Source organism: Alosa alosa, chromosome 1, assembly GCF_017589495.1.
Source record: "Alosa alosa isolate M-15738 ecotype Scorff River chromosome 1, AALO_Geno_1.1, whole genome shotgun sequence".
Lineage (NCBI taxonomy): Eukaryota > Metazoa > Chordata > Actinopteri > Clupeiformes > Clupeidae > Alosa > Alosa alosa.
This window is the reverse complement of record NC_063189.1, coordinates 37,587,036-37,731,214: the sequence shown is the minus strand read 5'-3', so window position 1 is coordinate 37,731,214 and position 144,179 is coordinate 37,587,036. Positions and strand designations below refer to the sequence as shown.

Below are 144,179 nucleotides of genomic sequence, written 5' to 3'. Positions count from 1 at the left end.
AGTCCGGAAGCATCCGAACGGAAGTCCGCGGCATATAGGCTATTAAGCAGTAGAATAAATAAACTAGATGTACCGCATAGCGGTACAAAATATGACCGCTGCTCAGTCCTGTACATCCGTTCCGCGAAAATAAATCACACTTCAATTTGTCTCCATATTTTACTCCATCCCCCACTCTTGAAACTTTTGTGTCTGCTTGTTTGGCATGTCTGAGTGTGTGTGTGCGGCTGCACAGAAAGTAGCCTACTGGTGCTGAAAAGGTGAATAGATTGTAGAATAGCCAAAGAAGATGTAGCATTGTTATAAAACCTTTAACATCTTTAAACAATCACAAGTAGGGCAGTTCATCACAGTTCATCCATTGCAACTGGATTGATGAAAGGTCACTTACACCTGTAGGCTACATTGTATTTGGGAAAAGCAAAAGGTATCAGCATAATGTTATTTATTTATTTATTTATTAATAAACAAAAACCATCTCTGTCAGTTCCATGCCGTTTTCAACAGCTATCAAAAGTCATTTTTGGATGGATGGATTTTTTGTAAATGTTTCTTCTTCTACATAAGATTTTAGTCATCTTTAGTTCATGTGATACTTTATTGTCAATGCACAAATTAAGTAACAGTAGTCTGAAACTTTATTGTTAATGCACAAATTAAGTAACAGTAGTCTGAAACGAAATGCTGTTTTACATCTATCCAGTGGTGCAAATAACTGACATGTCCAAATAGGCCTTGATGAAATGCGTCGCTAGACTGTTCATACACATTTTAACGGGCCAAAGTTGAAGAGAGGCTGTTGTCCGTTATTGTTCGTAATACCGACCGATTGCAAATATAGGCTGATTCATGTTCCCTTGCATTGTGTAACTGAGGTCCATGGCTAGTCTGGCTTTCACCAGACCAAGCTCAATCTTTTAAGAAATCAGGCCCGGTGCTTCAAAAAATAAATGGCTGGGCAGATCAGGCTGGGTTCACCCAGCCTAGTCCATAGGCACCCGATATTGTTTAATTTTTCCGATTGAGATATACTGTATAGCATTGAGTATTGCGCTCTGGCTATTCTAAATGCAAAATGCATCAGGGAGTTATGACAAAACTGTACCTAACAAACTAGATCCTAATAGAAAGCTGTTAGCTTACCCTAAGCTACAAAATATAGGTAGGCTTATGAATGGCTAGTCTGGGCAGGCCTATTTACAACATAAATTGTCAATAGGCTATGCTGAAAAACTGACAACAAATAAAATCTCCTTTGGAAACCAATGGCTCAAATAAAATCTCCTTTACAGTATCAAGCGGACTTAAACTGCCATATCGTGGCGAAAAGTTGTAATAAAATTCCGCAGCTCCATGAGTCAAGGAAAGCGCGAATGAAGTAGCCACTTCTAAATGGGACCCAGTACACAGTAGCTTAGGTGTGTTGCTAAAGCAGCCATAATGAAATGAAGGTGTCATTGTTTGGATACTTCACACACACATGCTTTTTAATTTCACAGACTACAACTACCAAGCTGTAATCAAAGCACATCGATTCCCCTCTCACACCCTGCACGCACTTAAAACAAAATAAACAGGCGTCTCAGTCTCACGCATGTATAGGCAAAACTGTATCAGACTGGTGTAACGTTGGTAAATCTTCCATTGCACAGAATGATTTTTGTAGCATGTGCAATGACAGTCGAAAGATACAATTACAGTGCTGCTATCAATTTGCTTGGTATAACCACATTTATAGTTTTCTACAAATGCAATCAATCAAATTGGCCTCCATCACTCAACCAACGCTAACGGTAACATTACCTAGGTCCTTATTGATATTATAAGATTAACGTACCTGGAGTAAAAACCATGTCCGATAAACATCCTCAGATTTATTTCGGCTTCAAGAAGAAATGGGAATTACACATGTGAACATCGTCCTATCCTTATTAGAAGTTCTCTGCGGTAAACTACAGTCCTTGTAGGAAGCGTCCATTGTTTTTCCAACCTACTTTTAACTTCCAACAAAATTACGTCTCACTGCAATGATGCGCCATCTAGTGGACAAACGACTACTTATCGCCAATACTGGAAATGCAACCATGATGATGATGATGAATATTTATTTTGGCTTTCTTTTAATCCTACTGAATTTGTAATTATGTATCGGCTGTTCTAATACCGATAGTATGTGGGTGCCTGTGTGTGTGTGCATGTGTATATGTGTGCACCGCCATCTACAGGCCAATGAGTGTACAGTCACTAAATGTACACATAACCTAATTTTTTTTAGACCCCCCCATGGATGAAATTCTACGAAACTTGGCATACCCCCAAAGAATGCCAGGTCAATCATACACATACAATTTGATGCAGTTCTGAACATCTTAACTGAAGATAGGGGCGATTAAAGCAGAATAATATTGCATTTTCATTTTTTACCGGGGGGGTGCAAATCACAAATGAGTGATTATGGGCCAGGTTGATGTGGGCCCTTGAGACCAACATACCATAAAATAATCTTCATCCTCAGTGCCACGGTTCAGGTAGTTATTTAAGAAAAAGTGCTTTTATATATATATATATATCATTATTGTGACTTCAGGAGCTTCTGTTACTGATTGGAAATCCCATGGGAGCTATACAGATGTAAACTATAACTGTCACTGTCTTCACCCCTTGCAGACTGCCAGCCTCCTTATTCCTTGGATTCCAACAACTGACCCGATACAGATCAGTTTCGAAACATAGACCAAGTGTTAAGCTCCCATAAAGGGAGTTCTGGCATTTTTCAACCTGAGCCTTATATTTTGTCTTTGGTTACTGTGATTTAGGGACAAAAATAACGAAAATCCATTTAGTGTTGAGCAAGTTAAGCGAGGAGGAATATGGGCTCATAGTAGATAGTTTCTTTACCTGTACTTGGTCAAGTCAAGTCAATTCAAGTCAAGTTTATTTATATAGCGCATTTCATACACAGAGGTCATTCAATGTGCTTTACATAAACAAAACCAAACAATAATAACAAATAAAAGCATAGAAGGGCAATATAGTCAAAGAATAGTTAAAAGGTAAAGATCATAATAAAAAGAAAACATAAAACACAAAGGTAAAATCATTTTAAAAATAAAGAATAATTAGTAAGCAAAAACAAAGGCAAAAGTAGTAAAAAAAGTGATAAAAGACAAGGTAGAATAATTATCAAGGCAGATTCAGAATTTGTAACTCGGCACAGTTAGCAGAAAGCATCTGAGAACAGTGTGGTCTTAAGTCTAGATTTAAAACTGGCAACAGTTGGGGCCTTTTTGATGTCATCCGAAAGTTGGTTCCACAGCTGAGCCGCTTCACCATGTTTAGTTCTAACTGTAGGTTTTACTAGCAGGTTTTTCACCTGAGACCTGAGAGGACGAGAAGGTGTGTACTGCTGAAGCATGTCTGACAAGTATTTAGGTCCTGCTCCATTTACTGATTTATAAACAGCGTTGGGCAAGTTACTGAAAATTAGTAATTAGTTACAGTTACTAGTTACTTCTTTCAAAAGTAATTGAATTACCTTACCAATTACTGTATATCAAAAGTAACTAGTTACTAGAGAAAGTAACTTTTGAGTTACTTTTAAGTCTGCTTTTAAAATGTCAATATGAATAGTACTGAGTAAACCTAATTTTTAGACCTATTTATTGTAGTTTCAACGGGCCTTCAAATCAATAGCGTTGTGCATGAGTTCTCAAACTTTTTCCGACCACAAAACATTCTACAATGCATGAAGGCCTCCCTGACCTTGTTTTGCGCCACCCTCACCATCTAGGTGGTTTGATAGATATGTACAGTACACTGCCTACTGCTTGCCTTCTACTACTAGTAGCAGTAGTAGTATGCATGGTGGTGCACTGACACTGAATTTTGCAATATAGTAATAAGTTATTATTATTGCAGTCCTTCTGTAGGCCACATGGAATGAGTTCAATGGGATGTAATGTGAAACAATGTTAAATGGGCTATTTTCAAAGCCGTTATTGTCTGCTCACACACACATACAACCTTAGGTTATCCTCATCCTGCTTTGGACACAGCTGTATTATATAGCATTTTAAGCACCACCAGTTTGGGAAAAGCCTGCGCTGCACAAGTGCTGACCTACCAAAATAAGTTCAAATGCGCATCCGAGGGTTTGGGTTGTCGCGCACTATGCAGAAGGTTACTCTTCAGCTGATAAGGTGTTCCAGAGAGAAGTTGCATGTTCCGTCGCAGACAAATGAATCCATAACACCATGGACGTCAATTCCGATGTAAACATACTGTGCAAATAACTCAAGTCGCTGTAGTACGTACGGTAGGCTATTTGGAGGTTTCTTTATCTGGTAAGTAAAATCCGCATTTTCCTCTCGAGTTAAACGTGTGCTTGCTTGTGCCAAGGCTATATATAGGCTACTGTATGTAGGCCTATTGGTGTTGTGGCGTGGCTATGTTGATATAACGAGGCTTTTGCGCAATAGGCGAAAAAGAGCAGAGATAAAATAAACAACAATGCGCTTTTACTGTAGTGGAGCTTACGAGATGGAAACGAAAGGGAAAAGGCTTTTAAGATGCCCATATAAATTGTAGCCTAATGCACTCTTGTGTGTTTTATCATATATACGAAATAAGGAGGAATGTGAGGAGGTACCTATTAACTGTAAAGAATGCATCTGCAATCTAAACATGAAACACAATCGCTGGAAACACAGCTAAGGTGGGAGACCTTAGATTAGAAGCAGCAAATGTGTATCTGTCATCTTGTCTGCAGTCTTTCATTCAAGATCAACAGAGTAACGCAAGTAACGAACCCTTTGAAATTTCAGTAATTGTAATTGCGTTACTTGATTTACAAAAATACTTCGTTACATGCTCGTTACCACTAAAAGTAGTGGAATTACAGTAACGCGTTACTTTGTAACGCATTACTCCCAACACTGTTTATAAACGAGCAATAGTGCTTTAAAGTCAATTCTGTGACTTACTGGAAGCCAGTGCAAGGACTTAAGAATTGGAGTAATGTGGTCAGTTCTTTTAGTTTTTGTTAGAATCCTAGCTGCTGCATTTTGTATCACCTGTAGCTGTTTAATAGTCTTTTTAGGAAGGCCTGTGAACAGTCCATTGCAGTAATCAACCCTGCTGGAGATAAATGCATGAATGAGTTTTTCTAAGTCATGCTTTGAAATCACGCTTTTAGATTTTACCAAGAGGTTAAAACCAGCCTCTTAAAACAGGTCAGCAGAAAAGGTTGTGCTGTATTTTAAAAACCTGCAGGTTGAAAACTGCACGTCTTAAGAGTTTGCTGTAATTAGAGGAAAGTCTTTCCAGTTCATATGCATGTGGAAAGTACACAGAGAGGGGAAAATGAGGAAATTAATTTGAAACCCAAAAGATGGGGATTAATGCAGCTTCAAAAGTTAATTAATTACTCAACAAATAAACCAATGAGAGGAGTATTTCTTCATGCATCATAATACATTGTGGAGATAATATGCACAAAGCAACTGAAGCAGAAAACAAGTTCTTCGGGGGAAGAAAGGCAGATGGATTGAAATTCAAAACAAGTCTTGTTACAATGAATGTGCCAGCTCCACGAAGCAGAGGGTTAACTCCACCATCCTCCTCTGACCCCTGGCCTCCCCGTCTGCATGAGTCAGTCCACACCGCGGTGCTTTCCCTATATAGCAGCTGCCACTTTTCCCTTCATTTATATGAGGACCATCACGTCAACTCAAAACCTCACTGGTGAAAAGAGTCTTAATACTATAGCTTCCCCTCTCTCTCTCTCTTGGCCCTGGTAGAAAGAGTTCAACACAGATCTCTGGCAGTTGCTATATAGCACAGCCAGAGAAAAAAAGGTCAAGAGTAAGCATCCACCATTTCACAGTAAACATGAAAAATCCAAGATATAGATCACAAATAAAATAAAATACACCGACAAAAAAAACCTTTCTCTTTGTCAGGCTGTGAACAAAATGTTACCTGAGAGGCATCCCATCCCTGTGAGTAGCTGTAGAGGTTACTCCGCCCGTGTCTCATTCATTTGAAAATTCTTTGGCTGCAGGGCATTTAAACTACATATGCCTCATTCTTTAAAACCTGTTCTCTAAAAAGCCAGTACAAACAAATCCCAGAAGGACACAAATAAGGAAAATACATTTTAATCAGTCCACTGCATGAGCACAAGATTCAGGTTCACAAAAAAAAGTTTTTTTGAAGACAGACACATCTTATGAAAGAAGAGACGTGTAAGTAAGCAGTTAACTATATTACTAAGGGGTCCATCATTATTTTAACCGCTTTTAAATTTACATCAGAAACGATATAGCAGCCGCTGATACCCAGAGAAGTAAAAGCTTTAGGGTGAGTAAAAGGGCACCACTGAAACATCTGTCGGATTTGAAAGTATGAAAAGACTTTAATCTCTGAAGAAATGTAAGTAAAATAGTCAAACTTAAAAAACAAAGACTATAAAATTCTTGTCTTTTGCAATAGAGAACCCATACTGACATAGGCTATTCAACATCTTTATAGTGCAGTCCTCAAAAGGAGGATGGACTTACTGTGGAAAGGAATATGTCCTTTGACAGCAACACTTGATTGTTTCCCCCCATCTCTTTCAAAGAGTTTTTTTTTTCTTAAGGGGGGCAATCAGGATTCCTCTCAAATTCATGCCTGCCACGATGTGGAGATTCCTGAGCCGAGTGTGACTGATGGCCTCGTAATGTGGATGGATTACTGATGATGAGTAAACATTTTATAATGAAAAAGTGGGGAGGTGGCGAGACGGTCCTCTCCCATCCCCTCCCCTCCACACGGAGAAAGCACTCACGAGCCGTCACTGTGGCGATGATGAATGGAGTTGCCTTAATCAACAACTGTGCTCCAAACTCTGGATTATATTAGCGCATCAGACAAGGGGGTGGGAGCGTGGAACCGTGGAATAAAGATGAATAGTATCCTTGAGGCGAGTTGAGGGTTGCTGCTGTTCTCTCCTGAGCGGTAACGCTTATGAAATATCTGCATGATTTCCCTGTACGCCGTATTAAGTTGCTACCCGGGCAGTTTGCTGTTGGATGAAATCAAGCGAATCTGCAGTGGGGGTGAACTGCATTCGGATGTAATTGTATGGGACAGAGTGGCTTTTTAAAAAGTCCATACACAAACCCTATAAGCACTCTGGAGATTTTGGTGGGAAACCACAATTCCTCACCACCACATCCTTTGCCATCAAATCACAGGGTTGAAACACCCACAGAGGAAAGAGAAAATGTCTTTACCTCACTATTCATTGAAACCTATTGTGGTGATATAGCACTGGTGGGGAGCAAGCTGGTAGGTTTAGAAACACTAGGCTACTCTAGCTGCCCTTGTCTGGAGTGGCAGCCGACTTTGAATGAGCGGTCACAATACTGGTTGGCCAGAGGGAGCAAAACCATATGTCTTCTGTTCTCTCTCTCTCTCTCTCTCTCTCTCTCTCTCTCTTTCTTCTCACTCTCTCTCTTTTACTCCCTCTCTCCAGCTGAGTAAAGTTGAACACTGCTCAGAGAGAGGCACAGCGCGAGCCGGCTGGATCAATCTGGGGCAGAAGGGCTCGGGGGCCCTTATCGGCTTGCGTGGCTTTGGCCTCTCTTTGCTGAAGTAGCGATCTGAAAGCTCCCCACAGCCAGGTCAGTTGGGAGGAACAGGGGTCTGCAACTGTGGGAGTAATTGCAAGGTATCAAGTGAGGCAAAAACAGTGTGGTTCTCCTTCCATTGAAATGCCTGACAGCTCCTGACAACCCACGAAAAAACAGGAGCATACAAGAGAAAAACTCGATGTTTAACGGCTCAGGAGGTTAGAGGCTAGAGACAGTATATGCCATCACAGCCAACACTCCAATCAGGGGATAGACAGTTCACTCAGGGTCTTGAGACATAGCTGGTACACAGAACAGTGCATGTATTATGCTAATTTGACAGATGCTAATTAAAACATTTTAGCATAGCCTACCATGTTATTATTTTCGCACATAGACATTTGATATAGGGAATGCTTTATGTGCATTCCACATACACATAATTCAAACAACACATACCGGTAGTCCTTAAAATCAGCATGCGGACACAAAGGACGTTCTGCTGTGATTGCATGTTTAGCACATGCACCCTGGGAAAGGGTCCTCAACGACCTTAGCATTAGGTGGTAAAACGGATCTGTCACAACAACTGTGTCGTTCTATAATCTTTACACAAACAAGCAGTGAATCATTGCCTCCACACTGCTTAGGAGGACCAGACGCTGTGAATGCTGACTTCCTTCAGTACACAGGGACAAGAAAGCCATTGTTCTTTCCTGTCTGTCTGTAAACAAATACATATGTTTTAAATAGCTTTGGGGACAATGGTGTGATAAAATGGTTCTCTATAGATAAAAGTGATACGGTGATGACAAGTTCACTACAGTTCAGGTAATAAATTATGTGTTTAGGCTGACCTCCATGTGCTGTCAGTGATTGTGTTTACATGAACACCAGGGGCCTCTACTACGAAGCGGGGTTACTGGCTTATCTGGGTAACTTCGAGAGTAACTTGATCACGTGTGGCGTAAATTCCCGATTAACCCGTACTACGAAAGGTGGATAGGTTTTAACCGAGGTATGCTGCCATGGCAATTTACGCTGCATCTCAAACCTGCTCCGAGCAGGTTATGTTCTTGGTTAACCCGAGGTTTCCGTTAACCACACCCTTAAGTAGGCTACCACCCCTCCACTAACAATTCGAGACTATGTCGGCGTACCTGGATGATCCATACGACATCGGAGCGCAAATCGTGAGGTGCTCTCTTCGAGGGGTTTTAGAGACCGCCATATATATATATATTCTCTATGAAGATATAGATTGTCAGTCAGTCGAGGGAATTCGTTATCTTTGTCAGATGATCTAGGCAGAAGTCTCTAATGCCACCCGTCATAGCAATGCCCTTACGTGGACATTCATGTTTTCCATCTAATCGGTGATGCTGAACATCTGAGCAAGAATAGGCTAAAATAAATCGGACATAGCCTAGGCCTAATAAATTAAAATCACCATTTTAACAAACTTGTTGAATTGAATGTCATATTACTGTAGCCTACCCTGCACATAAAGGCTACACATTTCCACAGCACCAGAATCCGACCGAATGCCTACCTCAACCCCTTCGACAATCGGCCTTCCACTATTATTTGCGATGGCCAACTCCTCTGCTACTGTAAAACACTCAGTAGTGTTCAAAGACACCTTTTTCTTGTTAGCTGTAAAACAGAGGCCAAGTGAAGGCTATAAGCATACTAGGCCTACATGTTTTCATAATTAAGAAATATTAATGCAGGCTATAACTATATAAACCTACTATTCTGAATAATGTGTTTGTGTTTCATTTTCACTTGCTGCCATGTGCGTTTGGCAATGGTGTTGCATCTGAAATGTTCACAGGATTAGGCATACACTAAATCAGTCAATGGGGGCTACTTAAACATTCAATTATCCTATTACTGTCTATATGCCCACTTCTAAATTGTGTTGCATCTGTAGGCATTTCTATGAACTCAAAATAGGCAATTTTATTATTTCAACTCATTTCAGACATTCCGCAAGCTATTAATCCTACGTAACACACATTTGAAGAACATGTGGAAATAAAACTTTACTTTTAGGCATTTAGGCTATCCGATCTGCAATACGTTGCCAACAGCCTTGCCTTGCTTTGTTCACTGCCGACGTATTTGATTTTTGTCGTAGAGTGGGTTTTAATTCCTCATAACTTGGCATAATAATTGTGCATTCCTCATCCGTAAAATAAGGTGATCGCGTCATCATTGAAAGTGGTGACTTGTGCTGCAACCCGCTTCATAATCAGCGTCGTAGTACCGATTAACACCACTTAAGATAACCAGGTTTTGTCAACCCCGGTTTAACAAAGTAACCCTGGGTTACATCTGGGTAGGTTAAGCTCCCTTCGTAGTACAGGCCCCAGTACTTAGATGTATCATGGTTTTGATTGTATGGTGTTTACATGAAGACAGAAACGGATAATTATCCCTTGTGTCTCTTTATGACGATATGCCAGTTGTTCATATGGGTTTTCCCAATGTTCTACCGGTCAAATGTATTCATGTAATTACCGCTAAAAACATATAATGACCACTGTCAATGGCAACAGGTTTTGTGCTTCTGATTCACGCCTGTCATATCACTCTGTAAGTAGTCCAGTCACTTCTTGCAATGGAACTAGAGTGGCCAGACGTCCTGCTTTAGGAAGGACAGTCCTGATTTTCAATGCCCTGTCCTGCGTCCTGCTCAACATCAAGCAGGACGCGTATTTGCGCCGGTTTTTGAGACAGGCTTGAAGAGCGGAGTTCTAGAGTCTTTGCTGGGACGCAGCACAACGTCCAATGCAGTAGGCTAACATATCTAGTCTAACAAATGATTGACTAAGAGCGGTGTCAGATAAATATCTGAGCAGATATCATTGGTTAAAAACGTAAACAAGGCTCTATGTGCTGCTACGTCATATGTATTCCGGCTCGGCTTCATTGACAGAAAGTTAGCCGGTTTGGAGTTGTCGGTTTGAACCCCGACCAGTAGGAATGGTTGAAGTGCCCTTGAGCAAGGCACCTAACCCCTCACTGCTCCCCGAGCGCCGCTGTAGCAGGCAGTTCACTGTGTCGGGATTAGTGTGTGCTTCACCTCTCTGTGTGTTCACTGTGTGCTGAGTGTGTTTCACTAATTCACGGATTGGGATAAATGCAGAGACAGAATTTGCCTCATGGGATCAAAAGAGTAAATATACTTTATACTTTATACACACACACACACCACAAGGTATTGAATAAATACAAATACTGTGAACAAACACTTTTTGACTTTTCATATTTTTTCCTATTCAGCTACACAAACATCATCTTTAAACTTTAACGGACCCCCCCCATCCCCACCTCCCCCCAACATTCAAAATCAATGAACCATATTGCTGTAGCATAGTAATATTATACACCATGTGAAAGCTTAGACTCTTGGAAATCCAAAAATGACATTTTTTTATGTACAGCCTGTATAGTACTTTACATTGTCAGATTGATCATAATATGTCTTAATTAAATTTAATCCCTGTTGCCCTCCTCTGCTTTTGGTGCTACCCTGACCTCTGGCTGCAGTGTAGCTGCAGCACAATAAGTAGATGCAACATATTGGGTACTGAAATATTCACAAGAATCCATAGAAATTGAATCTTCATGTTGTTTTATCCAATATTAGTTGTGCAGATGTATAGTTTATCTTATACACAACCATTTCATGTAGTCATACTATATCAGAACACCTGACATACAATCCAAATAGTCTACAATAAACCTCAGAGTGTTACCTTTTATTTGAGACCAGTTCCTATAGGGCATTTTACAAAACGCATGAGCATACCTTGGTAAATAATGGTCTAAAGTACTCATTTTTCATTCTATATTGATCTACTTTTGCACAAAGCTTCACAAGACCTGGTGCTAGGGCTCAGTTGTGTTTCTAAGTCCATTCAAGGGACCTAGAGGGCTGAATTGTGGTCAGTTCAGAGATGCTTGCAATCCGGCAGAAAGAAAAAACTATATTCTAGCCTCTGTAGCTCAGTTATTCACAGTTGTAACACAGTTATTCTCTACTGTCTCTACTGAAACTACTGTGTCTCAGCTTTCCAAAGAGGTCAAGCATTTGATGGTGGGCCAAACTGGGTGAGAACAGTGGCTTCTAGAGTGAACAGTGCGATTTCGGGGTAAAAGCCTAGAGATGGCCCGTCCGTAATAGTTAAACCACACAAAATTGTATTGTAAATGAGAGTATAGAGTCCTATGTACACCATAGTAATTAATTGATATGCCGCATAATGTCCTGCTTTTTGGTGTTATGGAAATTGTCACCCTAAATGGAACTTCATTCAAAAGTGAAAGCAGACAGTTAATCAGCTGTGTTCTAAAGAATTCATTGATTCAAGTTCAGCGTGTGTTGCGAACTATTTGTTTCTCAGCAAAAGCTTACCGATAATGACCAGCCTTCTATACATTATCCCTTATTGTAGTGCTCCAGGGTTGTGAAATTGGGATATAATGTTTACATGTACTAACAAAAAGAATATTCTTAAACCTTCCTTCCTTCCATCATAACCGGGGTACTCAAGTCCATTTAAGAACATAGACTGAATTTATGAACATTTCAAATCTACTCAAGTACTTTCAAAGAACTACAACACATTCAAAACTGCTTGAGTTGAGTTGCAACACTTTACAGTCAGAACACTGCTGAAGACACTGTCAGAATTTTGCCTGCTTGAGGGATTTTAGGTTCAACTAAATACTCTGCCACGTTTCCTTCAAAGTGCACCCAGCAGATACTGAGGGCCATAATGATGGGCTGTGGGTGAGCTGTCATCACACAGCTGCACATGAGTGTATTCATAATGCTGGCCTGGCCCCGACCAGAGTTGTAGAATGTATCCGAAACCCACACTTGAGTAGACATACAGATATTTGATCAGAAAGTGACTTAAGTAAAAGTAAAAGTAATCTATATCACTTAACTAAAGGTCATACAGTATCTATTGTTTACAGTACTTAAGTATGACAAGTAGCCCATTAAAAAAAACATACAAGTACTGAAAGTAGAAGTAAAAAGTACTAGTAAGCTTTCGAGGCCAGGTGGGGTGACAACCCCTTCCCATCATTATGCTTTTAATGAAAACGAAAGCAGTCAGCAATGTGGATAGGCTATGATCATGCAGCACCTTAAAACTTGGTGCTTCATACACATTAGAAGCCTGAACAAAGGTGTGGCTGCCATTCATTTTTCACTTCTGCTTACTTTTGCATAGGCCTATAATGACGTTTATCCAACATGTTTAGAGAGGCAGCTACATCACACTCCATACACACTTTGAAAGCCTAAACAAAAGGGCTATTCATGAAAAGCATAATTTACTTCAGCTCATTACAACAGCCTGCGTATGTCTTGGTGTGCTATGTCTTACTGTAGCTTTATTATTTGCTAGGCCTTAACTCTGTCACTATGTCTTTATTCATTGCTGTGTCCTGTGGTGACATCAGGTCAGAATATGAAATCTTGGGGTTGCAAATATCTAACATGCTGAATGGAAACTGTGGGGCAGATGTACTATCGCTTTTGCGCCCAATTGAGGCGTATTTTCTTCACAACGTGCACATAAAAACATGGTGTGGTATGTAGCCTACCTTGTCTGTGGACATCGTTATTTGCAAATTCCGGAGGGTCTGGATAAACAAATACCTTAAAATAATGTTTCCAAATGGTTTCAGTGGTTCGTCAACTCGTAACAGGGTGAACGGAAAGTTCTTTGGTGTTGCTTTAGCCAAAAGATGATATGTAGTTCGATGAAATGGACATAAGAAACTACAAAAAATGATGCCTAATTAGGTATTCCCTGTGGACATGTATTTGCAAAGCCGGACTGGATAAACAAAAACTGCCCACAGAGGGAAAGTTCTTTGGTGTCAATTTAAAAGATGAGAGGAAATGCCTAATTAGGTATTTCTGCCTTTGTCACATGCACGCCAGGCCTTGTACAGGGCAGGAATGAATCAACTTTATTTCCGGTTCAACACTATAGGTCAAGTATGCATGGCCACGGTATACTTTAGATCAACACGTGACATCTCCCTTTTTAAAAGACATGCCCACAAATTATAAAGTTTTCAACATATTTAACAACAAGTATTATTTATCATCATTACTAAGTTGCATATACTTAGTCGCAGTTACACTCTCACTGTACTTAGTAACTTATAGTGCATACTATTTATCAAACCCATTCAATAAACATAATGAACCAAAATATGTCTTGGCAAATTCCTAACCTCAGAACTTGCGTGAAATCATAACATCTTTTAAGTCAACAGTTAAGTATGTAGATTAACTGGTCTAAAATCACTGACTTGAATATTAATCACAGTGCTAAGACTTGAACATACATCTACTAACACATGTACAATATTTCAGCTTCACTTGTGCATAAGATAGTCATCAAATCTCTTTGGTAAACATCTTGTCCTGGCTGGGCGCTCACAGACTGACACTGGCAGCTGTGATGATGCCCTGGTGGTCTCAGTATTTGTAGGGGGCACTGGTGTCTCCATCTGCTCTGTAGGTGTGCAGTCTGGGTCACCAATGTGCGGTGTCACTTGAAGTGCTGATTTGTCAGGATCAACAGACAGGTGAATTCTGTTGCGTCAGTAGGTGGTTCCATTTTCTGTCATGACTGTGTATGGTCGAGGGGTGGTATGAGGTTGTACCACAATTGCTCGGTTCCACACACGGCCTTGTCTGATACCGCAGCTTTCACCAGGTTGCAGGGAAGGCAGTTCTCTCTTTCCCCGGTTGTAGTAGTGTGCCATCTGTTGTTGTCGAGCCACCAACTCATCTCTACCTTGGACTGTGGCTTGAGGCATCAGCTTACGTGAGGTTACAGGCAAGATAGTCTTGAGACGGCGTCCCATAAGCAATTGTGCTGGAGTGACTTGGAGTCCGCTAATAGGACTGTCTCGGAGATCAAGCAGGCACTTGTAGAAGTCCTTGCCATCCTCTGCTGGTTCTGCCTTGGTTCTCAGACTCACCACTTCGGGGTACTTAGAGAAGTAATCAACGACGAGTAGGTGATCTGTTCCATTAAAGGTGAATATGTCAGCTTAGCCCATGGACGGTCTGGTACTTCATGTGGCAACATTGGCTCCTGGGTGTTGCTTCTGTGAAATTTTGCACACACACTGCAACGAGCAATTGCATCTTGAATGTCTCTAGACATCCCATAGGCCAATACATAATAGCTCTGGCTCTGGTTTTGCACTTCTCAATGCCTATATGAGTGTCATGTAGGGCGGAAATAATTTCCTGTCGCAGAGACTCTGGGATTACTACTCTGTCTCCTACAAACACAAGTCCATGTTCAATGTAAACTTCGTCTCTCACCTGCCAAAACTGTTGCGCTAGGGGAGGTACACTTGCCTTGTGAGTCGGTCATCCTCTCTGACTTACTGCTCTTACCGCCTGGAGAGTCAGGTCACTGGCCGATGCTTGCTGGATCTTTTCAATTCTTTGGCTACTCATAGGTAGTACTTCAGTAACGCTGTGTACCCGTAGCTGTTGTGTATCCTCTGTGTTGGAAGATGTAGCATCACTGGTCAGATACGCTCGGCTTAAGGTATCCGCAATGTACATATGTTTTCCAGGATGGTACTTCACATCGATGTTGTATTTTAGCAGGCGTAACAACATTTGCTGGAGCCTTGGCGAAGCCTTGTGCAGTGGCTTTCTGGTGATCATCTCGAGCGGGCGGTGGTCTGACTGTACTGTCACTGATCTGCCATACACATACTGGTTGAACTTTTCATTTGAGAAAGAGATTGCCAGGTTGATGACGCGTCACACTGTATCACAGTGTCTTTGGTTATGTCAAAGAACTTGAGCACTGGCTTGCTGCTGATAAGTGTCTTCATCTTGAGAGCTGCTGCATGCTGCGGTTCCCATGTCCATGCTGTATCTTTCTTGAGTAGACTACGCAGTGGCGTTGTAATTGTTGACAGATTAGGAATGAACTGTGACAAGTAATTGATCATGCCCATGATCCTTGTCAATCCATGTCAATTATGGCTGTCACTTTTGACTCGTCAGGCTTCAGACCTTCCTTGCTGATCACATGGCCCATGTACACAAGTTCAGACCTCTTGAATTTGATCTTTTCTTTGTTGAACTTGCAGCCCATGGATTTAGCTCGCTGCATCACATCATATAATGTCTTGTCATGTTGTTTCTCATCTAGTGAGGCGACAATCAAAACATCTGCTATAATGTGCACATCTGGAATGTCCCCAAAAACCATCTGGTTTCTTCGTTGTAGGACTTCACTGGCACTTGATATTCCGAATGGCATTCGCTGGAAGGAATATCGTCCAAAGAGAGTGTTGAATGTGCACAGGTCTGCGCTGGCTTCAGTAAGTGGAACTTGCCAGTATGAGCTTGTCTGATCAAGCACAGTGAACATTATTTTCCCGGACATCTGGCTGATCACATCAAAGCTGGTTGGGATCATGAAATGTTCCCTTCTAATGGCGCGATTCAGGTCTTTAGGGTCAAGGCATAGACAAAGTGAGCCATCTTTCTCTTCTACTACCACAAGACTGTTGACCCAGTCTGTGGGTTTTGATGTTTTACGGATGACGCCGGTTGCTTCCATATCATCAAGCTTGTCTTTGAGACGCTTTATGAAGACTCGAGGCACTCTCTTGCGGTGGGTGAATTACAGGTGACGCATTGGGCTTCAACTTAATGTCATATGGTTCTGTGAATTTTCCAAGACCACTAAACACATCAGGGTACTGTGCAATCAGATCTTCTTGAGTTAGTGATTTTTCAATGTTGTCCACTCTTTGAATGAGTTGAAGACCAGAGCATGCTTGACATTTTCAGTAGTGAGGAAAAAGTCATAGCTTGCTTGAGCACCCTTGCGTGTTGTGCATTTCAGATGAACTTTTCCTATGTGCTCTATGCTGTGCTTTCCATATCCTGACAGTCTAGCTGTAGACTTGTAAACAGGGATGCTGGTGTATCCTGTTAGCTGTTTGAACTGTGGGAGTGGCATACAGTTTGTATCTGCTCCTGTATCTAGCTTAATTTTAATCTTGTCCTCATTAACAATTACCTCTTTATAATAGCACGGGTCACTGTGATCATGTGTCATTGAATCAATGAAGAAATGTTCGAAATCAGTCTCCACTGAGGAGTCTGTGGCGGACCCGCCCTCAAGCCGCCAGATCCGCCGGACAGTCAACCTCCGATTTGGCTATGGGCACAGAACACAATCCGACTCCACCAGCGCGCCCTCAAACCGCGGGTCCGCGGCGGACCCCGTGCGAATGCGCATATCGAACGCGCCCTCTCAAGTCTGCTAACGGCTCTTTCCTCAGTTTTCTGGCTGATGGAGTGGCGGCGTCTAAAGGCTCACTGTAAGTATGCTCCTATATGTTTTATTTTTGAAGTTACCTAGTCTATCCAGTGAAAATGTACTGCCATAACACAAGTTACTTACTTATCTAACTTTGCTTGCTGATATAATCCGATTAGACAACAAAAGTTGGCTTGTGTGAGCTAGCGTTAGCTTGTTGGCTAACGATAATGTTAGCAGCTAACAGGAAAACCCGTTTTTTTTCTTATTTATCATGGACTCGGGCGCTGTCTTAAAACCTAGGCTACTTTGGATGTGTTTAAACATCATTTCGTTCTGGTAGGGGGCTGATTTCACATTGGTTAACGTTACCTGTCTTGGATAACTTGAACGTTAGCAGCTGATAAGCTAATTAACGTTATAATGATATTCCCTGTCATAGCCCGATGTGAGTCGTGCATGCTCAGATGTGTTTGTTGGTTCCAAAAATGGACTTTTTTAACTTTGATGACAATATTTATACTTAAAACAAACTGCTTCGGGATTAGTGCCCTTATATTTTGTAAAAGTTAGCGAGAAGTCGGCTAACTGGCCTACTATGGGCTCTGCTATGTGGCTGCACAAAATAAGCAGGGTAGGATTTTCGATCAGCCGATATAAAAAGTCCGTTTTTGCAGACGTGTTTCCTGGTTCCAAAACCGGGCTTTTGCTAACTTTTATCTAATATAAGGCCACAAATCCCGAAGCTATTTGTTTTATGTAGACATACCGCCGTCAACGAGTTCATTGAATGATGATGAATGTTTCTTGGAGTAAGATTTAATGAGAAGGGGCAGTATTTGACTTGATGTAAATGCACACTCCTTAATGTGTTTTTGCCTCTTATAACTACTTTTTCACATCTTTACATGGTTCATTGTGGAGTGGAGGCCTTTCTACCGGTCAAGTATCATTGTCTTGTCACAGACCAGATGATTTACAACGGAACTATGAGCTAAAATGATCAGCATCACACTCTCTGGATCCCGATATAAAGCAAATTTTTTAATGTAGTGTAAGATTGGTAATGTTAAATATTTGGCAGTTTCTTTCTGATGATAAAAGTAATGTATATTTATGTTCTACATCTGTGTTACAGGTCATTCACCAGTGGCTCCAGTCTGGTTTGGGGGTCTACCCTTTCTCATCCTGGCCTGCCAGCCAAGTAAAGTAAGCTATACAGTTTTACATTTGATTTATTTGACTTTTGGTCCACACTTAAAAAAAAAAAAAAATAATAATAATAATAATAAAATAACCACATGCTTTTGTAACTGCCTTTATCAGTTCAGGATGAATTGAATGTAAATCTCAACATACAAAAATATGCTTGTCTTCTGTAATAAAATCCACCTACTTCAAAAGCTCTTTAATGAAATGCACATATTTTTATTTTAGAAGAGAAATAACTACAGACCTCTGCAACTGCTGATACCGGGTTCAGGATGAATTGCAGGTAAATCTCAACATATAAAATGCTTTTGTCAGCTTTAATAAATACCTCATTTCTAATACCCCCAAATGCTGGACTGTGTAACTAACAAGTAGTTGTGTCTGTGAACTGCTTTTCTGATGCCTTTTTTGTATTTTAAGGGAACAGGTCTTTGCTAAAATGTGGTCAATTCCATAACTCCTCATCACACTTACAGGAAGGCTACACTGCACACGTAACTGAAGCATTCAGTTTGCAGAGCATCTGTTGCAACAATTGGCTTCCACTGTAGTCAATGGAACTGGTTACACCAGACGTGATGGCGTACAGTATGTTTAAAAACATTGGATTAGTCTTCTAAAATTATTTTTACGCTCTGCGAACCGAGTGCTTCACTTGCGGACTCATTGTAGCCCAGGCCTTACAGGTGGTAGATTTTGTCACAGTTAGACAGAGCCGATAGCAGCCTGCTGGCGGCGGTAGCTTTATATTCATGTAGCAGACATTCCGTTTAAAAGTAGGTAGTTATGTATAACAACTCATTTTGTTATGCTTCTATGATTACAGATGCTGTGAGAGTCAGTGGTTCAACCAGCCAACAAACATGAAAAGGCGGAGTCTTAACTGTCAGCAACTCTACCCAAAAACAGGCTACTGTTATTTCCTAAACAGTGGTCTGGTATGAAGGTTATCTGTGTTTTGGAACATGTTCTTAATATTCATTAAATAATAAAAAAAGTTTGACACTTTATGGTTGCATTTCATTTTACCTCTAATAACTGTTCAATGTATTTAGTGTCTACGATGACCTCTTTCATTGAGCATTGAGGTGCGGTGAGGAGCATTGAGACAAGTTTCCACAATTGGACAGTTAGCAATTGCATAAAGGATTTACAGTTTGTAACTGATGGATAACTTGTAGGCTATTGTAGTGTAGCAGAGCTGAATTGATGTAGCCTACTGCTAGTAAAACCCCTATTTTCATACTTGCTGTTTCCAAAACGGACCCGGAGCGGATCTGTGGCTCATTCGCGGATCCAAAGCGAAACCAGGTCGGATGTATCCATTTATGTACGGATACGTAAAGGGACCGCCGCGGTGTCTGATCGGATCCGCGAGCCGGCATCGCAGCGGATCCGCGAGCCGGCATCGCAGCGGATACGCCGCGGTGTGCAAATGGACACAGTTTCGCCCCTGATCCACTAGCACGCGATGCAAATTCCCCAAATCGCGACGCTACCCTCCATGAAGACGCTTTGATGGGCGTTCCCTTTTGTAGATGTGTGGAAACGGCAGGGCAAGAGCAGGTAGCCTAGTAAACAACCAAACAAAATGTTTCCCTCCACTATTTTGAAATTACCGAGGGAAAGTCACATCTATAAATTAGTTTGCAAGTTGGACGGTCATTTCAATCATGAAGTTGTCTCTGTAGGATTCTAGCCAAACATCATAGGCTACAAACACGGAAATGTAGACACTGCTATGATTATTTTTTCTCATCTGACATGTTTCTGTACGTTGGCGGTAACCACACTACCGGAAAATTAGGTTTTGTTTAGGCTACGTGATGATGGACCTCCCCTGCGTTTTGCTCTACTATTGGATACTTGCCTCGCTATGGACGGATTCATTTGCATAAAGTTGGGGATTGCTGAACTTTTTGACGCGCCGCAGCCACAGCACTCGTCGCACCGCATACCCAGAATCCTATGCGGGTGCGGAATTCGCTTCTCATAGAAATGAATAGGGATACTGCATCGCGGTGTTCGCATCGCGTGCTAGTGGACAAGTGCTGCGTTGCTTGTGCGGTAGCTCCACTCTGCAGGTGGTTACTGGCTTGCGCTGGCTGCATGCGCTGTTTTCCTCGTCCTCGATAACGTCCACGTCCTCTGCCTCGCGTGTAGGTGCTTAAAGTGTGAACTGACTTGTCAGGGGGTTGCGACGACTTGCCTTGTATCATATTAAGTTCTCGCTTAGCACTCTCAAACGTGCACATTCGCTGTGTCACTACTTCAAGAGATGCATTGCCGTCATCACCCATTACTTTCATTTTCATTGCCGGATCTTTTATGGAAAAGAATAATTTGTCTCTTAGTGTGGTTTCTAAATCAGTAAACTGACAGTTACTTGCCATCGTCCTGAGATCATTCACGAATGCTTCCAAACCCTGGCCTTCGGGTCTCTGGTATGCCCAAAACTGTGCACGCAGAGCCATTACTGGATTCCTTGTGTTGGAAAACGGCTCGAATTTTCTGAGCACAATGTCAAAGTCATTACGATTTTCTGCGTCTCTATCGCCTTCAGCCGGTACCCACCTAAAGTTACTGTATATATCATATCCTCTCTCTCCCAATATCGTGAGCAAAATGACCTTTTTCGCTGAAGATGCGTCACTGTTCCCCGATGCTGTGAGGAACAGGGCGAAGCGTTGCTGCCACTTCTTCCATGCGGCGCTCACATTAGGACAGTCGAAGTCAAACGGCTCAGGTGGCTTATAGTGTAGAACATCCATAGCAAAAATCTTGACGCTGTTCAATGTTCTAACACTTGTGAATTCAATTAACAATACTAGTTTTACTTCTGTTCTGACACCATGTCACATGCACGCCAGGCCTTGTACAGGGCAGGAATCAACTTTATTTCCGGTTCAACACTATAGGTCAAGTATGCATGGCAATGGTATACTTTAGATCAACACGTGACAGCCTTGTAAAAGGAGATGTTAATCCAAATTGCGGTTAAATGCTACCCTGGAGAGCACAATGAAATTGTCTCTGCGAGACAGTTTAGCAATGAGCAATGATGCACGTTACCCCTTGCATCCCAGGGAACCAGCTAAACTGATGAAAACAGCGCTGCAACTTTGGAGGACAGTACACATTGGTGTAGTGTTATCTGCTTGAGTCGAACTCCGAAATCATTCAGAGTAAACATGGTCTAGTGTTATCCAATTGCGCGCAGTGAGATTTTTAAATGCATGCTTGTTGCCGCCCCTAGAGTTGGGCCATTACATAGTTCGTGGCCAGACCCTTAATCTTTCTAGATTACCAGGGTCTGGATTTTCCAGGCTAGTTAAATGCATCAATAAGAGGATCTTTCAACAGAAGACAACAGAATCGCTATATAGAGCACCAGTTTTGCATCTTTGTAGGCCTACTATATTAAAAGCAACCTTAACTTTTGCTGGCCTTTCGAATGTCTTACTTTCACGTCATCCACTTAAACTTTCCTACTTGCTACATTGGACCAATCTTCTATAGCCTACAGTATGTGCACAAGTAGTTTGAATAGAACTACTGCTCTTCATTATCTCCCTGCTTGATGACATCTTGTCATGTATTGTATTATTTCATGATGGCTAAACGTTTTATTCCTTTTAATGTTGTCATCAGTTAACTTCATTCAACTGCGCTTGTGATTGAAGTATGTGTTCAATTGCAAATTGTGGGAGGGAGTGGAGAAAGGCCCTGATTGCCCAATGAACGGCAGGTTTGATTAATACTACGCAAACTGAAGAAGCGCAGCGTGCACTTTCTGTGTGTTGCCCATGGCGCTGACGCAAATCTACGCACATGGCCCTGCGGCTTTTGTTTTCATTTGCACATTAGTTTAGCCTACTTTCTACTTAATGCTGCTAATGAAAATGTAGTGGAATGAAATAACATTTCAATTTTTAAAATGTAGTGAAGTAAAAGCAAAAGTAGGAAGAAAAATAAAAACTCAAGTAAAGTACAGACACTCCCCATTCATACTTAGGCCTATAGTCTACTCATTTCTACTTAGTTATTTTACATCTCTGGCCCGACAGATTGATGAGGCTTATTTACTGGCAAGGATTCAAACCCTTGTTGCCAAGGAGATACAGTCACTTGCACCTTTACCTGAAAGGAGCACATGAATATGCCAAACAGCATGAACATAGCTCGCTACAGTTTTTTTTCTGTTTTTTGAAGAAGAAGAATAACCTATTCACCTATGTGAGGATAGTGTGTAGGATCCACAACTAGTGGTTTGATGTCCCCCTTTTCATTTGTTTTGTTTATTTTGTGAAATGTCGTAGGTGTTCTAGCTGTAATTACCATTACCTGTTGCTTTGAAATATAATATTGTTCTGCCTCTGCATGAGCATGGTTTGTTAAAGAGAATCATACCAGACTGATTGACAATATGGCACATGAGAGAGGGCACACTGTTTATAAAAGCATTATGCAAGTTTTTACCATTAATTGGGACCAGCCAGTGAAGCTGCATAGAGACCCGTTGTGTTTCTTACTTTTCTTGCCAGGGGAAGTTATGACAGCCCCTTTGTACTATACAGTGAAACGTTTTGAAATTTGGAAAAAACTCACTGGAGACTGTCCTACTTTTCATCAAATTGTATGTCTGTACATCTAGCACCACAGGTTCAAATGTGGAGGTGCATTTATGTATAACCTTCAAAGTCCATATACTTGATCTTCAGATATAAGGCTTGATTCTTTGGATAAAGACTAATATAACAAATCCAAATGATGTCAGTTTCCGCCATAGGCTATTGGATTTTTTGCCATGATGGATTTTACACCGATTTTACAATATTTTCACAGATTACCATTTTTTGTGGTTGTTTTTTGCTACAAATGATCATTAAATAAAGTCTCACAAAAGTTATAGGGATTTTTGATTTCTGAAAATGTTAGTAATAAATAACTCGTCATATATCAGCAAGTTTTTAATGTATCAAACCGAACTTGGCAGATTCAGGACCTCATTTAAAAAGTCATGGCAATGAGCCCAAAAAAATCTGTTGATGTGTTTCACTTGACAATATAATTATGTCTTGTCATACTGGTTCCAAGATTGACAAATGGCAGCATGTTGTGTATCAACCTATTTGATACGGTCATCATACTGGATGACAGTCTTTATTCATTACATTTCATCCTGGCTTGGTGAGCATTTACAAGCTATTCTTTTAAGTCAGTGACATCAAGTTTCTTTTAAGCCCTTCTGGGCGAGTTGACCCCATCATTGCTGTTATAGCCTAACTAACGCATGTTTTATTTGGTTATTTCTATCGTCAAACACTTTCAAACTAATTATGATATTACAGTACATGGTCTCATGAAGAGGACATTGACACAGACATTCCCACTGTCCACCCAGGCTATTCGGTAGCTATTCTGTTCTGTGGGTAAACTCAGTGAAAATGATCTGCCTTTAAAGCACAACATAGCACAGTATGCCACCAAAATTCATCCATAAGCAAGCTAGCTTTTATAAGTTTTAACTGCTGTGTTTGTGTTGGGGTCTCCTCCGACAGGGGGGGGCTATGGACCTGTGCCAAGCAGTGCCATATTGCCCCTGACTTGACTTAGCGACACAGCGGACACACTATTATTCACAACAGTTTTGGAGGTAACTGCTCTTTTACACTAAGTTCCCTCAACGGATGTTGGGAATAAACGGTATGGGAATAAACCACAATGAGATGAAAACATTGTTTGTGGAACATCTAATTATGTAGCAATAATGCATCAATTATTATTGTTCCATAATCAGTGCTATATTTCTCAGTTCCATTATGCAATGTGTTTTTGTATTAATCTGGGTATTCTGATTGAAAATGTAAACATTATTTCAAAATAAATTGGTATCATTCTAGGTTAAATTCTTTAGCTGCATAGCCCAAAGGCACAGGGTTAACAACATATATCTTATTGAGTCTGTCCCTGGTAATTTCTGAATGGTTTCTTTCTGTTAAGGAAGCAAATGAAAGTTTGAACAAATTCTTCGCCTACATCTAATCTAATCAAATTTAGGCCTACATCTAGGACCCATCATAACTACCTTATTTTGACAGCCACTGTGTAAGCTAGGCCTAGGCCTACTTCAAGCCTGGCTAAGACCAGGTTTGACTGACTTTGACTTGATTATTATGCAGTCAGTGAACTAGGATACTAGGCTAATAATATGGGGGTATTCTTGTGGAAGTGTGTTTAGGCTATCTGTAGTTACTCGAGCAGCAAAATTCTCTCACCTTCTAACTGCTGGATCGAAACTGTCAGTTGCAGATGAACGAGCAGCCAGCACGCGCCACAACAGCATCCCATTAGCCAGAGTACAGAGATAAGAGGAGGCTCTCTCGCCTGGGCCTGCCTGGCCACTGTAACGTGACGTGAGCGCAGGGACCCAGAACCCCCAAACAAATAAAGCCTCAAATTCCACTGGCAATCTTTATTATGGTAATGCCCTAATGCAGATTAGAAAGTAATTGCTCACAGTGTACACAGAACAATCTGTCTTGGCCGACTGCCGTTAAGTGATAAGGGTACAGAGATGTCCAGCGGAGGAGAGCATTTTTAAGCTTCATTACCCATTTTAATCCTTAGGTTTATAACATGGGCCTATAGCATATGTTCAAAGACTGTATCCATAGGCCTATGGAAAAGCAAGTTTTCATGAAATAATAATAAATTGAATAAATCTTCCATTCATACTATCCACTATCAATTATTTTTCACAGAAGTTGTCTAAAATCCTTATGATTGCTGAGTGGTTGAGCCACATAGACTAAGAGAGGTCATTTATTGTGGGCATTCATAACTGTGTTGTCGGAAAGATGGATTTTGTGCAACTCTATGCCTGTACCTTTAACAAGCCAACTCAAAAGCATAGACACAATACCTATTTAAACTTTGCAGGGCATTCAATAGGAAGGCGTATCATATCATTAGAACATGGAATCAGGGAGTGCACATTAGCTCTATATAAAGACATATTAGCATTTATATTCATTGTTGGAACACTACAGGAGGGATGGCCGAGGGGTTGGTACTCCGCAATTACACTGGGAAGGAAAAGAAATTCTCACATCTCATTTCTAAATAAGTGCAGTTATTAATAAAACCTGTACAGCTGAATATGCAAATCACTCTAAAAGCCCACAGTGGGTGATATGCAAACTCCGCACAATAGGACAGACACAGTAAATCACCTTTGACCAGAAGACACCATTAGCTTCGATCACAGCTTCTTTTCTGCACCTGAGTTTACGTTTGTTAGGAGTGCTGCCTTTTTCAGGGACCTTGCCTTTTTTATGCTTCTCACTCCTCTAGGGTTTCATTTTCCCTTCACAACTCCAGCATTTAAGATTTTCCCTCCCATTTTGCTGCAGTTTATTTGCATCAACTGTTTCACTTGATTCCCCGTAGTGGTAAATTCTCTCATAGTTTGATTTCTCACAGAACTGAGGTGCATATCCTTAAGGCTTCTTGCCCCAGTCGTAATTTACAGCACTAACAATTAACTGGATACTGCACCTTCAGACAACAACAGCTGCAGAGAGAGCAGAGAGAGAGCCCTGGCTCACTCTACCAGCTTCAACTGCAGTCACGTGAAGCAACAGTAGCTGACATTCTACTGTTGCTGAGGAACAGAGCTGGTGCCACACTAATACACCCCTGGGGAGGAATGCAACGAGGATGTATTCTTTGCAATGACTCCTACGTAACTGTTTCAAACACACTTTTCGCATATCCCCACATCCTGGATCATAAAGGTCATCTTGAGATCTCAAAAAAAAAGGAAAAAAGGCAGCCTCCCAGGACCATTAATATATAGCTAGAGCAAGATATACTTCAGACCTACAAAAAGACTACTGGTAATACAGCCACCTTAACACTGCCAGAATGTAAAATGTAGCCACTACATGTAAAGGACATATCCAATCTAATCATTCCTACTAGCCACCCAGGACAGGGTCCCTAGTTCTGTGTTCTGGGATGGAACACTGCAGTCTGTAAGAAATCCTTCATTGCTCAATGTGAAATCGTCATCTTAAAATAGCTTGGCGGGTTTTAAACCCCCAGCCCCTTTATGCAGCTTTAAAGTACTTCCACTAGCAATCTTGACCATTTTGATGGGGGGGGAAATCATAGCAATCTTAGTCTTCTATGTCGTTTGATCAATTTCTCTGGACTCTAACCGAGTGAGCGCTGGCTCGTTTCAGACGGAGCTAGAGTGTGTGGGCTGCCTCAGGGCTGTTCGTGAGCAGATCTATGCCAAGGTGGATAGGGTGAGTGTGTGTACAAGATGAAAAATGCTACAACAAGCGCTTGGAACAAAAGAATCTGTATTTCAGGACAATTGCAGTTCATAATGGAGGACCTGTGACACTGGATGGAAACAATGCAATGCAGTGCAGCTGGTCAGCAGTGTGACTCTACATTTTATAAAGCACTGTATAATTCACATTAATGTTGTGGATAAAAATGCTCTACATATATTTACTGTTTACTATATAGGTGCTGGTCATAGTTTAATGAACACAATCAATGTATTTTGACTTTATATTTATTTCCTCTGAGGTTAGATACAAGACTGAAAAATGATCTCAGAAACATAGTTGAGACACTGTGAAATGTGGATTGTATTGGAGGCTGGGAATATTACATATTTCGTAAGCGCACATCTCTGGGATGACAGATGGCAGTTAATGTCGTTATCTTCAGAGGCCTCTTTCTCAGACGTCACTGGACTTCTTAAAGCATCTTTCTCTTCTCAAACTCCTGTACAAAGATGGTGCAGAGAAAATAATCAGGAACATTCAGAGGTAGAACAGCTACCACAGACAGGTAACAAAAAAATGGCCATGTGAACATGCTACTGATGCATTTAGGTTCTGTATTTAGAGCGCCAACATCAACTATCTTTCCCCTGTCATTCAAATGATCTAACCATTAATTAAACGAAATCGTTCGGAGCTGTTTGGACAACTGAACGCCATCAGACAACATAATGTGAGCTAATTTACAAGCCCCATCATATAACATTTGGTCAAAAAGTGAAAATGTTACTCAAGTACCATCTCATTACAGTAGCAACGGCCACAGCTATTCACAGGGTGAGTGATTAATGGGCTTTCCACTGCAGTATAAGTTTATGTGATTATTTATCTACATCAACCATTCAAATAGCTCTGGTCAAACAAAATCTCTCCCTCTCGACCTGCACTACCACAAATAAAAAAAATAAATAAATAAATAAATAAAAAAAAAAAATGTTGATTTCATAACATCTCTGCAGGTCCACATCAAATTGCTTGGTACTGACATGACATTTAAAAATCTAGCCAACAGTTCATCAGAATAGCATCAGAACAAAAGGGAACAGAAACGGCAGCCAGTCATTTGCACAATTAATTTACGCAAGAGCCGCAATCAGATGTATTGTTGAGAAGAAAATGAAATAAATCTGAATAGAGCGTAATTGTGTATTTTCAGGGAAAGAATTAATCACGGCTAATGCTATGCATTAAGGTCTAGGGAACGGGCGCAAGCTCAAGAGCAGCCAGTTCTGCAGCTCTATTGCTAATTCTGGGGTGCCATCTAGTGGGCATGATAAGAACTACTACCCTCTGATGCAGGTAGGACTCAACTGCAATTCCTCAGATGTCTGATGTCTGGATCAATGTTCCAAAGTGCTTGAGATGCCCTTCAGTTCCACACATTGAAGTCACACTGCTCAAGCTCACACTGTGTCCACTTTTTGTTCAGATTCCCTCTGTGTCTCTAGTCTTTGTTTAAGCATTAGGGTGAGGCATTGAGATGTATGCCTGCATTTATCTGAAGCTCTAGATTCTCAAACCTCAGGATCAGTGGAGGGCTGTATGCAGCATTCCCACTGTAAGTCAAAATATCTAATTCCCTTACTTTCCCCTGCCTTTCACTAACTGAAAACCTATTTTCCATGACCTACAAAAAAAACAGGCTGCCATCTTCTGTTCAGAGCAGACAAAAAAACAGCCACAGCATCATGAAACCATCCATTTGTGAGCTTTAGACACTATTTTACAGTCACATTTACAGTCCTTAACTTGCACAACACACACACATATATATATGCATGCAAGAGGATGATATATGGGTGCTAATAAAAGTCAGGTATGATCATGAAATAATGCATTACTAAAAAAAATCCACATGGGAAATATTGCTTTTCACAAATACCTTGATAAATTTAAAGACACTATGTATCACATTTCATGACCAACAAATTATACAAAATCCTCTGACTTTCCATGTGTTTGAAAAGTCCATGACTTTTTTAAAATACCATGATATTCCAGAAATTCCATGACCTTTGGGAACCCTGACACATGGGCATCTGTGTCAGAAACACTTTTGGTCACCACTGGTGACCCAAATGTGGGAATAAAATGCCAGTGAGAAATGGCAGAAGCTACTTAGACCTGATCCACACAGACTGGCCTCCCATTGCCCTTTCTAGACAGCTGTACTCTTCAATGCTTTTTTTTACACACACACACACACTAGTGATGGGCAAATGAAGCTTTGGTGAACCACAGCAGTGTGAACCTAGCGACACTAGCTGAAAAGCCACACATACATTTTTCAACATAAAAGTCCTTAGCAAACCAATATTTTTGGTTACATATACTGGTTTGGGTAAGGGCTTTTATGTTGAAAAATCTACATGTGGCAGCCATATTGGATTTTTTCATTAGTGTTGCTAGCTTCACACTGCTGTTGGTTCACCAAAGCGTCATTTGCCCATCACTAACACACACACACACAGGCTGATTAAATCGGCCACTGAGATTAACAGAGATATATGAACACAATGGGCTGCAAAATGAACCAGCAGGAAGAGCGTTTTTCATCATTACTGGCAATGATTGCGGGGAGGAGGAAAAAGCTGTGTGGATGGGAAGGGAAGAGGAGCGCTCGCTCTCCTGCCTATAATGAATGCACTGATGAATGGGCCTAATGCGCTTCCACTTTTTATACATCTTGTTAAAAAACCCTCGGGCCATGACAACGCATAATAGAACACTGCTACAAGGCACCTTTGTCTAGGTGCCGTCTTCATTCATACCTGCTGCCATTACCACTGTGGCAGTGGCAGCGTGGCAGTACCTTAAGGCAATACTACCATGACCAGTGCTTTCTCTCTCACAGGTAAAGGGCTACAGTTGTGTGCTGTTGTTGAAGCGTAATTTCCCAACTATTAGCCACGGTTCATACATTGATTTGCAAATTTCTTAGGTTAATACACAGTTAATATGGCATTAATGGTTTTGTTTCTTTTAACTTGCATAAAACACTGTCCTGCAGCTTATACACAATGCGGCTAATACACAGAAAATTACTGTAAGAAGCCTAATCATTGTCATTTCATATGTACATGTCTCATTTTATGTTATACATGGATTCCAGTTTCTTTCAGTAGCAGCAACTGGAATCCATGCATTTCCACAGAATTATTTTTGGAATCTGATCCCTTATCATACCTGTTCATTCATACTAGTCACTCGACTTCAATCTTGCTTCTCGAATTCAAGATGGCTGCAAACGCTAAACTCTGTGAAGATACTGTCTGTAAAAATCGTCTTGTCAGTAAACTACCAGTGCTTTTTCTAAGTTCTCAATGTCTCGTTTTAAATGTCAATGCCCTCGGAAGTCTACCAATGAAGTATGGAGCTACTTTGAGCCTCGTAAATGGTGTAAAACAGTGATTTATTTGCATGGCTAGGCCGATGCCCGAGGCATCCCCATCGAAAAACTGTTTGTAGCATCGGCTAACTAGCTCCAGATTTCTGAGTGCAGGGGACAAGCCGAAATGAGCTATGAGACATACGTTCACACTCGGTAACATGTTTCAACACACTTTAGGTTAATATCACACCGGAATTCTCCTTTAAAGAAGCGTTCATAAGAAAGGACTGAGGATTCTGGGATGGCTCCTGAGGCAAGAGCCAGATAGCTATGATAGCCAGTTTAACGGAGATGAGATATGTTTTACATGTCTCGCGGCGGTTTGGTCCCTTTGGTAATCCGCACCTGTGACTTAACCATGGTGGAAGAGTAAGTGGGAATGAAAAGTTGTTATCCGTGCCATGTTTTGTTTTTCTTCTTTTATCTGATACATTATCAAGTTTCTTATTCAAAAGGAGCGAGCGAGCGAGAGAGAGAGAGAGAAACGAAATGACTACAACTCCAAGATGATGCAGTAGTCATACCTTGAACATAGTGCTTCCCAGCTGAGCAGGTGACATGCTGACAACCACTCCAGCGGACTGCAGCGCTGAGATCTTCTCTTTGGCCCCACCCTTGCCCCCAGCAATAATGGCTCCGGCGTGACCCATTCTCCTGCCTGGCGGTGCAGTAAGCCCAGCAATGAAGGACACCACGGGCTTGGCCTTAGCACCCTGTTGAAAGAGACGTGCAAGAATGAGAGAGGAGTAGTAACAGACACAAAAAAGCTGAGCCAAAGGAGTTCATCCAAGGCCAGCCTTAATTGTACAGTGCACAGCACAGCACACACAATGCAGCTCTTAACATCTCCATGGAAAAAGGCAGGAAGTGAACTTAGAAGAGAATATATATATATATATATATATATATATATATTATACATACAACCACATACACTAATGTGAATGGGAAAGCCACGGCAGGAGCGTTTAATAGAGTATGTGGGTGGGAGCTGATAACAGCCCAGGATAGTGTTTTAATACAATCTCACTGGAGTGGAGGTAATTAGTCATGTCTAGGGTGATTAGCTGCCTGGCCGTTTCTGCCGCACATTGATGGATGGAAGTGCTATGGCGTGCGGATCCGGTTTCGTGTGAAAGCTAATACTTCATCTCTAGGAAGATCATCATCAGCATGAGACACAGGGATGACGTGCAGTTTGGCCCAGGCTTTTAGACAAGAGCCAGAGATGGGAGGGACCCGCAGGACTTAATTTCAGTCCGTTAAAACCACTCAATCAACCATCTCAAAAGAGCAAATATTATTGGTTCTTGAAGACAGGAGAGAGAAAGTGAGCGATGATAACAAAACTTTGTGTATTCCTCTTTTCAGGCAACAATAAACAAAACTTAAAAAAAAAAAAAAAAAAAAAAATGTAAACATGCATAAAAGAATCTGTGATTTAAACTTCAGACACAGCTGTTTTCCATCATCTCCAAGCTAAAGCCAAGCCAAAACACAGCAACTACTCAATAGGAACAGAAGAAAAACGGCGTGCTTGGAAGAGACCCCTGCACCTGGATCATTCTTCCACTTAAAGCCTTTTCTCTGAGGGGAGACAACGCCGTGGTAACCAGCACAGCTTCTGTGCCGGATTCCAGCACACTTGCGCTTTGATAAATGAACCGCCCCACTGCGAAGCCAATGCTTAAAGCTACCTAAACAGGTCGGAGCGTAATTAGGCAATTAATTTTCATTCCCCACTGAGGCTTACCCCCCCTACATAAAAGGAGTTAAATTAGCTTTATAATTCCTTTCTTTGTTCTTATTGTCAGTGGCGGGGCTGTGTGACTTTAATTACCAACGCAAGGCAGGCGGCTGTGCCCACACCTTTACCCAGCGGAGTACAGGACCAGAGGGGGGTGGGTGGAAGAGTGGGGAGACGGCTGCAGGCGGAGTGTTAATCTTGTACGATTAAGAGACCAACCAGTGAGACAATTACAGGCCCCTGGCTGCAGACCTGTGTAACACCACAGCTTCACTGCTTTTCTTCTAAGTTTGTTCAGACTCGTCATTTTTTTTATTATTTTTTTTTTGCTGCCACCTCTGCCTGAATTACACAGCCTCCTCCTCATGAAAAAGAAAAGAAAATCACTGCGCTTGACAGCACAGCACTGGATTTAAGCTAAATGAATTAAAAGGGTTTAATGCAACGACCCAGGAGCACCTGAAAGGGAGTGAAGAAAGGAGAAGAGAGGAGAAGAGCAGAGGGGGGGCAGGCACTTTAAACCCAGAGGATTAAACGGGGACCCAGAGCGTTTTCATGCTGGTTTAGGCCTCAAGCCCTTCACCTTGCTAATTAGTCTGCCAACAAGCAGTGAAGGCTCTTAGGTCTGAGTGCGTATCAAAACGTTAAGTGTGGAGTGCGATGAACTGGGTCTGAGGGAGGGAGAGAACAGGTGAACCTGTGCACGCGGAGATCTGAGGGGATTAGAGTAGGGTGGTAAGCAGGTCACAGCAAATGGTTCACATGATGGCTTGACTAGCTCACACAGAGAGAGAGGTGAGGTGGTGGGGTGGGAAGGCCAGGGAAGAAAGCGGACTGCTGTGAAACATCCCAGATTCTCTGAACTTGCTGAACATCGCCTGAGATATTCGCAAGAGGCCCTTGACAACCTGGGTGTTTGTTGACCTTGTCAGCAATTAGGAAGTTTACATTGCTTATTAACATGGTTAGCTCTGAAGTGCCTGATGCCCTGCCCCTAGCAAACAGCATTTAACCCTGCCGTCACTAGAGATTCCCACAGACCGACCCCTATGCCTCTGTACATCAATACTGTTGTGAACACGAGCTGGCAAGAGATAAATCTTTCTAAGCAAAATTCAATACATGTAAAATGTAGCATGACCATTCATTGATCCAGTATTGCCTCATATTGCTAAGAGAAAACGGTCTAAAAATCCTCCTTGGGGAACAGTTCCATTATCTTCCATTAGCAATTGGAATAACACGCCAGGATTTAAAAATGTCACCAGTCAGACCCCAAGAAGTCAATCTCATCTAGCCAGACTGTGGCTAATGGTGCACCCTCAAACAGGTTCTCTGATGACTTTCGCATATCGCGCCGAAAAGTCAGACATCGTTATCAGTTTCTCCTCACCACATCTTTGTTAATGAGTGTGTGCGTGTGTGTGTGAAATCAGCCGCATCCTTGTTAATGAGTGACTGAGTGTGTGTGGGTGTGTGTGTGTATCTAACGGCAAGAGGTGAAATCAACCATTCAGCAAATGGCCTAGAGATTAGACAGTCTCAGCACCCATGAGCCCAACCCTCCAAAAAATGAGGGGAATGGCGACAGAGCTCTGTAAATCTGCTCACCGCTGCTCAAATTGGCCTGAAAAATCAATGGCAAAGAAAAAAAAAAAACAGTGGTATATGTACAGCTGGAAATTCAAAGTAGTAACATACTGAAAAAGGTTGCCGATACTTTGGTACTCTCCCTGAGGAGACCAGGCATTAAAGGAGAATTCTGGTGATTTTTCACATAGATCTCCATTACTTGAGATCACGAGTACTGACAAAAAAAACCAAAAAAAAAACCCAAAAAAATCAGTTTTACTTAGCTCAAGCTGCTACAGCACTACACTCTGGGGGCATGATCATAGGGGTTCATGAACATGACCCCAGAGTGTAGCTCTGTACTGTAGCTGCCTGGAAGCTCTAACCGTTGGCTACAGCAACTTGAGCTAGGTAAAACAGATTGTTTTCGGGTTGTTTTGTATCGACAGTACTCCGTGACCTCGAGAAACAGAGACCTATGTTTAAAAAAGAAAAACGTGGAAACACAGAAAAAGCAGGTCTGCTCTCTACTGTCTAAATATTTCAATAATTCCTGTGGTTCCCATTGGCTCCGCTCATCTGGATTTCTGCAGCAGTCTGTAACCCAAAGGCACAGGAGGAGTCTGCACTTTGAACCCTGCAGCAGTCCAGAACTCCCTCCAGTCAAATATGGCTCTCCCTCCGTGCAGACTGCTAACCCCGTGAAGCGAAACTTGACCTCACTGCTCCCGAGGCCCACCTGGCCCTGTGCTAGTCAGCGCCGATGAGCTGTGACTGTCCGCCTGCCTCTGTTGAGAGGTCAGGGAAAGAGGGAGAGCTCAGGGAATCGTACTGAGTAGGGAGAACTAAAATAAAGAGCAGCCAGTCTGAAGTCCAATCTCCATATTAGTTTTGATTATGGATGAGGCAGGGGCAGCCTAAAGAGATGGAATAGGTTGAGATTGTAAATCATGGAGGTCATCACAGAGCTGGAGGGGAGTAAATGAGCACTCAGCATTCTGCTCAACTAAAGCAGTTCACATAGGTGATTTGCAATTTTGCATTTCAGCCATGCTAGATTGTTCCTACTAGTAAGAGTTATTCATATGAAGTGAGCATGCATAAATAAATAAATAAATAAATAAATAAATAAATAAATAAATAAAAGAACAATAATAATAAAAATAAATACATACAAATATATACCACAAGAATATTGCATAAATATGCTATAAGACTAGGCTGGGTGTGACCCTTACGGAGTTATGTTGTTTAAGGTACTCAGCAGCATTCTCCTCTGCGTTCCCTCCGATCTCTCCAATCAAGATGATCCCTTCTGTCTTTGGGTCGCTCAGGAACACCTCCAAGCAGTCAATGAAGTTAGTGCCATTGAAAGGGTCACCTCCGATACCTGACACCAGAGACAGAGACAGAGACAGAGACAGAGACAGAGACAGAGAGAGAGAGAGAGAGAGAGAGAGAGAGAGAGAGAGAGAGAGAGAGAGAGAGAGAGAGAGAGAGAGAGAGAGAGACAGAGAGACAGAGAGACAGAGACAGAGACACAGAGAGACAGAGAGACAGAGAGACAGAGAGACAGAGAGAGAGAGAGTGAGAGAGTGAGAGGAGAGTTAGTCTTTGTTGACTGTTATTCCCATTCCTTGTGTAAGGCATAAACAAATGAAGCTACACCAGAACGACTTAAAAAGCATGCTCCCATACCAATACAGAGCGACTGTCCCAGGCCGACCTGCGTGGTCTGATGCACTGCTTCATATGTGAGGGTGCCAGACCTGGAGACGATACCTGCAGAAGACAGACAAAAAAATTAACACATTAACTCACTGACAAATATCACTCAATGGTGAATAAATTAGACATTAATATATTTCCCTGATACAAAAATCTTATGAGTACATTTCTGTAATGTACCTGCTGTTCTTCCATCAGCGGTTTTTGCTCATCACAAATAAATGCAGTGCTGCTATAAACGCACGCTTACGTAAACGTTGTCTTGCTCCTCAAAGACATCAAAGTGTTGATTAAAATAAAGTCCTCTGCAATGTCTGCAGCAAGGAATTTGCATATCACTGGAGTTCAATGCAAAGAAATAGTGTTGACATTGAGGGGAGTGTTAATTTATTTTCGTTGTGTCCCCTAGGTTATATCTGCGGCCTGAAATGCCTTGTAGTGAAAAAAAAACTTCTTCCCGAAACACTTTTGAATTTATTTTCTCAGCATATTAGGTCATATCACAGATTATTATGGCCATTATTTGAACAGTGAAAATAATAATAAAAGAGTTTTTGAACTTTAATAGAACTAATGCTGATTATTCAATGATTCGATTTGAATTTAAATATTTCAAATACTGTCACAGGAAAAATTATATATGCGGTTAATTTAGATTAATTTGTAATTAACAAATGTAATTAATTTGATTAAAATTTTTAATCGATTGACAGCCCTAATTAATTAATATTCAGGACTATCGTGGTCATTCTGACTAGTGTAATTTGTTGCAAACTGGAAAGGTAGCAGAAAGGTTGTTGGTTCTTAGGCAGGTTTGAATGGATAAAGCCACAGGAACCACATGCTCTCTCAACCCTATTATCTACATTCATCTTCAGAGGTCACTGTTATGGTTTTAAGTGCACCCCTACTGGAGTTAAATGAGCCAAACTCTCCTCTCTCTCAAAGAAGAAGACTGGTGCATGATGGAACCCTGAACCTTAAAAACAAAACAAAAAAGCAAAACATCATCAACAACGCTTACCAATCCTCCCTTTCTTGTGAATGTGGCCTGGCATGATTCCAATCTTGCATTCTCCAGGCTGTCAAGGTAAATTGACAAACAGAAAGGACTTGTGAAGCTCTGGACATGGGAATTACTTAAAGAAACCAGAGTATTTCATTCAAATGTTTTATTAGCACTAGTACTTCACCTTCACTGTACACTTGGATGTCTGTCTATGCAGCCGCATACTAATGACTCGACACCCAACAAGTTACGGAGTTAGAATTTCATTCTAACTGAAAACCGCCATCTTTCCCATCACAAAAACATGGCCTTTTTTTTTACCTCAGTAACCAGATTAGAACTCTTGTGAGCCTGACCTGTTCACAACTGCTTGAAACAAACACCTGACTTTAAGGCCCTAGAGTAAATCAACTGACCAAGTGGAAGTGCTGAGGTCACCGCTGTGAGTGAAGACATTTGGGATGTGGGGGTCTTACGTTGATGACCCCTGGGCAGTTGGGGCCGATGAGTCGGGTGATGCCCTGGCGGAGCAGCTTGTGCTTCACCTTCACCATGTCCTGCTGGGGGATCCCCTCTGTGATGCATACCACCAGAGGCACCTCGGCATCAATAGCCTCCATGATGGCGGCCGCCGCAAAGGGCGGAGGGACGTAGATCACTGATGCATGGGCTCCAGTGGCAGCTTTTGCCTGACAGACGAGAGAGACAAGGCAAGGGCATCAAGCAGCTTGTATATGAGCAAACACTCCATTTATCATACCTAATATAATGTATTTGGTGAAATATAAGGTATCCACTTCCAAACTGTATATGAACACTTCATGTAATGACATTGCAAATTTCCATTGTCATTTAAAATAAATTTCCATGAAAAGGACCTGCATGCTTTTTGTTTCTTTGCATTAATGATTTGGTTAGAAATCAATAAGTTGAATGAGGCCCATGGGTGCAAATTCCAAACCCTTGAGCTTATTCATAACCAAATAACAAACCAGAGGTTTTGTGACCACACTAGCTCAGGCAAATTATAGGCCAATGCTAATGTAAACTGTTGTAAGGACTGGGCCTCAGCTGTTCAGCAAACCACTTGCCCGGAATAGCTGTCTTTGAGAGACTTTTCTTATGTGACCTTTACGGTGAGACAGACAGGACAGCTGCCACATAACGCACTCTCAAAAGTAGCCGACACGAAGGGAGAGAAGCAAGATGGCAGATCAAGCCCTTACCTCCTTCACAGAGTTAAAGACAGGCACGCCAAGGTGGGTCTTGCCCCCTTTGCCTGGAGAAACACCTCCCACTAACTGTGAGCCATAGTCCAGGGATTGTTGGCTGTGGAAGGTCCCCTAGAAAAACAGAGGCAAGCATAAGGCAGTGAGAAACAGAAGGGAAAGAACAGAGCACATGGCATTTGTGTGACAACAACAGAAGAAGGGTGAAAGAGTGATTATGAAGGGAACAAAATGAGCATGCAGCCGCTAAAGAAAAAAAGGGTGTCATTTGACAACAAAAATGGTGTCATTTGACAACAAAAATGACAATTGTCATTTGAAATGACAAATTTACTTAGCTCTATCACCAAACGACTATGGTCCTCTTGAATCTATGTGTCAGTGTATAGAACAAATCAACATCTGGATGTCTCAAAATTTTCTTCAGCTGAACAAAGAAAAAACTGAAGTAATTATATTTGGTAAAAAGGAGGAAAGACTTAGGGTTGCCACTCTCCTTGACACAAAAGGGTTGAAGGCAAAAGGATACTGTTAAAAATCTTGGTGTATTAATTGACAGCCACATGAAAGCGATAACTAAATCAGCTTTTTACCACCTCAAAAATATTGCCAAACTCAGAGGGCTGATGTCAAAACATGACTTAGAAAAACTCGTTCATGCATTTATCTCCAGCAGGGTTGATTACTGCAATGGACTGTTCACAGGCCTTCCTAAAAAGACTATTAAACAGCTTCAGGTGATACAAAATGCAGCAGCTAGGATTCTAACAAAAACTAAAAGAACTGACCACATTACTCCAATTCTTAAGTCCTTGCACTGGCTTCCAGTAAGTCACAGAATTGACTTTAAAGCACTATTGCTTGTTTATAAATGAGTAAATGGAGCAGGACCTAAATACTTGTCAGACATGCTTCAGCAGTACACACCTTCTCGTCCTCTCAGGTCCCAGGTGAAAAACCTGCTAGTAAAACCTACAGTTAGAACTAAACATGGTGAAGCAGCTTTTTAGCTGCTATGCGCTCAGCTGTGGAACCAACTTTCGGATGACATCAAAAAGGCCCCAACTGTAGCCAGTTTAAAATCTAGACTTAAGACCAAACTGTTCTCAGATGCTTTCTGCTAACTGTGCCGAGTTACAAATTCTGAATCTGCCTTGATAATTATTCTACCTTGTCGTTTATTACTTTTTTTTACTACTTTTGCCTTTGTTTTTGCTTACTAATTATTCTTAATTTTTAAATGATTTTACCTTGTGTTTTATGTTTTCTTTTTATTATGATCTTTACCTTTCCTTTGACTATATTGCCCTTCTATGCTTTTATTTGTTATTATTGTTTGGTTCTGTTTATGTAAAGCACATTGAATGACCTCTGTGTATGAAATGCGCTATATAAATAAGCTTGACTTGACTTGATATACAAGATGCTCATATAAACACACAAACACCCCCTTATTTTGCCTCTGGAAAACACATAGAGAAGGTGTACAAAGTACAATAAACTGGTGGTCGAGACATTATTTTCCCTGTATAATTTTATCAATCGCCTAGATTACTAAAATCTATAGTGTGAATCTCTACAGTGAGTGTTATTACATAACCAGCTACCATCATCAACTACATGAAAATGAAAAGCACAAGAGCAGTGGCAGTAGGCGTAACTGTTGCCTATGACAACACAGCTGTAGTCTAAACAAGCAATGTTGAAAGCCTGATATGAATGAGTAAGTACAGGTATGTGAAGAATAGATAATCTTCAAATCATTGTGGGATAAGCCTTCTCTTCAGTCTAACACAATACTGCTATGCATGTGTAACATTGGCACGAGGACAGTTTACTAACTAGGACTTCAACACTACATGCAGGGTTATGAATTCACAAAATATCACAATTGCACATGGTGATCTCTGCATCCACGCAAAGGGCAGATATGTTCTTACAAGCCTGATAAAGCCTAGAAGTTAACGTTTAACCTCACGGTTTGGTTACTAAAGCTAAATTACTAAAGCTTGGTTCTGAAACACCGCTGATAACCAGATGGGGTCAACAGTTAAGTGCCTTGATCAATGAACACCATGTTACAACAACCTGCAGGCAGGAGAGGAAAGGCCATCATGCTCCAGTACTTTTTTTATTACATCTCCTCTGCCCAACTACCCAAATGCTCTCCACACAATAGATTTACAAAGTAGTACTCTGCTAACATAGCATGTTCTCCTTGCACTACATGGCTTATAAGACAGTGAAGATTAAGGATGATTTGATTCACAAACCAGTGCTGAAAATCGATTAGTGCAAGAGACACTTGCATTGTTTCTCAGCTCTATACAATCATTGTAACAGTTTATTAAAAAATTATTTTAGAAAAGTCAGAGAGCCAAGCTTGTTGATTCTTCCCCATGGATAAGGACAAATAATTGGCATCTTCATCCATGTTTCTGCAATAGATTTACACAACAAAAAAGCTGCCAATTTATGTCTTCTTTCCACGCTCAACTGCAAAACTATTCCGTGGTGGGATGGCAATGGTATACATCTTAGTTGCACTGTGCCCTCCACCAACCCGCAAATCAAATGGTCAAAACGTGCATTGTGAATGAATGGAAACACAGAAAAAAGCTACCATATGCTACAAGTGAAGCAAGACGCAAATTATGCATTAGCCAATGATGAACATGCACTGAAGCATTAACACAGTGCAGTTAGCAACAGTCAGGACTTGCTTAAAAATTGCATGAATGGACAGTGATTAGTGAACGACACGGGAAAAACAAAATACCTACCTGCTTCCCAGTGAAGCCTTGGCAAATGACCTTGGTGTTTTTGTCAATGTAAAGATGCTTCCTGGAAGCAGTATAACAGTGTCTGACTCCTGCCTGCTGCACTGAGAACAGAGGCAGAATTAAGTTAGACCTTGTGGGACTGCTCTATGCATGAAGAGTGCAAACATAAACTTCAGAGATGACTCTGGTCATAGTCAACTGTGTATCAACAAGGGTTCAATATAGTGTGCCTATGTTAAGCCCTAGGGATGAACCTCCCACTGAGCAGGTGGACTCTGACCACCAAAGACAGTTCTCTCACTACTGAATACTAGTTTACTCTTACTCACTACTTATGAAACAACCTTAGATAATGTCAGCTACTTGTGAGTTGATACTCTACAATGGAGTGCGCAGAAGTCTGAGATCCTTTTAAGAGTTTTTTTTAATACACTGCTTGATAAAACTGCTATGCAACATACCTGTACATTTTGCAATCATAAAACAAACGTCTGGCGTAATGTTATTCGTTATTCATTAGGGAAGAAACGGGAAAATGACAGTTTGCAATAAAGCAGAACTATCTAGCATATGAGTCTCGTGGCTAAGGGTTTCCTCATCGGGGAAATAAAATGCATTGTCACATTGTAACGTTGACAGTAACTTTAATGTTATGTTAAGTTGTACGTTCACTTAATTATTGGAAGATATGTGCATTAACTTGACGTTAACGCTACCTATAACACAAGCTACATAGCTAGCCATCACGTCAACCATTTTACCAAAGGATTCTGATATCAAGATAGAAGAACATGTCACTGCAATGACAAACGCAATGTTCGATGCGTTTACAATGATAAATTGGCTGACCCAGCTATCTATCATTGAGTATCAGATATCATAACGTTAGTGTTTCTGCAGCTAGCTGCTACTAAGTTAACGTTAGCTTGCCATATGTAGCTACCGCCCCCCAAATGCGGTCAAACACCATTAAAACCCCAGTTAGCTACTTAACTTATTACTTCAAACACACGCCATATGAGAGCAAATTGAAGAGAATATATCAAAGTTAAATTATTTTCTGTAGCATCGAAACAGATAGGAAAGCTCGAGGTAGCTTGCTAACTAGCTCGCAGGCTAAAAGCAATGGAGCTTGCTTGCTGTCAAGCTAGCTAGCTAGCTAAAGCTGCTGCAACCAATGTATTTTAGTGAAGCAAAGCTATAAAAAAACGTACAAACTGTTATCAACATCAAATAACTGGTCAAAGCTGTATAACTCAAATGAACTGTTAAACAAACTTTATCAACTTACAGAGCAACCGGGCAAACAACCTGCAGTGAGACATCTTCGGTCATTCACCAATGACACAGGACAGAGATGGACCTTAACGTCAAACGAAATAGCTGACTGTACACATGCCTGTTTTATATTTATATATATTTTTGTCTAATACAAATATGTTACATAAAATATTTGTAATACAAATAGTATTGATTTTGCAATGATTATGTTCAGTCACTGATACTATGAAATATTAAAACTTGACACATTACTGGCCACATCAAGGAATGCTGGTACATGTAGTCTTAGGCCCTAATCATTTTAGGGTTGATGCTATGGTGGTCAGTTCCACACTCTATATGGGAAGGTCTGGATTATGATATATTATCAGAGAATGTCTTGGGCTCTGATATTATGAACCTGGTGGTAAACCGGTAAATGACTATACACTATGTCACCATAATAAAAGTAACCTGTAGTCCATGACTCCTCAGCAGAATCAATTTAAAAGCTGCATTCTCATAGCTCCACTTTGAGGCACACAATGTGCCAAATTCTTGAGAATTAAAGACACACCCAAGCTCCTTCACAGCTCAAGTGTTTGAGTTGGGTGCTATTCCCACTTTTGTGGGAAGCCAAGGTGGTCGGTACACCACCACTGAGTCAGCCGAGCACTGTCAGCAGGGACATCATCATGAACACATCTTCAAACGACTGTTGAGGATTTGTTTGATGGTTATTAGCCTTGATTTGTTCTTTCTTCCCAGCACCGCAGAATGAAGTTCATAAGTAGGGAATTAATTGCGGTCCCCTGAGATAGGCCCACGACTGAGAGTGTCCTAGAGACCCAAATCTGAAATAGCCCCCCACAGCTCATTCAACCTCCAGCCAAAATTATGGAAATCCCCGTGCTTGAGTCTCTTGGTGAGGGTGAACTTTTGAGACACAGTGGTGTTCTGTCTTGTTTGGGTCTAGTTATTTTCACTCGATGGATCTTAAATGGATCAAGATTCTGAGAATCTCAGAATCTGTCAGGGGGTTACTCTTGTATAATTTTCTCATTTAACCAAATGTTTTTTTCATTAATATTGACTTTTTAACCCTCCTGTTGTGTTCATTTTATGTTTAGTTGTGTGTTCCCGGTCAAAAATGACCGCTGCATTATGACTTGTTATAAATCCATAGTAGCACACATATTATCATCTAATGTTGTGATAGATTTTTGCATCAACTTGTGTTCTATTGGATATAACCAGCTTTGTACTTCCATTTGCTATGGCCTGCAAGCCTCACTGACTTGAGCTCTGCCAGTCAGAAAAGGGAAGATTCTATTGGGGAAAAGCAAAGAGGGGGAGCGAAGGTATGTGTTTGTGTGTGTGTTTTAATGGTAGGCTACAGAAGCACTAGCCTGGCGGGCCATCCTATATCATTGAAATGTAGTCTGGAATCGAGCCATTCACCTCACTTAATCCAAGGGGCGGGCAGAGAATTGTCTTTCAAACTGCCTAGGCATGCAATAGGCCAGCGCTACGACCATATCCGTATCCGGTCGGCAAAACGGCAAATACATCCTTCTTTGAAAGGTATGACTTAAGTGCATTGTGTTGCTCAACTTTCAAAGAAAAGCACCAACTCCTCCAAAGTTGACGCCAACGCCGATTCAAACAACCGCTCTTTGTTCGCCATAGCCACCTTCCTTGTTGTTCACCGTCGCAGGACTGTCGTCATCCTGTTAAGCCCGCCTTAAGACTCTCTAACAAAATAGAGCGCTGTGATTGGATGACGTCCACAGCGTCAGCCAACAGAAATCCCTATGGTTTGATACTAGACGTACAGGCTGAGCAAATTAATTTGCCGCCGCTAGGGTGCGTCTAGATTTCTAGGCTACAGAAGCACATATACAGTCCATCAATACGTTTGTGCCTGGACCAGTTTGTGCCAATTTTATACACTGACCATTTTCTCACCCATACATTTCTAATGGCCGGTCACATGGGTGTTCTAAAGTTAAACAAAACACTCAAATTGTTATACAAATAAAATTTGTTTTGTGTGTTCAGATGACCTGTGTTAACAAAGTCAAATCCTCATGGTAGTCAGAATAAGTTAACAATATTTTTGAGAGAAAATAATTTTCAATCGGTCACATTACACAATGGAACACAACAGGAGGGTTAAATTAGTAAACATTTTATAATTCTGTCTGTATTACAATGCTTTGCCCACCTATCTGTTTGGTCAGTTTTTTTCCACCAGAAGATGGCGTGATATTCATATCCTACAGAAAATATAGGCTATCTGTACTAGATTTCCACAATGTTCGTTCATGCTGCTGCCATTGGGTTGTGTATTACACAACAAATAAACAGAATATGAGCTACTTTAAAGTGTTTTGTTCTTGCAATGGGCGCAGCCTGCTCAGAAAACAGTCGTGGAAAATGTACGCAAATTAGTTAACAAAAGCGCACCAGCCTGCTGTTGGGATTTCTTTGTGTTAGTTTACAACTGCCTGCTGTTAAGGTTTATTTTTGTAAAACGCACTGCTAAATGTATAACTTTTCGTAACATGTGCCTTCACCCCAACTCGTTTTCAACTTCTCATTACAATAGCCAATCATATTCCCCCAGCTCTGTGCTCTTTCATTGGTCCAATTTTCCTGCGTACCGGTACGTAAACCGTTTCATATTCACTGTAACAAGTACGTCGGTCAACACTTTCACTTATGGGATATGGCTCAAAGGCTAGTGTTCGTTGTCAGAAGAAAACGTAATGACGTAGTACCTCAGGAAATAGCCAACTTCGTGTTACTTCAATCTCTTCATTCAAGATGGTGTTAGAAACTATTTCTAGGATCATCAAAATCCAACTTCCACTCTACCTCAAAAAATTGCCGCTACCAGAGACAATAGGGGATTTTGCTAGATTAACAGGTAAGCAAATACTTTTCTATGTTCAACATGCCATTGGGGACAATATCCTAGATAGCCTTGTCTGCCTGCTTGCTCTGATACTTAACAGCTAGCCTACGTTTTGGTATTGTAATGTGGCTTATTCATACATTCTTTTCTTTGTGCACTCATCTTGCACACAGGTCCCCTCCCCATGAGTAAATCGTTCGAAATCAATACGTTTAAAATTAAGGGGAGTGAAAAAAAAAAGTTGATCAAACTTTCAAAATCTTCCCAGACAAGGCAGAAAGCTACCCAGGTCGGATGCAGGCTGCAGCTGTCTCGAGGACAAGGACAGTTCTGTGACTTTTTGCAAGGTTACAGTTTCGCGCGTCAGACGGCATCACCGTTGCTGTCCACTTCCATTGGCTAGTAGCCAGTGTGTGGAAGCGAAATATATATATATATATATATATATATATGTGTTGTTAGGTCTATTAGTGTAATAATTTAGCTGGTTGTGGTTGCCTGTGGTTGCCTGTCCTAGGCCAACTAAACTTAGATACAGGCAAGAACCTAGTTAATGTTATTCCACTTAAATTGTGAGAATGGCCCCATATGTCATATCACAGGTTGGAGCAGGGATTACATTACAAACATACCTTTGTGGATAATGTACCAAATTGTGGTTTAAAAATCCTTACACCCCTCCCTGAGGTGGTGTATAACACAGACTAGGCTATACCATAGCGTGCCTCTGTACTAATTAGTGCAGTGCCTGTAAGAGCTGTGGGAGTGTTTTGCATGGGTAAGAGTCAAAGTGTTGCCTGAGGAGAAGACTAGCCAGGTTAAAGATTCTGTGCTTTTCAATGCTTTTAGTGTCTAGGCATTTGCATTTTGAGCTGTTGTCTATTTATTGTATGTTTGAGTTAGATCTGCCCTATCAATAATTACCCAGAGGAACATGTATTGTCTTGAAAATGTATTTTATCTCATAAGAAATAAATAGCACTTACTGAGATATATAACTATTTTCTCCTAAACCTCCTTAGGAGAAAATGTAGGCTATAAGAATAGACCTAGATTGAAAAAGAGCATTTTTGAGATCTTAAAGCGATGGCAATTTCACCCTAGGGTCCTTTGCACCATGACCCCGAGCCAAACACCCTCCCAGAACCTGTTTTCCCTTGGTCGATCCCTGGTCGAGTAGCGCTGTCAGAAACTAATGAGTTTCTGCAGTCGTAATGGTACCAACTTTTATCTCGTAAATTACCCCACTAATAATGCCCTGAGTGGTACGAAACGTCTACAGTAGCACAACTATGTACTTTACTCATAAAACGATGATCATTGAAAAGTTTGTAAATACACCAGGAGTTTATTTAAAGGAGAATTCCGGTGTGATATTGACCTAAAGTGTGTTGAAACATGATACCGAGTGTGAACGTATGTCTCATAGCCCATCTTGTCCCCTGCACTCCAAAATCTGGCGCTAGTTAGCCGATGCTACCAACAGCTTTTTCAATGTGGTGGTGCTTGACATCGGGCTAACCATGCAAATAAATCACTGTTTTACACCATTTTTGAGGCTCAATGTATCTCCACACTTCATTGGTAGACTTCCGAGGGGCCCTGATATTTAAAAGCGAGACATTGAGAACTTTGAAAAAGCACTGGTAGTTTACTTACAAGACGATTTATACAGACAGTATCTTCCACGAAGTTTAGCGTTTGCAGCCATCTTAAATTTAGTCACAAATAAATTCGGTGGCGAGTAAGAATGAACAGGTATGATAAGGGATCAGATTCCAAAAATAATTCTGTGGAAATGCATGGATTCCAGTTTCTTCCAGTAGCATGGATTCCAGTTTCTTCCATTTCCACAGAATTATTTTTGGAATCTGATCCCTTATCATACCTGTTCATTCTTACTCGTCGCTCGACTTATCGTGACTAAATTCAAGATGGCTGCAAACGCTAAACTTTGTGAAGATACTGTCTGTATAAATCGTCTTGTAAGTAAACTACCAGTGCTTTTTCAAAGTTCTCAATGTCTCGTTTTACATGTCAGGGCCCTCGGAAGTCTACCAATGAAGTGTGGAGATACATTGAGCCTCGTAAATGGTGTAAAACAGTGATTTATTTTCATTGCTAGCCCGATGCCGAAGCACCACCATTGAAAAAGCTGTTGGTAGCATCTGCTAACTAGCGCCAGATTTTGGAGTGCAGGGGACAAGCCGAGATGGGCTATGACAGTGTTTCTCAAAGTGTGGTCCGGAAGCTATCCCAAGTGGTCCGCGGGCAGACGTGGTAAAATATAATATAGATGAGTTGTTTGCAATATTGAACCAACTTGTATGTAAATCCAAACAGTTCTGCAACACTGTGTAAGCTACGCCAGTTTAAATCATATTCCTCTGACTGAGTGAGTATGTCTATTGTGTAATATACTGTTGAAGTAGGTCTACTGTTTTTTATTTTTTAGCTAGGTGGTCCGTGAGGTTTCTATTTATTGGTTAAGTGGTCCTTGGTCTGAAAAAGTTTGAGAAACACTGGGCTATGAGACATACGTTCACACTCGGTGTCATGTTTCAACACACTAGGTCAATATCACACCGGAATTCTCCTTTAAATAACACTTGCCTGATGGATGCTACTATCTACCGCTGCGCCGACGTTACTTCTGTGATTTGGGAAAAGCCCGTAAAAGTTTCGTATTAATTTACGAGATAAAAGTTGGTACCATTACGACTGCAGAAACTCATTAGTTTCTGACAGCGCTACTCGACCAGGGTTCGACCAAGGCTCGGGGTCATAGTGCAAAGGACCCTAGGGTGAAATTACTCCGAACCATCGCTTTAAGAGTGAGAGATCTCATATAATTTTTCCCTTTGTTAGGAGTAAAATTTCCACATCTTTAAATGACATTTTAGACCACCACATAATTTTGAAATGTAGGGTAGGCCTACATTTATACTGATTCAGAGACGAGTGAAATAGCTTTCAAGCCAGCCAAACATTCTAATCAGCTATCCATCTTGGGTGCATGCTGTAAGAAAAAAAAACGGACTCTCAGTCTGACACTGCAAATGCACTTTTCACTCCAGGTATAGCATTTAGCCCTCTCGGGGTAGCATTATGTTGGCCTGAATCTACACACTCTACAAACTGTGTTGCCCCTATCTGGACATAAAGATGTGTTAAAAACAATGGAAGTTGTGTGTGTGTGTGTGTGTGTGTGTTTTAACACATACGGTGTACACTCTTGAAACAAATAACAAAAGCAATGTGTTGAAAACAACAAAATTTGTGTTGTCCCTATCTGGATATAGAGATGTGTTTAAAAACAACATAACTTGTGTTGTTTACAACACATTCGTTTTAAGAGTGCATCAAAGCATAAGTTTCAGGATTTCATCTGTACCCTTTACACAAGACTGACTCCTGCCTCTCCCTCCCTCTAGTCTCTGAGTGGTTGCGACTGCTGCCACTCCTGGGCATTTTGGCCCTTTTGGGCTACCTGACCATCCGCCCCTTCCTTCCCAAGAAGAAGAAGCAGAAAGACAGCATCATCAACCTAAAAATCCAAAAGGAGAACCCACGAGTGGTCAATGAGATTGATATTGAGGACTTGAAGAGTACAAATGTTTGTTACTGCAGGTGTTGGCGGTCCAAAACAGTGAGTGAGATAGTATAGAGAGTATATAGAGATGCATTATTTGTTAGGAATGAAAATAGACTGACTTAAGTCAAAAGTAAAGTTCCCTGGTAATTAGGGAACAAAGACAACTGTAAGGCATGGCCTCGAGGGTGCATGGTAATGCTGCATGTGTTGTGTATGAAAGTCTTATCAGCATTTAATAGCCTGGTCTTGTTGTTCCTGTTTCAGTTTCCTGTTTGCGACAGATCACACATAAAGCACAATGAGCTGACGGGCGACAACGTGGGACCACTGGTACTGAAGAAAAAGATTCTATAATCCCTGGCTTTTGCTGCATGGGAGAAAAGGCTCATCTCTCTCATGCAGACTCTAGATTTTTTTTCAAAGGTTTATAGTTATTTAGTGAAATATATTGTCCTTTTTAATGGGCTCTGTGCACTAGCTTATTTGAAGTCGGCAAACCAGTTTCCTGTTCTTTGACGTTGCTGTCAGCAAGCACCTGAAAACGTGTGCTCGCTGAAAATCCTTCCCCCCTTATTTTGTGCAGGCACTGAACGTAGGCTGGCATTTTTAGGAAAAAGGTGGAAGCAAAAATTGTATAATCTATATCGACTTGAAGCCAGGCAGAATGGCACACAGCAGTGCTCCTTAGAGCCACCCATAGACATTTGACTCGCGTACATTGCATATGTGTATATGCATATTGCATATTACGTTTTGGTACAACTAAAGCACTCATCTTCAGGTGCTTGTTGACAGCCAAGTCAACAAACAGGAAGCTGGTTTGCCGACTTCAAGTGAGTCAGTGCACAGAGCCCATACAGTGCCAATTGTGTTTGGGTTTAAATGTTAAGGGACACTTTCTTATTCTAAACAGTTTAAGAATAGATATGTGGGCCAAATAGATCTGTCCTCTTGATGTGTGATTTCCATGTGCCTTTTAACTTTTTACACATTTCTGTGAAAGTATGTCATTCTGTTATGCCTTAGTTACAATGTGCAATATTACTTCATGGGAAAAGAAAACAATAATTGAAAATCATAAATGTATAGTCAATGAATTAATTCAGTGATACAATCAAGATATTCAGTCCTACTTGAAAGTCTAAATGACTGATCACTTCAGTTCCTGGGTCCTAAGCGCCACCATGATCGCACCCATCAGTAGTTCTTTTTTCCCTTCATTTTTCTCGCTTTTTTTTTTTTTAAATGAACAGAGGTCTCCAAGATTATGTAGGCCATAGATATTACACCTGTTTCTCTATTGGCCTCTAGTGATGGTTGACCCCACCATGATGGCTGAGCTACTTACGTACGTTCTGGAGCCTAATGCGGTATCTAGCTTTCTCATATCTATGATCTAGGCTACTGACAAACCCAGTTACTTCCAGCATGTTAGGGACCATTCTCACAAATGTGGCCTCTGCAATTTACATAGTGTGTCTTCTTTCAATCCACATCGTGTTAAGTTATTGTGAACTGTGTATGGTTTTCTCAGAATGTTCTCATAAGAAATCAAGTAATCTTACATCTAAAGCCTTAATGTAATTATTTTTTTTAAATGATCACAGTCATTTACCAATTTTGCGCATTCCATGTTTAACTACAACCAAGGAAAGTACCACCGACAACTTCAAATCCCATTATACAGTTTGTTCCCCATTTTCTTCTATTGTTGTTTTTGTGTTAGGAGTGAGGATTCAACTCATATTGCAAGCACCCATCTCTTCAGTAATAGCTGTAAGTTTCTAGAATGCCTTAAATAACTTAAATATTTTGTCACTCTCTAGCTAGGTGAATGCATTTCCTATGGTTATGATACTATGTAGATCAGATGTGCTCAATACTTTTGTAAAAATCAAAGATTGTATAAATATTTGCTTTTTTAATTAAGGTTTCAGACAATGCTCATTTCTGGAACATGGACAGAAACAAACGCCATTCACAAATATCCTATGTAATTTCCTATTCTTTCTGGCATACAGGCAAATATTTTCTCTGCATCTTAAATAATAACCAAGCCACCTACAATGTAACCTTCTAAGCAAGGTTATCTTTACATATCATTTGCATTTTCAGAATATTTGACATTGCAAATGTGCTTTCAAATGAGGAAGACAGGAGGGGGATTACCTTTGTAACCTGTGGATATGGAGTTCTTCCTTGTGTGCATGCAAATTCATATTTTTGGCAACCTACTAAATACAATGTCCATTACTTGCCAGTGTCCAAACACAGTTACTCATGAAATGGAGTTAGATAACAGGGTAGAGGCAATTTTTCTGTTTTAGGCTGCAGGCTCTATATCGATTCCATTTTATATTGCAATAATAACCGGCACGATAGTATCCAACCTGAAAAAAAACATTTTCTCACTACCTTCCTCGCCATTCCCCTGCTACTTAAAAAACAATATATACAAAATAGAATTCTCTCAAATGTAACTTTATTTTGTACTATAAATTTACAATCTTTAACACTTCTGTAGAATAGTGTTTTTGTAAACACTGAAAGCTTTATGACAGACAAGCCTCACGGTACAAAATAAATTAAAATCTATCACCACCACAGGAGTAAAATAAAACCATGAACATTCAATGCCAAGACAATAAAAGAGCAAATATATATATAGATATATATATATATATATATATAAAAACATCTCAATTGACATATGAAACATGCATATTAAAATGCATGATAGAATGATTACCTGAACAACAATGCATAAAGGCCGCAATTAAACTCCGTCATGACCAAGATTCTGCTTTCCATTCAACATAAAATGTTGCAAACAAAGCATAATTGGACAAAATGGCTATTTTCCCTATTTTTTTTTATATTTATAAATACTGGCTTCTAAAATGTAATGTGTCCACTGTTCACTTCACCAATCGCTTCAGCTATTTTCATATAATCTTAATTGCATTAGAAGTCACTTTAACTCGACACTACAACCTAATCTTTAAACAAAATAATAAAACACATTTTTGGTATTAAGTACCATGCTCATATACCATGCCACTCTGTTAGTGTTGATATTGCACTCTCTGTGTATCTCGAAAGCTTTACATTTGATTTTCAAAAGTCAGACATATGTTGACAGAATATTGATTTGGTCTTGTGTGTGTTAGTAGACAGGTGCAGAGATGAGTATACAGTGGATTCATGGGATGAAGGACAGTGCCTAAGCCCTTTATGAAAAGTGTAAGCAGTAATTAACAGAGCTATAAATACACACATGATTCACCCGCTCCAGCAGCAGGTCAGCAAAAGCCCCATTCAAAGCAGGCGGGTAACCCCTGAAGAGGACTTGCTTTCCAAGATGTGCACTTGCTTCTTCCTCTGGTGTTATAGGTCACTTCTTCAATTACCAAACACCTCCCCCTTCCCTGGTTGTCCAGTGCAGTGGCAGTGATACGCACATCAGATGGCACTCTCATAGGTGACTGGGGTGTCTGTTGATTGTCTACCCCCCAGACCTGAAGCACAAAACAGACCAGACAAAAGACCAAGACTGCAAAATATGTATGTGATTGCGTGCCTCAACATGTCGGCACAATACATTTTGTGATGTTTGCTCTGCATGGGTGCCATTTAAGAGGTGGTAAATGTATTATGGTATATGCGGTCATTTTCATGTCATTAAGCAGGTTAAAGAGTGTTAAGCTATAGGTTATATTTTATGGACTATTCTTCTGCAAACCATGCAAACCATATGCCCTAGTTACTGTACATAGATACACACCACACACTCTGTGTAGTGTTGGATAGTGGACAGTGGGCAAAAGCCACAAGAGTATGATGTAGTTTAGTCTGACGTAATATTATGTTCAGATGTTAGGTGGGACAAAAGAAAAAAAGAAATAAAGGAACAGAAGAATGTGTAAAATACAAAAGACTTGTGTAAAACCCTATGTAAGCTCCACACATAAAGAAGCTCGGGAATAGGAGAGTTTACCCCAAGCTGAGGGGTTCTTGGGCTTCTGGAGGAGGTATGGTCCCATGAGGCCGATCAGGATGGCTCCGATGGGCGCCGTGATGAGGATGGAGAGTACTGCCACAGTTAGCACGTCCATGCCGTACTTCTCCAGTTCTGCATCCTGCTTTTTGCGAGCCATGTCCAGTGCCGTGGACCCAATAGCTGCCTGCAGGCACAGCAATAGATCTGCCTTTACCTTACATGGTCATTGTCTGACTGATTATTTTCATCTTCACATCATATTTAAACAAACACACATATAGTACATAATATACACATCCATTACAAACACACATATAGTACATAATATACACATACATTACATGTGTAATACTGTCTTACAGGACAACTTAGAAATCGTCCTGGTATGTCATGATGACCGTGTCATCACACCCATGAAGAGCATGATCTTGCTGTTTGGTGTGAGTGTGACCGCATATTTTGCCAGTACATGCGCACTGTGGCCAGAGCGAAGTCAGACGCACAAAGTGGGCAGAGTCGGGCCGAAGTTAAAGGACAATTCTGGCGCAAAATGAACCTAGGGGTTAATAACATGTGTACCGAGTTCGACCGTTCGCTGGGATTTGTTTTCATGCTAGTCGAATGACCAGTTTTATTGCAAACTGCTTATTAGCGTTTAACACTAGCCTTTAGGGCACACGTACAGTAAAAAGTAATCGCTATTTCTATACCACTAACAAGGCTCAAAATAGCACCAAACTTACACGGTAGCATAATGAGGGTCTCTACATGTAAACCGAAGCATTGAGAACTTTGTAAGTGTACAGACAGTTTATTAAAAAGAAACAAATTACTGTTCACATACAGGCAGGCGCTGGGACGTGAAGTGAATCTCGCGTGAAACGTTGTTGCCGAAAAAAAGCACTGACCGCAACAGGAGACAAGACATCGAGGATGAACCCTTTCGGGTTTGATGGACGTCCTTATGTTTTCAAGCCGGAATATACCGACGAAGAGCTGCGGGAGCTCTGTGAAAGGCCTACCAGAGAGAGAGCTTGTAGCCAATGCCGCAACACAGCCTCGCACTTCTGGAAACTGGTGGTGTACCTGCGGACATTGTGAAGCTAGACCACCGAAGAGGAGTGCCTTTGTTGCATGGAGTGGGAACTGTTGTGTCGTGACACCCAAGAGACACAGTGTTGAGTCTGAAGATTTCCCCTTATTGATAAACAGGGCTGTAGTTGAAACTTTTTTCCATGTCCCGAAAAGAAATTGGAGGCGCGATCCATACCAGAGGGACCAGATGGACAGTTATCCACTAAGTAAGTACATTAGACAAGTTATGTTACATCGGAGCTATTATTTCTGATAGGCTTATATTGAGCAACTTACATTTGATTTTAGTTCACATCGCCTGCCTGTATATGTGAACCAGACGTGAACGGTAATGTGTTTCTTTTTAATAAACTGCCTGTACACTTACAAAGTTCTCAAAGCTTCGGTTTACATGTAGAGACCCTCATTATGCTACCATGTAAGTGTGGTGCTATTTTAAAGTGTTAGTGGTATAGAAATAGCGATTTCTTTTTACTGTACCTGTTCCCCGAAGGCTAGCGTTAAACGCTAATAAGCGGTTTGCAATAAAACTGGTCACATTCGACTAGCATGAAAACAAATCCCAGCGAACGGTCGAACTCGGTACACATGTGTTATTAACCCCTAGGTTCATTTTGTGCCGGAATTGTCCTTTAATTAATAAAAGATAGATAGATCAGAATTTAACACTAGTTGTATATGATTGGTTAATTTCACTTCACCGGAGAGGTCTCGCCCATTTCAGTGTCCCCACCTTCCCGTAGCTTCCCGCTACCTATATCGCCGGCGAACTCGGGCCCTTTAACTTAAATGTAAACCAGGGTTACTTAGTCTAATGTATAACATCCCATAATTACCTGCACTGTAGCTTTGGGCATCCAAGCTATTGCAATGAATATTTTCTCTTTGAAATTGAAGCCGGCACACATCACCATGACAAATGTGAAGAGAAGACGAATAGCCAGTGCAATAATAAGAGCAGCAATACCTAAACCTGTGGATGGCAGACAGAGAGGGAGAGACATTGAGGACCATGAGTACTGTGTGAGGAGAAGGAAGACTTCTGTCTCAGTTCATCAATCAGTTAGACTAACTTTTGGAGCTTTAAGTACCCCCTGAGGCCACACAGAGGCACAGATGCTTACCCACAGTGTGGCCATCTAGTTCCGAGAAGGTCATCTCAGCTCCTATGAGACCAAAGAGCAGGGGCTGGAAGATGTCCCAAGCCCTTCCCACTATCTCCTCAACAGGAACCTAGAAAGAGAGACAGTGCAGTGTGAATCAGCAGGGGGGTTATGGGACTTCCTGTGCCCCTCACTCACCAACACTTTATTTTTTAGAGCAGTCCACTCAGTCACAGCAGTAGGCTGACAGGATTTCATCTGACCACTCCAAACTGTTGAACCCTGAATGTATGAGCTTATAAAATATAAACATTAATTTGTCCCTTTGTCTGTAAAGATGATCAATGGGCAACTCCTGCAGAATGGTCCAGAGGTCCTAAGATAACTGCAGGTGTTTGAGTGTGTAGAATCAAGCATGAGGGAGGTGTGGCTATGCAAGAGTGGATGTACTGCTATACTGTACTGAGTATAGCTGCGTTGAGTTTGTGGAACTATGTAAGAGAGCGACATGTGAATGTAATTCATGCTACCTCTTTAGTTGTGTGGTATTTAAGGTGTTTTCATTGTAGTGTTACTGTGATCTTATGTCAGAGAGTTGGTTGCAAATGTGTGTCTAATTATGATCTATTTATTGTGCTCCGTCATTATTATGTCTTGTCTGTAATATCTGTTTAATACAACCAATCCCTTTATCTATCAAAATCCATTTTTTCCTAAATAAAGTAACATTGACCTTGACTTTGAATTACATAGACCACATAAACCCAAACAGCAACTTAATTGACACAATAGACACTATCAATATCACCACCAATATCAGGGCAACTGATTTGATCTGCATTGGTAACAGATTGGTATTGTGTTCTTAATCAATTACAAAACAAAAGGGGTCAGTTGGGTTATACAACAAAAAAGTCTTGGCATTGAGAGCCATAGTATCTGTTACACTAAGTGACTCACTACACAGCAAATACATACAAGTCATCCAGGTAAGTTTCATTTAAGCATAGCGGAGAATATTACTTGAGCTTAAAACACCTCCTAATAACGGAACATATCTAACAGCAGCAGACAAGCAGATGGGTGCTAACTTTTAACAGATGTGACAACAGTGACCCTTGCTGGCAGATTACACTAAAAAGGCCGATGGGTTGTGGTGAAGTTGTTTAGAGAGAGAGAGAGAGAGAGAGAGAGAGAGAGAGAGAGAGAGAGAGAGAGAGAGAGAGAGAGAGAGAGAGAGGAGAGAGAGAGAGGAACAGGAAGCCTCAACGTGGTTTGCATCTAGCTGTCTATTTTTATTTTTCACCGCTGGGTTCCATCAGTGAGGTTCATAAACACACACACACACATACACAGTGGGGGAAAGCTGACCTTTGACTCCTTCCAGCCCACTCCTGCCACGAAGGCCAGCACTAGTGTACACAGGCCCCCCGAGCCAGGGAAGTTGGCCACGTTACTGCCAAACACACCAAACACAGACAGGCCCAGCACCAAGAAGGAGCGCTTCATCACCACTTGTTTCTAGATCAGAGTAAAGAGGGTCAGACACAACACATAGTTATACCTATGCCTGCATATTCATAAGTTTGTTATACATTTGGCACTACACCAAAGCAATGACAAACAGCAAGGAGGCATACATAAAATCAGATGTTTTTTTTTCACCCATGTCCAGATCCTGGTATCTGTGCTAGGCCTCTTTTACACCTTGACAATCAAGACATCCCAACACTATACTGCATGCATTAAACACATTTGGTTACAAACTGTATTTAGAAGTGATCAGAAAAAGATGAACAAATGCAAACTGGCATACAGTAATAGCAAATATTGTTATGGACATAGCCATACATGTTTTGGAGAGCTAGGTGCATTTCATCATGGATATCATGAAATATTTGCCAATGAATTTGTGAAGACAAGACATTCCTTGGATGTCCAATGTGCTTGGAAAACAACCTTCACCTGCACTACAATTAGAGTAGCTTTTCCTAAGCTTTTCCTATATGTGTTATAGATGAGCTCTAATGATACAGCTGTGAGACAGGAAATGATCATGACATACACATGCCAATTTAATGTTTTTCATGGAGGAGTTACTGCAAATGGATCTTCATCAGGGCACACAATACACCCAAATCTGAGACACAACAGGAATGGCAGCCAGTTAAATCCACACACGTCATGCATCTTAATGGGAACCATTAAAAGGCTCTAGGTTATCATCGGCTCCACTAACTTCCTCACCTGGTCTTTGCTGGGAAAGTACTGCAGGAAGAAGCCCAGGAGAATTCCCACCACCATACCACCCAACACCTCTAATACGCCCCGCACCAGGTTAAACCAGGCGGCCCCTTCAGCAAAACAAACAACATCACAATTACTATAATGACAAATACCTTCTTAAATCCTACCTAGAACAAAATGTGCACAAAATATGATCTATAGTTTAAAACATTAAAGCGTAACTCTCACCAAAATGCAACCTAGGCATTTTTAAGATTGACCATATTGCCATTTTCGGGTCAAATGCGATCAACTTTGGTAGTGTTTTTTTTCCGCTCACCGTCACCTTGCCAAAACCTTTTGTTTTAGTAAACTCAATGTTCTCAACAATGTTCTCAATGCTCGAGATCATGTGTAGAGACCCTGGTGACACTTTGAGCAAAGTTTCATGTTATGTCGAGCCTTCATAGTGTTTTAAAAATAGCGATCAATCAGTACGGATCAGATGCAACCAGTATGATCGCATCAAAATAGTAGTGCCCGTAGCACTCCCATTCAAAAGGCCATTTGACCCGAAAAAATGATGATAAGATCAATCTTAAAAGTGGCACATCCGTCTTTTTAAACAAAAGTTTGACTTGAGTACATTCACAAAAATACCCTAGGTTGCACTTTGGCGAGAGTTACGCTATAAGGAGCTATGATCAGACTACGCTGACTCTCCTTTTGATCTGATAGTGCTCATTCACCCGTAGCAACATTGCAAAAACACACATTGCTGACCTAAGCTGACCAAGCCTGGCAATGAACATTTACTGACATATTAAAGACTGATAGCTAATACAAGATCTGTTTTCTGGTTTGCCCCAGTGGTGGTGGTTGTGGTTTATTATTGTACCTGTAGCTGACACCATGCCCAGGCAAGTGGTGAAGCCGGTGATGGCCAGGATGTCATCGAAGCTGCCAGCAGCCATGAGGAGGGTGGGTATGCCCTGCTCCACGCCGTAGCCGTCCTTCTGCAGCAACAGCATGGAGGGCACTACCACCGCGGGGGAAACCGCGGCCAACACAAACCTGCCACACAACAACACACCATCGCTGGGTCAGCAGCAGTAGCGTTCACATAAAACAAACCTGAAGTAAGAATGTAATAAAAGCATACAGTGAAACATCAGTTTATGCATTGTTTTTGCACATTTTAATATAGAATTCAACAGCATTCTTTTAGACCAGTGGTCCCCAAACTTTTTCTTCTGAGGGCCAGCTCAAAATGCCTAGCTCTAAAGAGGGCCAGAGACTCGGAGTATATCAGTAACCATAAATAGCTTAGTGCTGTGAAGTTGAATATTCCATTACATTTAATCATAGGCTACTGTAATACCCTTGCTAGCTGTGTTTATATTGCCATCATGCCATATCAGTGTAAAATGTAGCTCAAATGAAATATTCAAAATGTGTGAACTCTGAACTCTTTGCATACACAGCTCAAATTGTGAACAAGCAATATCCTACAAATAATTCAAAGTTCTCAAACTATGGGAGTTTTATGAAGTGCTGGCAAAAACATCTGAAATGACCACTTTCACTCACCTGATGAGAACTTTGTGAATTGTGAATTTGTATGAACATTTGAACGAGTGGATACAAAATAGAAATAATTATCCCAGAAAGTCCCAGAAATATCACTTGAATAGAAGTTAGTTAGTTATTAGCAATTCATTGATAAACTTTTAGAATACTTTGAGCACTGATACAGTCAGCATAGGCCTCTTACATTGTTTGCAAGTAGGCCTACATTTCATTCCGTTTTCGATGGCAAACGCGAAACAGCGCCAAAACAACCACCAGTCGCTATAGAGAATGAATGGGGGAATTACGGAGGTTATAGTTTGACGATGTCATACTCCCATGCGGGGCAGATGCTATATACCACGGACATGTTTTGGGAGGCCATCCAAAATGAGGTGGCGGGCCCTAGTTTGGGGACCACTGTTTTAGACTAACAATAATTATTTAAATGTAATTTTCAGTACCCCAGTATGAAGCCCCAGACCCAGGGCAGACCCATGATGAAGTGTGAGGCCACAGCTATAGTAGCGGCCTCGATCAGACAGGGCCCGATGCCCACCCGCATACACACTCCCTTCAGCTTTTTCAGAGCCTGAGGACAGAACAGAGCAAGCTGACTATTAGACCGTTCAGCAGCACAGAAGTTTGAATCGCACGGGATCATAAACACAAGGCTGCGTCAGGAAACTACAAATCAAATTGTATGGAAAGAGAAACCAAATAAGATTCTAGCCTCCGGTAGTTATGTGCAGTCCTGAAATAAAGACTACATGCATGAGGAACACACAAGTGATTTATAAAATAAATCTGTCAAGAAACCCTACAGGTCAAATTGTATGAATGGAGCAACAACAACAAAAGATTCCAGTCTCATGTAGTTGTGCAGTCCTGAAATAAAGATAACATACAGGAGGAATGAAAAAGTAATTTATAAAAGAAAAGAGTGAATGAAAATGAACATACTGATCCATCTAGGCCTAGCCCAGCTCTGGCCAGAATGACCGCGAGGGCGATTGTCCTTAGTGCAGCCGACCAGTCTTTGTCGATTTTGACGGCGTCAGTGACCACAGGGATGTTCCTGAGGAGGATACCTGCTAGCAGCATGCCTGGAGAGCAAGAAGAGAGTGGCCGGCCGGTGAGAAAACAGTCATGTGGAGTGTTTAGTGTTTCAGAACATTCCCATGACACTGGGAAGTCCTGCTCGGATATCTTCCCCCACAGCCACAGGCTGCCAAAGAAAGCACACTGACTCTAAGAGAGGTGTTTGTAGTGAAAGCACAATTCTACTGTATGATTGAGAACTTTTTTTAAGGACATCATATAACAATACTGTACTATCCACAGAAATATCAGATTGACTGGAGGACAACTACAGTACAAAGAGAGGACAAGCATTGGTTAACCATGGAGATTGTGTGTGGGAACAACTGTGAACTTTTACAAAAGTAATAGCTCTTAGTCAAGAACCAAAATCCAATGAAAGATTCTTGCCAGCTTCGCCTTTCTTTACTACTGTAACCCTGGGTTACAGCCCAACAAAGCCCCAAAGCTGGTCAAATCAGGGGCGGCCCATGGAATGTTAAATGAGAACACTTTTTTTTCAATGTCAGGTAAGAACACATCAGACAGAATTACAAGAGCTCAAGGAGCCTCACTATCTTGTATCACTGAAGTGAAGTATTTCCTGAACATCACAGAATATCATAACTGATTAACTCTTATTTTACACAATACCGTTGAGCCCTAGGGGCACATAGTACCGCCTGTTTGCCAAGCAATAAAGGCATGACTTAGCAAAATAGTCTGATTAAGTCTGAAAAGTCTGATAATGCCTCTGTACCAAGGACATTTAGTGTGGCTAAGGCAAAACGTCCAATCAGGTCAAGTAAAACAGAGTAGCCATTTGGATTAAAACAGGCATGTCAAGTGAAAGTGAATATTAATGATATTGTTTAAAAAAGTAAAGACTGAAAAGATCAATCACACCCTTTAAACACACACACACACTTGTCTGTACATGCTGGTACAAACAGATACAATGGGGTGTACAGTAAACAAAGACATCAGTGGCGCGGGCACACACACACACACACACACGCACACGCTGGGAAATGACTTGACAAATCTGACAATTATTCCTCTGATAAGAATCATTGTAATCTTTGATATCTGAATTAAGTGCGGCTGGTAGAAAGGAAATATTCCGGAAGTGATAAGGAACCTACCCAGCAGAGGAGGGAAGGGAGGTAGTTTAGGGAGGCGGATGAGTCCCGTCAGTCTGCCAGCAATGACCGCACAAATGAAGAGCACCACGATGCCAAACAGGTTGCCCCCAGGTTCGCACTCCTTCACCGTGATGGACCATACCACCCCAAAAAGAACGCCCGCCATGGTCACTGTGGGCAACGGAAAATATACTATAAGTATAGCTTAAAGCATTTGAAGTCTGTTAACTACGCAATGAAAGCGCTAGAGGCTTCAGTTTAGTGGCAGATTCAATTCCATGTCAACAATAGACAATATGACCTAAATGAGGTCCTTCAGAATTTTTCATTAACTCCAGAATACAGAGCACTGAAATGGCTACAACAAATCTGAAGGCTGCATCGATCACCACCACAGCCTCCCAACTGACCTTTGGTTATGAGGGCAGCGATGATGCCCCTGGGGGGCCATAGCATCTGCAGCCTTTCGCAGCATTTGTCTGGTGGGTCGGTGTTGGTGCCTGCGTCTACCGAAGACACAGGCGGCGGGATGAAGACGGTCTCCTCGGTTACGCTGGGGCTCTCTGAGCGCTTTGGTACCACCTGGAGCATTTGATCAACGTTGAGGTGTGACTGGCGAAGGAACACAAGAGCACAACAGGGAGTTTAAACAATAACTCAGACAGGTGGCACCAGTAAGCAGCATTCAAGAGAGTGGGTACTCTGGTACGGAAACAGTGCTCCTAGAAAATGTAAATGTAGTCTATTCTTATCAGAACATTAGTCAATGAAATGGGCTGTCTGGCTTCAAGCCCCCACATTCGCAATGTTGACTCTGGGATTAGTCATACTACAGCTTCCGACATGGCAATAACCACGTGGCGAACATAGATTGTGCCAATGAACCCTGGGCATTTTAGTGAGAGAAAGAAAAAATGCACTTGTTGCTAAACATCAATGAAGACACTGCTTTTAAAACATACAATGATACATACATGTTCACACATTAATTTGTTGTAACATTCACTTCGCATCAAATACAAGTATTTTTACAGACTGTCAACGCACCTTTAAACACAATTTCGTACCTCGGCATGATTGCATGTGGGGCTAGCTCCTTCTTCGGTCGCCTGGGATATTGCTGAGTGTGGTCTTGAATAGGTACCTTCCATGGCATAGCAGATTTAACTGTAACTTACTCTCAGTGTGACTGACCATCGGTGCGCTCCACTCGAGATATCTGGACCTGGCTTACTTCCAAAGGCGTCACCTGACTAGGAAAGTTTGTGAATTTAGACATGACGATGAAAACCTGCAGCTTCATCAGGTTGTAAAGTTCCGTTTGAGCCTATTCACTTAGAACTACCGCTTGGCTTTAAACTCTAACGATGGGCTATGCTAAATTGTTTATGAAATGTGTGCCCAAAACATCTACCCTGGAAATCCAGAGTTCCGAGAGCACTGGATTTCCAGGCTACAAAACGTCCACAATGATGACAGCTATATAATCAGCAGATTTGACAGATTTAAAAATATGAGAAACAGCATTTGCAAATCAAGAATCTTCATAGTCACAGATAAGATAACGTTAGTCATAGCACAGAATAGGTCAGGTTGAACAACCTGTCTGAAGGTGAATTGTAGGATATCGCGATTGGTTCACGTGAGCTAACAGCATTACCATTTGTTGTACAATAAAAACACTAACGTTAACGTTTGGTTACAAACCTACCGAGAGATTACTTGAGTCGTTTCGAGGTTTAATCCAAGTCAAGTGACATTCCAAAAGTGGCCATCTCTTATGAATAGGCGGGCATATTAACAAAGAAACAGCTAATTAAGACAGTTAAGCAGGCAACCACTAGTTAATCCCATTTTGACGAGACCACACACTAATCAACACTCGTCTTGATTCAACATATGGCACATTAGCACAGAGTGCCATATGGTCTTACTAAGACTCTCAGTGAACACAGCTTACATCTAGTTATCATGTAACAATGTTACTACAACTTGCCATAGCTAACCATTATCTGTGGCGTGTGGTTCAACGTCACGAGACAAAAATAGGATATACATTCACACTTGAAGTAATAACCAAGAATGAGTTTCCAAATCCCTAACGTTAGTGAGAATGACAACTAACGTTTAGCTGCTAACTTAATTTGCTCATCCTTTCCAAATCCCCGCCGTGCGTCTAGTTAGGGACTGCCTCACGTGGTTAGAACGTCTGATTGCCTAAGATAAATGCAGTCAAGCTATGGTCTTACAAGACCGTAATTTTATTAATTTACTCACCTCGCGACACAATAGCGAAACCTGGTCCGTGTGCGGGTGGCAGATCAGCACAGCGATTGTTCAAAACGACAACCAATTGACTGGAGATCCCACTCAAAGAGAGGATTAACGATGCCCGACTAAATATTAACACGGAGTTTGAAAGCATCTTTTTGGGAGGTAGCCTTATACTGCTATATGCGGAATAATACAAAGTAATACATCCATTCAGTTTCAATCAATGTTATTTTATTTTTACATAAGGCCACACAATTTCTCTGAGAAATAACAGTGATGACAGCTATGAGGGAGTGATGACGTGTAGGCGTAGGCTGACCTGGAGTGAACTTTGTTGTATTTTATAATGAATGGTATTAGGCCTATTTATTGATCAGCATGCATTTTATGACTGGAAAAAGCACTAGTCCCTTTGGATTGTCATAGATAACAAAATGCGTGCCTGGTTCATCAATTCCAATCCTCTGCCAAAATCCATGTTCACCAATAAAGTAGACCTAATTATAATTCCTCAAAAAAGAAAAGTGTAATAATGCCAGCAGTCTTCAAAGTCTCCACCCGCCATCAATGATCTGTTCAGTTCCAGTCACATAGGCTGACTGTGAAATGAGATATGTATATTTTTAATCATGTTGTATTGATTCCATGTGGGCTATTAACAAACTCAATGTTTGAAACTGGGGTGTATTCCAAGTAGGAGGTTAAGTGACAGATTTGGGTATGTTGGTGGTAAACCTTCTAATAGAAGAGCCCTTTGTTTAGTTTGGAGACTGAAGCCCCTGGGCTGTTCTTTTATCAGATTTACAACTTACTCTGGGTTATCTTACTTAGGTTTGCCACTAAACTACCTACTTGGAATCATGGCCAGTTGTATTCTTTCACACAAGCTTACGTCACAGACTACTTGGAGGTGCAAACAATATCGGAGTTTTGGTTAATCTTAGTTAACTTCTAAACAGGCACCATATTTTGGAATCCAACGCAAAGTTTGGATAGACAATATAAATGTATCATAGGAGTGATTCATAAAATGTAGACTGGAGTAACTAAACATTTGGCACCTTCAATATGTTTAGTGTTCTAAAGATGTCAAATAGCTAGTTAATAGCCAAGGAGCCAGAAGTGAACACATGGATGGCTATAACAATGGATGGTGTTTTTATTATACAAATTAACATGATAAAGTACTTTTATAATCCTTGAGCTCCTTTCTATTATCTCAATGGCGATGCAGCATTTGTTTTCACCTCCAACAGCATGGCCTGGTTACCGCCCACAAATGCCCACAAACGCCCACAAATGCCTGCATGTTTGTGTGACAGAAAAGAGGTAAACATACCTCATCAGAAGCCAAGTATACACAGAGGTGGGCTACTTCCTCTGCGGTGCACATTCTACCCGTCTTTTGTCTGGCAAGGAAGTCCTTTAGGGCCTGTAGGACAATCACTCATTTGAAATATATACACAAAGTGACCTTTCAAGGTGACCAAAGGGTCAAACATTGAGAAACTTAACATATCTGCTAGGGGTTTACGCTCATCATTTAACTGCAGCAAGAACAAAACAACATTCATCTGTACTATCTGCAGAGGAACCCTACGTATACTAAGGTTCCCATGGTAGAACAATCTGATTATTTGGCTATAAAGTTGTGAGCTGTGTACAGTTCTGAAAGAATATATTAATGACACTGAATATAGACATAAACAAATACCTGCTCAGGATTGGGTCTCGCTTGGATTCGGTCCCTCAGGGATGGTGTGTCCACAGTTCCTATGGCCACAAAAGACACAAAATTGCTGAGGTCTAACTTCTATCAACTGTATTAAAAACTGAGGTCAAACTTCTATCAACTGTATTTTTTAAATAGTCATACTGTATATGTCACTAGTTTGTTTTCATCCCACTTAGGTACATTGAATATTGGCAAGGTTTACAAAAACAGAAAATTCAACTATGGACAATAAAAACGTTGTCTACAGGACTATCATTGGTAATGGTAACAATAACTATAATAATAACAATAATGTAAAGGAATTAAAAGAGAATTCTGGTGTGATTTTGACCTAAAGTGTGTTGAAACATGATACCGAGTGTGAACGTATGTCTCATAGCTCATCTCGGCTTGTCCCCTGCACTCAGAAATCTGGCGCTAGTTAGCCAATGCTACCAACAGTTTTTCGTTGGGGGTGCCCTGGGCATCGGCCTAGCCATACAAATAAATCACTGTTTTACACCATTTACAAGGCTCAAAGTAGTTCACACTCGGTATCATGTTTCAACACACTTTAGGTCAATATCACACCGGAATTCTCCTTTAAATTAAGTCAATAAGGCACCTACCAGGGCAAACACAGTTACAGCGGATGCCTTTGTCAATAAAGTCTGCAGCCACAGATTTGGTAAGTCCAATGACTGCCGCTTTAGAGGTGCTGTAGACACATCTGTCCACCACACCTGAATTTTGGACATTTGTAGTAATATGTTAAGGATATGTGTGACCAAAGGAAGGAATACGTTGTGTATCAAAGTTTATATCTGCACAAAAGTATAAAACATTGTTTGACAAATATACATCATATGTCAGAGAAAAAATACCTTTGATACTGGAGGCTACTGATGCCATGTTAATAATATTTCCTGATTTCTGTGCAAGCATCTGAATTCAAGTAGAAAACAATAACAATCAGGGACACTAATATACAATAAAAATATTGGACCATACATCTCTGAATTAAATTCTAAAATCCCCATCAGCGAGCAACGTGTTAATTTACCAGTGCTATAACCGCTATTACCGCTACTATAATATTTACAAACTCTTACAGAAGACATTTTCACCTGTTCAAAGGCTTTCTAGGGTGATTAAAACAATAACAGTCTTGAGGCAATTTGGTCAGTGTTTAGGTCTAAGGAGGGATTAGGTTTTAACCCCTATATGTCAAGGCTCATCGCAGTATTTAATCCACGAATCCGGATAGGGGCATGTCTGTTAATCACTAGGCCAATGCTGCTCTTATTTATAAAACCCTTGAACATAACAGTGCAGAGAAATAGGGCAGCATGTGTTATCTGATAATCCTCTGAAGGAGGGATACTCGCAGGTCAAGGTCACCTTGGGCAAGAAGGCCTTAATCATCAGAAACATGCTGCGGACGTTCACATTCATTGTAAAATCCCAGTCTTTCTCCTCAGTGTCCAGAATGGAGCCATGATGGACATAGCTAAAATGAGAGATGGGCAAGTGATTAGTTTGAAACACTGTAAAAGTGGCTGTGGAAATGACACACTTTATCTAAAAAAAAAAACAATGTGGGCACACAGAGAACCATTCAACAGAGGATAAAGATTAGACTTGGACATACACATAAAGTGGTATAGTTTTAAATTCTGATTCCAAATAAAGTTTACTACTACTTCCCTTGGGAGGGAACATGGAATTGTATGTGACTCATGGTAGCCAAGGCACAGTTACCCAGCAACATTAAACAGCACATCCACGCGATCTAGCTCCTTAGCAAGAGCCTCAACTTGGTCACTCTTTGTTACATCAACAACCTTGGTCTTGATTCCTTAAAAACATAAACATAAAGCATGATGAAAAAAGCAGTAATTGAATTACCAATTTTTGATTGGCAGAAAGGTGATTAGTTGTGTGTACATTGTGGGTTATACAAAGACTTGTGTCTTGATTAGTGAGCTTAGCACTAAAACGTGTGTGTGTGTGTGTGTGTGTGTGTGTGTGTGTGTGTGTCTGTGCATACATTCACACATGCACACACACATATGCAGCTTCATCTGTAACTATGTAGCCTTCAAACAAAAGTAGAACTCCTGACCAGGACAAGCATACAAGACCTTCTTAGTACATCAATTACACATCACTGTAATTTACCTAAATACCTACCTAATAGTTCCATTACAGTTCCTTGACATTAAGAGCAACAAGGCTTGCAGAGTAAGCCACTTCCTAGGCTACTTTTTTAATAAAAAGTATGGCACTCGACTCATAAACCGACCATAAAGAAATTGATATTTAAACTTGATAGAAATATATAGAGAAAACTATACTATTACTGTTCTGCTATTTTTCAAATCCTGTACATATACCATGAAAGTCCTACCAGAACAACTTCAACAAGATTTGTATTTCCTAAAGAAAATACCAATGCATGCAAAGCAAAAGTTTAAAAAGTTATTTCAATTCTAAAGTAATAAAAAGATTAATCCATTAAGTGTAATTCAGACTGAAGAGTTGATAAAAGACTAATAATTTGGGGCCTTAAATCTAGGACCTTATAGAAAATCAATGAGCATGAGGCATGAATTGTGTACAGAGGTGGAAAGTAATGAAATACATTTACTCACGTTACTGTATTGAGTAGTTTTTTTGTGTATTTTGTATTTTTTAAGTAGTTTAAATTTTACTTGATTACATACTTTAGAGTGCTCTCCTGGTCGAAGTGCATCCACACATTGTTCATCTTTCTGGTGCTCATGTTCAGAAACTTCTTGAAATTAACTTCAAAATTGTCTTGACACCACTATCACTTTTCTTGTCACTTCTCTTTGAGGTGTTTTTGGACTTGGGGGTTGGGGACAATAGGTGGGGGATAGAGACTACCCCCTTACCTCCCAATTAGATAAGCCTGTTACTGGGGTAAGGGGTCAAGGGGGCCGGTCAAGTACATTACCGCGGCAACTTCACTCATGTAGCTTCCCGTGCAGCCACAGGGCAGAGGGTCAAACAGCCAGATATTAGGGGTTTGCACGGACGTCACGTTCTGGCCGGTAACCATGGCAACCCAGCACGCGCGGCCATATTGGCGATACTCAGTGAATGAAGTACAATGGAGTATTATGCACTTTGGATATCTTACGTGATTGTAGCCGTGTCTAAACAACAGAAAACAACAGAAAAGCTCACCAAGTTCGCCTTTGTAGGCTTATTGTTTTCACAGCCACACAATTTGAAGTTCAGCAGTGTACCAATGACAGGCCTATAGTATATGACTCGGTACACACTTGGTATGGCGAATTTGGTATAAACATCTATATATATTCTGAAAGTACATGTTATAAGGATTCCATTTCACCCCCCTTTTACATATGCACAACTTATTGTTTTCACAGCCACACAATTTGAAGTTCAACAGTGTATGTCAATGGTAGACATAGTATATGACTCGGTACAGAGTTTGTATGGCCTGGTACCTACAAAGGCGAACTTGGTATACATATCTATATATATTCTGAAAGTACATGTTATAAGGATTCCATTTCACCCCACTTTTACATATGCACAACTTATTGTTTTCACAGCCACACAATTTGAAGTTCAACAGTGTATGTCAATGACAGGCCTAAAGTATATGACTCGGTACAGAGTTAGTATGGCCTGGTACCTACAAAGGCGAACTTGGTATAAATATCTATATATATTCTGAAAGTACATGTTATAAGGATTCCATTTCACCCCCCTTTTACATATGCACAACTTATTGTTTTCACAGCCACACAATTTGAATTCAACAGTGTATGTCAATGGCAGACATAGTATATGACTTGATACAGAGTTAGTATGGCCTTGTACCTACAAAGGCGAATTTGGTATAGATATCTTTATATATTCTGAAAGTACATGTTATAAGGATTTAATTTCACTCCCTTTTTACATATGCACAACTTATTGTTTTCACAGCCACACAATTTGAAGTTCAACAGTGTGTGTCAATAGAAGGCCTAGTGACTTGGTATTGCCTGGTACTACAAAGGCGAACTTGGTATAAATATCTATGTGTATTCTGAAAGTATATGTTATAAGGAGTCCATTTTACCCCCTTTTAAATATGCACAACTTATTGTTTCCATAGCCACACAATTTAAAGTTCAATAGTATTGTGTATAGTATGACAGGCCTAGGGTAGGCTATATGAGTCCGTGATAGAGTTAGTATGGCATATACCTATAAAGACAATTTGGCATAAATATCTATTCTGAAAGTACAAAGGAGTCCATTTTAGCCTACCACCCTAAGTTTGAACTAAGTGTTATTTGATAATAGTGTTATTTTAGGTCTTGTTAATGAAAAAGGTAATCCTTCCACAATTATATTAATGCAAAGTATAATTGTATAAAAACATTAACTTTAAATCGATGTATAGTACATTATTATCCCCTTTTTCTATGTTTGTTTTTGTTCCCCTCTCTTTTAATAGTAGCCTACATCAGGAGATGGAGACGTTTGTCCAGAGAATGTCCTTAGACGGGCTCTGGTTTGTCTTGCCTTGCATTGAGAAAGGTGTTGCGTGAGATCACTTCCGTTCAATTTCAAGGATGTTAGCAAGACAATTCTGCTACAATTATTTGCACATGCATTTACATAGGCTAAGTTTCAGCAACATGTTTACATTTCGTGTAAACCTTTGAAAAATACTCTGAAAACCTACTTTAACCTACTTTATCTGATCGTTCGTCTGTACCTTTATTTTGACGCTTTTCGCCGCCATATTGCCCGCTATTGTCGCGTACTGTCGCTTACTGTCGCTAGCTCCACGGAACTTAGTGTTTCTTAATGCAGCTTCTTCTGCTGTCTAACGTAGTTAGCGTTAATCTTTTCACAACAGCGACACCTCTGTTCAGGAGAATATTGCAACTAGTGTCGTGACCACGACGAGCGAGTATAAATGGTAACAGCGCTTCTGTGACGTCACATTGTCACGCTACAGGTCGGGTGCGTCGAGTATGTGGCGCACTTAATCTTTAGGCCATCTGATGCACAGTATTGATGGGTTTCATCAGGTCCCTTTCCACAGGTGTATTAATCAAGCACCATGCCGTCTGCATTGATAATCAAGGTGCTTGATTTTATACACCTGTGGAAAGGGACCTGATGAAACCCGTGAATAATGCAAAAATGGCAAACATTATGGATGACATTGCTCCATTACAATTCAAGAAAGTTAAGGACAAACAGAAAGCACCATGGAGGCAAAATCCAGCAGTTAAACTTCTAAAAAGAGAGTGTAGGAAGACTGAAAGAAAATGGCGTAAATACAAACTTCAGATCCACTATGAAATCCATAAAGAGATGCTCCGCACATATAACTCTGAAATATGCAAAGCAAGACAGTCTTTCTTTTCTAACATTATCAATAGAAGTTCAAATAACACTCGTATTCTATTTTCAACTGTTGATAAGTTAACAATCCCCCCCTCACAATTAGCCTGAACTTCTCTCAACTAATAAATGCAATGAGTTTTCATCTTTTTTTAAAGGTAAAATTGACAAAATCAGACTCAACATATCTGCTCAATTACAAATTCAACAACCTGAACTTCCAGCAACAAACAGAGGGAAACTAAACTTGATGTCAGAGTTCAGCTTGATAGACTACGAAACACTTGAAAAAACGGTACAGAATCTCAGCCCTTCCACATGTGTCTTAGACACTCTGCCTACCAATTTCTTCAAAACTGTTTTTCACCTCATAGCGGGCGGATGTCCTTCAAATTGTAAATGTATCATTGCTGTCTGGCACTTTTCCTAAGTCACTGAAAACAGCTGTTGTAAAGCCACTTCTCAAGAAGAATAACCTGGATGCCTCCATGCTAAACAATTACAGGCCCATATCCAATCTACCTTTTATTGGCAAAATTATTGAAAAAGTAGTCTTTAATCAATTAACCACCTTCCTAACATCAAATGGGTATTTTGATTACTTTCAGTCTGGTTTTCGGGCAAATCACAGCACTGAAACAGCTCTCATTAAAGTTTCCAATGACATACGCCTCAACACAGATTCAGGTAAAACATCAGTCCTAGTGCTACTGGACCTTAGTGCAGCATTTGACACTGTTGATCACAATATTTTACTACACAGACTAGAACACTGGGTTGGATTTACAGGCATAGTTATCAGCTGGCTAAAATCATATCTACAAGAAAGGAGCTTCTTTGTTGCCATCGAAACTGTACCTCAACACCAACGTCCTTGACCTGTGGTGTTCCCCAGGGGTCGATCTTGGGGCCACTATTATTCAACCTCTACATGCTCCCACTTGGACAAATCATTCAAAATAATTTGATTTCATATCATAGCTATGCAGATGACACACAAATTTACTTAGCTCTATCACCAAACAACTATGGTCCTCTTGAATCTATGTGTCAGTGTATAGAACAAATCAACACCTGGATGTCTCAACATTTTCTTCAGCTGAACAAAGAAAAACTGAAGTAATTATATTTGGTAAAAATGAGGAAAGACTTAGGGTTGCCACTCTCCTTGACACAAAAGGGTTGAAGGCAAAGGATACTGTTAAAACCTTGGTGTATTAATTGACAGTGATCTAAATTTCAACAGCCACATGAAAGCGATAACTAAATCAGCTTTTACCACCTCAAAAATATTGTCAAACTCAGAGGGCTGATGTCAAAACATGACTTAGAAAAACTCATTCATGCATTTATCTCCAGCAGGGTTGATTACTGCAATGGACTGTTCACAGGCCTTCCTAAAAAGACTATTAAACAGCTTCAGGTGATACAAAATGCAGCAGCTAGGACTCTAACAAAAACTAAAAGAACTGACCACATTACTCCAATTCTTAAGTCCTTGCACTGGCTTCCAGTAAGTCACAGAATTGACTTTAAAGCACTATTGCTTGTTTATAAATCAGTAAATGGAGCAGGACCTAAATACTTGTCAGACATGCTTCAGCAGTACACACCTTCTCGTCCTCTCAGATCCCAGGTGAAAAACCTGCTAGTAAAACCTACAGTTAGAACTAAACATGGTGAAGCAGCTTTTAGCTGCTATGCTCAGCTGTGGAACCAACTTTTGGATGACATTAAAAGGCCCCAACTGTAGCCAGTTTTAAATCTAGACTTAAGACCAAACTGTTCTCAGGCGCTTTCTGCTAACTGTGCGAGTTACAATTTCTGAATCTGCCTCGATAATTATTCTACTTTGTCTTTTATTACTTTTTTTTTTACTACTTTTGCCTTTTTTTTTTGCTTACTAATTATTCTTTATTTTTAAATGATTTTACCTTGTGTTTTATGTTTTCTTTTTATTATGATCTTTACCTTTTAACTATTCTTTGACTATATTGCCCTTCTATGCTTTTATTTGTTATTATCGTTTGGTTTTGTTTATGTAAAGCACATTGAATGACCTCTGTGTATGAAATGTGCTATATAAATAAACTTGACTTGACTTGACTTGACTTGAATATAGGCTACCCTAGGCCTTCCCGTGTTCATGGGATTTCTTTTACAGTTGCAAAGGGAAAAATGTGATAGTCTTCTTTGCGCCCAGTGTACAAGTACGACGTTCCAACCACTCAGGTCTTCGTCAGATAGGCCTACACCATTACCTGTTGCAATATATCTGTGTGCATTCCTACATTACGTCTATTTCTTTGATAATATGATTTGCTACCACGTAACAAAGCCGCTATTATTATTAGGACTCAACACGCGGTGGTAATATGCTGTGGGCTTTAATTAGCGCATTTCGGGTAGCCTATCCTACATCTGGGCAATAATTATTTAACAAATTGTAGTTTACATGCCATGCCAAATATTACCAGTAGTACTGACCAAACATGAAATAGATTGTTTGGTAGTGTTGGTAATGTTATTCTGGCGTGAACATTGCGCTTTCATCACGTTAGCACCCTCTGATTACAGCTTGTGTATGTCTCGTCAAAATTCATTGATGAAGGAAGGTTCGCTTTATCCCAGAGAACCATACTCGTTTCACTTAGGCTAGACTAAAACAGAATAGAAGAGAAGAACTTGGCACTAACCATGTAGTTGTGTTTTCTATAGCATATTTAACCTGTCGTTCTTTGAACTCTTTAAAAATGTTGGGATAATGTATGTCTGCAAGGTGTTTAGCCAAGTTCCATGCGTAGCCTACTGCTTTTAAATGACTTTGAAACATATTTTACAAACGGGCCTCTGTGTACCTGATGGCTTGCCTTCACTATTCGCGATGTATCCAAAATAGTTCCAGATTTCACATCACCTTTTGTTTTATCCACCAGGCCGAGGACTGTCGGCAAAGAACTATGTCTACGTTGCTGCGCGCGCACTCACTCAGAGCTGCCTGCTTGACACGCCCACTTGCCTAGATGTGTGCAAGGAGCAGCGCAGCAGTTCACACAGACACAGAACGTTATTATTTTAATAAAGTATCGTTTCTAAAAACGTCGGAAATCATATCGTTTTTTGCGTGAAGGCATCGTGATACATTTTTAGTATCGATACACCGTGCAACACTAATACCTACACCAGATGTTTTTCTCAGTCTGACCTATTGGTACAACCTAAAACACAGCAATAATTAACCATTTTCCTTGACGATCTTAGGGATTTACTTCAGTGCCTAATGCTTTCTAATGAGGCGAGTATCTCCAATATGGCGACGTCCAGATCTGATGAAACGCCGTGCAAACCCCTAATATTACGAAAGAGAGGAAGGGCTTATGACACTACCTGAAAACATGTTGTCAAGTAAGTCTAAAGAAACCTATTTGAATTAATTGATCTTATTGACAGAGAGGGTAGCCTATATTATAATAATAAATTATTTGTTGTTGTTTTGTTAACAATAGAAAAGTTTGCCTAGGTCTAATGCTACTCTGCTATATTGTTTATTACCACTACTATATTAATAGTTGGCTACTAGGAATCTATTCTAATAACGTATTAATAGGCTGCTAATACTAGGCAACTAATATTATTATTAATAATAGCTATACTGTTAGGTAGCCTAATATAATATCATATAATATACTATAAAATAGCCTAATATAATAGCATCAAAACCTCCACCCACTCACGGGAAAGAAAGCAGTTTGAGCCAGACTGTTTATTTATTGTCTTAACCTAGTGTAGCCTAAGCAATTGACTTTCAATGTAGACATAGAAACAGGAACGCCCTGCAGTGAATAAATTATTATTATTATTATTATTACTACTACTAGGCTACTACTACTACTATTCTCATTAGGCCTCTCATGACAGTAGCCGGCTGATTCGGCTGACTCAGGTAGGCTAGCCTACTGCTCGATACAGAGCTTGCAATGTTTCGGACTGTCTTCGCGACGTAATTGCATTTTAAAGTAGGCTATGCGTGCAGAACATATGTTATTTCAGAAGTGAAAGCATGTTTTTTGTTGTGGATTTGCTTTTCACCTTGACGAGGAGTTACTCGCTCCTCTAAAGATCCACTCATGACAACGTAGCCGGCTGATTCGGCTGACTCGCACTCATAACAACATAACGTAACCGGCCCGCCCGGCTGATCCGACTGACCCAGGTAGGCTAGCTCAAGCAACTCCATACTGAGCTTGCAATGTTTCGGACTGTCTTCGCGACCTAATTGCATTTTAAAGTAGGCTATGCGTGCAGAATATATGTTATTTCAGAAGTGAAAGCATGGCTTTTGTTGTGGATTTTCTTTTAACCTTGGCGAGGAGTTACTGGCTCCTCTAAAGATCCACTGACAAGCGTAGCCCGGCTGATTCGGCTGGCTTCGCTTTTCGTAACCGGCCCGCCCGGCTGGATCCGACTGACCCAGGTAGGCTAGCCTACTCAAGCAGCCATACTTGCAATGTTTTGGACTGTCTTCGACCCTAATTGCATTTTAAAGTAGGCTATGCGTGCAGAACATATGTTATTTCAGAAGTGAAAGCATGGCTTTTGTGGATTTGCTTTTCACCTTGGCGAGGGATTTTCGCTCCTCTAAAGATCCCTCATGACAAAGCGGCTGATTCGGCTGGCTTCGCACTCATAACAACATAATGTAACCGCCCGCCAAGTAGGCTATGCGTGCAGAATATATGTTATTTCAGAAGTGAAAGCATGGCTTTTGTTGTGGATTTTCTTTTAACCTTGACGAGGAGTTACCGCTCCTCTAAAGATCCACTGACAACGAGCCGGGCTGATTCGGCTGACTCCTTTTCGTAACCGCCCCCGGCTGGATCCGGGATTGACCCAGGTAGGCTAGCCTACTCAAGCAGCCATACTTGCAATGTTTCGAATTCGGACTGTCTTCACGACCTAATTGCATTTTAAAGTAGGCTATGCGTGCAGAACATATGTTATTTCAGAAGTGAAAGCATGGCTTTTGTGGATTTGCTTTTCACCTTGACGAGGAGTTACTCGCTCCTCTAAAGATCCACTCATGACAACGTAGCCGGCTGATTCGGCTGACTCGCACTCATAACAACATAATGTAACCGGCCCGCCCGACTGATCCGGGTAGATACTCAAGCAGCTCCATGAGCGTGCAGTTTGGACTGTCTGCACGACCTAATTGCATTTTAATATGCTACATCTATACACCAAATCTAATTATGTCTAAGCTACATGCAGAACATTGAATGTTATTTTAGAAGTGAAAGAATGGCTTTTGTTGTGGAATTGCTTTTCACCTCGAGGAGCTACTCGCTCGTCTACAGATCCACTCATGACAAAGTAGCCGGCTGATTCGACTGACTCGTACTCAACGTAGCCTAACCGGCCGGCTGATCCGACTAACCCGGATTGCTACTCAGCAGCTCCAATCCGAGTCCCACGGTCTGCGAGTCTGCAATGTTTCCGGCTCTGCGGGAAGTTAACCACTTATCTCGGACTGCCTGCTCACTCAGTCGCTTGAGTTGATTTGTGGAGTTGTGGTTGCCTACGAAATTGTTACATTTTTGGCAGCTATGATGGCTAGGACTAGTAGGCTAGCTAATGTTGCAAGAGGTTTGTGTGTGGCGCTGTTTATCGTTTAAGATTGAGGACACAACTGATCCGAGTTAATGATACTAGACTCATGGGTTAATTTAAAGACACAGGTGAAAGATCCGAGTGAGTCACGACTCAAACACCTTTAGCTGGATCACGAGATGCATCATTCAGATTACCCTACATGTGTAGCCTAACTTATGAAAGTGTATTTTCCGCTATTTCAATGGGTTGTCTCAGTTCGTTTTAGCACTAATGATTGCTGAGCTATTCAAACACCATGGGATTTCATGTTTTGACGTTTGTGCTCACCTTTCTTTGGAAAGAAGTTTATTAGCAGTTGTTTCCCCTCATTTTTATGTCTCTTTTTCCTGTTTTGGCCTTTGTTTTTGGTTGGCTTTCTTGTAGAAAGACAGTGCGCAGCAGCACAACAATTAGCGGTCCACTACTAGCGATGCTCAACTAAATAAACAAAAGATAGGCCTACCTTATGAATCGTGCAGGCGGACTAAACCATTTAGCTCTTTAGCAAGGGAGAGTGAGAGTGACCTTAGATAGATAGATAGATACTTTATTGATCCAGGGGAAATTCAAGGAAATAGACTGTTTCACTATGTTTTGTATACAAAATCCAGTCAGTCAAACTTTAAATTTCGTCTGACATTCATTTTGACATTTAATTTGGAAGTTAAAATATTCTTTTCAGTAATTAGCCTAAACTTCCAGTGATCGAGTCTATTCGAAATTTTTACCACACATTATATTAACACACATATAAAAAAAATCCAAACATAAGAGTTATGTGCAATAAAGTGGAATGACACAGGAAAAAAGTATTGAACGTGCCTACTGAAATTTCTTCAATACTTTGTGGAAAAGCCTTTGTTTGTAATGACAGCTTCAAGACATTTCCTGAATGACAAAATGTATTAGTCAAAGTATCAGGTGTGATTTTGGCCCATTGTTCTAAACAGATTCCAGGGGTCCCTCTTGTGAATCCTGATCTTTAGTTACTTCCAGAACTGTTTAATTGAATTTAATTGAATTGGCTGCCTTTCTTTCTGCAAGTCTTTCTGGAGCTTTCTCCGAGTGGTCCTTGGCTCTTGGAATTGACTATCCTTCTGACTACCTGGTCAGAAATATTGCGAGGAGATCCTGTGCATGGCCAGTTGATGATGCAGTGATGTTCCTGCACTTGCAGATAATGGCTCCCATGCTGCTTACTGGAAGATTCTGAAGTTTTGAAATGCATCTGTAAACAGTTTCACTGATATGTTTTGCAACAAAAAGGTTGCAAAGGTCTTGGGAGAGCTTTTTGCTTTTATCCATCATGAAATGTTTCTTGTGTGACACCTTGGTAATGAAAAACCTTTTTATAGCCCATCAATATGTAGGCTACTAACCAAGCTTGCACAGATAGAAAGGATAACTACTCTCGTACTACTCGTAACGTGTGGATTACCTGAGTGGAGGTAATGTGTGGATTACCTGAGTTATTACTAATGCCTGGTGAAAATGTTGTGCCCCCCGTATTCCACTTTTCAAGGGCCCTCTCCTCCATTGGGGCCCTATACTTCCCACTTTCCCCCCCAGTCCGACGCCTTTTAATCTGCTGAACCTTCTGCTCGTTTCCAAATATAAAAAAAAAACTCTCTGCAACTCAACATTGGCCTGCCTGTCTCAGCTGCCTGTGAGGGGCTTTTCAGTTATGCTGGATTACTGTTCACTGCAAAGTGACCAAGGATGAGTGCAACTAACTTTGAAAATCAACTACTGCTCAAACTTAAAGGAGAACTCCAGTGATTTTTCACATAGATCTCCATTTCTCAACATCACTGAGTACTGTCGGTATGAACAAAACTGAAACAATCGGTTTTACCTGGCTCGAGTTGCTGCAGCTAAAGCGCTACACCCTGGGAGCATGAACATGGCTGCCTTAGCTGCTGGCTGCAGCAACTCGAGCTAGGACCTAGGACCTTTTAGGCAAGTACCTCCACTCGGTGGCCATATTGCAACACTTTTCGGGCACTTATCGGGCATCTATTACGGCAGAAATGTGTGTGCGTAAGGCTTCACGACACCAATCTTGCTCGAGCGGTGAGATCACAACAGATGATTGGCACGATGTCTTCACAGCACAGCACACCACATGATTGGCTCAATGTATTCACAACACACCACATGATTGGCTCAATGTATTCACATGTCGACGTTTTGCCGCAGAAGGCAGTAGGGGTTAAGTCATTGAGAGACCTCCGACCCATTAGACCAGCCTCAGACGAGTCCAGGAAGTGACGTCAATTCCGAAAATAAGTACATAATTTACTTTACTCTTTATGGAGAATACAGCTGGAAAAAACGTTCATGGAACAGTTCATGGAAAAAATAGTCACATTAGGTAGAAGATTTTTATTATTAATCGTAATTCACATTTATTTATTAAATAATCGATTGCGACTGACTGTCCACGAGATCTGCCAGAGTCAGCTGGAAGGAGCTTGTGACTCACGCATAGGGAATCACGGCAGATATTGCGTGAAATTTTGGGTTATGGCTATCGTTTAGGTGTCCTTCCTATTCATTAGCATGAACATGATGACTGACTAAATAAATGACTATGATGTTTAATAAACCATTGTAGGCATACAAGTTATCATTATATCACATCACATAAATTAAGTGTTTTCTGTAGGCTAGGCTACTCTGTGACATGCTTTACACTAGGCTACAGCATATAAATCAACAATAGGCTATCAACACGTTTGCAGTATCACTGTTGCAGAAATCACATACAAGAAGGCATCCTCTTGATTGTTTGTACATTTTTGCACATTCCAACATAAGGAAGCAGCATGAGGAAACTTGTCATTTTTCTGCCTTATTTTCTAACTACTTTTACGAGTCTGCAGTATCACAGCTGTTACAAGAGGGTCTGGCGTCCCTTTGTTATGATGCACTTCCTGCGACGCGGTCATTCGTCTCTAAATGACTTAACTCCCTCTCGTGGAAGGGTTGTGATATGTATAAGTATATATAAGTATTAAGTGTATATACTCTTTTGATCCCGTGAGGGAAATTTGGTCTCTGCATTTATCCCAATCTGTGAATTAGTGAAACACACACAGCACACACACAGTGAGGTGACACTAATACCGGCGCAGTGAGCTGCCTGCATCAACAGCGGCGCTCGGGGAGCAGTGAGGGGTTAGGTGGGCTGATGGCCTCAAGGGCACTTCAGCCGTGCCTACTGGTCGGGGTTCGAACCGGCAACCCTCCGGTTACAGGTCCGAAGTGCTAACCAGTAGGCTACGGCTGCCCCATATATGTGTAGACAACTGCCATATTGGCGTTACAAACTAACCCCATGCATTACTATGAAGGATTTTTTGAGCTCCTCATTAGAAAGTCTCTGGTAAAACTGGTTGTTTTGGTACCCCCCACCACCAAAACTAAGTAACTGTTACTTAAAGTACATTTTAAATGAACTACTTTTTACTTGAGTATATTTTCAGATTGGTATTTTAACTTGTTCTTGAGTCATATTTCATCAAAGTATTGGTACTTTTACTTGAGTACAATATTTTCATACTTGAAGGGTTCAGATGCAAAAGCCTCTAAATGTCACCTATGTCAAAAATGAGATAAAGATGATGAGGGGATGCTCTCCACACATAGTATACATTAATCAAATTAGTTAACTTCTAAACCCACTAAATACCACTCTCTTCCTGGTCTGAAATATCGATTTATAGGCAAAAACTTATAGGAGCCTGAATTTAAATGCTCATTTAAAAGAAAAGTGGTCAGACGGATTTAGAGGGTTTTGCATCTGAACTCTTCACTTTTTCCACCTCTGATTGTGTAGGCAATGAGGCATACACAATTCCTTGTGGTAATGAGAACATGTTTATCTTCCATCCTACAAAGTTTGGGCTGGCTATAAATACTTTTCAAAATATGAATGCCCGAATGCTGCTTCCCAGATAATGTGTTTTTTTTTCAGGCTGTAAAACTAAATAAATGTTAAGGGAAGAAAAAAACAAAATTTGAGACAGTGCAGCAACAACCTTATCATATTTTTGACGTGGAATGACCAAATAATAAATTATACAAATAGTAAGGGATAATACAAATATAGAAAAGCTTAAAAGAACAGCTGAAATGTATGGCTTTATATATTGGAGAGATTGAGAAGAAGGTGAAAGATAATACTGCAAACTGAAGAGAGAGAAAAGTCAGAAAAAGACAGAAAGTTTACCTTATATCTAATTGATTAATTCATACAGAGTTGATTTATATATGTTTGTGGTTGTTGTCATTATTTTGTTAATATTTATCTTAATTAATGTATTTATTAGTCACTTATTAGTTATTTGTCTATTACTAATGTCTATATATTTTCTTATTATGACTTTAGCAGCATTCTAAATTAACACCCGCCAAATGTGGGTGTTAATAAAAACGTATAGCCAGTTTGGCCAGTGATGCATGAGTCATTACAGTGCATGCATGATACATAAGGCTCTGTTCTCGGTCATTTATCCCCCAGGCAGTACTTCTTCCCATGAACACTGTGCCGTAATGCTACGTGATGACTTTTTATACGCCCATTGGCTGCGCGCAGTTTGCAGAAGCACAAGGAAGAAGAAGAACAAACAGAGCCAAAGCAGGGAGCATAGACTGAAAGAGGAGGGAGATAGCTGATAAAGATAGATAGATAGATAGATAGATAGGTAGATGGATAGATAGATAGATAGATAGATACAAACTTTTCTCACTCATTTATTCTCACCGGGAAAAAAATGGCTAGTGAAAATTCTGATTGGCTAGTAACTTTAGAAAGTTACAGCCACATTGGCTGGTGATCAAAAAAGTTAATTTAGAACCCTGGACTTTACTCTAAACTGTTAATTTCAATGTAAATGTTATGTTCATTGAGATCATTGTATGTCGTTTTACACGAAAGTGTTCACTAAGAACATAGCTCCAGTGTCTTCTTCTAGACTTGGGGCAGCCGTGGCCTACTGGTTAGGGCTTCGGGCTTGTAACTGAAGGGTTGTCGGTTCGATCCCCGACCATGGGGAAAGTGGTTGAGCACTGCTCTGCTAGGCCCATATCCACGGCTGAAGTGCTCTTGAGCAAGGCACCTAACCCCCTCACTGCTCCCTGAGCGCCACTGTAACAGGCAGCTCACTACTCCGGGTTAGTGTGTGCTTCACCTCACTGTGTGTTTCACTAATTCACGGATTGGGATAAATGCAGAGACCAAATTTCCCTCACGGGATCAAAAGAGTATATATACTTATACTTATGCTTATAATTAGACCTGTGTGACACAAGTTTAAGAAAGTTTCTGTCAATCATTTCATTATCCAATTAACGGAGAAGAAGAAGAAGAAGAAGAAGAAGAAGAAGAAGAAGAAAAAAGAAGGCTACAGTGCATTGCTTTGTATTTGCATTGCCTTGCGTGCACTGTGACTACAAATTAGACAGCATGTCCATAAAGATTACTGTCCATTAGATGGCAGCAACAAACCACACAGAAAGGGACCATACCTGAAACACCATCAAGTTCTTTAAGTTTTTCTCCATTGATGTCAGTAGCCACTACTTGTGCCCCCTCCTTAGCAAAGGCCTGTAATGACATTTCCATTTTGATTACAAATTAATTGTCCCAATGCAGACCACTTTAATTATTAGCTATTATATTATGTTGATGAAGTTGTTTCGTCATTTTGGAAAGCATGCTCACAGTTGTTGTGTTTTAGTCATTTATTATATGTTTTTAACATTATCTTTGGGTCACTTTTGCACCCTGACCTTACCATTGTAGGTCTTCATAATGGTCTTAAATATGCCTAAATTATGTTAAAACTGAGATGTGTAAGAACATGACAGTAGGCTACACTAGGTTGCCTACACTTTGTGCAAAAAATACGTTTACACCAAGATAACAGGTGAGGGTCCAGTCAGCATAACTGACCTTTGCTTCGGGAAATGACCGGTCTTAAATCTGCAGTTTAGCATAAAATGAATACGCTTACTATGGCTGAGGCCCTGCCAATCCCCTGCGCGGCAGCAGACAGCACGATCACTTTCCCATCCAGGCGTCCCATCCTTTTCCCCCCTTCATTTGAACGATTTTAAAAGAAGGGGAGAAGAAAATGTTTATTCCAGTTTCATTACCTGTGCTGTGACCAGATTTAGGTCTATTGGTAAAGAAATGCAACATATTTTGTACAATGTTCAGATTTAACACACACATGATCAAGTGAACAAGTCACATGATCAGAATTTACGCCAAAATAGACTTTTTATAGATAGTAGATAGTATTTTAGAATTTTTATAGATAGTAGATAGTATTTTATAGATAATAGAAGAATTCATCTGAAACGTGCACAAAGTGAAATAATCGCTGCGACAATGCAACTCAGTAGGCTAAATAGTTTGAGACATGGTAACCTGTGATCTACACAGCTAGTTTGCACACCACATTTCCCAATTTCCCAGGCTATCTTCAAACTAGGAAAACCACAAGCTATCAAACATATGACACAAAAGATCCCAAACATTATAACTTATTAAAATATGTACTATCAACTCACTTGATCCACTTTATCTCAACGAATCACTTTCTAAAGGAGACAGTCATCGGGGGAGGGACGTGAAGTTGTACATTTCTCGCGATTGTATTGGATAGCAAGGGAAATAGGCTCATTCGACTTCATGCAGAGGTGCGCAGATCTGGCTGAGCGTCTTGCATGGTGGCAAGTCATGGTGGACTTTAGCACAATGCAAAATATGGATTGAGGCAGAGAATGTCTAATAAGGAGAGAACTGCCACTCTCGGAAAACTTCCGGTTTCTGAACTGGTTGCAGTTCCTCCTGTGGTTACACATGAGGGCGCTCGTCCACGAGTGCAGAATGCATGGAGGTCTATGGCAGTGTTTCTCAAACTTTTTCAGACAAAGGACCACTTAACCAATAAAAACAACCTCACGGACCACCTAGCTAAAAAAACAGTAGTCCTACTTTAACAGTATATTACACAGTAGGTCTACTCACTGAACCACCTTGCTTATTGTATTTGCACCTTGCTTATATTGTGTGAGAAAATTAATTTAAACTGGCGTAGCTTACAAAAGCATTGTTACAGAACTGTTTGTATTTACATACAATTTGGTTCAATATTGCAAACAACTCATCTATATTATATTTTACCACGTCTGCTCGCGGACCACTTGGGTTAGCTTGCGGACCACCAGTGGTCCCCGGACCACACTTTGAGAAACACTGGTCTATGGAGCTGTACCCCTCAAAATCCACTTTTCTCGGGAAGAAAATACACTTTGTTGAGTATTATATTTTTTAAAGTCACTTAATTGAACTGGGGGAGCCACTGAAGCACGTCTTCAATTTGAGCCTACGCCTTGGACAAGTTCCAACACTGTGGAAGACATCATGTCTCACCCCTGTCCCTAAGAAGCCACACCCTAGTGAGCTTAATGACTACAGACCTGTCGCTCTTACATCACATGTGATGAAGACAATGGACCGATTGGTCTTAGGCATGCTCAGACCCCAGGTACGCCATGCACTAGACCCGTTACAGTTTGCTTACCAGGAGAAAGTGGGTGTGGACGATGCCATCACTTATCTTCTACACAGGACACATTCCCACCTGGACAAGGGGAAAAGTGCTGTGAGAATCATGTTCTTTGATTTCTCAAGTGCTTTTAACACCATCCAGCCCCTCAGATTGGGAGACCAGCTCTTGCAGATGGGTGTGGACGCTCACCTAGTAACCTGGATTACAGATTACCTGACCGAGCGACCACAGTTCGTCAGACTGAAGAACTGTCTCTCTGACACTGTGATCTGCAGCACCGGAGCGCCACAGGGAACTGTGCTCTCTCCAGTCCTGTTCACCCTGTACACATCTGACTTCTGCTACAACACCGAGTCATGCCACATGCAGAAGTTTTCTGATGATACTGCAATTGTGGGGTGTATCAGGAACGGACAGGAGGAGGAGTACAGGAGCCTGGTGGAGGACTTTGTGCAATGGTGCAAACTCAATCATCTTCAACTTAACACTTCAAAGACCAAGGAGATGGTGGTGGATTTCCGCAGGTCTAAGCCCACTCTGCTACCAGTCCACATTGATGGGGTCAATGTGGAGATGGTTAGCACCTACAAGTATCTGGGTCTCCACCTGGACAATAAACTGGACTGGTCAGCCAACACTGGACGACTCTACAAGAAAGGGCAGAGCAGGCTGTATTTCCTGAGGAGGCTGCGGTCCTTCAATGTGTGCAGTAAGCTCCTCAGGATGTTCTACCAGTCTGTTGTTGCCAGCGTCCTCTTCTATGCAGTAGTATGCTGGGGAGGAAGCACAAGGAAGAAGGATGTGGGGCGAATTGACAGGCTGGTAAGGAAAGCTGGCTCTGTGGTGGGAGCTGAACTGGAGTGCATCACTTCACTATCTGACAAAAGGACCCTGAACAAACTGATCAACATCTTGGACAATGAGTGTCACCCACTCCACAGCACTATTGTTAAGCAGAAGAGCCTGATCAGCTGGAGACTTCGCTCACTGCCTTGCACAACTGACAGACTGAGAAAGTAATTTGTCCCCAGGGCCATTGAACTGTTCAATGCCTCACTTAAGGGAAGAGGAGAAATAGACTTCTCTGCATAGTCTGTCTGCCTCTTCACCCCCTCCATGTTTGGTACTGTCTGTCCACTAGCCACTTGTACCACTGTCTTTATGCCTCACTGTTTGCGTGCTATATTAGCACATCGGCACATATGCATAACCCCCACCCCCTCCATGCCACAGCCGAACTGTGGCCACACTTATACATTTTCTTAAATAGTTAATATAGATATATAGACTTTACTTTACTTTATTTCTGCATTGTTGAACTGTTGACTTACTCATTTGCACTATCACTATGACCACTATCACCATTGCACTACCTTCATGACACTCATTCACACAGCACCTTAGAGCACCTTACCATACCTTACTATGCACAGAGAATCACAGGCTCAGTCCCTGCCTCAGTCATTGCAAGCGCCTCTGATTTATTAATCACCACTATGTGGATACTGTTTTTAGAATTGATTTAGATTAAGTGTTAGTATAATTTGTATTTTTGTAATTTGTATTTTAGTATATTTTTATATATTGTATTAAGTGTTAGTATAATTTGTATTTTAGTATATTTAGCATATTCTTTATCTTCTACTGTCCTTACTGCTTAGTTGTGTTTTTATATTATATACTTTAATTACTCTTTCTGCTGTTAAAGAATGTGTTTGTGTTGTATGTATGCTGCTGCTGAGACCTTGAATTTCCCCTGGGGATCAATAAAGTATCTATCTATCTAATTGTTCTAAAAAGCCTTTCAAACGTGTCAATGACATCATTCATTAGCACAATGCTAGCGTGTTATGGGCAACAACGACCCAACCTATAAGAAAGCAAAAGGACATAGGTACTCGTTCATTCAACTTTTGACCTAAAACCCATGTTGAAGTTATACAAACTACAATCAAATCTGAGATTTGTCAACGACAATCAGGTGAAAGAGACAAATTTAGCCGTCTAGCTCCATTGACTCCCATTCATTCTGCACTCATGGCGAACGCCCCCAGTGGAACTCTGGTGGAACTGCAACCAAAATTCGGTACAATGGGACTTAATACGGAGTGGCCAGGCTCTCCGTAGACGGGCTCTGATTGAGGTAAGGCCATCATGCATCACGTTCAACCAGATCTGCGCAGCGCTGCAAATGTCGAATGTGCCTTACTATAAGCGGAAGTTACATCTCGAAGATCAGGGAAAACATAAAAAACACACGGAAGTGAATCGGATGTTTGTAGTTTTTATTATGCCTACACTGTGAATGTGCCCATCATGTAGTAGGCCAGTAACTGGTCTAGTTTTGGGACCCACAATTTCCCATAATGACCCATATATTTTTTAGCGTTCAAGCCAACGGATACGATTATCTAAATTCATGTAGGACTGCCCTAGGCTAGCCTACTTGTTTGGAACGTGGTGATGTTTGGCATTATGAAGTCTTCAACTCCACCTTTCAAACCACTCGGCATGTTTGGTTTTGACAAGAGTGCTTTGTTTCTATGTGTCATTCTAATTTTGATGGTTTCATGCTCTCATGTGCCAGCAATTCACTGCACGCCACACACTGGGGTTTCTGTCCCATGTTGTCAAATCTGAAAGGTCTGTTATTAGATCTGATAAGGTAGCCTAGCATTTTAAATATGTGTGTTTTTTTTTTTTTTTAAACCACAAGCTCCACGACCCACCCAGAACGGTTCTGCGGCCCACTTTTGGTCCCGACCCACCAGTTAAGAAACACTGGTGTAGGCTAGGTGTGGTTAGGCATGGCTAGTGTCTATTGCCCTCCTGTTGTGTAATGCAAATGTTTTTAAGTCATAACATGACTTATATTATTCTGTGCGCTCTATATCAAAATTATATTGTCTATGTGTGCAAGGGTGTAGTGGTAGGCCTAATATAAGAGGTGGGTAAACTATGAATTCTGTGATGAACTGCACCATGCGGTGTCGGATTTTTTAAAAAGCCATTCAGAACATGTTTGATGATGGTGGAGGATAGGCCTAGCCTATTGTCCAATGTTTATAACAATACCAATGGTATTGAATGGTTCCTCCTAGAGTGTTGATGAGAGTATATGGGATCCCTATACTGAACTATGTGCATGTTGAACCACTTGCAGCACTGACCATCGTCTCCAGGTTGGTCTCTGTGCCCTTACATTCCTTACTAAGCATGGTCATTTAACCAGAAATATTTTGTCATCACGATAAGAGTCAAAATCAGGGTGATAATTCCTAATTCACCGTTTACTAGGCTACCCCATACCCTATGGACTAAATCATGGAATAATCCTCAAATTACTGATTTTATTTTTCCCCATTTTTTGCCAGGCCTGGATTTCACATAACCGCCGCACTACAATCCTCTTCATTAAAGAAGAGGAAATCAAAGAGGAACATTTCCTGCCCTTTTGTATTAAGCAGACTGGCACAGAAATAAATACTGGAATGGAAAAGGGGGAGAGGCAGACAACACAGGTCAGAACAGTGTATGTGTTAAAATGTCCTTTACATCCAAATCTGTGTTTTTCAGCAGTATAGGCTGTGCAAGACCGCTGGGAAGTGTAGGAGTAGATGTGGAACATACCATTACATCATGCCATGTTTCATGCTGATATTTCATTACAAAGACATGATTAAAGGGAGTTAGTACAGGTCACTGCAGACCAGACAAAGAGCTCAGAGAATGGGCATGTTCAATCAGAGCCGTGTGAAGGATGGGGCCACAGCACTCAATTAGCACTCTCCCATTTCATTATCCGTCAGGGTAATGGACATTTCATCCACTTTCACATTACAGGGAAATCAATGGCATTACCACAGGAGTGGGCTATGCATGCACAGATTTATTGCAAATCAATTGATGTGATATCCACATGCAAACAACGGCTATTTAAAAAACAAGACTGCATCTCTTGGTCATGACGTTAATAACTCATGTTAGAAAAGGACCTGGCACACACTGTATTTGGTAAATTATGCCCATTCAGATTAGATTTGATTAAACGTTATTGTCATTATGCAGAGTACAAGTACAAAGACAACAAAATGCAGTTTGCGTCTAACCAGAAGTGCAAAAAAGCGGAATGTGATAGAAAGTATAGACAGGTGGTGCATAGACAGGACAAGACATAGTAGTAAGAATAAGTGTATATGCAGGATGAATAGTATGAAGAGCAGTAGAATATGGCTATGTATAAGTGTAATATCAGTATGTACAGTACAGTATGTAAGTCTGTTGAAGGGCAAAAATGTCAAAATGTTTGTTCCTGTCAAGGTTGTCATGGTCATGGACACCTTAAACGATAATTCCGGTATTTAACACCTTAAGTCCCTTTTCTGGTTTGTTTTGGATGAACTAGAGCAGGGGTTCTCAAAGTTTTGATTGGTGAGGGCCAATTCAGGAACCCAACATTAACTGAGGGCCGCCAAAGGGGCGGGGGGAGAAAAAAAAACTGGAAAAAATCCCATTTGTAATCATTTTAATGACCAGGTTGCATCTCTACAGTTTATATTTACTGCATTAAACACATTTTAATTCATAACTGAGGCTAAACCTCAAGAGGCAAAACTTAAAAAAAATTGCAATGCACACACAATCATTGGGATTCTCTACCCTCTATTTCTTTGATATATAACTGTTCTGGTTGCAGTCCATTTCAAGTACAGTACAAACTTATTTAGAACAGTCTCACTGTGCCTTGCTTCTTATCAGCATAGGCCTTATTCAGGGCCAATTCCAGCTACCAAAGCACCACAGGAAAACCTGACGGCCACTATAAACACCACTAAACGGAGATTTGTACTTTTCAAAGCACACAGTACAGTTGTACAGTTTTACAGATGTTATCGCGGGCCGCCAAAAATGTTTCCGCGGGCCGCCATTGGCCCCCGGGCCACACTTTGAGAACCTATGAACTAGAGCATCCAAAACAAACCAGAAAAGGGACTCAAAGTGCTAAATACCAGAATTATCCTTTAAAGTGCCCATATTATGACTATTTTTCAACATGTTAAAATAGGTCTATCAGTTCCAGAAAACATGTTTCTGAAGTTGCTGCTGGAAATAGCTTGTAGGAAAAGATTCTTACCTACCTCTATTACACTCTTTTTCAGTCCCTTTCAAAGTGTGCTGTTTCTGCTGCTCATTACATATTAATGAGCTGCTGCTCACTTACCCACGCCCGACTCCATTAACTGTTACCAGGGTCATTCGTGCCAAATCAACAAATGCCTCCAGCCTCGTCTGACCATCTTGGCTTTGCTTCATACGTTATGTCAATAATGCTAAATATTACCCAACAACTACTGTGCAAAGGTTTAAGCTTGTATCTACATTATTTTCTGAGATATGGAGGCTTAAAAAACAGTTGAACTCATAGGCTTGGTGCGGAGAGGTGGGGTGTTGATTATGCAACGTCTGAAACACGCCAATTCAAAATCCCCTAACATCTATTACACCTTTGTTTTACATAGTATAGTTAGTCTACAGAACTGCATCTTCTCAGATGAAGCACTGTGATATTATCTTGGTCAATATTTGCCAATTAGATTATTTCGCGTCCATGTAAACAAGTCGGTTGAAATCACAGGACATTCAATCCTTTTACTAACACAATGGTTATGAAGAAATGTGTATATGTAACTGACTCATGCCGAAACTATGTACACTACCAACCTAATTCGTTTCCAATACCCCAGTGTTGAGAGGACGGATTTAGCCCCTAGCTAACACTTACCATAATCTCTATGTAAAACGGTTAGCTTGCTAGCTAGCTATCTAGTGGAACTTCAGTAGCCTACAACATAAACTTAGCTATCTCACCTAGTTGTAGGAAATATGTAAGTGATGGAATTAGAATGAATCCCATGAACAAACAGATAACTCTTACACCAACCATATGTTGTGCATTTTATTCACGTTTGTTCAGCGATTTAGCTTTTCCCTGCCCACTTCGATGCAGCTCTATAGGTTTCCATTATATCCACGTAACGTAATTGCCCTAAAAGGAGGTGGTGGGTGGGAATATTGAAATGTTTCGGCTTGTGACGTCAAAAGCCTTGCCGATTTTGACCAGCTCACCCTGGAGGCTGAAGGCAGGATACATCCAGAAACCCTTATCTCACTCAAAACAGCATGGATATTTTTTTCCAAGTTTGTATGCGTGTGGAAGCACCAGAGACACACAATAACACATCAAATCCCAGAAAAAGTGATTTTTTCATAATATGGGCACTGTAACAGCGGGGGAGAGGGGGCTGTTGATGGGCAAAAGTCTGCACAATGTCCGCCTCCTTATTGTCCCTATCAAGGTTGCCATGGCAAGGAGGCATTGGGTGGGGGCGGGGCGGGGGGGGGGGGATTAGTTGGTTTGTTGTCACTGGCATGGGGATGCAGCTTCCTCTGAACCTGCTGGTTCAGGTGCGGAAAGACCTGTAACGCCTCCCGGAGGGGAGTGGGGTGGACAGTCTGTGGTTGGGATGAGAACAGTCTTTGAGTATGCTGTGCGCTTAACGCAAGCAATGCTTGCTCTGGATGGCCTTGATGGAGGGGAGTGAGGAACCGGTGATGCGTTGGGCAGTTTTCACCACCCTCTGCAGTGCTTTCCGGTTGCCGAGTAGTTGCCATACCAGACTGTGACACAGTTGGTGAGGATGCTCTCGATGGGGCAGCAGTAGAAGTTCACCAGGATCTGAGGAGACAGGTGGACCTTCTTTAGTCTCCTCAGGAAGAAAAGACGCTGGTGAGCTTTCTTGATCAGGGTAGAGGTGTTGAGGTTCCAAGGGAGGTCCTCAGAGATGTGGACACCCAGAAACTTGAAGCTGGTGACATGCTCCACCTCAGTCCCTGATGAGAATGGGGTTGGGTCAGATTACTTTGAATTGTAATCCATTACTGACTACAGATTACATGGAAATTGTTGTAATCAGTAACGTAAATAGTATTACCCAAAACATTTAACATAATCTGATTACTTTAGGATTACTTTTTACACAACTTGCACACGACATACACATTCTTATTTTCCACGGTCTTTAATTCAGATGCGTTCAGTACTTGGCAATATTGTGAAGTACTGAACACATTTTTCCTCACTGGAACAGGTCTATCGGACAACGTTGACGTCTCCTCCATCTTGGGTTTGGATTTTAACCTTTTTCTTCTCAAGAAACTACACAGGCAATTGGATGATCATTAGTTATGTCATAAAAAAGTTGCATTGTTTGCAGGATAAAATGTAATCAAGTAATCCCACTATGATTACACATTTTTTTTTATTGTAATCTGGGCTGATTATAGTTACTTGATCCTTGTAATCTGATTACGTAATCCAGATTATATGTAATCCATTACTACCCAACCCTGTGCCCATTGCAGGTGGTCAGATTGTTTTTTTAAATTAAAATCCTCACCCGTATGTTGGTGCGGTTATAGGTATTAATGTTCTGGCATCCATTTTTGCTGCCAAGCCTGTTCCACAGACAAGACACGACAGGTGATAAGGGTAAAACAATAATAAATATAGCTGCAAGCAGCAATGAGGGGGCCAAGCAGTTGAGCAGGAGTTGTCAAGGCAACACAATGTTGCTACATTATACACACACCTAATTAACCTCCAATCCGACCCACCACACATATATACACAGATAAACCTCCTTGTATATACATGCGCATACCTCAAACATCACCAAATTTATTGTGTGTCCTCAGGTTGTAGTCATGAGACCACATACCAAGTTTGGTGTCAATACGAGAAAGTGTTGATAATTATAGCGCCCCTAGTGTTCAAAGGTCACTAAATATATTGAGCAATTTCAGGATGTGGTCCCGAGTCCATGTACCAAATTTGGTGTCGATACGAGAAAGTTTTGCAAAATATAGCACCGCTAGTGGTGAAAGGTTGCTAACATTATTGTGTGTCCTCAGGATGTGGACTTGAGTCCATGAACCAAGTTTGGTTTTGATACGTGAAAGCATTGCTCAAATATGAGCCCACTTCCTGTGATTATAGCGCCCCCCTAGTGGTCAAAGGTCATTCAATTTATTGAGCCTGCTCCTTATTGGTTCCTGACCCCATGTACTGACTTTGTTTTTTTTATGTCAAAGCGTTGCTGAAATATGACTATACTTCCTGTGATTATAGCACCACACAGTGGTCAAAATGTACCAAATTTCTTGGGCGTCCTCCTAATTGGCTCGTGAGTCCATATACCAAGTTTGGTTTTGATCCGTGAAAGCCTTGCTGAGATTTCACTTCACTTCCTGACTTGATTGGTCGTCACAGGAAACGGGTTTTGAATATAGGTCCAAAAAGCAATACGTTTGTGAATCATGGTATGACGATCATCTGCGTCAAGTTTCGTGAAAATCGGATACACTTTGTGACCTGTGAAAACTTTTAAGGGTTTTTGATGAAATCCAATATGGCGGAAGGTCCAACATGGCGGATATTGACGTCATGGGGTGCGTTGAGTTCGGCCTCATCCAAGGATTCCAAATATAGCTCAATGTGTACGGTTGAAACGTTAATCGCATAGATGTAATGCAAAATTTGACACATTGGTGGCGTTAGAGCACTTGACATGAAACTTAGTGAAATTAATCATATTACTGTACTGAATCAATGTGCCAAATTTCCCAACTTTTTACTGTATGGTTCAATGGCAAATGAGCGTTTCGTTATAATAATAAGAAAACATAGAATCACTATGGGTTGCCTCGCAGCTTCGCTGCTTGGCCCCCAAAAATAGCTGCAAGCAGCAATGAGGGTTGCTACATGTAGGTTCCGGGGATGCTGGCAAGACTGACGCCGTTCCTTCTGGCTTGTTTTTGTTTGAGTTTTTCAAGTTTTCGTAATTTAATTGTATTTATTTGTTCTGACAAAGTTTGTTGCACGTCTAAACTATGTTTCGGCTATCTATTGCTATAATTTTCTTGCACTTTACCCCATCGTGGGTTTTATTTTTGGAGGACTAACATCTGGCTTGGACTGAGTTGAAGGCTACTCACTGCTACGAGTTACGCTCATGGACGGATTATGAACTTTCAGCCCCTGGGCCCAGATGTCTTAAGGGCCCCCCACTAATTGTCGCATATGGGAGGGGGGGTTTGGGGGTCCTCCCCCAGAACATTTTTAATTTGTTTAATGTGATTTCCTGTATTCTGGTGCATTTTGGGGATGGCCAATACTAAATTCAATCAGATTCATAGCCTACATCATGATTTGTTGATATTGAGGCAATGATGACCCTGACCTCTTGGGCCCCTGGGCCTGGGCCCGGTAGGCCCGTGCAGTAATCCATCCCTGATTGCGCTGTGCTCCACTGTCTGCTGCTGAGCTTGTGGCTGTTTTTTGACTTTTGGCTGCACAGTGTCTCTCTCCCTCTCCATCCTGTCGGCGGATTTGACGCCGAGTTTGCTGACCAGCTGCTAGGTTAGTCGGTTGACTAGCCTATTAAGGGAGATTGAGGCTTTGTGCTGTGTTTGCCTGCGCTGCTGTGCCTCCATACTCCACACCTGCAGTGTAAAGTCTGTGTCTTGTACACTGGTTCATGGGCGGATTTCTGTACACCGCCGAGCAACACCTCATCACCATACGGACTATGCCTGTTGCCGCTTCTGCTACTGCTGCTGGTTCCCCCGTCACCGTTGCCACTGACTCCATTTGTGTGGACTTAGAGAGTAATTTTCTTTTTTTATTAGTATTTCTTCTCTTTTATTTCATTTTTTACTTTTTATTATTTGTTAATTTGTTTGTTGCTTGTCTTGTATGTCTTGGTGTCATGGGTACGCTGGTGATTATGCCACTCCGTCCGGCATCTTTTGTCTTGTGTGTCATTTGTTATTTTGTACATTTGTTTGTTATGTCTTGGTGTCACATGTGCGCTGGCAAGCACACAGCTCCATCCAGCATCAGCGTCTTGTATATCAGTCTTGTATGTGGAGCGCATTGGTTTGCACTCCAATTATTGTGCATACAATAATATGGTATATAAATAAAAGTGACTTGACTTGACTTGAGGGGGCCAAGCAGACAAGCTGGAGTTGCCATGGCAACTCAATGCTGTTACATCAGACATAGTGTAAGCAACTATGTCTAGCAACGAAAGATTGGCTGAGATATAAGATCACTTCCTGTTTGGAGGATTTGCCACCAATTTCGATTGGCTGTGATGTGCAAACTATTTTTTCAATGTCTTTCCAGAAAGTAATGCTCTGATAGGGCATTGTCTGAAGATGATCTGTGCCAATTTTGGGAAAGATCAGATACAGTTTGTGATCTGTGAAAATGTTTTCGTGTTTCTGGCAAAACCCAAGATGTCGGCTAGATTGATTGCGGTTACGTGAAGTTAGATTTTGTTGGCTTTAGGACCTCCAACATTATTAAAAGACAGTACTAGTAAGTTTTAATTCCAAACACGTCAACAATCACAAGCTAATTGCAGCGACCCCTAGAGGCCAAAGGTCACCAAATTTCTTCAGTTTCCTCCTAATGGGGCCATGAGTTCATGTTTCAAGTTTGATTATGATACAGTACATGAAAGGGTTGCTGAGATATGAGATCACTTCCTGTTTGGCGGCTTAGCCGCCAATTTCGATTGGCTGTTATAGGCGAACAGTTGGCTACAAAAAGCACCACTTTTGTGAGGCTTGGTCAGATGATCATCTGTGCCGAGATTCGTGTAGATCGGGCAACATGTGTGACCTGTGACATTTTTTTAGTATTTTTGATGAAATCCAATATGGCGGCCAGATCGATTACGCTGATGTCACGAGTTGGCATGTTTCTGACTTAAAATGAACAGACTAAGTTTTAGTTCCAAGTTCCCTAAGTTTTAATCCCAAACACATCAACAGTTACAACCCAAAATGCATTTTTGCTAATTGCAGCGCCGCCTAGAGGTCAAAAGTCACCGAAATTTTTGAGCATCTTACCAATGGGGTCTGAAGTCCATGTTTGGTTTTGATACATGAAAGGGTTGCTGAGAATGAGAACACTTCCTGTTTGGCGACTTCACCGTCAATTTCGATTGGCTGTGACGGGCAAATGCTTGATCAAAAATGAATACACAATGGGATAACTTTTGTGAAGATCTGAAGATCATGTGTGTCAAATTTGGTGTCGATCAGAGTGTCGATCAGTGTGTTGAACTTGGATTGGCCCAAGGATTCCAATGATACCTAATTTTTGAAAATTGGGCACACGGGTCAAAACTTACATGTGTAAACGCACGTCCAACTTTGGCTTTGCTGGCTTCGCTGTCCAACTTTGGCTTCACTGCTTGGCCCCCAAAAAAGATGAATAAAACAAATAGGTGTATCATAGAACTACTGAAGCTAAAGAGACATCTCCTGTGGTAAATTGTATTTGCACATAGCTCAATGAAGAGACATTTTGGGGAGAGACTAGCAGGTACCGTAATTGTTTCCTTTTGGCGTCGGTTCCTACTCCCTTTGACTCAATTCTCATATAACGGCAATGTGGCACAAAATAACATCAACAATCAGCTTTCTCTGTAAGTGGAAATCACCAGTTGCAGTCTACCAGGTATCAATATTGCATTATGAAAACAATATTCTTTTTTAACAGACGCAGCGAAGTGCTGTGCCTTCAATGTCTTGAGATACATTTGTTGACAAGTTTTGGGGAATGATCTCTGTTTTTCTAGCCATGTAAATAACTTGGCTGTCAGTAAAAGGGGAGGCAATGGACTTTTATGATGAATGAATAGCAGTCTAAGTGGTAGACTGGATCTTGTAATGTGAATTTGAATAATCTATAACATGATCTTTAACAATCATGACATATTTTTTTATATCATTGATCTATAATAAGCAGTGATTTGTGACATTTGTGTAGAACAATTTAATTATAGCACTCTAAAATCGTTATTCACTTATGGCAGTTGTGTAGCAGTTAATATATAACTAGATGTACCGCATAGCGGTACAAAATATGACCGCCGCTCAGTCCTGTACATCCGTTCCGCGAAAATAAATCACACTTCAATTTGTCTCCATATTTTACTCCATCCCCCACTCTTGAAACTTTTGTGTATGCTTGTTTGGCATGCCTGAGTGTGTGTGTGCGGCTGCACAGAAAGTAGCCTACTGGTGCTGAAAAGGTGAATAGATTGTAGAATAGCCAAAGAAGATGTAGCATTGTTATAAAACCTTTAAAATCTCTAAACAATCACAAGTAGGGCAGTTCATCACAGTTCATCCATTGCAACTGGATTGATGAAAGGTCACTTACACCTGTAGGCTACATTGTATTTGGGAAAAGCAAAAGGTATCAGCATAATGTTATTTATTTATTTATTTATTTATTTATTTATTTTTTATTTATGTATTTATAAACAAAAACATCTCTGTCAGTTTTCAACAGCTATCAAAAACAAAGGTCATTTTTGGATGGATGGATTTTTTGTGAATGTTTCTTCTTCTACATAAGATTTTAGTCATCTTTAGTTCATGTAATACTTTATTGTCAATGCACAAATTAAGTAACAGTAGTCTGAAACGTTATTGTTAATGCACAAATTAAGTAACAGTAGCCTAGTCTGAAACGAAATGCTGTTTTACATCTAACCAGTGGTGCAAATAACTGACATGTCCAAATGGGCCTTGATGAAATTAAGCTAGACTGTTTCATACACATTTTAACGGGCCAAAGTTGAAGAGCTTTTGTCCGTTATTGTTCGTGCAAATATAGCCTGATTCATGTTCCCTTGCATTGTTTAACTGAGGTCCATGGCTAGTCTGGCTTTCATCAGACCAAGCTCAATCTTTTAAGAAATCAAAAAAAATAAATAGCGGGCAGATCAGGCTGGGTTCACCCAGCCTAGTCCATAGGCACCCGATATTGTTTAATTTTCGATTGAGATATACACGCTCTGGCTATTCTAAATGCAAAAATGCATCAGGGAGTTATGACAAAACGGTAACTAACAAACTAGATCCTAATAGAAAGCTGTTAGCTTCCCTAAGCTACAGGTAGGATTATAAGGTAGGCCTATTTACAACATAAATTGTCAATAGGCTATGCTGGCGACACAAATAAAATCTCCTTTGGAAACCAATGGCTTCGCCTTTACATTATCAAAGCGGACTTAAACTGTCATATCGTGGCGAAGGTTGTAATAACATTCACGCAGCTCCATGAGTCAAAGAAAGCGAATGAATGAAGTAGCCACTTCTAAATGGGACCCACTACACAGTAGCTTAAGGTGTTTTGCTAAAGCAGCCATAATGAAATGAAGGTGTCATTGTTTGGATACTTCACACACACGTGCTTTTTAATTTCACAGACTACAACTACCAAGCTGTAATCAAAGCACATCGATTCCCCTCTCACACCCTGCACGCACTTAAAACAAAATAAACAGGCGCCTCAGTCTCACGCATGTATAGGCAAAACTGTATCAGACCGATTGTAACGTTGGTAAATCTTCCATTGCACAGAATGATTTTGTAGCACGTGCAATAAATGACAGTCGAAAGATACAAACAGTGCTGCTATACATTTGCTTGGTGTAACCGCATTTATAGTTTTCTACAAATGCAATCAATCAAATGCCTCCATCACTCAACCAACGCTAATGGTAACATCACCTAGGTCCTTATTGATATTACAAGATTAACGCATTACCTGCAGTAAAACCAAGCATGTCCGATAAACATCCTCAGATTTATTTCGCTTCAAGAAGAAATGGGAATTACACTTCATGTGAACATCGTCCTATCCTTATTAGATGTTCGCTGCATGTAAATTACAGTCCTTGTAGGAAGGCGTCCATTGTTTTTCCAACCCACTTTTAACTTCCAACAAAATTACGTCTCACTGCAACGATGCGCTATCTAGTGGACAAACGACTACTTCTCGCCAATACTGAAAATGCAGCCATGATGATGATGAATAATTATTTTGGCTTTCTTTTAATCCTACTGAATTTGTAATTATGTATCGGCCGTTCTAATACCGATAGTATGTGGGTGCCTGTGTGTGCATGTGTATATGTGTGCACCGCCATTTACAGGCCAATGAGTGTACAGTCACTAAATGTACACATAACCTAATTTTTTAGACCCCCATGGATGAAATTCTACGAAACTTGGCATACCCCCCCAGATAATGCCAGGTCAATCATACACATAAAATTTGGTGCAGTTCTGAACATCTTAACTGAAGATAAGGCGATTAAAGCAGAATAATATTGCATTTTCATTTTTACGGGGGGGTGGGGGTGCAAATCACAAATGAGTGATTATGAGCCAGGTTGATGTGGGCCCTTGAGACCAACAGACCATAAAAGATTCTTCATCCTCAGTGCCACGGTTCAGGTAGTTATTTAGGAAAAACTGTTTTTTTCTTGCGGTTCAGGGGGCCCAGCACGGGGTTTGGTGGTGGTCCCGGGGACGAAATTAAATTTTTCCGTAAAAGTCTAGTGGGGCTACATACCCACCAAATTTAATGTACCCCGGTGGTTCGGTGTCCGGGGTATCAATGACCAAAAATTCAGGGAGTAGATGACGGGAAAAATTCTTGAATTGTGTGCATGTGTGCGTGTACAAATTTATGTTTATGTGTGTGTGTGTGTGTGTGTGTGTGTGTGTATGTGCGTGCTTGTGTTTTTGCCTGCGTATGTGTGTTTGTGCATGTGCATGCATGCGTACATATGTCTACTGTGTGAGTATGTGTCATGCATTATGATTACTGTAAATGTATGTGTGTGCGTGTGTATCTGTTTATGCACATGTGTGCACATGGAATGGGTTAACATGACCCCTGGAGGCAAACATACGGAAAAAATTGGTCATCCTAGGCCCTACAGTTCTCAAGATATTCACAGAGAACTGTGTCTGCCCTACCCTCCTTTCGGGGGGTCCAGTCCAGTGGGGGGGCTACAGATCAAAACGAAGAATGACGGTTCCATGCTATCCATGTGGGGTACATGCCCACCAAGTTTTGTGTACCCGGTCTTTCAGTGTCCGGGAATCCTTGTTGGTGTGCGTCACTAAATGTACACATAAATTATTTTATTGTAAGGCCCCCATGAACGAAAGTACACAAAACTTGGCACGCATTCGGAGGGTGTCATAATGATCCTACACTTTTAATTTCGTGCAGTTTTGACCTTGTCAGCCAGAGATATTGTGATGAAAACACCTAATTTTTTGCTTTTTAATTTTTTTAACTAGGTGGCGCTATACATGAAATAAGTGGTAATGGGATGGGTTGACATGCCCCTTAAGACCAACATACATAAAAAAAAGGTGGACCTCCTAGGCCCTAGGGTTCTCGAGATATTCACAGAAAACTGTCTCCGCCACCTACAGGCCAGTTGGTGTATAGTAACATAAATTAATTTATTGTGTGGCCCCCATGAACGGAATTCCACAAAACTTGGCGTGCATACAGAGGGTGTCATAATGATCCTACACTTCCAATTTCGTGCAGTTTTGACTATGTTAGGTCACAGATACCTTCAATTACAACACCTCATTTTTACTTTTTTTGTGTTTAAGTAGGTGGCTTATACATGAAATGAGTGGTTATGGAATGGGTTGACATGGCCCCTTGAGATCAACATACAAAAAAAAAAAAATGGTCCTCCTAAACCCTACGGTTTTCGAGATATTCACAGAAAACTGTGTCTGCCCTACCCTCCTTTCGGGGGGTCCAGTCCAGCGGGGGCTACATATCAAAACGAAAACGATGGTTCCATGCTATCCATGTGGGGTTACATGCCCACCAAGTTTCGTGTACCCGGTCTTTCAGTGTCCGGGAATCATTGACGGAAATTTGGGCATGCGAAAAAAGAAAAAAAAAACAAAAAAAATCTGACTAAACCTATATGAGCTCGCTTCTTGTGGCGGTCATAATAAGTACAGCGAGGTTCATATCATTGGGGACAGATGGAAAATGGTTAATTGATCTGAGGCAGTCAAGCTATAATTAGATCAAGTAGAACCACAGAGAGAAAGGTAAGAAATAAGAAATACTGGCAGTAGCCAAAAGCCATTCTGGCACCAGCAAGATGAACAATATCTTATTCACCTATGCACATAATATATGCAGAGGAAAATGTTCATGTCTGAGCTAATCTAACACTGTCATTGGCGTAAAGTCTACCTCCATGGTTCACCATGCAAATGATCTGTTTTTACACTTGCATTCTTAGTATTTTCGAACACATCCCTGCCGTTCAAATTTAACTCATCAACCACTCCATTCCCATTCAAAGAAGCATGTCGTCTGTGCAACAGTTCTCTTAGCCAGTGCCTCAAGTCAAGCTCCTTTGCTACCATTATAGTCCAGAGTGCGCCATCCAATCATCTTCCATGACACCTGCACTAGCTGAGAATCGGGTCACTTCAGAGAACACAACCACGCTGGGCTTTCACACAATTTCGATTTCAATTTTTCTTAGGAGGGAGGCAGAGCAGGTTTTCCACATAATGGGAATCCACTCCTTACATCTTTCTAGGATACCCTGTAATCATGGTTATCATCCTGGCCTCATTTTTAGAACATGTGTCATTTGTGTCTGTGATTGCAGGTTTGAGTCCAGTTCAACTTGTGTGAGCCTAGCACCTCAGTCATTCTGAGAGATTTTTACTCTTTTAACCTTTCACCAGTTCTGCACTGTACCAGTTTACATAATTAACAACCTGTTGGACCTCATGCACAAATGTCTTCAATGTCGATGTGGCGTGTGCATTTCGTCTGCACTGAATTAAATAAATCGCTGTTTTGCTTGATTTTATCAAAGATCCTTGATTACTAGCTCCGCTTTAACCCTCTCTGATTTTATTGTGTACATCGGTTGCACATGAATGAAATATTTTATTTATTTAACCTTTATTTTGCCAGGATCGTCTCATTGAGACCCAAGATGGCAAGCAATGATTTAAATGAAATGAGCCCACAATGTTTTTGCCTACTGCATGCCAGCCCAGCTCCTTAGCCAATTCGCTACCACCACCCAGGCCCATGGTGATGTACTGAAGTTTACACTTCCTCCTCCTCTTCAGCCATCCTTCCAAGGACCCTCTTCAACTCTGCAGCCCTAATATTCCACAATCCTCTCCCACACATTCACATCTGCTATTAAAAAAAGCTTCTCTTCAAACTTATAACTGAAATCTTCAGTGTATCACGCACATCTGTTTCTGCACGACCTCCCAAGTGACTGTTGCATGATTATAAAGAGGTCTGTTTTCCACAGTAAACTAAATCTGCTGACCTATCCACCTAGACTCTTGTCTAGGAGATGGGGCCACTGAGTTCAGAGCATTAGCTCTGATTTGTTTCGATATTTCAACCCAACCGCGATGACTGCCAGGACTGCTCTCCTTATTTGCTAAAGAGATGTCTACTGAGAGAGCTGTCACGAGAAGAAGATTTTTGTACCATTATCACAACTCAAGAGGGAAAAGGGCAGCATTTGAGACTGAGACCCCGGGAATTAAAATCAACCAAGGATGCCCCCTGCCTACTCAACAGCTAGATGATCTTATCATGGCCGGGGCCATTACATCTGCTTGAAGAAACAAAGTGAAAGTGATTGGAGTATTTTGACAAGTATTCTAATCTCAAGCATTTAGGATTGATTAGATAAGATCTGTTTGAAATTATGGATTTTTATAAACACCGGTCTCATTTACATGATGAAAATAGTATTTTATTATTTTTCAAGTACAGTGCTCTGACATCAAAGTTCAACATCTTTTCTGAGCTAATTTACAATTTTGACCATAAACCATGCATGAAACACTGAATAGATTGCATAACCCTATAATCACCCTGATTTTAGCTTTAACCAATCCAGATTGGCTGTGAATGTGAAACACAATGTAGGCCTAAATATTAATTTATATTTATAAAATATTAGTAGCGAACAACATGTTTCGCTGTTGGCTCACATTTGGATGACACACATCTCAATCAAGTTTGTTTTTCCTGTACTAGATCCGAAAACGGCCAGTGCACAGGGATTTGTATCTTTTTACAATGTACTGTAAGTATATTAGATGTGCAGATGTATATTTTCTGATCTTGCCTGGATTGATTTCAGCACCACTATATACCACATAAATACTGTTGATGGCTGTGTCACATGGTTAATTTAAACAGTCCTTTAGAAGACTCAACTAAACATGGTCACACACACATGATCTGAAAGAAACTCTTGAATCTGCCAGTGAATAATTTTCCCATGGACATTTGCAAAGAGCAAAATGCTCTTATAGATCAATTCCTATGACAATTATTTTTAAAACCCCAGTACATGCATGCATGTCTCCAATAGAGGCATTCTAATGGCAAGAGCCCACCATTTGAGTTCTCAGTGAATGCTGAGTATAGCAACAGAAATATTCAACAGCACCACAGCACTTCCATTCCTTCCTCTTCCGAGATGGCGCACCTACGGACTCATCTGCTTGACAGTCTCATAATAGCAACATGCTGCTCCCTGTTCAGAGCCTCATTTCATGTTTCCTGTGTGAGTCTCCTCTGTCCACTGTGTGAGTCTCCTCTGTCCACTGTCTGAGTCTCCTCTGTCCACTGTCTGAGTCTCCTCTGTCTCTGTCCACTGTCTTAGTCTCCTCTGTCCACTGTGTGGCTACAGCATTTTCATTTTCCTCCCATAATTTGCAGAAGAGAATTAACAAGCATGTTACAAAATCTAATTAGTATTAGTGACACTGACTTGGTACATTTTTATTGTCTTAGACTCTGGTATTTTTTGGCATATAACCCTTTTACTCAGGGTTAATGATGCATTCAAAATGTTCAAGACAGAATGTAATTGCCTCATTTAGATCTCACAATGCCATGAATTATGATGAGCTGATAAGCTGATAATTGTTATTAATCAGTTATTAAAATTAAACACCATTTTCGTGATCCAGCTGTTAGCCATTAATTATCTTCCAGGCACACACACTGTCTCTCATACACACACACACACACACACACACACACAAACAGAAGTACACACAAGCACTAAGTAATTAATTCATGATGAGAAAGAGTTCGTATTAAAAGAAACATCAGGCAGAAATCAAGATCAGAAATATATTCTGTCTGTGTTAGCGACCTGTGCTGTGCACTCTCAGGCTTTATGGACTTGGACTTAGACAGACACTGCTGGTGACGAAGCCCAGGCCCCAATATATCTGCTGTCAAAAGAGCCACCTGGTCCAGCACTGCCCGGTAAATATTCTGGATTTAAAAGACAGTAAAATGAACATATACAACTGGCTCCTGCCGCTTACTATGACAACAAGCAGATGCATGTCTGGCATTCAGCTTTGCATTCTTTCCATTTTGAATTTCCTTATTTAAACAAAGGGTCTCAGTCTCTCTCTCTCTCTCTCTCTCTCTCTCACACACACACACACACACATACAGAGAGAGAGAGAGAGAGAGAGTGTCAGAAAATCAACACATGCTATGAGGAAATTAAATCAATGCACTAGTGACTCAACCATGTGACCACCAGGATCTTTTTACAAACAGTGTGGCCTACCCTCTTGACATACACCCTCCCGGAGATTCTGAATTATGTCAATGTTAGTACTGCCATTAATTAAGGTATGTTACTTAACAGAAACACAACCACATACACGCTTAGTAATACCCTGCTTTTAACATGGAATGTCCTTAACTAGAAGCTCCTACAATGTCACATCTGAAAGAGTTAGGTCTGTCATTCCAGGCAGGCTAGCATAACTAGCAAGAACAGCCAGTTAGTGAGAGAAGAATCAGGCCTGAGGAATATATGTTGGCAGAGTGAGCGTCTGTGTCATGCATATGAGATTTCTTGTGATGTGTGGTGTTCATAACCCTAAGCAAATTAGTGCTTCATGGGATAAACATGAAGGCGTAGCGCCTTTCGGAGCCCTGAAATATTTCTGTATTTCCTGCCAGTTAGCTATTGCATTACTGGCAGAAATTGATGTTATAAAAATGGCATTTCTCTATTTCTCTGAAGTAAAATCCTACAAGCACACACACCATAAGTTTTGATCATGTGAGTAATGATTGCTAAGAAAAGCTCATGGCACTGCATTATTTATATGTTGATAATACACAGAGCCTCCCAGGCATGAAATAATCACAGGAGCCAAACATGCATGTTTGACACAAACATGCTTCTTATTTGTGTGGATGGGAATGAGATTTAATATAGTGCCATGAAATTATACATTTGACTTGCAAAGTGCAAAATGGGTGTAATTGAAAAGAGTTAAAGCTACTGACTCAATAATAAACTCTTTGAATGTGTTCCAAAGGCACAAACCAGACAACAGAGCCATTTGCTGGCAGCATATAGCTTTTGTCTTTCTGAAATTAATCCATTAGCATAATAATTTCTAAGAACACAAACATATTCACTACCAACTCATGGATGACATGACATTCCTTCAATAGAAACAGACAAGACGTGACACCACATGAGAAAAGGAAAGAGGTGTGTGTGTGGGGGGGGTGGAACAGGTGTGCTGTGGCGTATTTCAGCCGCAACAGCGATTAACTATTGTTAATGCATTTTGCCACAATTTCATTTTCAAAATACTGACATTGGCATGTAAACGTAGCCTGGGTGTTCCCATGCTGCCTTGCGCGCGATTTGATTCACGCTGCTAAGGCAGCCTGGAGACCATGGAGCAAATTTTCGCCTGAGATAGGGAACCAATCACAGAACAGGGGGGAAAGCAAGACGATGATGAGCTATGCACAGACGCATTTGATAGACATCCGTGGCACCCAATAAACGGATCTGGGCATTTTTTTCCAAATACGAGAAAATGAACGTTTGGTTCCCAGACCACGTCTCAATGAGAAGTGGTGGCGCTAGCCAGGCTAATGTAAACGTAAAATCTCCTAGGATTTGGGGGAGGGGAGGGGGTCTTCAATAGTGACATTAAACATAAAAAAAGACATGAATGATAACAAATATGTTTCGTGCTGTGGCCTACAAGCAGACACAGTTATCAGACAGCGCAATAAACAAGACTGAGAAAAATACAAAAATGGTAAGGAAAAACAAATGGAACTAAAAAGCCAAAAGAAATCGCTGATATTTCGCTTACTTTCTTCTCTTGTCTCAGTTGGAAACATGTTTTCCAGAAAAAAAAACAAGGTGAGCATGATGTTTCAGTCCTTCCCCAAACTTCAAGATGCCAGCCAGCCTACTTTCAAAGTCTAAATAGGAGTTCTGAATATTTCCCTGCCATAAGTCCTTAAAGAGAATGCATTTCTGACCCATGCACCCTCGTGCCTTTCAAACATCTCATTCAGTGGATCAGCAGCACACTAATAAAAGAGGTCAAATAAATTAAAAAATTCAGTACAGTAGATTGTATGTTTTCAGTGCAGAGAAAAAACAATGCCTTCACTACACCACACACTACATGCCCATTAGGATATCTCGTTTGCATGAGTACCTATTTTATAATGCACTAAAAATATCAAGGAAATTAACCAGGATGAATCAGTCCACTTCAAACAACTTTGTCATTGTTTTCTCAGACAGGACAGTTGGGGCTTGGCGGAGATGACAGTGAACTGGCATAAAAGAGAGTGAGAGTGGGAGAGAGAGACAGAGAGAGAGACAGAGAAAGAGATTTTTTCTGGCCCATTACATTCTACATTAATATTATTCTGAGACTTGCAGTAAATGTTTGATGCATAGGGCAGATAAATGGAACAGTCCTGCCAGGCCTTCTCGCTCCATTAATAACAATGGCAGTTTAGTCAGCAGCATTTATATTACAACAGAGGGTAATGGTAAAGGTTTAATGAGGAGCGCCATCACTGCACTGAGACCCCTGTGCTTCTGGCATCTCAGGGGGCCACTGTAGAATTGTTTTTATAGTGATGGTGGGTTGTTTTCTGGTGTCGGCGCACAACCAGAGCACAAAGTGATCATGTGGAATTTATTCATATGAGAGTACGAAATCTAGCATGATGTTCAGAATCAACCTTGTCTCAGGGTACCCTCTGCTCTGCCTATAAGCTACCTGGGGTTTAAAAAAATACAATCGAATCCCAGCCGTGGGTATATCCTTTAAACTACCCCAACTTTCCCCCCGCTGTACGCCACCCCATTAGCAAATGGAAAGAGGGGTCACCCTGTCTGGCCTCAAACCCAGGTCTCTGAGGCATGAAGCAGCAGGGAAAGAGCCAGACCAGAGTTGCGTTCATATTCGGCAAACATTCGCAAACGTTTGTGGCGAACATGTTTTCTCTGAACAGTTAAATTTGAACAATTTGGTGTCAACATTCCATTGTAACGGTAATTGCATTGTTGCCTTCAACAAGCTCATGTCCAGCTCCACTGTAGAAGAACTACTTCCTCAGACTGTTTGCGAGTGTTCACAAACGTTCCCCGAAAAGTCAAGGCAAACAGAAAACTGTTCACCAACATTCACAAATGCTTGCCTATGTTTGTGAATTTGAAAGCACGTTAGGTGACTGGTGGAACGGTTAAAATGGCCATTTTCTCTTTTCTTTGTCAGGGGAAAAGGAATAAAGGCATATTTGGGGAAAATCTGTCTTAAATCTCGTCTTAATGTGCATTTAACTCAGTCAAAATCAAGACGACTTGACTGGCTTATGTTTAGAGTGTGTGTGTGTGTGTGTGTGTGTGTGTATCTGTGTGTTTATATCTAATATACCCAATGTAGCCTATACCATATTGGCAAAATGAATATGGTGCCTTGCCTTCTCTACACAACCTTGTGTCAGTAATCAAGCCCATTGTGTCAGTCATCCAGACCATTGTCAACAACCACTATGCAAGAAAAAGCTTCTCAGCTGCCAACTCAACTCCTTTATGTTTAGAAATCATAGGTTCCACTGGCATTAGTGAGTACTTGCAGATTTGCCATGCTTGAGTGAAAGGTTGAATTGCTTGAATGAGCAGTGTTTTTCCCCTCTTTATTTATCCTTCCCCTCTTTCTATGGTTGGTCCAGGATGCCAGAGCAGTGGAAACATGGTCTTTTTCTCACTTTGATTTCAATTCACACAGTTCTGCTTGATCCAGTAAGCCCTGCCAATATAATGCTATTCACCTGAAAGCCATGCAATACTGACACATGTAAAACTGAAATGGCTGCTCAGACCTGTAACTTACTGCATATTGTCCACCACCAGCTGTGAACAGAGTTGCAATTGTTTGTGTTCTCATCATCGGACACGCAGCATTAGTTTGTTTACACATCATGGTGATGTGCTAACTGGGAGATTTTATGGTAAAGTTGTTTTGTTTTCAATACTTTTCTGCATAATCAATGTTCATATTTTTTTCTATTTCAGTTGGGTAAAGGGCTGCAGTTAAAGTAAATGTTCAATCCAAAGCTCAGTGTGGGGTGAGCCAGATGAGAATGCTCAAACCTAAGCCCATGGAGGGAAAGTGTGTGTGTGTGTGTGTGTGTGTGTGTGTGTGTTGGGGGTGCATTGTGTGAATAAATTCTGGAATAATTCTGATTGTTAAGTAATGCATGACTAATAGCTTATTATCACCTCTGGCAAGGTTGTGTTGTCATTGCGGTTTGTCTCTGGATTTCGGTGCGGTTTGTCTGCTTGTCAGAATATATGAAGGATCATGCACTACTGGCCCAATATAGAGTGTAAAGAAACTGCAGAACAGCGTCCTAATAATCTGCACCTATATAATATGAGTAGGTTTTCCTCCAGATCTGAGTGAGGGCAAGGGTTTAAAAAGGGGCTGCCTAAACGGATTGTAGCCTTGGAAAGGGACTGTAACAGATTGACATTGATGTCCAAATTGCAGCAATAGTAAGGATCTGAGAGTGTGAAAGGAACCACTGAGCTACGGAAGAACATTTGTAATGAACTATTGATGTTCATAATAGCAACCGTAATGCATGTGATAAGTATATCTATAGAAACACAAGCCTGAGAAGAACACACTCATTGACATCTCTGACAAGAAATCGGTGGCATTTCATTTGACACTGGCTGACTCCAGAGGGAGAAATGGCATGCGTGTGTAGAACAGCGTGATGCTGAAGACCTGGCATTTCTCCAGGCAACCTCTCTCCTCCAACGCCACAGAGCACGGCTGTGGAAAATACACTGACGTATCAGACAAACAGACAGAGAGAGAGAGAGACAACCATTCACACAGTGCAACTCAATTACATTCCAGGTGATCTTTTTTTTTTTAGATGATTACCGCACCAACTATCGCTATGAACAAATCAATAGTGCTACAAAGAGAGAGTTGTGGTAATGAGATTGATTGCAGTGGCAGAGAGTCTACTACAGCTCTCGTCTTAATATCTGATGTACTCAAAATGACTCAAGAAGTAAATTACCATGAATTCCAATCATCGTAAATCTCTATCCTCAGTATATAATCCTCACATACTACAACCAACTGACAATTTGACAATAGAGCCATGTCATATCCAAATTATGGCCAATGCTATACACAAGTTTTCATCAAGGATTACTTTCAATAGTGTAGGTGTCATTTCATCTGTCATGCTGGCTCTACCAATGTTTGATGATATATAGGCATATTACTGTGTGCTTTTGGCTGTTATGGCAATTAAAATGATGCTGTAACTACTGATATTGCTGACATGATGACTGAGGCAGAAAGTCATCAAAGGGAGATAGTTGATCAAATATCTGATATTACTGATATACAGGCAGCAGGGATGTAGTGGAGGCTAAATGCAAGTAAACACATTACCTACCTCGGAAATTTTAGAATTTATCCACCTCTTATTAGAGTTTATCCAACTCTCAAAAGAATTTATTCACCAATTGCAACTTTTAACATTCAAAAATCACACTGTATTATCCACATTCGCAATATGTGCACTCATCAACACTCTAGGAACCATTTAATACCACTGGTATTGTTATAAACATTGGACAATAACCTCCACCATCATCAAACCTGTTCTGAATGTCTTTTTTAAAAATCTGATACCGCATGGCGCAGTCCACCTCACTGAGACCACAGAATTCATAGTTTACCCACCTCTTACATTACCACTACACTACATCCCTGTATATAGGCTAAGTTAGTGCTGCAAGTAGGGAATGTCTAATGGGGACCTTGAAGACAGTGGATTTGGGTGAATGTGAAATCAGCAAAGGACTTGCAATAGCAACAATCTCATAATATTTGATTAATTCTAAAAATATAATTTCCTATATGTCTTAAAAATAGCGATTCCATTCTGTTTTATTTGTAAAAATTTGTAAAATGATTCCACAACTACAAGACACAGTGATATCAAGGATTAATGCATAACATTAAAATATGCAATCAATAGTAATAATAATAATAATAGTAATAAGCTTTATTTGTATAGCACCTTTCATATACAGAATGCAGCTCAAAGTGCTTTACATTTGGAGCAACACAATAATAGAGTCAGTCAGTCATTATCAATCACTTTCACTTTTCTTCATTGTGGCCGTTTATGATCCAGTTTGCTTTGTACATATAATACCCTAATGTCATGTGCAATGCACAGTGTAGTAAATAGTATATTATTAGTATAGTGTAGTTAATAGTCTTTACTATTTATTTTTGCTTTTGTTTATGCAAAGCACATTGAATGACCTCTGTGTATGAAATGTGCTGTTGAAATAAACTTAACTTGACAAGTCGGGACTTGAAAGTGGAAATTACAGTAGCAAATTTGGGTTGAATATGCCTGGGACAGATACAGCTTCAACCAGATACAGCTTCAATACAGCTATCAAGCAACCAATTGAGTTTCTTAACGCACACAAATAAACATGCAGGGCTTCTTCAAGCCTTTAGTGTACAGCCATATACCTGTAAACACACACAAATGAACAGGGCTTCCTCAATACTTTAGTGTATGGCTATATACCTGCTGGTATTATGTATTATGTGGATGATAATCAAATAAAATTAAATCACTCTTAAAGCAGGTTTCCACATGAGATACTGAGCAATCATGGACAAATACAAGGGCTTCTCCACACCAAAAACCATGTGACTTTCTGCATGAGAACTTCAGTTTGGAGAGGAGGAAGGCATTCACACCCTAGAGACACACCAGCTGCTTTTATAAAGTTAAATTCCATCAGCTGTGCACAAGAATGCCTGTGTGAAAAAGAAGAGTTCTTAGTGCCTTCAGCTTCAGGATTAGTTACAACTGAGTTACACCGAATTAACAATAAGATTATGTTCATATTTCATACTCACTTAACATTCACAATGGATCCTTTGAAAGTTTTAGTTTGAAACAAACTGGTCGAGGAAATTCATGTGGGAAACAATCACCGTTGAGAAAGGGGTGAAGTCTGGATGGTATAGGCCCTCTGATGTCATTTATTTGATTATAGTACACAACCCAGAAATACACACTATAAAACATAGTTGATATTTATTAAATTGGAGCAAAAGAATACACTTCAGAATAAAAACAAATCTTGATTACCATGCATTATAGAATATATAGTGATAAGATGGATGCAGGTGGTGCCTTTCTTGGCCAGGGCACCACCTGGCCACTTGTAAACGAGGCCTCTGTCTTAATGTGACTACTCTGGTTAAACAAAGGATACATAATATTAAAAAGCTAAATTATAATGTTTCTGCCTAACTGATTTCATATATTCTGTATTATATATTTGGTCACACTGTACTTGAACGTCTACATAAGAGTGACATGACACTGCCATGAACGTGTCATAAACATGATAAACAAGTCATAATGATTTATGACATAACACATCGGTCATTAAATGTCATTCAGTTTTTGTGCAAGTTAGGGTTAGGGTTAGTGTCATTCGGTTTTTGTCATGACAAGTTAGGGTTAGGCTTAGGGTTATGACAGTGTCATATCACTCATATGTAGATACCTTTGATAAAGTGTTCCCATATATTTTAATGGCATTCATGGTCAGAGATGAATAACACAATTAAATATAATATTAACAAGCACAGCAATTACTATAATAATAATAATAATAATAATAATAATAATAATAATTATAATAATAATAAAAGTAAGCATGTCAAATGTAAGAACTTAGCAGACAATTATTACAACAGTAAAAAACACACAAATCTGTCTATCTATCTATCTATCTATCTAAACCATAAGTAGGCTTAGCATTTCTGACCAAAAATGCATTGATCTTTTTCATAGGCTTTGTAGTAGGCTGTTGACATGAAGCTATAAACTCAGTCATGGACGGATTATGGACGGATTATGAACTTTCGGGCCCCTGGGCCCAGATGTATTAAGGGCCCCCCGCTAATTGTCGCATATGTGGCAGGGTGGGTTTGGGGGTCCTCCCCCAGAATTTTTTTTAATTTGTTTGATGTGATTTTCCTTATTCTGGTGCATTTTGGGGATGGCCAATACTACTGTAAATTCAATCAGATTCATAGCCTACATCCTGATTTGTTGATATATAGGCAATGATTCCATGCAAAGGCTTGGGCTTCAGGGCCCCCTGACCCCTTGGGCCCCTGGGCCTGGGCCCGGTAGGCCCGTGCAGTAATCCATCCCTGATATCAGTATATCAACAAATAACCAGCACAACACACAACACAATTTCTTTTCAGCACATACATACAGTCCAATGACATCAAAATATAACAAAGAGAAACTCACATTTATGTTTCACTTGCTTATTATAAAATCATCACAAAATGATACCCCACAGTTAAAACCAAACATTCACAGTGACAACAGGACTTCTCATTTTTATAGGAAACCAAATTTGGCTCTGTTATGACAAGCAAATATTAAACCTCAACTATATGCAATTAACTACAAATAGTCTACATTTTTGGATGGTTATACTTTCATAATGTATTTGAACATTCTACTTTTATACCTTACCGTAATGTGCTCAAAAATATCAGGTAAATCAACACACATACAGGATATTCAGAAATATTAGGATAACCCCTGAATCTCTCAATGAGGAACATATCCAAATGATCAAGAGGCAGAGGTTTTGAAATAAGGCATGGACCAAAATTGAACTAACCCAAGAAAGGTTGTACTGGAATGAGAAAGAGCTACAGGTGTATTTCCAATTTATATGTTGTAGTAGCTCTAGCTCAAACAGCAGCTTTGTTTGATATTTATGAACCAAACACATGTTCAGTATCTTTCCTATAAGGTATCACAGGTGGGTATCTGTCACCTGGAAGAAAATCTATTAATCTTCCATCCTCTCTGCCTGCTGAGGTGAGACGGGCGTGCGGCAGCCGGAGCTGTTTGCTACACTGTGGGTCACCCAGGCCACAGGGCCCTTGGAAGGATCACAGGCTTAAATAATCAATAGCCTTAGCTGTGAGGGTAAGAAAGGGGCCTTCTCTCTCAGCACCTCTCATAGGCACCTGCATCTGAGTCTCTGACAAACCCCATGCGTGGCATCAGGGCCAAGACACACAGAGAGAAAATCACACCAAACAGCAGAAATGAGATATTAAAAGGAATTCTTTATATATATCAGTGACTGTACAGTCAGTTTATAGGCCACATATCTGGAAGGATACAGACAACTGCACATGTATGCTTCAGCTGCATCACACCACTGAGCTTAATGGAAACACCACCAATAATAACAACAACACCGTCAACAACAAAAACAACTGGGACCAATCTCACCAGCCCTGTAAACAATTGCTACACAAGACCACATGTTAAACTAATAGTAATTATGGAAGGCATTAGGCCTTTTAATATTTTTTTGACAATCTACAAAAACACATTGAGGCAACATGTTGAAATTATTTAAACTTGATGCAAATGTTGTCAAACTTGATGTAAATACATTCAATTGTAAGGTCAACCTACAACCGCTACCAACAAACTATTTTAATATTTTAACATATTCTGGCATGTGAAATATTCACAATAAGGCTTGTCAATAATGTTCATATATTCTTTTTCAGCTGCATAACAATCTGAAAGAGTAACTAATAACTCAGCTATTTTAATATAAATATAATAAAATCTAGCACAAACATTCCTTACGACAGAAAAACTCATTATTTTACACAGCTCTTGTCATAACAAGTTCTCTGAGGATTTAAAGGTGTACTGTGAAGATAAAACATTAATTATTTGGACCCCGTCTTACAGTTTTCCTTTGTCTGGATCCAGTAACTGGAGGGCCCGCTTTATGGTAGCACGTGTTGAAAAACCTCTTTTCATCACTGCATGAGCACATATGCTTATGCTGATGTGCTTGACTATTTTGGCAGTTGGTAGATGTGTAATCATTTATAGAATTTGTGACAAAGCACATACATAAAACTAGTCTGTTTGTGTAAGCACATGCATTATCAGACCACTAACTAGAAACTACATTACATCGACATCCTCACATAAACAAATCCCAAAGAGCTTCTACCTGATATGCAGATATCCTGAAAATCTAGCATCATGATCAGTAAGAATATTGCAGACTATTGTACCACTGTTCTGTTTTATTTATACGGTCTGACATTTTTCACATTTGATGCTCTTCTTCAGTTCCGGATAAAAGTAAAGTGACTGGTATTTAGCAGACACTTTTATCCAATGCCACACAGACTTGCAACTGCAAGTTTGGGATTCGGACCCAGCCTGACCGTTGCCGATGCTATTGCTGTTCGTCCATGCTCGCTTTTAGAATCCCAGATATGCAAATGTACAGGGAATTAAAAGCTCTTATGCATCATAGAGAATGGAACACTGGTTTAGTGTCAAGAGTGCATCCGCTACATCAGCATGCCTCATGAGTGACCAATGTCCTTTTATGCTTTTAAGTCAGTCCCATTGATTTAGTGGGCTCTGGCTCATATCCAGATGATGCATCCGGCGCTTCCATCAATAGTCCCTCACGGACTGTGCATTTTCCACTGCTCAGGCTACAGTGACAGTTTAACCAAGGTCACTGTTAACCTGGGCAGCGCAGACCTGTTATCACAACTGAAGGGGTGGCTCAGGTTACACTGATCACCCAGACCTGAATCTAGAGGGTGGATCCCTTGGGGGGCAGCAGTAAATTGCTGGTTTGTATAGCAGGAAGTGAGAGAAGCCATTTTAAGTGAAGTCAGAGGTTATGCTCCTGATGGTGTGTGCAGTGATGAGTGTGATGCATTGGATTAATTGATGTTGTCAGTCACTGATAACAAGCAGTGATCTCAGTCAGTAGTTTGCGTAACCCTCCTGTTGTGTTCGCAGTCAAATTTGACTGATTGACAATTATTTTCTTTAAAAAATATTGTTAATTTATTCTGACCATCATGAGGCTCCATGACTTTGTTAGCACAGGGCATCTGAACACACAACACATTTTGAGCATTTTCATAACAATTTGGGTGTTTTATCTAACTTTAAAACACCCTTGTGTATTCCCGGTCAAAAATGACCGGTCATTAGAAATCAATGGGTGATTAAAAAAAATGAATGGGTGAGAAAATGGTATAAATGTGTATAAAACCGAGTCCAAGCACATTCTTATTGATCAGATGGCCTGTATGTTTGTGTTTGTGTGAATGTACAGAAGCACATTCACACCCTCACTCCCCCTCTTTGCTTCTATGCCAGCCCCCACTGGAACCTTTTCCCAATAGTATCTTCCCCTTTCTGACTTGCGTGAGCTCAGGTCAAAAATGAGGCCTTCAAAGCTGGCAATATGCAATAGAACTTCAGTTGATACAAAGGTCTATCACAACATTAGATGATAATATATGTGTTACTATGGATTATAACAAGTTACTCCACTTCTCATTCTTTATTGTGTTTACCTGTGATGAATTAGATTTTAGCGTGCAAAATAGCCTACATTTAATGGTCATAATAATGTGATGAAAAGCGGACAAAAATGCAATCAAGTTATGAAACGAGACGTTGCCAGAATAGTTTGACATTATCTTTGCTAAGTGAATATTTTATTAGGCTTCTACACTTCGGTTCTACACATTAATTCACATCAATACGAAAATAGAAACACTTTGACATCTGCATGTAAGCATCCCAAGTAGGTTATATACCACACAGAGACATAAATAATTGTAATTATTTTAAGATTAGATTGTTGCACCATGCAATAATTTTTCGCGGTGTCACTTAAGAACACGTTTGAAGATAAGAAAGAAGTCGAGTAAGAAAGAGAGGAAATGTGTAGGCTTAGATTTTGATGCAGTAGGCTACAGACTAAACCACATGTTGCTTTCTCTGCTTTTTACCTCATAGGCCTAATAAAATATAGCCTTCACTTAGCAAAGATAATGTCAAAATATTCTGGCAACGTCTCGTTTCATAACTGGATTGCATTTTTGTCCGCTTTTCATCACATTATTATGACCATTAAATGTAGGCTATTTTGCACGCTAAAATCTGATTCCTCACAGGTAAACATAATAAAGAATGGGAACGTAAATTGGATTATGTATAAGTTGTAATTCCTCTGTATGTCCTGTTGGTGACCTCAGTGAGAAGCACTGTTAAAAGCGCTCTTAGCCGGTGCAGGTACTCTGGAGCACTCGTAGATCTACGAGTGTTTTCACGTAGCTCTTAAGCTACGATGGTTTCGGGAAACAGTCGGCAAATCTTAAGACGTTCGTAAGAGGGACTTTACGACGCTCTTAGGCTTAAGATGTTTTCGGGAAACTGGGCCCTGCTCTGTATTTGAAAGAATAGAAGAGAAATGGCAGTGTGTTTGCATTTGGCGGTGCAAAAGAAAAAGTCAATACAATTAGTTAGTTTTGAAAAGACTGCAAGAATTACTGAAAAATAAAACTCGCCCAACAAAAATATATTACAAAGTTTGATGCAAACATTGCAGTGGAACTGCTAAGCTTTGGTAAAATTAATAAACATTAATTTGAGGAAGTAAACAGCTGAATACAGCTGAAAATGTTACCTACATCAGCCTTATACTAGTACAGTTTGTGTGAATTGTATAGTGTGTTTACAATTGAGCAGGCCTATCAAAGAGATTGACCACAAAATGGCCGATTGACTATATAGTAGACTATTCCACAGAGTGAGAGGAAGCCCCAAACCATGAGATAATTAAGCAACTCAGCCAGAAGCTTTAGTGTTAGCATTCCACTTCTTGGTTCCCAAAAAAAACTCCCTATGAGAAAATAAATGGGGGTTTGCAAAATAGGTGTAAATATGATGTGAGTGAAACAACAGAAAGCGTTCGGATTAGTGAGTTACAGGTAACGAATAACTCTTTACTGACTCCCTTTGGCTTCTCCTGAACAGTGTTTGCAAGACACTGCAAAGTACTGCAAACACTTTCATAAAGATGTCTTTAAAGTACTTCTGAAAGACTTTGCTTCGGGAAGGGTTTAATGCACCAATTCAAGTTTAATTTTGGTGACCATGGTTACGCTCCTCGGAAATTGAAAATGAACTACAGGTGTCCAACCTAATTCTAAAAAAAAGGCTTTCAAATGTTCACCAGCAATGTCACTGGGGACCATTGATGCTAATCTTCCCACAGAGATGTAAATGCACATAGTAATTTTGATTAAAAATATAAAGAAAGGGTCAGATGAAGACTGGACAAATGTTCCCTTTGAGATGTAAATGCAAGTTATTAACAACAACAAAAACTCAGACAGTGGCAGGTGATGTAAAACTGCAGGTGAGGGTATATGTAGCCAGTAAGGGGTTCACATTCAATAAAATTAAACTCTATTGTTTACCAGTGTTGATTCATCACTTTTGGAGGTGGATAAGCAATGTAGTCATTTAAAGTAATTTAACTAATAAAAATACAGTTGGCTTTACATTAATAATTTACATTTACATTACTTTGATGAAGTAATCAAAATAGTCACATTACTTATTGTATTTTTTAATAGGGTAGCTGCTAGTAATCTGTAACCTATTGCATTTCAAAAGTACCCTTCCCAACCCTGCTCCTCACACTCCTCTTCCCCAACACCACACCATATTTGTTGAGTTGTAGATGGAAGGAGATTGCAGCTACTAAGTGCTGTGGCTAACACAAGAGTCCCTTGAACCACTTCACTGGTCCTTTGTGCCTCAAGCTAAGAACATTTATTGTGAATGAATATACTACAGCACTACACTGCCACTTTTATCCATGCTTAATTGTTTTATATGACTGCACTTTACTTTTTAAATACGGCATGCTCATCTTAATGGGCATTGCACTCACCTAATTACACACTATCAAAAATAGCCTACTATTTTCAAGACAAAATCACCCTCTAATTCACATATATCTATGACTCACATGCTGTATCTATGCCCTCTCTTTGGTTGAGTTGAGAATGCATTTTGAAAGGTAAGTGAGTTTATATTGTTTTTGGTTTTGAGCAGGTAAACAAAATATGATACACAACTGGCTGATGTCTAGTTAGCTTTGATAAAATTGGAGTAGATCCTCATTGACTTACACCTGTAGTTAATCATTTCGGCATTAAAAGTACATTAAAATGAGAACAAGGTACAACAACATAAGACAGCATTGAATGACCATAGGTTTCTGCTGCAGTTCTGCTTCATGCTAGAAGGCCAGGACTTGCAAAGACCAAAAAAGCATCAGGCAGATATCAGCATGTAGGATGTGGAAATCACTATGTGTGTGTGTGTGTGTGTGTGTGTGTTTCTTTTCATTTGTTTACACCCCAGGTGCTTGCATCTGTAGCAAGAACACTGCAAATCAGTGAACTGCTGGCAGCAAAAGCAAATGGGTCTGTGTATTTACAGTACACTATACAGTCAGTAGGACTAACACAAGTAGGCAATGTCAGTCAATGAGGACAGGTCAACAAGCATTTTTTAAGCAAATAGAAAGTATTAATACAATGATTTGCAACATTTAATGACTGCACTGTGATATAATTATAACACCATACTGCCCAGTGCATGAATCATATTAATGAACACCTTGCTTGAACACCTATGAGGAATGAATGATGCACTTGATAAGTATATTATTTGGATACCCACCCTGTGACACTTAACAGGACATGAGACTCTGTAGACACCAGCAAAACTGGTCTGTGGGCAACATGAGTCTCTCTTCACGAGAACTCCTCCTGTTGGGCATCGGAAGTGGCGTAGAGCACTGCCCTCCCCGCTGGGTTGGTGCAGCCGTTGAAGTGGCGAGAGGACGCGGCGCCCTTCCGCCCCGCCAGCTTGGCCTCGGCCGACGCCTCGCAGATGGCCGTCGTAGTCGCCACCACCATGCTGGACTCCATGCGGGAGAGCGTGTACATGCTGCTCTGGCGGGTGGGGTGCAGGCGGGTGGTGCGCAGCTCCAGCTCATCATAGCTGGACACGTGCACAAACGGGCACCAGCTGAAGGCCTGCTTGAAGCCGGCACGGAACCTGGGCATGTCGGAGAGAGAGAAAGTGAGAGAGAGAGAGATAGAGAGAGACAGAGAGAGAAAAGAGAGAGAGAGAGAGAGAGAGAGAGAGAGAGACGGGTTGAGAAGAGAGAGGCAGACAGCTGCATCTCAGAAGAGGGAGCTTGTTGAAGATTCATTTGCATACATGTACACTCTATCCTTTCCTCATAAAAATCAAGCATATTTATTCTCTTCAGACACACACACACACACACACACATGCACAAAAGCCCTCACAAATACACATACTCAACTATTCCGCTTCCACTGGAAAATGAAGAAGATTCTGTATTCAGATGTGATGTTGTGAATAAAGTTGAATCTCATCTAATCTAATCTAATGTGCTGATGGCAGTTATGGCTGTAAGCAGGTCTGATCGGCTGGTCAGTGTAATGACCTTAAACACCGCGACGCTCTCGCTCACACACTACTTGTACACATGGCCCTAGAAGCAGAACACGTTCCAGATCCAGTTCTATTTGTGTCTTTTTAAAGCCTTAAGGTAACATAAAGTAACCTTGTTCTATTAACAACACATAATACTAACACACACACACACTCACAAATGAAGTCTATCTGTCTTTTGTAGACAGTACAAGAACACACACACACACACACACACACACACACACACACACACACACACACACACACAGAGACACACTCAGTCTCTAACAAATAGACGTGTCCTCTAGAGGATCTATTCATTTTTAAAAATGTATGCTATATTCTGCTGTTGGTGCCCTCTGCACCCAGGCAGGTGAAGCATGCAGATGTGGTTGGGTCTCATTATAAAAACAATTAATTGCATTCTTGGACCATGAGCATCCCACTTTACCTTGAAAACCTTGATGAAATGTAATGGGTTTTGGAGTGTTTGGTAGATGGCCAAGAGATATCCATGTCCTTGCATTTGTTGCTTGTTGTCAGATAGTGTGTGTGTGTGTGTGTGTGTGTGTGTGTGTGTGTGTGTGTGGGTGGGTGGGTGTGTGTGTACTTTGATTTACTTGGAAATATGAAATAGGGATCTAAAATCTCAAAAGACAGTCAGAATATAATTAAAGTAAGTCTAACAATAGTTGCACTGTACAAGGTTATATTGTGTTGCATGATCAAACATGGCCCACTAGCCATGCTGTAATCTTGCACATTCATTTATCATTTTGTGAAGCTCAGGTATGGACTAGGCCAGGCAACTTAATGACAATTCCACCACCAATGGGCACCAAGCAATCGGCTGTAAATAGACCCAAGGCTTGTGGGAAATCTAAATACACTCCAGTCTCTAAAATATCTGCATCACAGCTGTGTCACATCTGCTCAATTGTCTCTACCCCACAACACTTGAAATGAATAGTGTATGCATTTGTTCCATACCTGCTGTTGAGGCAGCAGTATATGATGGGGTTGTACATGGTGGAGCTCATGGCCAGCCACATGATTGACAGGTACACCTGTTGGATGTACTTCCATCTATTGATTGGCCTGTAGAGGCCGGAGAGCAGGAAATAGATGTGGTACGGCAACCAGCAGATGGCAAAAGTCACCACCACGATGATCATCATCTTCACCACCTGGGTCCAGACGAGAAGGAGGGAAGATGAGAACAAAGAGGTTAAACACTGTTGAGGACACACACACACACACACACACACACACACACACACACACACACACACACACACACACACACACACACACACACACACACACACACCGATTCTATGGAAAAAATAAGATAACAGCCATATCAGATCACACCAATTGAAGAGAAACAAAAGGTGCACAGGAACCAAACTGGGCTTCAGGGTAAACATGTGGATGTGGAGACATGCTCTGGTGCCACGGTCATTTTCAAGAAGCAAACTCACCCAATCAATCCCCCACCCACCCCATTCATATTCTGCCCTTTGTTGGATCGCATTCAAATACTTGTTGTGTCTGTCGTTGTCAGCTTTGATACTGTGTTTCTGAAAATCCTCAACTACTATTCCTCACCACAGCAATGAAGATTATTGCATTGTGTTTCTCTCTCTCTCCTACCCCCTCTCTCCTTCTTTTGGTCCCCTGTATGAACACCCATGGAAGCCAACTCTGAGGTAAAATCAACTGTGAGCATACAATTAAGAGTCCTCATAGTAAACTATGTTCAGAGATGATGGAACACAAAGGATTTTAAGAAAGCCTTCAAACCTTACTGTGAAACACATGAGTTCCTGGAAGCTGATCAGAATGCTAAACTGACTGTAGGCAATATGCTGCTGCTCGTGCAGGTAATAACACCTGATCCAATCTGATCTCACTGATATTGATCTGAAATTAAATTCCTTTTTTGAGGAGCAATCACTAGGTAGTCATATATGCTTGAGCCTGAGACAACCTGTTCAAAATATTGACTGTAAACTCCATCTATATGAGGTATATGAGGTTTACGTGTATTACACTGTATCTGCCTTTTTTTTATCACCCACACCAAGTTCTTCAGAGTGGTCCTTAGATATATTGTTACACAATAAATAACTTGTCCAGAACTGAAGAGCTTTGTTCACGTAGCGTAAAAATAGTTTTAGAAGACTGGTTTGTTGTTTTTGAACGCACGCGCCACTATCACATCTGGTGTAGCCAGTTCCATTGATATTAGTGGAAGCTAATTGTTTCAGTAGACACTACGCGAGTGTATTGTCCCCAGTGTATTGTCCCTTTAATACTGCCTGGGCGAGACAAGGGGATGGCTATTGTTGTTAAACAAAGACATTTTTTAGACATAAACTGACCTCTGCTAAACTAAGCATTGGGTTATCACTCATCGCATGTATTGATATAGGCTTGTGATGCAACATGCTAGAGGATAAGTGATGGAACTCACTGCAGATGCTCACTATTTTGTCAAAATTGTCTGTCAAAACATTTCCTGTAAAACCGTGATTCAGTGCCTGGTGAAATTTTTACAATTTCCCCACACATCTCTAAGTTGAGTTATCCTGGTCTGTGTCACCACAAAAACCTGTCATCTCCAAAACCATCAGAAAAACAGTTGAGGCATAAAGTGTATATGAGTGTGTGTGTGTGACATAACAAGGAGAAATCATATAGGGAGGGAGGGGGGAGGGAGAGTTGGCCTGGCTCTATGCTTGCATGCTCACGCTCACCCCCCTACTGCACACTGGCATCTCACCACCCTCCCCCAGCCAACCCATTGGATAAATCTGTGAGCTAGCTGAATGGATGATTCCCTGCAGACACGAGATGGAAGAAGGTAGAGCAACAAAGATGGAGAGAAAAAAAGGGAGAGAGAGAGAGAAAGGAAAGAGACGATAAAGCACAAAAAGTGGATTGAAAAAAACAGCCTTTCATGTTTTTCTATCTCTCCAACTCCTCTTTTGTTGGTGCAGGAAGTGAGGACGGGTCTCACAATGAGGAATATAGATCTACTCTTTGTGGCAAGGGCTGTGTGGAGAGCAGGTGTGATGTCAACAAAAAAGGGGGGAAACAACTGACAGCACTTAAGGCTACATCAGCTAAACCTATTTCCAATGTCCTTTGTCCAAGGATTGAGCTGATCCAAAGTAATTTGTCTGAAGAGGTCTGAGACAATAATAATATGCAAATTCACAAAACCCAGAAGGACCTGAGAAAATCAACACTACTATGGCAAACCATGTAAACACGGTGTGCTCTACCACATCTCATCAGCAACATGCCCCATGAGGTCGCAGTTTACAATGACTTCAGGACGGCTAAGGGACATGGTTAGGCTTCCAATGCAGCCTATCATAGTCAAGGACCGTTAATATCTGTTTTATAACCACGTCTTCCTCTTACATAAGTCACAGTGTAATGAACCATGATAATCCTTCTGCACATCATTATTGTAAATGTATTTTCATTAGGGCTAATACATAAAACTAACCCATTAATCATTAATACTTTCTTTCTATCTGCTGTAACATTAGTCATGGTCCTAACTATACAGTATTCATTGGACTCTACCCTCTTGCTGTGCCTAAGAATTACCAATACCACCGACATTGATAAATGACAGTAAAACCTTACCCTACCTTATCTCATCATATCTCATATTAGCCTACTTTATCTCACGTTATCTTATCTTATCTGCAATTTAAAGTTTCGTAATTTACAGCCTGGGCTACACCGAGTTCGCAGCTGAAACCTTCCGATAATATAATCAATGAAATCAATTGAACTAGTTACACCAGACACGAGAGTGTGCACATTAGAAAACAATTACACAAGTCTTCTAAAAACTATTTTAACACATTTATGGAACACTTTTGTTGCATGTCCAATATAGCCACCGAAGTCAATACTCAACTGAGAAAAAACAAGTGTAACTGTGAAATTAAACTCAAGTTGGCACATTAAACTCTTCCTGAATCCTTTCTAAATTAAAGCAAACTCCTCTTTCTAGAAAACCAAGCTTTAAATGCAGTTGTTTACTCATTTTCAAAGAAAATACACTTCCATTTTGTTTAATACTGATGCCATCAGTTATTGGTTGTATACAAAGTGGAGCCAACTGTCTGCCACTGTCTGATGTTGTATATAGCCCACCCCGTGCCAGTTAAGCGGTTGTAATTGGTTCCTGGGTTTTTGGTGATTAGGAAATGGGCTTGAATGGGACGGTGGCCAGATAGTTCTTCCAGGGCAAATGGAAATACACTTTTAAGATTGGCCTGGTCTCCAGACCTGAAGGTAATATACATAATTTCAACATGGTAATATACATAATGTCAACATTTCAATCTAATATTAAATAACACTTTTGACCACATATCTGTCTTCTACTCCTGTGGTCTTTATCAATGTGCTATAATTAACTGGCGATAGAGATTCACCCCTTTCAAGCCTGGCGAAACAATCTCTGCCTCTTCTCTGCAGGGGTTGGTGACACAGAGGCAGCCTCTGTTTGCCTGGAAACAATTCACAGGGGGCCACTAATGGTGGCAAGGACACATCCTTCACTGCCCATGGCAAGAACGATGAAGAAAGTCTGTAAGTCTTTGCCACATGCTGAGAGGCATGGAATGTTGTTTACACACACAGACTAACACACACATACACTCTCTCTCGCTCTCTCTATCCCTATCTCTCTCTATCCCTATATCTCTGCTGACCTGGTTTGTTTGCTATTATATCAATAATGCAGATTATATTAATGCCAGACAATATGGACATGGACAGCTTTTAGCTGGGCAGTAAAACACATTTCCAAACCTCACTTCACTTTCACATGAACAGAGCTGGTCTGGCCATCACTCTCACCACCTCTTTTGACACTGAGGGAGATGAATAGTATTTAGGATTAAGACTTGGGCTGGCTATGAAGGTTTAATGGAAGTTCAAAAGTAGTTAGGCCTAAGTGAAGGCTCTTTGAAAGGTATGCCGTTTGTAAACAGTTTGTTGAATATTTTCTGAGCAATACAAAAACAAAACAAAATCAGTTTATTAAAAATCCAAGCATTGTCACCACATGAATAAATATTTAGTCTAACATTTCATTGTTACAAAATACAGGAGGGTGAAGCTTTCCGGTAGCTTACCGACTCCAAAGAGACTGAACTCCAAATATAGTAGATCGGTGCTCACTCTGAAGAGGTTGAGGTTGTGTCCTTAGACTCGGTGAAGTAAACACAGCTGATGGTAACTGACATCACCGACTTGTGTGCCAGTCGTCAACTGCTCTTTGCCATGCAGTGTGTGTCTGCATGGGCCTCACAGAGTTGTTGGATCTGGGATATGCAGACTCTGTAACCCTTGATATTTACTGGCAGACGCGGTCAGGCAAGTGCTGCCTATATTAAACCAAACGGCTAAAAAGCATATATCAAACTGAGTAATGTATGCCATGGGTCTGCGACAAATATTTTCTTTTGTTAAATGCATTGATCTCTTTTTAATAAAGGAGAACTTTATGGCAATAGATAATCAAGATAGGCTAAGCTGAAACAAATGTAATATCAGTCAATCAAAATGAAAAATACTGTTTCCATTACAGATATTTTGGCATCTATGAAGCATCTCTTAGAATGAAATTTGATTATCTGAGAGAGATCCGTAGCCATCTCAAAGAAAGCCATAGCAATATCTAACTAAATAAATAAATATGGAAAAACGGGTTGACACACACACATACACAGTGGGTAAGGGTAACACTTTACTTGACGGGTGAGTTCATAACACATTCATAGCAGCTGTCATAAACTGCACATAAAGCATTCATGACTGTTTCATGAGACATGACTCAACATTCATACCAAACCTTTCATGAATGTGGAAGACAGAATGACGAGAACTTGTCAAAATAAAAGTCCAACAATCGCAAAGGTAAACTAGCCTACATTCAGCTGACCCGTATTTGTGTAACCTGGATACCATTAATTCATTTACCGTATTTTCCGGACTACAGTATAAGTCACACTTTTTTTCATAGTTTGGCTGGTCCTGCGACTTATAGTCAGGTGCGACTTATATATGAAAAAAATTATATAATTGAACATGTTTTTAAATGTTAATTTATATTAACTGACATGAACCCTACACCCTACAGCCTCGAGAGAGCGCTCACAAATGCACAAATCCTGTGCACTTTCAGTCAGAGATTAGTGCTTGCGCTATGCCTGAAACACATGTGCACACTTAAATGCTCAAATTATGGCCGGGATTCTATTTATAGCCGGGCCTCAGATTCGGACAAATAAAAGCCAGTATAATTTTGCTTCAATTTAACTCATAATTAATAATTAATAATTTATATTGTTGGTTGGTTTAATATTGTTGCCAATGAAAAGTCATCATCCTACACCATGAGTCTCCAACACATTGCTCTCAAGCTACCAGTCTCACGCACCCCCTTTCTGAGCTAGAGGCTGATGCAATAACCTACATTTAAACACAATTGTTGCTGCCAGGCATCAGCCCACGAATTTTATAAAAAAAAGTAAATCGTGCATAATTTAAAAAATAAGTAAATTTAGGACATCTTAGACCTCTTTGGCTATATGTTGAAGTCAGAGTTGGTCCGTCCAGTCAATAGTCTCGCATTCAGGCCGCTCCATTATTAGATTAACGTCAGACAGCGCTGTAAAATGTGTGGGAATTTCTCGCACTATGATGGCTAGAGTTGCGGGACTTTTATTAGTTTATGCGCAATCCCGCGCTGAAATTTAGGCCCTGGTTTTAAATGCACATCTTTTTTTCCCCTCACTCCCTCGGAGGTGGCCAGCGAGCATTTGTTCTGTTGCCAGCTTGTACCAAAATATCGTCTAAAATGCTTGATTGCATTGCATTCTCCACATTTTTAGCAAAATTTTCATGTACCACATCAGCATTTTTGTTCGGTGAATCTTTTGTAAATTGCTTTACAATAGCGTCGGGCCCTTGTCAGCAGCCTTCGTCTTGCCTCTTGCCACTATTCACTCCTTCGTCTTCAACATTCCCTGTAGAATTCTCAATATTTTTGGCCTCAATATGGCCAGTTACATAGTCATGGGCGGATGATGAACTTTGGGGCTCTTGTGCCCAGATGTATTAAGGGCCCCCCACTAATTGTCGTATATGTGGGGGGGGGGGGGGGGGGGGGGGTTTGGGGGTCCTCCCCCAGAAAATTTAGAATTTTGATTTCCTGTATTCTGGTGCATTTTGGGGATGGCCAATACTAAATTCAATCAGACTCATAGCCAACATCCTGATTTAGATAGATAGATAGATAGATAGATAGATAGATAGATAGATACTTTATTGATCCCCAAGGGGAAATTCGTGATATTGAGGCAATGATTCCATGCAAAGGCTTGGGCTTCAGGGCCCCCTGACCTCTTGGGCCCCTGTAGGCCCGTGCAGTAATCCATCCCTGTACATAGTCTGTCTGTTCTTAGTCTTGGATTTTGTGAAATTAATTTCGAAATATCACCTGCTTGCTGCAGCTTCGGTCTGCACATCCTTTTAAAACCGCATCTTTTTCTCTCTCAAGCATTTAATCTGCTGCCAGCTTGTGACTCCACATCGCCCAAAATGCTTGATTGCATTGCATTCTCCACATTTTTAGCTAAATTTTCATGTATCATATCAGCATTTCTGTTCAGTGAATCTTTTGTAAACTGCTTTACAATTACCATCGGGCCTATTGGCCTATCGACTGGCTTGCTTCAGTCATGTCTAAAACTGCATCTTTTTCTCTATCGTGAGCATTTAATCTGCTGCCAGCCTGTGACTCCACATCGCCCAAAATGCTTGATTGCATTGTATTCTCCACATTTTAAATACGTGTACCACATGGCATTTTCTTTCAGTGAATCTTTTGCTTTGCAATTACCTTCCTGTCCTCCTCTTGGCTGCCTTCACTCCTTCATCTTCATTAACATTAATCTTTTTGGCCTCAATAATCCAGTTACATAGTCTCTGTTTTTGGTTTTGGATTTTGTGAAATACTTTTCTAAATATGCGACTTATAGTCCGGTGCGACTTATATATGGTTTTTTCCTGTTCATGACGCATTTTTTGACTGATGCGATTTATACTCAGGAGCGACTTATAGTCCGGAAAATATGGTAATCTCTCCAGCCTTTGTAAATATTTCATGAATATCTTATGAAGTCTTCATCGAATGTCACTTTACTATACAAGTTGTGATGTATTCGTAATCCCTGAGTTTAACACTGGGAGGTAAACTAGCCTACTAGCCGTATTTGTGTAATCTGGAACGGTTGGACATTCCCAGAGGCAAAAGATGAGAAATCATCTGCAAAGGTTACATCATAAAACAAATATATTTTTATGAAACAAAAATTATTTGCTTGACCATGTTCTGTCTTTTTTTGCACTGGAGTAGCCTATTGACTCAGATGTGATGTGATCAGGTAAGAGGTTTGGAACAAAAATGGCAATGCTGCTTTGCGATTGTTGGACTTTTATTTTGACAAGTTCTCGTCGTTCTGTCTTCCACATTCATGAAAGGTTTGGTATGACTGTTGAGTCATGTCTAATAAAACAGTCATGAATGCTTTATGTGCAGTTTATGACAGCTGCTATGAATGTGTTATGAACTCACCTGTCAAGTAAAGTGTTACCAAATTAAGTCTTTCTTTTACAACTCTACAAATAGAGTTTATTATCTCATGATTGAGTGTATTTGGGCTGGCTACTTGCTGTGAACGAAATTGCCCCTAGGAAACATTAAAGACTATCCAATCCAATCCAATCCAATCCCATACAGGGACAAATAGTTGGGCACTAGGAATGCATGGAAATACTGGGTTATTGGGCTTTCACCTACAGTATATAATACCAATCCTTTCAACACCTAGAAAATCACCCACCCTTCTACACACACGCACACACACACACACACACACACACACACACACTCACATTTCAAAGAAAAGAGGAAAAAATCTCCATATCCAATCTTCCCCTGAATCCTAAGGGGACTCTGCCGGCACTCCCACGAGGGTTCAAGGTGTAGATCTGGTCATTACGGCTGGCTCTAGGTGGCTGATCATCAGTTATTATTACGGTCAGCCTACCCACTCGACGAAGCCCCCAGAGCCTAACAGCACATTCCAAACACCCCCCTCTGACCTCACATGAGCACTTATCGTCCGTTAGAGTGGCAAAAGTGGCTACGGCTTTGAGGTAATCCCTCCAAATGGCATGTTGGCCTTGCAACCGCGTTAAGTCAGTAGAATTTCAAATACATCATAGATCCTTAGGTGACATGACCACAGTAAAGGCTGCTGAGGTGAAATTAAACTTTCAACAAATGCAGGCAAACTGCAATGGACTCAGGGACACTGCTAAACATACAGTACACACAAGACCCTCATGAACTTGCACTTTTCAGAGTATTTAAATAAATATGGAAGATAAGCTTTTTAATAGTCCGCAAATTCATAAAATGGGTTCAAGGAATGGAAGCTTCATGGACATATAGCTGGCAGTGAATACACTGACATTTCCTTCCCAAGCATTTCAACTCTATCCCAACTCTGACCTTTTTTTTTTTTAAAAGCACAAGAGCAAATACATCCTCCTTGAAAAATGGAAGCTTTCAGGAGAGGAGAAGATGATGCTCTCTTGCACTAATTAGCCGTGGCTCACGAAAAGACGCCTGGTGGAGACGCCTGGCCTCCCTCTACGGGGAGAACAGGATCAGACAGGGTGAATGAAACAGGCAGGCCTTCTGATTGAGTCTGCTGCTGCCGTTCCCTTAGTCCTAATGAGGAACATTAGTTCTACCGCTTAGGCTTTCCGACAGGCTTGGAGCACTGGCTTTGAAGTAAAGTACGGCTGAGCAGGAGGCATATTGGTTCTGTGTATGGGGGCTATCACAGGGGTTTGATGTGTTTACGCTTACTTGGCAGTGAAGTCAAAGGTGACATGTTGGATAAAATCAGGATCATAATCCATTTAGGAGAGTGTTAAATGCATATTAATTGTTTTTATTATCGGTGCTGCTGTGCGGGGGCCTCTGTTTAGACGGGTTCTTACGAGGGCAATTTGTTCCAGAGACAGTGTGACTGCGGTCTTCGGCTTTTTTACAGCCTGATGCTTAAATAGGCTAATGGAAATCAGTCCTACAGCACCAGATGAATGACATCAAGAGGTCTGGTTCTTTAGAGTATTAAATGCTGCTGTTGAGGGTAAGGACATATTGGTTATTAGAGAAAATAATGATCAATGGTGGGGCGGTGGGGGTCATAGTTGCCATTCTAACTTGAAAATGTTAATGCTGTAACCGTTTAAATTAATTGACTGGCATGAACATATGAGTTTATAGTTTATTTAAGATGTCAACTGTGTAAGGTGATATAGTGATATATAGCGTAACACTGGTTATATTGACAGTAAGTTTCAGGTATACACATTACTTATTATTAACATGTTAATCGTGTAAATTAGGGTTGCAACTAGACAATGTTAACAAAACAACACTTTGACCCCTACCAAAGAATGAGCATTCTCTTAACTCAAGATGTCAGTTTTAACTTCAGACACATTACTATAACATACACAAAAACACAGACACATACACAAGCACACAATACGATAAATGAACACCCACAACACACTAAACAATAACAATATCTACAAAAATACAGAACACAGTTGACAAATTCAACTCAATGCAAATATGGTCTACACACTAATCTTCACTTAAAATACCCCCTTATATAACTGACCTCCACATTTCAATCTCTGAAACAACTATATCGCTACACTTTCAGTACCCACACACAGCCATCTCTACGTATGTCTACTTCCAGCTTAACACTTCTATATTGAAACAGCCCTCACCACTTTCCTTCAAAAGGCTTCTGTCTCCACTGTTACATCTGTTTGATACTAATAAGTCTAGACTGCTCTTCAAATATGCAGGGAGTCACTCTGACACGTGACAACTGTTGATGCACTGAATTTTGCATGCAGGTCTCTCCATACCACCGACAGGACGTTTGAGGAAACAAGCAAATTTTGGAAGTAGATCAAGTAAATATAGTTCCGTTATCTATACTTTTCAAAAACCTGTGCTGTTCGAAAGCCCATTTCCGGCAACTAGGAGAAATAATCCCCTAATTTCTAAATTTTGACTTAGCCCATAATCATTAAATGCAAAGTCATTAATTATGAGATTTAAGGTGTTACGCCTGTATCTTTAGACCTAGGGCCATGTGGAGCCATAACACAATAATTTCAATTAAAGAAGAAAAGTAAATGCAAAGCAAGGAAGTCAATGAATGGAATGAAGTGTATTTGTAAGTCAAGATAAACATTCAGTCAAAGGTGGCGAAACACCGTTCAATAACAAAGCTAAGCCTTGAGAAAACCAAATCAAAGTGAGGAAACTAAAAGTAAAACTAGACACACAAACAAACACCCTCCCGATAGGGAGTATAATTGCCTACACTGACACACACACAGATAGCTCTTCTGTCAGGGTAAACACGCAGCAATGCTGCAACAACACCACCCAGCAAAGAGCTGTAAGGAACACACAGTAAGACTGTTAAGTAGAGTCAACTCAATACAACACACACACACACACACAGCACATCCACAAGTCCCACAACCACGGATCTGCTGTCTGGCACAACAACCCTGTCTTGATGCCTTCCAGGCCTTTTAAAGGCTGCCCAATTAGCCCAACCAGGAACTACATCTCCGGTAATCAAGGAGGAGGCGAGACCTGGATGCAGAAAAGGCAGAAGAGACAGACTACGGGAGCGACGGTAACATAAGGTCAAAAGTATTCCATATTAACTCACATAAAAGTCATAGTTATGAGATACTAAGTCCAAATTATGAGTCATACTAAATCATGATATACTTAACCCAGAAAGCTGTTATCTAATTATCACTATATAGTTGTGCTCTATTAGTCTAACCTATAAAGTATAATCAATACTAAATATGATCTCTTCCAACTTCTGCCCACTGGAAGACGCTATAGATCTCTGAAGACAGGAACGACGTGCTTCAACAACAGCTTTTACCCTTCAGCAATTAGACTCCTGATGATTTGCAACTCTACTTATTTATTTACATTTATTTAATTTATCCCCTCCCGCTATTAATCCCCCCCCCCCCCCGAACTACAAAAAATACCACCAACATTGTTGTGTGGCAATTAAAGTTTCTATTCTATTCTATTCTAAAGCAATAATCATAAAATGACCTAGAAAATAAACGGTTCTACTGAAGCTATAACAAGCAATTGAGGAGCAATATCTGCATCAGGTCCTGTCAGGTCTAGGCAGTGGAAATTTGTAGCCCATTCCCAGCAGGTGCAAAATAGCCCGTCCCTTGTCTCAAGTCCAATTTAAACTCAACTTAAGATCTCAAAATTCTCTGTTTTCCTTTTCAGTCTATCTCCTTGGGGTGAGAAACAGGTGAGCTCTCATTTGGAATTTCCTATAGGTTGGCATCTCAGAATATTAACTTTATATTTCATCTGTGATTCAGTATCATATAATTATGAGTTGCCGTCTTCTGTCTTGGCAGATTGCGGCTTACTGTATCTTTTTCCCCAAAGTGGCAGCAACAGGCTTCCATATGTTCCTCATCTTTCATCTGTGCACCATTTCAGCGGTGTGACTCTATTTCATCTGTTAAATAGAGTCACAGCTTTCAGAGCTATACCTGCCATGAACTACCATTAGATTCTCTCCATGCCTGCTGCAGCCAGTCGTGCACTTTTCACTTTCACTCTGACCTCACCAAAATAGAGCCCATTCATTCCAGCCTGGCATCCAATCTAGTTTGACATATCATCCAAGTTCAGACTGACACAGATAACTCCCAAGCCTTCTAGGTACTTTGCAGTGTCTGCATCTATGTCAGTGTTTCTCAAACTGTGGGTCGCGGAGACATGCCAGGTGGGGCGCGAACTGACGTGAAAACAGGAGGTTTTTTTTGTTTTTTTTATCTGTAGCCTAGGCCTAGGTAGCATCCGGTGCGCAATGGATGCACTGTGTTATTCATAGGGAAGCGCTCGTGTCAAGGCAGCTTAGTCCCGACCAGAATGAGATTTTAAACAAGGTTGTGAGAGTGGTGAATTTCATCCAGACCCGGCCCTTAAAAGCGCGTCTGTTCCCCGCACTATGCGAGGAGATGGGAGCTGACCACACAGCTGTAGCCTACTGTTTCACAGCGAGGCAAGGTGGCTTTCCCGAGGTAAAGTGCTGTCGCGTGTTTGAGCTCTGTGTCGCATCTTCTTGGAGGAAGAGCGCATACGAATCTGCAAGCACGTTCACTAATGAAAATGTCTTGATGAAGCTGGCCTATCTTAGCGATATATTTGGAATTTTTGGAAATCTCCAGTTACAAGGCAAAGACAAGCACCTACCTCACCTAGCAGATAAGATTACTGCATTCACCAAAAAACTCGAGGTATGGACATTCGCCTCGATCGCGACAGTATATTAATGCCTTTGAGAATCTGAGTGAAATCGCTGAAACGTCTGATTCGGGAGCCACTCTTGATCCCATGTATTAAACAGTAGGCCTACATCACACCCCTGCAAAGTTTATTTCAAAAATATTTCCCAACCAGCAGTGCTCAGTATGACTGGATTATGGATCCATTTAATGCAGCATGTTGGTAGGCTATTTCATTGAATATATTGTACAATGCTGTAAAATATTGGCCTGTGCTTGCTAATATGTTGCTGGGAAAACAGAAATATGTGTGTTTAATGTACAGTGGCACATTATGTATTTATTTATATTATATCTGCAGCACCAGCTGATTTTAACTCTGCTGAAGAGGACATAGAATTTGTCGTTATTTTAATAAATGTGACAATTTTAAGCTTGATGCACTTTCTTAGAGCGGTGATGGACAGGTGGGGCTCGAAAATGCCCCCTTGATCAAAGTTGGGAATGAAAGAAAAAGTTTGAGAACCACTGATCTATGTGAATCATTGTGGATGTACAATTAAGCGTCTACACACACATTGAGGGGGGCTTTATTAAATGCTTTATTTATTTTCGCAGTTGCATTAATTCATCACAAGTGGATTTTGTTGATTGGCAAAGCAGCAACATTTTATTATTTCAGTGATGGCTGTTATTTGGACATGGTTGCATTGACAATGCTGTCAATGGTCGATGGGACTAAAAACAATTTGTGTCTGGATGCATGTGCTGAACAATTATTGGCAACGACCTTTAACCATAACTAACTGTTTACTTCTCAGGGCCATACATACTGTATATATATTTTTTCTCTCCTTGAGGTGAAAAACAGGTGAGATCTCATTATATCTTATATAAATATGAGAAATATATATATATATATATATATATATTGTGTAAAATGCAAAATGCCGCAAAAAGGCCACAGGCTACATATCAAATGTTGAAAATGAAAATTTGGACTATTTCATGGAAAATGTATGTTCATTTCATCAACAACACATTTCACAAAAGGGACAGGGAATGTTTACCACTGTGCTGCTTCACCCCTTCATTTATCAACATTCTGTAAATGTTTAGGAACCGAGGAGACCAGTAGTTTGAGTGTTGAAATATGTGCAGAATTCATTTTGGCATTGTTTTCCTGAAATATTCAAGGTCTTCCCTGGAAAAGACATTACCTGGATGGCAGTACCATAATTTCCCAACTATTAGCCGAAGTTTATACATTGATTTTGCAAAATTACTTTAGCTATGAGGTTAATACACGGGGGCAGTTTATATAGTATTACCGGTAATATGTTTTTTTTTTTTTTTTAACTTGCATAAACACTGTCCTGCGGTTTATACACAATGTATAATGCACCCCCACACCATCATAGATGTTGGGTTTCAAACTGAGCACTAAAACAAGTTGGATAGGTTGGATACTTGGATAGGCACTCTCCTCTTTAGCCCATGATTTCCAAAAAAAATTGCACATTTTGATTGGTCCAACCACAGGACCTTTTTCCATGTTACCTCAGTCCATTTTAAACAAGCTCAGGCCCAGATAAGAGGCTGTTGCATGGTAAGGTTTACACTAGCATTTGAGTATATGAGTATCAACTGTGCACGTAGACAATGGGTATCCCTTAGCCCATACAATGATTTTCTTAACACCAGGTCCAAAAGACCACGGCCATCCAAATATTGTTTTTCAGCTCTACCCATTTTTTGCCCAAGATTTCTCTAGATTCTCTGAATATTTTAATTATATTATGTACTATAGATGATGAACTCCCCAAATACTTTTAGTAATGGAAACATTCAAATTACATTGTTTCATAATTTGTCCAAACAGGTTTACACAGACTGATGAATATATATATATCTTTATATATAGGCCTCTCCGGGATGCTCTTTTTCATACCCAATCGTGTTTTTGTCAAATTTGTCCAATTAGAATTTTCAACATTTGATATGTTGTCTGTGTCCTTTTCCAGAGAGATTTGTAGATTATAGATTATTACATTCTGTTTTTATTCACATTTTACACAACAACCCAACTTTTTCTGATTTGGGGTTGAGAGAGAGAGAGAGAGAGAGAGAGAGAGAGAGAGATACAAACACACACACCAGTGTTGCGCGGTCTGCCCGAAATGAAGCGGTCACCCGCGGATGACCGCGGTCACCCGCGGTTATGAGTCATAAACAAAATATTTTAATGATATTCGGATCATTTGCGGGCGGGTCAGTTAAAATTAATTAAATATATATTTTCTACAAATAGGCCTACTTAAAATATCACGAGAAGGCTAGCATCAATACAATAAAGCATCAATACAGTAAAGTCAACAGTAAAGAAGCTGAAGACGCGAGTTAAAATAATAAAGACACCCCTTCAGGAAAAGCGATATAGGCTATGGGAAATATTGGGAAAAGTTCTTAAAGATGACAGTAGTACAAGTTATGGTCTATGTAGGCCTACTTCTTGCGAAGCCATTTGAAAGTATGACAGCCAAAACGGGCAGCCTGCAGGAATGTTATGGCACAGACTACACAGCCATATCTACCGGTAGATGTATAGGTTCGCGCATGCATAAAAGTTACCTTAGTTCGTTGTGTTTGTGACTTTAAACAGTGGATGTGCTTTAGTAAAGCTTTGTGCTTCATTCAGCATTATAAACCAGTTCTTACGCTAACGTTTGGACCAGCAATGTATCTCTCTTGCCTACCTTGCCTCACCATTTCTGTTTTCGAAAGAAAGATGTATGTCCATGGCCCAGGCAAACATTATGTCCTGCATGCCTACTGCGTGTAGTTCTACTGCATAAAGTTTCGCAAACAAATTAGTTTGTTTTACAGAAATGGCCTACTGTCACACTGCATGGTAGGCTATAACCAAAAGCACACATTTTGTAAAAAAGCGGGTTGGATCGCGGGTCGGGTATAATTTTGTCCTAATTAATATTCACGGTCCGAGTTGCGGTCGGGTTGATTAAAATATCGGGCGACCGCGGGCCGCTTGTCACCAAACCCGCGCAACACTGACACACACACACACACACACACACACACACATACATACACACAGGGTTGTGCCTGCAGTGCCTTGTGGACTCCTCACCCTACATATTCCCCTGAGAGGTTCTAACTAGTGCCTGTCCCCAGTCTGTCATACCACTGGCCCACTTCCCCTGGCCGGCCTCACTTAAGAGGGGAAGGTGAGCCCTCTTCATTCTCCAGACTAGACACTAATGCTTCAGGGTCACTGCTGTCGTTGTCCTAGCCTGAGGCACTACTGGAAAAGAGCACACCATGCACCAAAGCAGCACTGCAAGAAGCGCACGCACACACACACAGACACACACACACACACACACACACACACACACTGTCTACTATCGCGTATCTGTTTTGTATACCCTGAAGGAAAAGAAAAAAAAAACATTACATTTTGTTGTGTACAGAAACTGCGGCAATATCAAAAACAACATTCCACCTGACAGACTTGTGTCTCTATCTGTTTAATTGGGTAATTTTCACTGACATCCAGAATCCTTGTTTTGTTTTTTAAAGAGACGTGAGGAATCAGTGCAATTTTAAAAACATTGCCACAGACATCTAGACACTGACTTTACATACAGGTGGTACACAGATGAAGGTACATAAAAATGAAATAGCAACATTTCCTTGTAAGAGCAGAGCCACCAGTGCAATGCAGGTCCTTACCTTCCTTTTGGCGCGGAGCTGGCCATGATAGTTATCTGATGTGTCCCCAGGTATCTCTCCACCCCACAAGGTCACTCCAACTATAGTGTAGGTGATAGCCATTATCCCCAGGGGCAGGACATACACTAGCACAGTAACAATGATATGATACCTGTGAAATGACAGGGAAAGAAAGCTTTCAAAACCTAACATTTCAATTGTCTAATAATAAAATAACAACATTATGAAGTCTTTCTTTCTTTATCTCTCTTTCTTTCTGTCACTCATATCAAACTCATTTGTGTATTGTGAGTAAGCAATACAAAATCAGCTAAACTGTAAAATTTCAAAGGCAAATGAAAAAAAAAGGAATATAAAAAGGTGTCTGACATGACAGCATCCTCGGAGTGGCGAGGCCAGGCGGTATAGCAGAGAGTCCTCTTGGGCAGCACCTTTATGGTGGAGTAGTAGCAGAGGGGGAAGGCCAGCACCACCGCCAACACCCAGATGCACACTATCACCCCTCTGGTGGCTTTGGCTGAGAGCCGTGGCTTCAGAGGATGAATGATAGCCATGTATCTGCACAGCACAGGAACAAGCACATACACATCCGGGTCAAGGGTCAGAGCCAGTAGGCACATGAAAACATGAGATGCCATCCTACATTGAAAGACGCAAACGATTACGGGTTAACTGTCAACGCTGGGATGTGATTTGCGGGCATTTTTGTTTGTTTTGTTTTCAGGCGATAATGTTAATTCAAATCACTGTAGTCACTTTGTAATGGTGGTTGAATGTGGATACATTTTTGCATGATCCCCCCCCACTTTTCAACACAAGCCTGGCTCTTGTGATCTGGTCTACCACAGGCGTAAACACAACACCACAGAAACAAACACACAACAAAGCTAAGCTAAACTGATGCTTCCTCTCTAACAATGCCTCCTTAATGAGGGGCTTTTGCTGAGCGTTCATCAGAACTGCCACTATGCATCAGCTGTGATTAGTTAGCTTGTACCCAGGCTGGGTGTACATCCACCAGTGGCTTTCAGAGTGCCATACACGTGGCTTTACACAAGGTCTGGCTGCGCTGCGGGGACTGATGTCTTATTTAAGTCCAGAGCCTCATTGCCCCAGTGCGTTTGGAGCGACCTCTAAGAAGGAATCTGAAGGAGGTGACAGATAATTGAGCCTCATACTGGCACATGCACACACACACAACATTTGTTTTGTAGCAAATCTTATGACTTTTTATAATTTGACATGGAAAACTCAGATACCTCGATTGACAGACAGACAGACACACATACACAGTCATTTCCTGTGTATTAGGCAAATAATAATTATAGAAATATTTTTTTTAAAATGTGTATTGACCACACCCATGTATTGACAGTGCCCAATAGCCCAATAAATCTGAATCAGGTTGTACTTTAATCAGAAAGAAGAAATGCTTTCCCATGTATAGCCCATCTCTGTGTATTAACCTCATGAAGACATTTTGCAAAATCAATAACACTGTAAGAAAAAAAAACTGTAATTTACAGTAAAATACTGGTAGCTGTGGTTGCCAGAACTTCACCATCAAAATATAGTGACAATGTAAAAGACATTACGGTAGGCCTTTCCCATCAGCTTTCCCAGAATGCCACAGCCCCACTTTATTGTTTAAGTGTAGGTGGGAAATTATGGTATTGCTGTGCAGGCATGCTAGGTAAAGGATCGCTTCAGCTTGACAAAGAAAAGTGGAAGTAATAAAGCAGAATTTGCACAAACGTCTATTGCACAAACGTTGTATTGAGGCTTCTGATGCTCAAAATAACAAGCATCTCATAATATTCATCCATCAAGCTGGTGACATGCTATTCATCAAAGAGCCATCAAATGTAGATAGACACACACAGGACATCTCTTTGTAACTACTCAGAATCATATTGTTCGCTCTCTCTCTCACACACACACACACACACACACACACACACACACACACACACAGGTCAGAGAATGAGCCATTGCATACTTACTCTAAGTAAATATACATAGACTGACAAGTACAAAGTACAGTAGCACCTGTATTCTGAAGAACATATACCAGTAACCTGTTCAGAGTGTCAGTGTAAAAAAAAGCAACTTCCTTGCCATTATCACGTGGTATCCCTCCCTACAGCAGAGAGAGTCAATGATTGCAAAAATGCTAAATGTAAACACACATGCAAATTTAATTCCATCTTCACTGTTCTCACAGACCATGCTACAACATGATCGGTCAGCTCATGGGTCCTTTATTAAAGAATAAAAAAGTGGACAAAAAAGAAATAGATACATCTTTTCAAGCACAAGTGGCCATGTCCTGCAATTTCAACTTAAAAGCGAAGCGGAACATCTTAGCGAAACGTCTGCACTCACATCTTTGATTTCCACTGTGCCTACGGCACAATGTGACAACTATGCATCTCATTTCCCAAGGTAGTAACTGAATTCTCTTTACGTATTATTTGACGATGTCTCATGGTTGTGAAGTAGTTTTGTGCACATAGCTGTGTGAAATGCCAGAGGCAACCAAAGCTTACACTGAAGCCTTACTCTTATTTCTATTTTGCTTTATACAGACCAATGCATGAAGCAACTGACTGAGAAAAATGCGTGAAGACCTTACTCAGGTCAGAAATAAGGGCTTTCAATAATACATTCTAACATACAGTACACAACAAACGGCTACTGCAGAACTGTGCCGTTACAATTACACAGAAAAACAGAGGAAGTTAAACCAGGTTGCATTGTAATAGGTGAGTAAGTTATGCCACAACTGGTCTAACTGCCTGCTGTAGAAATGAGAGGAAAATGAACACTTGAGCCACATCTCTCTCTCACACACAGAGAGAGAGAGCGAAGCGAGAGAGAGAGAGAGAGAGATTACAATACGATTCTGAGTAGTTACAAAGAGATGTCCTCTTAATGAGCTGTGTGCACATCCTGATTTGAGTTCTCATTCATTTTGACAGCACTACTAATACGCAAGGCAACTGTGAACCTGAGTGTTTTAGCTTAATTACAATCAGCCCTGTTGATTCAGAGTGCACTGATATATTCCCATGCCAACATGCCATGCCACCAGGTTATTAAACCACTCTTTTTCAATAAAATCAACATTAAGCATGAATCTCAAAAGAAATTGGTGTCGGTAGAAATGCCCCTTAGGAATAAAGTAATTTGCTTATTACAAACAAATATCGGTAAATGGATTTCAGAGCTGTACACAGAGAGGATGCCGACTGCTGCTGAGATGTAGATGAGTGAGGGTAGACTGTGCCAGGGCCAGGAGAATCTCTTGGAGTAATGCGCAAGAGCCTTGCCATTGGAACCCCCTGGTGATTTTATAAATAACTTATTAGAGCTCGGGAGTCAACAAATGCATTCAGTTAGGATTTAATTACTTCTTCTTGCACAGTAGGACAGAATGATAAAGTGACTATGTGTGCATTACCCCACCCCCTCCGCATACATTCACACTCTCTCTCTCTTGTCTCACACACACACACACACACACACACACACACACACACTCTAGATACCTCCCCTCAGCACCAGAATTGTTCCTCGCCTTTAGACGTGTGACTGAATTCACTAGGGTTTTTAGATGTATCAGTAGTTTATCTTAAACCTGGTTAAAGTCAAATAGGGCTATATTTCTTGTTAATGTTCACATCGACATACAATATATGAAGTAGTATGTATTCATATGCATATATAGCCACACCACAAGACTCGTCACTGCATGTGGTAGGAATATATCGATATTGTATATTCAATCACATAGAGAAAATGAACACACACAACTCCACTAAGGCTGATAGTAAACAAATACAACTAAATTCTTTAACATGGCACATTATAGAATCAAAGCCTCAATCTCGAGGCACGGTCGTCACTGCAGTCCATTATTACATGATACCCTTGTACATTCATATGCCTTTCAACTTGGAAATAGCAATCCGGGCTAATGTCTTATGTAGTTCGCCTGACCTGAAGGATTTAATCTGTCAACCATTCGTTCAAGTTAATAGCGGTCATGCAATTAGGCAAGTGGGATCAACTGACTCTTACCTGTCAACAGCTATTGCGGTCATAGAATAGATGCTTGCAAAAACCGAGGTGACCGGGAAAAAGTTGTGGAATTTGCAGTATGATTCCCCAAAGTACCAATCACCATGCGTCGCGTACACAAAATTAATAAGAGTATTGAAGGCTGCCATAGATGCATCAGAAAATGCCAAATTGAGCAAAAAATAATTTGTAACTGTGCGCATCCTCTTGTGGGCCAGTATTATCCAGATCACAATCAGGTTTCCAAAGACAGCTACTGCCAGAATTGTGCTATATGCCACTGACCAGAGCGCCACGCGCCAGGGTGGCTGGACAAATTTGTTCGTTAAGTTCCCGGTAAAGTTAGTTCCATTCGATGCCGTGGCCATTCCAAAATTAATTCCGTATTTTTCAAAAGGAAATATTTACCTCTTGGCCGAGAGAGCGCGCGAAAACCCCGAACGCTTCAGCACGAAGAGAGCCGCTTCACTGCGCACCGAACCGTTCCGATAATGAATAACTCGGGGGAAAAATAGTAATGAAAAACCCTCGAATAATAAATCACAGAACTCGGACTACTACATACATGCTGTATTGCGTAATTGCTTCCAGTATCTAATTCCCTGGTGCAAAATATGAAAGAGAACTTTGTGAAAAGCGAGTCTGACTGCACACTCCTGTTGCATGCAGGCACGTAGAGCAGCAGTGTAGATTTTGTGACAGAAATCCAGCGGTGACGCGGTTGGTGCACGGTTGACAGCGACAATCGATTGATAAACCGTTCGGGTCTAAAATACAGTCAAGAGTGGTTTGCATTGGTGCCCATGTACACTGATAATCAGTAGGGCCTATTCTTTCCTTATTGACTCCAGGTTCAACGGATTTTGTGACTGTGATAACTAGACAAACATGAGGCAAGAGCACGCCATAACCAACAGATCAGACACGAATTGTGCACATTAATAAAAGTAGGAAACCTGAAAAAGTAGGTGGAAAAATGCTTACAAATGGTTAGTGTTAAATCACATTGATTATAATAATAGGTTCTGCCTGTGTGGAACAGGGTGATCCATACGAAGGGCCAAGGGGCCAATCACAGTAGCCTGACTACGCCACCCTGAGGCCTAATGAATCAGGGAATCTTGAGATCGTACCTCTAAACTGAGACAGCACTCACAGGTTCGAAAATTACACGGTGGAGACATGAATTCCAGCAAAGCAAAAGATTTATTAAGACACAAAAGGTTGGGAAGTGGAGATCTGAGGGTGGCAACTATGGAAGTTCACACCAATACCATGCATGAATCATAAAAGGTTCAGCTGTTACACAGCAAAGCTACAATACAAGCAATACCCCAGAAACACCACACATGTGCTTAAACTAGACCCCCCTCAGAGCCACCTCCCTACTAAATAAACATAAAAGTAACAAACAAAAGGACAAGACAAGCAAAACAAAAACCAAACATAACGAATAACCAAAGCAAAACCAAGACAAGACAAGACAGCAGCACGGCCCATGTTACCCCACCAGCATGACTGTGCTGCCTAAAAGAACAGAACACAGAAGATTAAACAATGAAAACACCACAATATACATAACAGAAAACCACAACTGTCTATGGGGAGACAGCATACCTGACGGTAGCAGACAGGGGCTACACCAATGGGGTCTACATTGTTACTGGCTGCTGCCCCTCTTAAGTAGCACTCCACTGGTGCCACTGGTGCCAGATTGATTAAATACCTATGCCCCGCCCCCTTCATTAGCACTGGCAGGTGCTATTGGAAATAGCAGGCAGAGGTCTACCTGCTACATGTGTGTGTGTATCTGTGGGGGTCTTAAACATTGTTTCATTTATCATTATCACTGTCACTCAGATGAATGCAGATGCATACCAATGAAAAGGATTCTGGTGAAGTTTGGGTGTATAGTCTATGTGAGTCAGTACTCAGTAGGCATACGAGTGGAAGTGCCAAAGCACCCTGGCTGAAGCACTAGTGGCTCCAGGCTTGATTCCTACAGGAGCTCGATGATTACTGGTCCCCTCATGTCTCTCATGATTGCCCTGTGGTGTTGTTTAAATGCAGCAGCATGGGTGCATGTTACCATGCGGGTGCTAAATGCGGAGTCCCATTCCTTTCGCTATATGCCATGCAGTAGGCAGCTAGTGGACCACACCATGGTTAAAGTGATGCATATAATAAAAACCTAATCACATCAATAGCATAGCATTTGTGACTATTTGCTAGTGGTATCATGGAAAAATCAATACCAGACACAGACAGTCATTTGCATATTATGCATAAACACTGATTGCTGCCGATTGACTATTCAGATGTGATGCAATGATGAAAAGCACAATACATTCACACTTGAAGATGCTCTGATACAAAGCTGCAACCTGGGTGTCCTCATTTACATACATACAATAACTCAGTGCTGTCTGCATTCCAGCACAAAGCTTCCTACAACACACTGGCTGAGCATTCATGTACCATATGAACAGAAAAAAAGGCAGTTTCCTGAAAGCCGCTAATTTTGACGGTCCTTTAAGTTAGTTGGAATTGAAAGAATAGTGACAGACTTTAGGTTGGAATTGAAGGAATAGTGACAGACTGCATGTAAACATTCATACGTAATCAACATACACAGAACCAACATAACTTACAGACACTGAATGTAGACATCCATACATAATCCAACATACAGAACCAACATAACTTACAGATTTGTGGACGTCGACCTGGATTCATATCGCCTAAATCTGCAGTAACTATTTGAAAGTACACCTTTCCGGATAATTAGAGGAAGTGAGTAGCAGATGTGGCATTTCAACATACTATAGAGTTTTACTTCAAAGCCTGTTTTTTAGGTATAGTCTTTATTTTCAAGTTAATTGTTGGCTTTGTACTTAATTAAATGAATTAAATAAAACTAATTGCTTTAGCAGAATTTCAATCAATCTGGTGATCAAGCTCTGCAGCGGCTATTACACATGGAGACCAGAACACACAAGAACACAAAGGCAATTGAGCATGCATAGCTATATGTTCCTCATGTATTGGCAACAGCAAGCACAATCTACCACAATCTATCATTCACCTGCCTTTGAGTTGACAAAAAGATGAAAACAAATACTTGGGGGGCCATGGTGTTGACTTTGGCCTTTTCCAATGTTTGGTCTTGGAGATAAGAAAAGTGTGTTTTAAATGAAGTCTAGCCACGCTCACGGTTCAGCTCTCCAAATCAATATCCTTGCCCAAAGTTCTGTGGAAACACTAACACAGATGCACATGCTGGATGAGTCACATGCTGACTGTTACATACGTACACACACTCTTCCCAGTGAAATTTGTTGTGTGAGAGATAGCATACCATGACAGAGAAGGCACCAGCCTCCCACCTCTTTTTGCGAGCGGCCACTTCATTAGACTTCCAGATAAAAGAAGGGACATGTTGTGATCTAGTTGTAATGCATAGGCAGCAGAATGTTTGACATCTGACACACACACACACACACATGCCTGACTCTCATCATTTCAGTGTTGCAGGTTTAATGGTTTGTATCCCTGCTGGAATTCAGCACCACAAGGCATTACTTCTCAGCCGTGTACTCCAAGGACACTGGAAGCCAATGTATCAGACGCACTGACCAGACCAACGTCCGATACCTTTCTGCTGTTCTGTGGTAACAATTTCCTTTTGGGATTAAAATGTTATGGTCACAAGGTGCTCCAGGTTAGGTGCAGGTGGTCTTTTCGCCGGTCTCCTCTATATCTCCATGGGGTACCCTTGGAAACACTGATGATCACTTGGCAGCTAGGCTGCTTGCATGAAGGAACCTGGAGATGAAATGCGGTTTTGACACACCACAGAGAGATACATTGAGCTACAGTGCTGGGATGATGGAAATATGCAGGAGTATACAAAAATGGCTTGCCTTTTTATTCTTGAGTTTTATCTTTTGTCATTTCATGCATCTCTAGGCGGTTTTCATCTTGTGCTTTTATACAGGCGAGGCATTCCATTCACAGACACCACCTATCCGCCAAACTGGTCTTGTTCCCTGATTTGAAAAGCTTTGAAAGCATCAGCAGCAAATTAATATGTAGCATTGGGCAATGTTTGAAAATCATTCCAAAATGTTTGCAGTCTGTTGCCCCTGCTCAAAGTATCAGTAGCCAAATAGATTAAGAGGATTAACCCCGGTATGACATTAGACAGCATTTCCTGCCCTGTGATCCAAGCGGATTAATAACAGGCCCACATCAGATAAAAATAGAGAGAGAGCTGGCAAACTTCAGAAATATTAAGCTCCAAACAAAAATGCTGTGTAGCACTCAGCTCACAGACTAAAAAAACAAACCCTGATGTACTGTCTGGAACAAGGACCATTAGCAGAAATGTAAAGTTTTTGGCTGCTAGGCTAGAGTGGCATCCTTATAAAGAAAGTGAGTAACATTCATAGATATTGTAATAATTTCTATAGTATATGGCAGATGTAACAGGTTTGTCATAATGAAAAAACATAACTGATGCCCCTCTCAGTATGTATGTATTTATATGTATTACAAACCAATCATCATGTTGTGTCTGGAGCATATAAGAGAGGATGCCATTGCATAGGCTGTTGAGGTCAAATGTCAACAATCATTCTTGAGTTTGACACTGCCTTTAATGCAAACTGCTCATAGCTCATTTTATTGGACATTGGACAACTTCAGAATTTAATCAGCTTTTGGAAGACTTTGGAGTGTTAAGTCTGTACAACACATTCTGATAGACAGAATGAATATGCACACCACATTTCAAAACAATAGATGATTAATTGTGATACTTACAGTCTTGTAGTACTTGAGGCCATGACTCGGACTCGAGTCTTTAGCTAAATTTAGCGACTCGTAACTTGACTTGCACTGAATGACTCAAACTTGACAAGCACTGAATGACTCGAACTTGACTCGGGCTTGTGCATTCAGACTTGCAAATTGAGACGAGGACTCAACTTTTTTGTTGTAATATGCCTTTTAGGCTATGAGGGTGAAATCATGACACTTGCCAACACACCTAAAGCATATAGCTGTTCTGGGACGGGAGCACGCTTCCCTAACAAGCACCAGGAATAGCGAGCGAACAACAGCGATATGAAGACAAACTCTTTCAAAAGTTACCGCTCTCCCAACAGTGTTTAAAATAGACATCATCCATGAACAAATATAATCACGTTTGCCATAACCACCATTGTTTTTTTGTTTTTTTTAAATAAACAGTTTTATGTTGAATGAATGAATGAAACGCAAATGAAACGCGATTGAAATGTTTGGCACGGTTTTCACAGTTGGTTATGTGTGCACCCATCAGCTTCTACACATGCCAACAATACACATAACGTCGAGAATGA

At 40.7% G+C, this 144,179-nt stretch overlaps 5 protein-coding genes across 7 annotated transcripts; 1 reads left to right on the top strand and 4 right to left on the bottom strand.

The window, feature by feature from the left end:
• Positions 1–26,536: 26,536 nt before the first annotated feature.
• Positions 26,537–41,401, bottom strand: suclg1 (succinate-CoA ligase GDP/ADP-forming subunit alph). Its single transcript, XM_048264879.1, has 9 exons — positions 41,298–41,401; positions 40,007–40,107; positions 37,221–37,337; positions 36,471–36,683; positions 36,010–36,067; positions 34,956–35,039; positions 34,496–34,647; positions 30,463–30,651; positions 26,537–26,989 (listed from the first exon to the last, which is right to left on the bottom strand). The coding sequence occupies exons 1-9, from the start codon at positions 41,329–41,331 to the stop codon at positions 26,963–26,965; spliced, it is 975 nt and encodes a 324-aa protein (XP_048120836.1). The 5' UTR covers positions 41,332–41,401; the 3' UTR covers positions 26,537–26,962.
• A 2,632-nt stretch (positions 41,402–44,033) lies between these two features.
• cisd2 (CDGSH iron sulfur domain 2) lies at positions 44,034–49,706 on the top strand. The gene is made up of 3 exons (XM_048234800.1): positions 44,034–44,198; positions 47,621–47,835; positions 48,046–49,706. Exons 1-3 carry the CDS (start codon positions 44,096–44,098, stop codon positions 48,133–48,135), a joined length of 408 nt encoding a protein of 135 aa, XP_048090757.1. The 5' UTR covers positions 44,034–44,095; the 3' UTR covers positions 48,136–49,706.
• Positions 49,707–50,246: 540 nt separating this feature from the next.
• si:dkey-162b23.4 (sodium/hydrogen exchanger 9B2) lies at positions 50,247–62,374 on the bottom strand. 3 transcript variants are annotated; one of them, XM_048259856.1, is made up of 13 exons: positions 62,277–62,374; positions 61,067–61,252; positions 60,410–60,611; positions 60,000–60,170; positions 58,738–58,880; positions 58,239–58,366; positions 57,104–57,279; positions 56,227–56,333; positions 55,351–55,500; positions 54,001–54,109; positions 53,713–53,849; positions 51,779–51,965; positions 50,247–51,299 (listed from the first exon to the last, which is right to left on the bottom strand). In XM_048259856.1, exons 2-13 carry the CDS (start codon positions 61,148–61,150, stop codon positions 51,244–51,246), a joined length of 1,650 nt encoding a protein of 549 aa, XP_048115813.1. In that variant the 5' UTR covers positions 61,151–61,252; positions 62,277–62,374; the 3' UTR covers positions 50,247–51,243. The 3 variants fall into 3 exon arrangements, with proteins under 3 accessions (XP_048115813.1, XP_048117365.1, XP_048116574.1); XM_048261408.1 differs by lacking the exon at positions 62,277–62,374 and adding an exon at positions 61,711–62,231 and having other exon boundaries at positions 61,047–61,252; XM_048260617.1 differs by lacking the exon at positions 62,277–62,374 and adding an exon at positions 61,711–62,228.
• A 108-nt stretch (positions 62,375–62,482) lies between these two features.
• Positions 62,483–81,750, bottom strand: bdh2 (3-hydroxybutyrate dehydrogenase, type 2). The gene is made up of 10 exons (XM_048267091.1): positions 81,628–81,750; positions 81,066–81,148; positions 80,578–80,656; positions 65,749–65,845; positions 65,389–65,497; positions 64,872–64,932; positions 64,617–64,730; positions 63,988–64,046; positions 63,613–63,705; positions 62,483–62,872 (listed from the first exon to the last, which is right to left on the bottom strand). Exons 2-10 carry the CDS (start codon positions 81,135–81,137, stop codon positions 62,819–62,821), a joined length of 738 nt encoding a protein of 245 aa, XP_048123048.1. The 5' UTR covers positions 81,138–81,148; positions 81,628–81,750; the 3' UTR covers positions 62,483–62,818.
• Positions 81,751–114,275: 32,525 nt separating this feature from the next.
• On the bottom strand, positions 114,276–139,441 carry tacr3a (tachykinin receptor 3a). The gene is made up of 5 exons (XM_048262538.1): positions 138,796–139,441; positions 135,082–135,270; positions 134,713–134,863; positions 118,444–118,640; positions 114,276–117,045 (listed from the first exon to the last, which is right to left on the bottom strand). Exons 1-5 carry the CDS (start codon positions 139,161–139,163, stop codon positions 116,739–116,741), a joined length of 1,212 nt encoding a protein of 403 aa, XP_048118495.1. The 5' UTR covers positions 139,164–139,441; the 3' UTR covers positions 114,276–116,738.
• Between the last annotated feature and the right edge of the window lie 4,738 nt (positions 139,442–144,179).

Bases quoted from the DNA above. Each gene is read 5' to 3' on its own strand.
- si:dkey-162b23.4 (XM_048259856.1), bottom strand. From the start codon at position 61,150: ATGGAAGGTACCTATTCAAGACCACACTCAGCAATATCCCAGGCGACC. The intron at 57,280-58,238 runs GTACTGAAAATT...GTTGTGTGGCAG, and splicing joins GTCTGGGGCTTCATACTGGG to GTTTGTGTTGGCCGCGGTTT. The intron at 56,334-57,103 runs GTACAATAATAA...GTTTTGCTGAAG, and splicing joins GGGCATGGTGTCAGCTACAG to GGGCCGCCTGGTTTAACCTG.
- tacr3a (XM_048262538.1), bottom strand. From the start codon at position 139,163: ATGGCCACGGCATCGAATGGAACTAACTTTACCGGGAACTTAACGAAC. The intron at 135,271-138,795 runs GTAAGAGTCAGT...TGTGCTGTGCAG, and splicing joins ACCGCAATAGCTGTTGACAG to ATACATGGCTATCATTCATC. The intron at 118,641-134,712 runs GTAAGGACCTGC...GTCTGGACCCAG, and splicing joins AGCTCCGCGCCAAAAGGAAG to GTGGTGAAGATGATGATCAT.
- cisd2 (XM_048234800.1), top strand. From the start codon at position 44,096: ATGGTGTTAGAAACTATTTCTAGGATCATCAAAATCCAACTTCCACTC. The intron at 44,199-47,620 runs GTAAGCAAATAC...CCCTCCCTCTAG, and splicing joins GGATTTTGCTAGATTAACAG to TCTCTGAGTGGTTGCGACTG. The intron at 47,836-48,045 runs GTGAGTGAGATA...TTCCTGTTTCAG, and splicing joins GGTGTTGGCGGTCCAAAACA to TTTCCTGTTTGCGACAGATC.
- bdh2 (XM_048267091.1), bottom strand. From the start codon at position 81,137: ATGGGACGCCTGGATGGGAAAGTGATCGTGCTGTCTGCTGCCGCGCAG. The intron at 80,657-81,065 runs GTAAGCGTATTC...ATGTCATTACAG, and splicing joins TTGGCAGGGCCTCAGCCATA to GCCTTTGCTAAGGAGGGGGC. The intron at 64,047-64,616 runs GTAGGTGCCTTA...TTGTGGCCATAG, and splicing joins CTGTAACTGTGTTTGCCCTG to GAACTGTGGACACACCATCC.
- suclg1 (XM_048264879.1), bottom strand. From the start codon at position 41,331: ATGTCTCACTGCAGGTTGTTTGCCCGGTTGCTCT. The intron at 30,652-34,495 runs GTAAGGGTCACA...CTCTTTCAACAG, and splicing joins ACCTTAAACAACATAACTCC to GGTGCTAAGGCCAAGCCCGT. The intron at 26,990-30,462 runs GTATGACTACTG...ATCTTTGTACAG, and splicing joins TGGGAAGCACTATGTTCAAG to GAGTTTGAGAAGAGAAAGAT.